General features: G+C 46.2%; 2 protein-coding genes across 2 annotated transcripts; both read right to left on the reverse strand.

Annotated features, from left to right (window-relative positions):
• Window positions 1–400: 400 nt before the first annotated feature.
• Window positions 401–36,497, reverse strand: LOC124485444 (poly(rC)-binding protein 3-like). Its single transcript, XM_047047062.1, has 17 exons — window positions 36,344–36,497; window positions 23,098–23,156; window positions 22,882–22,956; window positions 22,384–22,476; window positions 21,845–21,982; window positions 10,007–10,164; window positions 9,356–9,379; window positions 9,229–9,261; window positions 8,959–9,075; window positions 8,521–8,652; window positions 8,013–8,141; window positions 6,650–6,724; window positions 5,876–5,917; window positions 4,499–4,577; window positions 3,040–3,092; window positions 2,504–2,673; window positions 401–1,895 (listed from the first exon to the last, which is right to left on the reverse strand). The coding sequence occupies exons 6-17, from the start codon at window positions 10,079–10,081 to the stop codon at window positions 1,841–1,843; spliced, it is 984 nt and encodes a 327-aa protein (XP_046903018.1). The 5' UTR covers window positions 10,082–10,164; window positions 21,845–21,982; window positions 22,384–22,476; window positions 22,882–22,956; window positions 23,098–23,156; window positions 36,344–36,497; the 3' UTR covers window positions 401–1,840.
• Window positions 36,498–42,886: 6,389 nt separating this feature from the next.
• On the reverse strand, window positions 42,887–76,871 carry LOC124485170 (collagen alpha-1(XVIII) chain-like). The gene is given in 43 exon segments (XM_047046553.1): window positions 42,887–44,363; window positions 44,670–44,785; window positions 45,171–45,368; window positions 45,766–46,110; window positions 46,311–46,343; window positions 46,461–46,589; window positions 46,811–46,875; window positions 46,992–47,151; window positions 47,390–47,485; window positions 47,488–47,523; window positions 47,765–47,799; window positions 47,918–47,971; window positions 48,369–48,399; window positions 48,495–48,560; window positions 48,795–48,866; window positions 49,251–49,304; window positions 49,488–49,523; window positions 49,842–49,919; window positions 50,107–50,166; window positions 50,282–50,317; window positions 50,721–50,753; window positions 50,983–51,072; window positions 51,242–51,277; window positions 51,368–51,466; window positions 51,598–51,624; window positions 52,207–52,275; window positions 52,526–52,657; window positions 53,892–53,936; window positions 54,384–54,446; window positions 54,817–54,945; window positions 55,408–55,458; window positions 55,686–55,769; window positions 56,094–56,156; window positions 56,299–56,325; window positions 56,516–56,722; window positions 57,096–57,122; window positions 57,351–57,472; window positions 58,760–58,838; window positions 62,427–62,483; window positions 62,939–62,986; window positions 63,770–63,853; window positions 66,007–66,548; window positions 76,437–76,871. Coding segments are annotated over 43 exon segments (4,347 nt in total). The 5' UTR covers window positions 76,756–76,871; the 3' UTR covers window positions 42,887–44,149.
• Between the last annotated feature and the right edge of the window lie 36,896 nt (window positions 76,872–113,767).

The raw sequence follows: 113,767 nt of genomic DNA on the forward strand, positions 1-113,767 counted from the left end.
AACACTCTCAGCCAGCTCCCTGCTCCCCTACAGCCACACAGGAACACTCTCAGCCAGCTCCCTGCTCCCCTACAGCCACACAGGAACACTCTCAGCCAGCTCCCTGCTCCCCTACAGCCACACAGGAACACTCTCAGCCAGCTCCCTGCTCCCCTACAGCCACACAGGAAAGTCAAGCACAGAGCACCACGCACCACAGGCAGCACACTGACAGTTACTGTTCATTTTCTGAAGGCTTTCTGAAGTGCTTTATAGCAGGTGTGATTAGTCATCTTTGTTTACAATAAAAGCCACTCAACTTCACATATCAGCCCTTTACAAGTACAAGAGCTGATTTCTGTCAATTAAAACATTTTGATATTCACTTTCAGTGGGAGGAAGTAACTACACAGTACCCCCCCCCCCCCCCGCATATTTGGATACAAACAGATGATTTCTGGAAGGTTGTTGACAAGGGTCTATGTGGGGCAGAAAGACTCAGCAGCGAAAATCAGCATTCCTTAACCACTGAACTTTTCCAGTGAATTTCTGCCAGTTCCACCACAGTCGTTGAAAGTGAATCCAAAATGCATAGATGTCAGATGGATTACAAGCCTTATCCCAGATGTCAGTCAGCCTGCCAGACACACTGGAGAGCAAACATGACACACACACACACACTCTCACCTACCTTTCACCAAAAATGTGTTTCAACAGCCTAACACTACAGGTTGGGGAAAAAACATTCAACAAATTTGTTCAAGAAATGGCTCTTAGGTGCCTGTAATAACTCACTTTTTTCACGATTAATATAAATACATGTATACAAATGAAATGCATGGCAATGTCGGTTACAAGTGATGCTATGGACAGTACCAGAGTGTCAGAATAGGAGTCCTTTTAACGTTGTAGCGTCATGAACAGTTAGAAAGAATCCGGATAACAGTGAGATTTACAAAGACACATCTTCACAAGAAAATATAAACCTGAATCACTTAAAAGGTAGGAGAACTACATACAGAGAGAAATTAAATATCTAAGTGCAATGTCATTGGCTCAAGGGTCATGTGATCAAGTGAAGGATGATGGGTAGAAATTAGAGCGCGTCCATTCCAGTGAACTCTGTCAGCCTAGAACAGTTTGGGGAAGGGGGGAGGAAGGATGGAGGGAAGAGATAGAAAACAAAGAGACGTTCTGATAAGCTTAGACACTTTTATACAACAGTGAAAGCTTTGCAGATTTATATCTTCAAGGTCTTCTGATGTTGTTATCCTATACTTTTGCCATGCATATGGATTTAGCAATTGATTTTGATTGAAACCAATCAAAAGCACTCAGCAAGTACTGGTAAACACACTGACAGAAGTTGTCAACTTAATGTTTACCTTCAGAATGGCTACGCTCCTAAACCTGCTAACATTTTAGAACAGGCTTTTTAATTTTGCTCTCACACATGACAGCATTTTCCCTTCAAAACAGCATCACATCACTTATTTCCAACAGCATTGCTCGCAGGAATCAAATGTAATTACAGTGCTTGCACTTTTTTTTCTTCTTTTGATTTTCCATTTTTTATACATTTTCTTACTTTCCTGACAAGGAAACTACTATATCCAATCAGCATGCCTCAATACTATACTAAACTACTGCACATTAACCAAAAGTAAAAACACACTTTTGTTAGCTTTGCATTAGCAATAGCCTCTTTAAGAATCAGGCTACTACTAAAGTCTAATGGCCAATAACTAAGGACATTAGCTATGGGGCAAAAAATGTTCTGTTGGAGTACACAGTATGTGGGGGTTTATTAGCACACAGTTGTCGCTGTTGGCTTCTGATAAAGGGAACAGATTTGGGGACTTCAGGAGGTGGTCATAGATGACGGGTCGTTCCACATAGCTGCCACGTCCCTGAACCTGCCGGTAGGACGGTGGGAAAGCAGCAGCCGTTAGTTCCTCACCGCTGCCTTGAAAACCGCTTACAGAAATGACAAAGGTTCAAAACAAAGTATCATTCTGCAAAAATGCTATTTACTATGTTTACTGGTAGAAAATCTTTGTGGAAGACTGTGAGAAGATAGTGGCCATGCAGCAGGAGAATGCAGCGTCCTATCTACAGCTGAGAAGCCTGGGTGTAGGAGACATGTTATCTAGCAGCAAACTCCCTTCCTCACCATTCCTAGGGTGACTGTACTTGGTCCTGCGAGGACAGGGGTAATGATCAGTAAAGGGCTTGGGAGGGAGACAGAGGAGGTGTTATTGACGTATGTTCTAGACGAAGGGAGTGTTTTGGGCCAAACATCGGGGCCAGCTTACTTTAAAAGCTTTAAATGTCTGTTGTCACAATCTGGTAGTGATGGTAACAGTGAGGACACACCAGTGACACTGAAGTTATTTGGAGGTAAAAAAGACTTATTTGCTAATGAAGCAACCCTGTGGTGATACCAGCCAGCATATGTGAACTGGCTCACTTCAGAGAGGCATCATGCTGGGTTAACGTCCTGCTGTGCCAGGTGAAGGTTTACCTGGCGTTGATGAGGTACTGGGCCAGGCTGATGTTGGCAGGGGTTCCTGTAATGGTGATCTGGCGCTCAGACGAACCCTCCATGGCGTTAGCAATTTTGATCTGCGCCCCAGACATTTGTCGGATCTCGTTGATCTTGGTTCCCTGGCGCCCGATTATGCAGCCTATTAGCTGGGAAGACACACCAAAGGTTCTTAGAGGAAAGGCCTTGGGCAGCATCTTTCAGGGAAATCTTTGAGGCAAGCATGTAAGAATAGATTATTAGTTCATAAAAGGGTCGGGATCAATTACATCTAAATGTTAAAGTAGTCCTGGTAGTAAGGAAGAAGGTCCATTATTGAACAAGTCTTCAATAAGGTCAAACATCCATTTAGCTTTGAGGAAATGCTGATCACACAGTTAACCGTTTCTACAGGACAATGAAGAAGTTCCACACAGGGGGGGATGTTTACAGTTGAACATTTCATCAGTTGAAATGGAATTCACCTCAACAGAGGTTGGACCATTGTTGTCTGGCTAGGTTACTCCTCTACTCACATCATTGGGAATGGTGAGTTCATGAGTGCTGGCTGGGGGACTGGCGTCCAGACCTGAGCAGCACAGCAGGCAAGCATGGGAGGAGAGAGAGAGCACAGCACCACTTATCACCAACCATCAAACCAGTCATGCTGTATAGAACTGAGGGCTTCTGGGTCCAGACTTGGGTGTTGGGAAGCCGGACCCCAAATCACCCATGCAAGGAGGAGTTTGTTTATATTCTGTCAAAAAGTGAAAAGCAAATACACTGTTTTGCTTCAGCATCAACCACATTCACCTCCTAATTCCCTGTTCCCTTGCATACATTTCAAAGGCAGAATTATCGGGATTAGGCCAAATATATTTTTCTTGGTAAATATTTGGTTATTGTCACATTTTATAAACCAGAGGGCACAAGGACAGTATATTGAATGGATATTTTTGTTTCTGACAATTTTTTTTCCAGTGAAACAAGATACAAAAGAAAAACACCTGTGTTGTTTTGTTATATTGATCGTATTTCTTCAAGAGGAAAGTCTTGTGTTAATGTGTCAATGTGTTCATTTGCTCATGTGTTCATGTGTCCATGTGTTCATGTGTCCATGTGTCCATGTGTTCATGTGTTCATGTGTTCATGTGTCCATGTGTCCATGTGTTCATGTGTCCATGTGTTCATGTGTCCATGTGTCCATGTGTTCATGTGTTCATGTGTTCATGTGTTCATGTGTTCATGTGTTCATGTGTTCATGTGTTCATGTGTTCATGTGTTCATGTGTTCATGTGTCCATGTGTCCATGTGTCCATGTGTTCATGTGTCCATGTGTCCATGTGTTCATGTGTTCATGTGCTTTGAAGGGTATTTAAGGGATGGCTCCCTGTAACGCAGATCAAAACTAACCATTTTTTTGAAGGAGACAAAGGGTCTTTTTTTTTATCTATCATTCTTGTCGTATTATGAAATGGTAATCGTCAAGTCCTTGGAGATGACACTGTTGTAAAGGAATCAAATGCATCTTTATTAATAAGACCTTGGTTTTGTGGTTTTCAAAATACCTGTAGCTGTATATTAAACAAGCATTGTAATACATTTTTTGGGGGGAATAATTCAGTATCTTTTAAAACCTGGATGTAGAGTCTGCGATGGTGTGATGTGTACGTACGATTTGGTGAACAGAGGATATAAAGCTTCCCACGAACCAGCAAGGACAGCTGTGATGTAACATGATTTCAAAACCGAGTGCACACGCACAGTTAAAACTATGTTGGTCCCGAGGGGAGACCCTGCCTCAGAAGAGAAAGCACATCATGCAGAGGGGAGCAGCAAAAACAAAGAAAACTATAACAGGAGAAGAGTTGAGTTTTCACAGGCAGAGCATCCACCAGGGGCATGTCAGGGTGCACTAAAGGAACTGGAAGGGAGAGAAGAGAGTGTTTCTAAAGGTGCAAGAGAGAAGGCTGGAGAGGGCTTGTGGGTACGTACCAGGGAAAGCGGGGGTGGTCTGTCCGAGAGGGGTAAAGGGGGTTTGCTGCATAGCCAACTGGTGGAGCTTGGTCAACTGCTGAAGGAGGTAACAGGGAGGGATAGGATAACTAAGAGGTTATTGTTACAAGACAGGTCACCAAGAAACCAAGTCAACCAAAAGTGAAGAAATGTGAGGAAAGGAGGCCATGACAGACTGTGGCGGAGGATGAGAGAACAAAAAAGGATAGAAGGAAAGAGAGAGACAAAGAGAGAGAGAGAGAGACAGACAGAGGGAGAGCGAGAGGGAGAGCGAGAGAGATAGAAAGAACCTTAAGGCCTATTTTGATCTTTGCTATTTTGGCAGTTGGGTTTTCAACAATTATGATGATGAAGTAGTTGTTTGATTTATTGCCCTCGGTCGTGGTATAATAATCAGAAGGGTTAAAGTTTTATGCAGTCTGGTTTAAGGCGTGCCACGATGTAGCTACAATTGACTCAACTGAAATAAATTATTGATCCTGAAGGACATGATACATTTCATTATGACTACTGAAAAACACATAAGGAAACCCCTATGACTATTTTAAACAGTGTCTTTTTTAAAGAAACTAGGTGTCCTGATTTGTGCACAACTTTGAATTATTGTACACCACAAATACACCTGACCCCATAACCATTTCTTAACTAGAGCCAAAGATGTTCAACCTTGTGGTGACAGACAACCTTCATGTTTCAGTCAGTCCTACACTTTTCACATATTAAACTTTTTACTCTCCTTTCTCATCTGTCACCTGCATCCGAAATAGAGCGATGGGCGCCCAAGAAGGTTTTTCCCCCTCTAAGAGGAGTTTTAATGAGGGTGGAGAGGATGTCGAGCACCTTCTTGAGTGATCGTAACGTCAACCAATGCCTCCTTCGTCATCAATCACTGCTGTCTTCCGAATTAAAGAATCTGACATGCGATAGCTTTGGAGATGCACTCACGACAAAGACAGATGAAGTAAAATTATTAATGGAGACTAGATGGCCTTGTGGAATGTAGGTAGTGTCCACACCGCAGACCAGCGCTTTGCTTACACGTCCTTTATTTAGCCACAATCAACAACTGTTCTACGTTGCAACCGTTCAGCAAATCTAGACACAATGTTGAGTCTTCTAGCGTGTGAATATATTTTATAGCTTGGGATCCTCATTTAATCAGTTTAAACATTTTAAAATGTATCTACCAAAGAATAAAGTCCAATGTCAATAATTTCTGATTAGATCAATTGAATTACACGTTTTAAAATGATGTGTTTTATTGCTTGTTAATGTGTAGGCACTGGCACGAGAAATCCATGCAGATTACTGTTGATGACAAGATGGCGGCAGCGTACAGTACGACAGAAAACTCACATCTGGGTGTGGGATGGCATACTGTCCCTGAATCGTGTAGGCCTGTAAACAACAACATGTACAAAGACAACTTTATAATCAATTAGCTTCAAACAATCTAGAGATCATTCTTCTATTAGCTCAATTGATTCCAATTGAGCAAATAATGACACCATTGATATATTTTGGAAACTATGTACAGGCTAATATGTATACATTACTCCTAGTGACAGTGTTCAGGAGCTTACAAAGACAACAAAATCAAGGTATTTTCACACTAAGCAGCCAGACTCAGTTCAAGATATATTATTTCAATATCAATGTTAGTCAGAAGATGAATTTTGCAGCAGCAGTAGCAACCACATTCAGTAATGCTTTTCAAGGTATTTTAGATAAAAAAGCGTGCATGCCAGTCATTCCCTTAGGACTGCAGCCAGGTTGGTTATACAACAGTCACAACTGTTCCCATACTGGCCTATCTCACACACTGCATACACATTTTAGTTTTTACTTTAAGTTCTCAAAGTTGCTTTCTCAAAGAACAATTTGGACAATTTGTATTCTTCCAATCCCTGCAATGATGCCAACACTACATTAATAACACATAATGCAGCGAGGGGGGGAATTCTTAGATGGCCGCAAGTTCAAACCCTTTAAACCACTGCTTTCAACATAACTTAACAGCTTTCCATTAAGATGTGACCCGCAGCAAGCTGGTTCTACTCCTTCCTAAACTTGCATGTTTCTGTGCTGGGAGCAGTAACAGGCAGGGTGTGTTTCTGGGCTAACTCTTACCTGGCCACCTGAAAAGATGACAGGGGTGGAGGCAGGCTTGGGGCGGTAGGGGATTGTGGCACCTTTAGGTGGGGACTGGGGAGAGGGCACAGAGGGGAGAGAGGTTAGGTCAGGACACGTGGGTGTGTTGAGAGAGAGACAGAAAAGACCATCTCTGACCCTTGACCTACATCAAGGACACTCTGGAAGGTCGCCAAATATATTGTGTGTTGTGTAACTTGTGTGACTACTGTCACTGTCATTGAGCAGCTTGAGTGACACTCTAGGCTTCTTGTTGTCCTCTCCCCTCTCCGATCCTCTCCTCTCACTTCACGTGTGAAAAAGTTTTGAAAGGTTGAAAAAAAGTTTTTGAAAAAAGGTTGAAAAAAATAGTTTTCAAAAGGTTGAAAAAAAGATCGAAAACACTTTGGAAAAAGGTTTTCGAGAGAGGCAAATTCAATGAGAGAAGAGCCCCCATCACTGCAAAGCAGAACTGTGTCTTGTTAGGATTGGGGTGGATTCCACACCCTTACAAGTGGACTTGCCACTCTCTCAGTTTATTTGGCTCGCGGGAGTTTTAAAATCTAGCAGCAACATGGATCAAGCTAGCTCCATTTATTACCAGTGTTGTGCTGCGAGTCCCTACAGCTCCACTACTAGCCAAGCAAGTGAACATGTTAGCATGGAGCACAGCTAGCCACGTGCAGGTAGCTATGGTAAATTCAAACGGACAGCCGCTGGATGAAAACATCATTGGTAAGTTGTTTTATATTAATTGTTTGTGATGACCCAAGCTGGTCAAAGTTGCTGAGTATCTGGTCTTTTTCAAAGTGTTTTTGGCTGCTGCTTGTGAGACCGCTGTCTGCTTGGTTACAAAGTTTGAGCAAATTATCAGTCTAATCCATGGTGCCCACCCAGTGGCAGTGTACTAGTTTGTGGCGGGAATTATTTTCCTATAGCCTACCTGATACTAAAGTACTACTACTTTGCTGCATCAGATCTGTTTTTCTTCAGTCTTTCTGGATTGACAGAGGATCAAGTGAGGTAAGAAATAGAGCTAATTATAGTGGCAATGGTTCGCAAAATCGCTAGCTAGCAAACTAGCACAATGTATGTAGGCTTGCTCTAGTCTATATACTGCTGAGTGCTACTTGCCTGAATGGTACGATAATGTTCCCAAATAAGAAAATGCAACTGATGAAATGTGGTTATTATATACTGGACAGTGAATATGTTTGCTAGTCTAACTCTACGAGAACATGTAGTCTTAGACTGAAACAAGCATAATGGATGTTGAACTAGTGTTAGCTAACTGCTAACGTGCTACTTAGTAGACATAACACATTCTGAAATTAAATTGGTCCATTCTTCCCCAATACTCTACCTCCAACATGACCACACATATTTGCTTGACACACTGGATGATGGCTTCTGGGGTGCCAGAGATTGTCACTGCACGCTCTGTCGAGTTGGGCAGCATGTCTCCTGCCACCTGGACCTGAGCACCTGTGGACTGCAGCAGGAGAACCAGTGTCAGGAGGCAATCTAACACAATATAGCGATTGTGTTTGATCAATTCCATGCTTAGGGTCGTTACAAGGTAGATTTCATCAAATGTGAACCAGAGAAATAATCAATGGAATACGAGTTGTGTTGATGAGTGGCTGTTTCGCTGAAGAATCAATCGTTATAACAGCTTGTGGTTAATCTTCTAAAAATCCCATTTGATACACTTACAGCCATTTTCCCTAGCTTTTAAGTGAAACGAGAAGTCTCTGTGAGTCAAATGACAGCAACATAAAACAATCTTCATTCTTATCCTGTGGGAACAGAGATGGCATGATGGAAAGGTGAAAGGCAAGATTAGGAAGAGACAGAAACAGTTAGTGTACCTCTCTCATCTCCTTGATCTTGGAGCCTCCCTTCCCGATGAGGGAGCCACACTGGCTGGCTGGCACCACCAGGCGCAGGGTCACCGGGGGCTTGCTGGGGGCAGGGCTGTTGCTCATGGAATTGATTATATCCTACAAAATGAGGAAATGTTTTTGATTAAACAATGTGAAATCTGTGACACGGTCTCAAAATAGTTTTCATGTTGCCGTTTCGATACATGTTGTTAAGAACTTGCAGAGCACCCTACTTTTTTGGAAAAATGTGAACCTGAAATTGGTTTTGCAGTCACTGAACTCAGTCACTGAGTTCAGCAATGACTCGTTTAACATGCAGATACAATTAGTTTGTTGCCCCTCATGGGCGTTTTGTTGACAGATGTCGACAGATTTTGAGCAAATGATGTAAGATATATCCAGGCTAGAATGATTACACAATACCTCTTCAAACTTGTAGGCAATCATGGCAAAGGCCTTAAAGATGGCGTCTGTTGGGCCTGTGATGGTGACGATCCTCTCAGGGCAGTTGCCCTCAGAGATGTTGATTCGTGCACCACTCTGAAAACAACACATCATTGGTACCATCTCTGCCTCATGTCATCTCCTGCATTACTGTCTGTGTGCACAATTTTTTTGTTGCTTTGGATAAAAGCATTTGCTAAATGTATGAACTGTAAATGACAGCCTTGTTAGTGAGAGAAGGAAACTGACCTCCTCTCGCATCTTCTTCACGGTTTCCCCCTTCTGGAAAGCAGTGAGTCAGAATACCTAACTGGTCGGCACGTGTGCTTATATTCATGAATAACATATGTGGAGAAAGCATAACATTCAGACATACCTTGCCAATAATGCTTCCAACCTCCTGCAATGAAATAATACTCAAATATCAAGAAACCTGCACGCATGTTTTTTTCCAACTAAAATGTAGTTCTTCACAACATTGCTTATACAGAGGTGAAATGGTTGTGTTGTCAGCCAAACATTTGCATGCCATCCGTCTTCATGGGCCTGGTGGGGCTCAGTGGGGAGGGTCAGCCCTGGCTGCCAGCACCAACACTCCTTCACCTTCCCAGCCAGGTCACATGCCCTCCTGCTGCTGTAGGGTGGCTGAGACACAGACAGGCCCCGCTGCACATGCAGAACATCCCCCTGTGCTGGAGCCTGACTGCTGCAGGCATCCGCTAAGGACAACCACCACCTGATCCTGTGGTTAGGGTTTGGCTGAGAGGACGCTTATGGGGAATTATTTTTGCCGTATAAATATTATTGAGGCAGATTAGCAGTCACGCTATAGTCTGATGTCCACATGTAAAAGGAGCTGGTTGCTTCAATCCTATTACTCGTCCGCATGACCCTGGCATGTTTCACAGCCATGCGCAAATACGCTCGAATCATATTTTTTCATGCATGTTCCATGAATACACATGACAACCATGCAAGGCAAGATTCATGTTGAGTGCAGGGGTAGCCACAGTGAATGTGTACTTACTTTGCCATGCATGAGGAGGCGGATGGTAAGGGTGACATTGAGCCCACCCTCTGACTGGACTTTGGTGGGCTCCATCCTGGTCGTACTGGGAGGTGTGACAGGTGTGTGTGGTCCTCAGGAAGGGGAGGGGTGTGATGGGGCTACAGCCAGCCAGTCACCTGGAGAGACAACCATGGATGAAAGACTAGGATTAGGCCCAACCAGGCTTCTTTCTCCAGGAGTCTCAATCTGGATCATTAACATTTTAGCATTTATTTTACATTCCACGTGGAATCCAGTTATTACAATATCCCTAATTGCGTGGAAGTTCCCCTTCATCTTGTGAGATTATTCAAGTTCTTTCACCAATTTGCTGTTCAACACAAGGGTGAGCACTTAAACCAGGGCCTTTATGGCACAACAATAAGTACGTTTCTATATTTGGAGCGCGTTTGCTGAATGCTGCACATGCGTTGTCCAATTAATAAGAATGTTTCTTAACTTGCTTGTGTTATGTCTATTTGCATGTGTTTTCTTAAGTTGCAGGGCGTTTGCACATGTCGCCCACCGTACTATAGGTTTTCATTCTACTCCCATTTTCAAAATTCAACCAAATTAAGAACATCTGCTCTGTTGTAAGGTAAGAATAACGTGTGCCTTCTCTGATAGGTAGCACAAGGACGGGCTCCTGCTTGTACTCAAGAGAAGCAGAGTGTGCGTGGTTCCACTGAGTCCTACATGATGCCTAGATGACAAACAGGAGGTGCAGAGTGAGAGATGAAGGGATCAGGTGTGATGAACTGAGGACTGATGGAGAGGAGGTGCTGACAGGGTGGATCAAACAGGTTAACTTAAGACCCTGCAGAAGCTCTTACAGAGAGTGTGTGTGCAGAGTGTGGAAGCGTGTCCATAAAAAAGTGTGTGTTATTTGCTCCTGGTGTTTTTATGAAAGAAAGACAGTTTGATAGATGTCAGGGAAAGGCTTCATTTACAGCCAGCAGTCGTCCAATCTCCCAGACGTAGTGAGACTGCATGAAGATACATCTGTGTGCAGGGAGCAGAATGAACCCATCATGGCCTCACGCTCCCATCACGGCATCATCATGCTTGAGGTTGTTCCTACGTTAAGGTTTTCTTATCTGCAGCCTTTTATTTTATAGTGACTGCAACTGAATCATGTGACTGAGGAACCTGTTTTTATTTTATTCCGCCAGTCAAGCAATTCCTAATCTCTAATATTAAAAATACTTGGTTCATTTGCAACACATTCGCAAAGTAAAGGTACTTTTTCTATCTGTGTCTGACAATATTGACTAATAGATCTGCTTCTTACGCATTGACAAGTAGGGGAAGGATGTTGATGTGGATGGTCTACAACCCCACAGACTACAGAAGTGGGTCAAGCTTTCAGCTCAGGGGCTTTTGGATCCTTCTCTTTAGTGTCCCTTAAATTAATCCCTTTTCACACATGTTCATTCTCTCGTTCTCAAAATCAACATGCTCAGGGACCATTCAAGTTAAAGTCCTCACAGACTGAATAAACAGTGAGAACAGTGAAACACTGGGTTTACTTAGGTCAAATTGAAAAAAAACTTGAAACTTTACGGTCTAAATGAGATATACATGTACACGAAGTCGCAAACATTTATGCAAATGTTTTAGAATTTCAAAGGAAAGGTTTAGATTAGATGCAGGAGTGTTGCTTTCGATGGCCAACACTGTTGGTGCCAGCTGCCAACAGCGGTTGTTTCCTAAAGCATTTCACTGTGATATCCATCACATTAGCCTCAGCATGATAACACTGGCCCCTCTGTGGGGAGGGATCTTATGCTTCAAATTCAATCTGGGGACACCAGCTGTCCTTCCATCAGACACAGAGTCAAAACCTTGATGGTGTGCAAAATCGGAATTGAGCTTCAAAGACCACATTTTTCTCTCTTTTTGGGTGTTGAGACGAGTGAGAAGGGCCCTCAGATAAAGTAGTTATGGCTGGAGCAGGAGGGGGATTAGGCAAGGGGGCCTGAGCATGATTTGTTGCATTAAACACATCACTAATCCTGGCTGTGCATCAGGGGATGCAGACGACAAGTGGTGATTGGTATTGTCAGATGACAACCCGGGCATTCGGCCCTCTGCGTCACATTCTCAGCCTTCACCCAGTACAAAGGAACACACAAGGAGGAATGAGTTAAAGTTGAACCAAGGATATTCAGACGGGGAAAATAAACAACATTTCCATCTTTCTGTGATGGTAGTTGCTCAGAGAGACAGGTGTAGATGGAAGGATTCTGTTTTTATAAAGGCCAAACAGGCTTTGCCTTCACAGGTTTGGAAAAGGAGGAGTGATTCATTCTTGAGGCTACAAAATGCATCCAAACAAGCATACTGGTGTTAAGTTGGGAAATGTGTTTTCTGTTAGAAGGTAGCAAATAGGCCGCTTTTTGAGCAAGGCAAGTTTCCTTTTCACAAAAACATGACATTCTCAAACAGACAAAGCAATGTGGCCTTGACTGCGTTAGTAACACTGATTCAGTTGAGTTCCACCTCCTCTCCAGTCAGTGGTTGCTTTGCTTCACCCTCTATAGTTTTTATACCATTTGTTTTGTTTCCATTACTAGCTCGGTTGGTGTCACGGTCATGAGATGACCTTGTCCTTGTCAACACCGAAATCTATGTCCACTGGTGCGATCACTAGGTGAATATCCTGTGGAGGATTTTATTGGTATATTGACATATAGCTTGTTCGGTTGTTCTGCGTGTTTTGACATCAATAAGTTATCTGACTTCATAGTTTGGTTCATATCTTAGCTAGTGACATGCCTTATTAATGACTACTAGGAATGTCACAAAACAGCCATTTGAGCTGCTAGCTGATGATGAATAGAATATTCCAGAGCTGAACTACAAAAGGTCCACTAAACTGTCACACATTTATCCTGCCTTTTCATGTGACGGGAACTGATGTTGCATCATCATCCACAGGAACAGTGACTGCATCCTGGTCTCCCAGGGTCCTAATCCCACACGCCGCCACCTCAGCATGTTTATAATCCCATTCATGGGGTCCTTACAGCAGGAAGGTTTGTCTTCTTCAGTAACTCTTCTGAGACTGTGCCTAGTGCACCTGTAAACACCACATCTATCTTCATCAGCAGCACAGGACCCACTGCCTCCTGTCTCCCCCCACACATCCCGCCCTCCCTGCCGTCCCCTCCCCAAATGGCACACACACTAGATACTGATAACCTTCATTGCATGTTCAGGTTTATTACATGAATACTGTTACACTGCCGTTCAAATTATTATCGTTATTTCTCTTAGTTCTGTGCCTTTATCTTTTGTTGAATAATTGTAAAAATATTTTTAGGGTGTTATGTTGGTTACGCAAATTCCAAGATTTTTTTTTCCGTATGCTAATGTTGCACATTCATGTTGTACCGCAAGGGCTCCCTTGCCAACCCAGGACAGAGTGTTAATGAAAGAGAACATTACTAAGCAGGCCAACTGAAGTAGCTTAATAAATATGAATAACCTTGAGTAGATTTACAAAATGTGTTGTATGGAAAGAAAAACCTGCGTTACTGCTATACCTAGACACACCAAAGAAGTACGCAGGAATGTCTTCTGCTTCGGTCGTTGACAGATTTAGAATATGACGACTGCATCCATCTGTGGCTGGACCACTGCAGTTAACAGACAACAAAAAAAAATAAACACATAGCAAGGATGCACTTCATAGCTTTTAGTGAAGATGAATGTTCATTTAATGTTATTAGTTAATGCTATCCTAAGCATGTGGCCAATGTGTTTTAAACCTGTTTCTCAAGCAGCCTGTGTCTGAGTATAGCAGCGTGTATGAGGCCTTCTCATCCTTGGTGAACCATGTGACCGGCCGTGGCAGGGAGGGAGGGTCCTTCCTAGCCTGAAAGCCGTGTCCTTTGTTAGGGCTCCTGTCTGGAGGGGGGAGGGGAGTAAAGCCCTTTGGCTCAATAGCTGTAAACCTGTCATCCAAGATCAGTTGGACTAGGTTAAATCTCAGCCTGAATTACCATCAAGTGATGTGGGCTGCTCACATTGTTTCAACGCCACCTAGCATTAGCATGAACAACTAGCTAGGATCGCTAATTAGTGTACGTTTTGCTAGTTTAGCTTGCTCCGCTTGCTCCCCTCCGCTTTGCCCTCTTAAGTTAGGCTATATGCTGGTATAGGACTATGGTTATTTGGCTCATAGAACCATTCCTGGGTAGAATTAGACACTATGCATGTGATGCTAGCAGATTTGAGCACAATGATGGCGTTCACATGGAGAATAATGCAGATGTGACTTGCAGAAAACAGGCACTGCTCATGTTTTACCGCCCGCGAGACATTTGTAGCATTACGCTCCAATATGTCTGTCAGAACATGGTCCATCTCTTCATGGCTGCTTCTTAATGTTCATGGTACTATTCTGACTGGGGTGGGGATTGTTCATCTGTGTCGTACTGTACCGGAGGGAGCCTTCACTGACTGTTGTAGACACTGCTGGCTGTGTCTCGCACAACAGAGAACTGACCTCTATCTGGTGTATTACAAAACAAACTTCATAGCTTCAGTTAATGATGGCAAATGTTATCTTGTATAACAAAATGTATTCTAATGTAACCACAACCAAGGGCAATGCATTGAGGAATACAATGTAATATAATCTCTCTCAAAGTGAAAACTCCCCATGAATTCCACATTGGTATAATAAACTACATGGTCATAGTAAATGAGAGTGTAGTAATGGAAATTTCAATTTTTAAATAGTTTTTCAGATAAATGTATAATTCCAATTGAATCTAATTGAATGTATCACATTAGGTGTGGAATCACATTGAACTTGCGTCCATGTCAAATATTGCTCAAAATGTCTAGGACACATCCACGATCTTCAACATACATCTAAATACTAACATCTGACCAAAACTGTACTCAACATCACATAGTCAGAAATGGAAATGCATTACTGTGATTTGAAAAAGATCTACCTTTGTACTGGTCCAAACAGATGACACATTCACCGTTAACAAAATATTAGAAAAATCGCAGTCATAAAAGAATCCCCCCGCCTTCGTTGTCTTCTGACTCAGCCCAGACACTACTCTGACACCTGATTGGCTCTGAGATTTGGTCATGTGGGCCAGAATTGCGGCACATGTCCTTCGGGTTGTGTAAAATGCTCAAAAACACACAGAAATTGACCAAAACCCAGTAATGGATCTGCCATTGTCAATGTCTGCAGTGGTTGTTTGGAGGAATGTTGCCTGTCAGACCGTGGTGGTTCCAGTACGCCCCAGATCCCCAGTCCCCCGGGGGGGCAGAGGGGGCAGGGTTGTGGGTGCTGCCCCTAAGGAGAGCGTGGGGTCTGGGTGGCACGATAGCTGAGCCGTCTACAGATGCTGCATGTTCCCTTCACACCGCTACATCCAGGGATTTCTCGCTTTGGAAATTATGTCCAGGATGCCTGATTTTGGGCACTGGCACCACAATGTTTTGTGACGTAGTAGAAGTTAGTGTCATTGTCAACTGCTTAAACCTGCATTGCTACACCACCCAGTTCCTCTGCTCTTCTGCCCCCTTAGTTTCATGTGTCTCAGAGCCAAGCCCCAGGACATGAAGCCCCCTTAGTGGCATGCCTCGCCGCTGTCATTCATCATCCACATCTCATCAGGAACTACAGAACCCTCTGCAGATTCAGGACCAGATTATAAACCCATGGCCAAATCCACCCCTCAATGGTAAATGGGAATGAATCAGGAAATATTTGTGTTTGAAGGAAGCTGCTTTGTTGATACTTAAAGAAACAGTGTTGTGGCACTTTTGATGGCACTAACTATACACAAAAAAGCAGTGGGTTGGAATATATCTGGTCATTATGTTATGTAGATATTTTATTGTATCATGATGATTATGATTGACAGCATGGTGACCTAGCCAGTCCCTACATGGCCAGTAAAGTAGATGCAGGATAAAGGCAGAGGCCAATCACACGCTCATTTCTCCCTCACTTAATCGGCCCAGATAGGTGTGAAAGGCAGGCTGGCAAGGAGAAGAGGAAAATTAGAGGACGTTGTGATTTTCAGATCCATATTCTTCAGAGCATGATCATTAGTGTGTAGCAGGACTGTACAGGGCATTCTTAGGTGTTTTAATGACCTCTTCGGAACGAATCACAATTACTGCTGCCATTCTGTGCACAGGCCACTGTATGTCAAAGTCTAGTTATTCACCTTCCATAGAGGTTTTGCCTATAGTTCTTGATGCACAACATAGTGTTTTATTAACATTGCAAAATGTGTCAGTTATTTAAAGAACAGGACTAAAGGAGAGCCACATCCCTCTCCCTCTCTTTCCATCTATACCTCCACTCTCCCTCTCTTTACCTCCACCCCTCTCTCTCTCCCTCTCTTTACCTCCACCTCCCTCTCTCTTCCTCTCTTTACCACCTCCCTCTCTCTTCCTCTCTTTACCACCTCCCTCTCTCTTCCTCTCTTTACCTCCTCCCTCTCTCTTCCTCTCTTTACCTCCTCCCTCTCTCTTCCTTTCTTTACCTCCTCCCTCTCTCTCCCTCTCTTTACCTCCTCTCCCTCTCTCTCTCCCTCTCTTTACCTCCACCCCTCTCTCTCTCCCTCTCTTTACCTCCACCTCCCTCTCTCTTCCTCTCTTTACCACCTCCCTCTCTCTTCCTCTCTTTACCACCTCCCTCTCTCTTCCTCTCTTTACCTCCTCCCTCTCTCTTCCTTTCTTTACCTCCTCCCTCTCTCTCCCTCTCTTTACCTCCTCTCCCTCTCTCTCTCCCTCTCTTTACTTCCTCTCTCTCTCTACCCTCTCTCTCTTTACCTCCTCTCCCTCTCATTACCTCCTCCCCCTCTCTCCCTCTCATTACCTCCTCCCCCCCCCTCTCTCTCTCTCTCTCTCTCTCTCTCTCTCTCTCTCTCTCTCTCTCTCTCTCTCTCTCTCTCAGTCCCTCAGCACTCGATAACTGGTATATGAAATGCAGACCTCTGCAAAGTTGATCCTCTCACAGAGTCAATGTTAATAGGAGTTGACCTCCCACCCAGCACCTTGTAGATCGACCTGCAGTATTAACACAAGACTGCTGGCTGACAGAGGTATGTGGAGAGGCCAGGTTCAAACCTTGATCCCAGCAACACGGCTTACAAAGCATTATGAAATAGTGTGTTATGGTGCAGTTGGAAGCATTGCAAGGACAGTGTAGCACTGAAATAGGGCTGTTTTTAAAACTACGCAATAGAAGCAAAAACATTTTGATTTATCATAGTTCATTGCAAGTACCCAAAAGTTTGCTTTTTAATTTTTTATGAAGTTATGGTTGTGGATAATTATTCCTAAATAATCTTTGAACAAGTTAAGTATTGTAGACTGCAGATAATCTAGGCCCCTAGACTGTTCCCTTTGTTGTGGAGGATTTTGTTTGATGAAGTAACATATTTGTCATTGTTCTCCTGGTTATTACTCTGCAACCTCTTGTCAATGCTAGATCCCTGCTGTTTACAAAAACAATATTAGGAGGGAATCAATTCTCTTTCTAGTGGTTTGAAATGAAAGGTGCCAGTCTCCTTGAATATTGGATCTGATTGTGTTACATAAAGAGTGAGACATGTGATCTTATTGTGTTACATGAAGAGTGAGACGTGTGATCTGATTGTGTTACATGAAGAGTGAGACATTTGTGAAAGGATCAGAATAGAAAGAGGCAAACTCCAGTCTCAGTTCTAATCATCCAAGGAAGGAATATCATTCGCAAGATGGACATACTATTTTCAGCCCTTAAATCACCACTAGGCTTCTGCAGAGTCACAGTTTGACTCTAAGCTGTGATATGCAGCTTGCGATCAGTCATACTATCACATAAAAACATTACTTCTGTGCAGTATTTTGAATCGAGTGGTAGGCCTACACTTTCAGCTTATGTAACTATCAAATCCATCCAAATGAAATTGGAAGGCGCCAGTATTTACAGATGGCTTTGCTAATCAAACTTAACAGTTGAAAAAAATAGACATTTAATTGCGTTAAACACAATTAATCCATTTGGTGGACAGCCAATAAAATAGGACACTTATTTTGAGGGTGCGTTTCTTTAAACTGGATAATCTAAAGCACTGTACACTGCAGTGTCAGAGATGAGTAGGCAAGGCGGAAGATTCAGTTACGAAAATAAATACTTTCAGTGAAAATGCAATTCCTGTGTCATCTCATGAGCGGCATCTCTACCTGACTGGAGCGATATTTCCACCAGTCCATATGTGCCACCACAGAAATAAGCTCTACAAGATCCCATCAGCTCAGGCTAACTGTCACCCAGACAAAGGGGCATCTTAATCAGATGTTTGTGGAGGAGGATGCTGGGAGGATGCTGGGAGGATGCTGGGAGGATGCTGGAAGGATGCTGGGAGGATGCTGGGAGGATGTTGGGAGGATGCTGGAAGGATGCTGGGAGGATGCTGGGAGGATGCTGGGAGGATGTTGGGAGGATGCTGTGAGGATGGGAGAATGCTGGGAGGATGCTGGGAGGATGCTGGGAGGATGCTGGGAGGATGTTGGGAGGATGCTGGGAGGATGCTGGGAGGATGCTGGGAGGATGTTGGGAGGATGCTGGGAGGATGTTGGGAGGATGCTGGGAGGATGTTGGGAGGATGCTGGGAGGATGTTGGGAGGATGTTGGGAGGATGCTGTGAGGATGCTGGGAGGATGTTGGGAGGATGCTGGGAGGATGCTGGGAGAATGCTGGGAGGATGTTGGGAGGATACTGTGAGGATGTTGGGGGGATGCTGTGAGGATGCTGTGAGGATGTTGGGAGGATGCTGGGAGGATGCTGGGAGGATGCTGTGTGGATGCTGGATAAGTGTTTGGGCCAGGCTACTGAGCCAGACAAACACTGTTCTGGGGGTGAGCTTGTCACAGTGATGTATGCTTAGCCACATGACACTGGCCCATCTAGGTGAAGTGGAGGGTTTCCATTTAGAAAAGGAAAGTAAGAAGCGTCTTGTAGACTCCCTCAATAGCTTTTTGGGTGGCTGTCCACTCTACCAGAGATGAGAAGTCTCAACTGGTTTTGTCATTTCAGATCAGGCCCATTCATTCTTTTGAGTTTATTAAAAATACATTTGTATAATAAAAATAAACTTTGATTCTTGAGGGACTCTACTCTCTATTTAGCCTGTTTATCATGTAACCTCCCGCTCCCATTTAGACAGTGTAAATTAAGGAAATCACTAATCAATCATACAACCTTTAAAGTCCTCTAAAGACTCCTAAGAGAGTTGTTTAGCAGCACAGACAGCTAGTGGAATGTCCATTTCTAATTTTGGAGCTGTATGCTACTTTCCAGCAAATTATGTTCCAGGAATCATGTTGGACATAAACCACATTTAGACCAATTGGACTGACCTTGTGTTCTGGGTAATGATTACCATGCATACCAGCGACCTGGATGACCCGATATTCCTCCAAACCACAGTGTAATGAGCAGGACCCCTGGGTGTTTCAAGGCTATCTCCACCGGCATCCAGAATTGTTCCTTCACCCTGCTACCTGTTTGTACAGATTATACCCCTCCTCCCAAGTGGCAGTTGCAGCAAAGTGGGAAGCAAGGCGGGGGTGACTGCTGTCATGTGAGTGTGGCTGGAGAGAATGCTGCAGGCTAGATGAACTGCTGGGCCGAGTGCGTCATAGTGGAGGCACAATGATTGAGTTGGAAATGTCACAGGGGTGATGGGTTGGGGTGGGTGGGGGTCCCTCTGTGGGCTGTTACAGGACATGCAGAGGCCAAAGACAATTAAACTCACACCTTAACACAACAACATTCACGGCAAGAAATGAGTGGTTGGATATTCTCTGGATTCTGGGGATGGGATTTCAGAATAGGAACAGACTTGGTATACTGAGTGTTTTCTAAGCATAGACATGAGCAGTGAGAAGCCTGTATCTGGTGTCCACTGCCCCCTAGCAGCAAGATCCCTCAGTCACACAGTCAAACATTCTTATTCACAAGTAAACATCTGACTCACAGGCTGTGTGTGTCATCGTGAAATGAAGCTCTCCCCACCAACAGACACTGGAACTATGAGAGTGCTCACAGAACAGACACTGGCACTATGAGAGTGCTCACATGGTAAAATGCCTTCATATCCTGCCTATGCCTTTAATAATTAAGTCAATTCAGGGTTTCTTCTTCAAGCTCATAATAGAAGTCATTTGATTTGGCTGTTAAAAGCTTGGAAAAAGCTTCTAGTGGGACTGTCTATGTTTGTGTACGAGAACGTAAGCACATGACTCATGACATTATGCAGTGGTGTGTGTGTTAGTGGATGTGTGTCTGAATGCGTGTGCCTTCACATCAACAGTAATGTGTGCTGTATTCTCTAAGTCTGGGACAATGATGACTGTCAATGCATGCTCACCATACGCAGACTGGCAGGAAATGAAAAAGACACAGCATGTGTACAGCATGTCCCTGTCAACACAACTTCATTTAGGTTAGGGCACTGGCTAAGAGTGCGTGTTGTGAATTAAATCATACCCATAAAAAAAACCCACACAGTATCAGAAGAGAGGCAGTACAAAACACACACTTCACTGAACACCATGTGTGTCTCTGCTAACACCATCACCAGACGGAAAGAACATTTGAGAGGACATTAAAAAGACTAAAATCAAATGTTTATATTTTTTGGGCTCAATCTGTCAGGGAAACCAGACTATAACTCTTTACTGTGTTCAGTAAAACTCGACGTCCTGGAATCAGGACCCACGTATCTAATTGATTGGGATGAGCGCTTTGCATTTGCAGAAAATAATTGCCACCATGTTGAGCTCCCACCCTGTGTGAACAGAGCCCAGCCTCTGTGTGTGTGTTCACTAAAAACTCCAGTTACCTTGAAGCCAAATCAACTCCCCCACATCTGCAGCACGGACACTGCACTAGTTAAGGACATGCTGTATCTAGTGTGTTGTGCACTGTAGGTACCACACACAGTAGAAGAATTTCCTCTGTCAGCCATCCCTTTCCCCACTGCTCAGCTGACGATGCAGGGAGCCAGAGCTAGCGCTGTTCCTGGTCTGACAGCAGCACCTACTGCCCTTGAGCAGAACCTGCCAGAGTGGCAGAACCTGCCAGAGTGGCAGAACTGCTGCGATGACGAAGCTCCCCGCAGGAGGTGGAGAACCTGGGAGGAGGTGAGGCCTGGAGAGGCTGAACACACAGCCACCTCTGGGGACAACACAGAGGAAAATACACACACTCCAGCATTTCAGACCCTTACAGTTCAGCATGAGCCCTGTGGGCTGGGCAAGATTTTGGACAAAGCACTTTCTGTCAGCACATTTTACACCAGATTGAAAGCAAAGGCAACAAACTGCTACTGCAATCAAACTTACTCATGACTTATGTGCGGACTGTACAAGGTACTGTATTTCTTGACTGCCAGGCATAGCATTGTGATGTCTGCTTGTCGATTAGGCACAAACTTAGTGTGAGACCTGTTCAGTAGGAGGTCATCAGTTACAAAACGGCTTCTGCATCTTGAGTTGACCATAAAGACTCCAACACACTAGCATGAAGACTCCAAAACACTAGCATGAAGACTCCAAAACACTAGCATGAAGACTCCAAAACACTAGCATGAAGACTCCAACACACTAGCATGAAGACTCCAACACACTAGCATGAAGACTCCAACACACTAACATGGCATCACAACCATCTGCCCTTCAGCCCCCGAAGAAGTTCTGCATCCTAATTGAAATCTAGCCTTGTACCAGGAATCTAGTGTTTGGAACTCACACCCAAGAACAGCTGGTAGAACTCACCAGAGATGATCCCAGCTGAGGCTTCTCATATATGGAGGCAGGGAGCTGAAGGTGGAGGAGGGGAGAATCCACTTGTGGTTCCGGACGGATCAGTTCATCAGCTTTTACACTTCTCCCCAGGTTGATAGCCAGCCCATTCTACAGACCCCAAACATGCATGCAAAAGATGAGATTCTAGTGAGTTGCACATAAGGATTGAAAGTTACACACAGTCTGTAAAAATACACAATTGTGTTAACCAGGTGTTCTCTGCTCTCCAATATTGCCTATTTTAATCAAACAGAAATATGAGATTTATAGGCATTTTATACTGTGGATGTGAGTTTGAGTTATTGTGCTTGTCTGTGGGTTTACGATTGCATAAATGTTTTCCAGTGAATGCGTGATTTATGTTTCTGATGGATTCATGCTGTGTTCACATTTGCACAGTATAAGATACACATTTTAGAGTTACAGTTCATAAGGGGAAATCTGTTCATAAGGGGAAACACATTTCCTGTGTTTAAAGGTCATTCTTTAGGAGGAAAAAGCTCTCTGACCAGGGGTCCCAAAACTCTCCTGGGGTTTCTGGTCCAGGTCATGTGACCTTGTGCTGTCCACCTTCCAGAGGACTGTGGAGGCGTGGCCTCTACCTGAGGAGCAACATCAGAACGGCAGGAAGAAATCTTCACACTTGGAGCACATTTCATAGTCTTCAGTGCAACACAATGTGATTTGCAAGCGGAAGTAAAACAAGAAGTAGGTATACAAAATAAAAGGCTGATTTATGTACCTCATGAAACACTTCTTGTCTAAAAACTAAAAGCAAGCTGTAGTGACTAATATGAAAACACATGCAGCCAAAAGCTCCCGTCAGAATCCTGTATTGCTCCTGGAGAGACTGGATGTGTCTGCTGCTGAGAGGTGGAGGAGGAAGGAGAGTGCAGCTGGGAGCTCCTCCACAGCCAGGGTCCTCAGAGTCCTAGAGAGGGTGCTCTCCACACCCTGCAGGTCCCACCCTTCGCTGGGGAGTCTGTTTAGTGTTCCACTGTAGTTACCTGAGTGAAGCAGACTTGAGTTCTTCAGATGGTTTAGCTGAATGCTTGAATTTCTTCCGATCGCCAGTGGTGGATCTGGAAAAAAGAATAAATAACATCTTCCTGAAAATATATAGTCTTGATTTTTAATCTAATGGTTTGGTCCTCCCCAATGTTAATTACAGTATGCGCTGAAATGCTAAAATTAGTGGGTGTGAAACTGAAATGGAATCTTACGTAGAGCTTTCGTTGGATGAACAGGTCCAAGATGACCCTCCAGGGAAAACAGGGGAATCCTGTGAATGAGAGGGATTTCAGGTGTAAGAACAGCAGTGATGACACAGATGGTATGGTATTCCAAGGTTACAGCACCCCCTGTTGGTTTCACATGAGGACTGACTGACTGTTCACTCATAAATGATCCCTCCCACACACAGTCTCTCTTTCCTTCATTCTGGTTTGTCTCTCTTGCTCTCCCTCTCTCTCATTTAGCACACACTCACCCACATCCACCTCCCCCCCTCACACAGCCACATCCACCTCCCCCCCTCACACAGCCACATCCACCTCCCCCCCTCACACAGCCACATCCACCTCCCCCCACACACACACACGCTCTCACAAAGCCCTCTCCTCAGTAAGAACTATGACGACAATACTGCCCCCTACTGGATGATCAGGTCTCTTCTCAGCAGACAGATCCACATCATCTGTACTCAGGGACAAGGGTTGTTGTAGACTGAACACCACCCATCCAAATCACCATCTCCACCAAACCACACACACACATGCATAATACCACACACACACATGCATAATACCACACACACACATGCATAATACCACACACACACATGCATAATACCACACACACACATGCACGCACACATACCCCTCCACCAGACACGTACATTACATCCTGTACCATATCATTAACAGTACCAACACACACTTCAGCACAGTACCATTACCATGTCTTAACCCTCACCCCACACACACTAGCAGATAATTAAACCCTTTAAACAGTCTCCGCACCCCCCCCCTTCCATCTCTCACACGCTCATGTCCTCCTCAGAAGATGGCCTGCGATGGGATCTGAGTGGCGGGGAGATGAGCGGGGAGATGAGCGGGGAGATGAGCGGGGACATGAGTGGGGTGGCGTCCCGGAGGGGGAACTCTATCAGAGCGCAGCAGAAGAGGAATCACGCGGTATTAACGTTTCATAATGTCTAAAAAAGAGAGTTGATGTGCTTATCAAAAAGATGCACACTTTGGCTTCCAACTGAAACATATATTCCACTTAAATGTCCTGATAAAGATGAGTTAACACTGTGGAATGGCAGCCCTCCAGCCCTGCTGTGCTTTACTGTTTTCATTTTGCTTTACTCTTTCAGATATCTAATCATTTTATATCAGCAACAGGTAAAACAACAGGCCTTCGGTAACGTGCTGTTGCTCCTATTAGCTGTGTTCCTCCTGGCCACCCAGAAGAGTTTAGCCATGAGATACCAAGAGGCCATACAGTACTATACACACTGTGGCAGGAAGAGTTCCATGACCCCAGCAGAACCGGGCCCGTGGAACATAGATGAAACACAAGTTTCCATCGAGCACTTTCAGAGGCCATCACTATGACACCGTGATTGATTAGAGCGGGTATTCACCGGAAATATGGATTTGATCCACCGGATTGCTTCAGAAACCCTCCCCATCAGACATAAATTAACTTACAACAAGCATGAATAACTCTGATTAGATTGATAAATGGGAAATAACTAATTTCACAGGATTGATTCTGAAACTGAGCGCTACACTGACCATATCTCTCGAGGTTTGAATGGCTGCCTCTGGAACAATCCTGTATGACATGCCTCAGTTTCCAGATGATTACCGGCCTGATGTGACAGCTCATGCTAGGGAACCTGGCGCACGCTGCCCCCTAGAGGCCTGGAGGCCTAGACACAACCTCCTCATGGAAGCACCGTCACCTCACTGCCTGGAGCTGGAAGGAACACACAGAGCTGTTCTTAAACTGGCCTGTGGTGGTGTTCAGGAGAACCACTCGTGAGCGTGTTTGAGCTCCAGTGTTTTTCATGCTAGGTTAGGACACGTCCTGTGTTGGTATGAAAGGATGTGAACTGTGGTATTAGATATCGATGACGAGCAGGATGTGTTCTGGAAGGCTTGCAGAGATGCAAGGCCCCTGCGGTGATGGATGAACATGTTGTTTACATATTAAACTGCTACGTTGTCGGTTGGAACACGTGTTTTAATGCATGATCCGTTTAGGAAAGAGAGAGTGGGTCTATGCTCAAAGTCCAACTACATTTTCAGATTGTTAGGGCACAGTCTTCAGTACATTTACTACACACATACACACACACACACACAGGGTTACTGCAAGGAAAGTGTTTCTAACTAGGAACAGTCTGAAGAGGGGGCAGCTCAGTGCTGTCTGAAGAGGGGGCAGCTCAGTGCTGTCTGAAGAGGGGGCAGCTCAGTGCTGTCTGAAGAGGGGGCAGCTCAGTGCTGTCTGAAGAGGGGGCAGCTCAGTGCTGTCTGAAGAGGGGGCAGCTCAGTGCTGTCTGAAGAGGGGGGCAGCTCAGTGCTGTCTGAAGAGGGGGCAGCTCAGTGCTGTCTGAAGAGGGGGGCAGCTCAGTGCTGTCTGAAGAGGGGGCAGCTCAGTGCTGTCTGAAGAGGGGGCAGCTCAGTGCTGTCTGAAGAGGGGGCAGCTCAGTGCTGTCTGAAGAGGGGGCAGCTCAGTGCTGTCTGAAGAGGGGGCAGCTCAGTGCTGTCTGAAGAGAGGGCAGCTCAGTGCTGTCTGAAGAGGGGGCAGCTCAGTGCTGTCTGAAGAGGGGGCAGCACAGTGCTGTCTGAAGAGGGGGGCAGCTCAGTGCTGTCTGAAGAGGGGGCAGCTCAGTGCTGTCTGAAGAGGGGGCAGCTCAGTGCTGTCTGAAGAGGGGGCAGCTCAGTGCTGTCTGAAGAGGGGGCAGCTCAGTGCTGTCTGAAGAGGGGGCAGCTCAGTGCTGTCTGAAGAGGGGGCAGCTCAGTGCTGTGTGAAGAGGGGGCAGCTCAGTGCTGTCGTGTAACATGATGACTCCAACACCACATTCTGGTAGGAGGGCTTAGCCAGGCTCATCAAGCTTTTTAGCAAAAACAGCAAGACGTTCCACCAAGCAGAACTGCTGGTGTCCCACCACGCTGCACAGCTCTCTCGTGTTTCTCCCACAGCCTGTTTGCTGCGGGGGAAGACTCTGTACTTCTGTACAGTTTTGCTACTGTACAGGGATTAACTGAGTGGTTTTACGTACAGTGACTTAGATTTACTCCCTCCTTCTGAACTACAAGTGAGAGAAATGAATGTGAAAAAGCTAACTCACAAACACATAAAGGTGCATTTTCAATGATACTGTTGACCAGGGAGAGTCAACACATCTACAAACCAGCCTGCTGTATTTAAAACGGAATCAAACTAAAAGTGGGATATGGTTCTTCCACACAAATGAAAAGCACAGATGTAATTGCACACTGTTGTAACTCATGTCAGTGTCTGTCAGGACTCACACAGGGATGACATGCATTCATGTCAACATCTGCTTCCTCATCTATTTTCAACAGCAAAGGCTGTATTAAAGCTTTCATAAAGCACCTTGAGCACACATCAGCTAGACTGCCTTGTTATCAATAATGACACACTACAAATTATGCTTCTTCAAATTTGGTTGTTGCAGACGGCCTGGCAAAACGCATCAATTGAGCTATTGATACTGTATGAAAGTGTTTTGCAAAATCCTGCCATGAATAGAGAGGTAATTTTCTATTTTCTTCGATGCCCTCCACCTGACCCTCTTTGACTGTGTCTCTGCTAGTCTGCTTTGTGCCGGGGGGGAGGAGGAGGATCCTCACAGTGGTACATCTTCAACCTGGACATATTTATGCCTTAGGAGCAGACCTTTCTTCCTGGTCAGCATGGTTCTCCTATGTGTGTGTGTGTGTGTGTGTGTGTGTGTGTGCCTGCGTGCATGGCCGCACCTTGGTCTGTGTGTGTATGAAATTCCCTGTTCACGCTGCTCTGTTGAAGAGGAAGGTTAGTGAGCCAGAGAACTATCCACTGGGACTTTTAACAACCCTGTGAAGTAATTTACTTACTATAAGTAATAATATTACAAAATAAAATAATACAAAATAAAGCAGTTTTGTCTGGTTTGTACCAGAAACATGTCTGAGGCTCCCTGAAGCGTGATTCTGCTGCCGTGTTCGTCTGGGCCAGTCGTCACACACGGCACTAGACTAACACATGCTGCATGCATCAGCATCTTGATGAATGCCAAAACTGTTTATTTTCCTTTCATTCCTTATTTCAGCACCTTTTTAAGACTTTAGAACAGGAAGGTTTCATAAATTGACGCTCTGATGAAACAGTCATGGTGTATATTATAATCATATATCAATACACAGTCAGCCAAATGGATTTTACGCACCAAGAGACATATAACTCCCTGTGTGGATGGAAATTGCACAGCTGTGTTTTCCCCTTACTCTTACAGTTTTGTGAAGATGGGACATGTTTAATAAAGATGATCATTTACCCAAAAGAGAATGTTGACCGCTCAATTTCTACACTTGTTCCTTCTGCCATCCTCTCCTGTTATAGAGAAGCAGCCTGGACTGTAACTGCTCCCTGAGGTGGGGCGTGGCACAAAGCCAGTGTCACATCTATTCTGTCTTTTGGTCTCTCCTCTTCACTCTCAATTCTTTTCACTCATTCTCTCTCTCTCAGCACACACACACCTCTCTAATTGCATTGTCAAGGTTGATTAGATGGACAGTACGATGATAGGATACTAAGTAGTGGATATTAATCTGATTAATTGCTGCTTGATCTCACTAGGTTAACAAGGTGCCTTGCTCAAAACCTGACATGACATGTCATGAAGACATGAATATAATCTGAACCTCCGAATATTCTTTAGGCACAAATTCCCTTGGTCAAAATGTTTCTTGATTTAGCACAGATTATCACATTTACAGTGTTATTTTACGTAATCTGTTAAAACTTTTCTCAAAATGTTAATTTCCCTGGATCTTGCCAATCTCTCATATTTGCAACAATGTTTTCACTTTTCAGAGCAAAAATGCTGTCCACCACATATTAATCTCAGCATGGTTACATATTATGTGATTTTGTAAACCAGCTTGTGTGAGAGATTCAATGTGAGGAGACAGAAAGTCTGGATGGGGGAGCAGGTATCGTTTAGCAGCGTTTGACACCTCTGCACATTCTTGAGAGACCGCAAACCCACTTCTTTTAAAGCAATTGTCATTAAAGCTCTTTGATGATTTGAGTCTCTAAACTCTTAATCCTACTGAGAGAAAGCTCTGTAGGAAATTTCAAAGGTTCAGATTTAGTATTTGAATATTATTCATGTCAGTCCCTCCTCCATTCCCCCAGTACACAGGAGACACAGCTCCCCTTTCCTGCTCTATGGGGCAGTCAGAGCTTCAGTGGAAGGTGGTGTCTCATCTCTTGTCTGTTCTTGTGAGTTGAGCATCATGATGTCATGTGCCTTGCCTATCTATAGGAGATAGTGAGTGTGTGTGTATGTGTGTGTGTGTGTATGCGTGTGTGTGTGTGTGTATGCGTGTGTTGTGTGTGTGTGCACCCGTGCGGGCTTCATGATGTCATATGCTGCAGCTCTCGATGAAAGAAAATTAGCCCATGGATCAAATTCCAAACTCGGTGGGAGGACATTGTGGCACTCGCTCAGTAATCTGCTGCTCAGATTTGCCTGCGGGTGAACAGATTGTGGCTCAACTTGATATGACGAGCTTTCCAAAATGTCAAAAATCAAGGAGATAAGTCTTAATTGTGATTCACTTCATGCCGCAAGCACTTTGCTGTCAAAGTTTGGCCGTGTCCATTTTGGACAGCGTTAAAACACACAGGAGGAGGTGTCCAGGAGGGGGGGGGTCCAGGAGGAGGGGTCCAGGAGGAGGGGTCCAGGAGGAGGGGGTCCAGGAGGAGGGGGTCCAGGAGGGGGGGGTCAGACCAGGCTGAAGCAGCCGGGAGGCTGGCTGACTGTCAGGGTCCTGGGACTCTTTGGACGTTCACCTCTCTGATGCTGGTCAGGCATCCTGGAGGTGAAGGTCCAAACATAGGCAGACCCCACAACAAGTAGAAAAAGGTTCTGTGTAAGATCCCTGTAGGAAACATCAGATAGCCTAGCTTTGTCAAAACACCATGTATTTCCCCCCCTTCCTTCGCTTCCTGTCATCTTTCCCCTCAATGCAGGGAGGGAAGGAGAGAAGGCCTCTTCAGACCTCAGGGCTGCTAGGTATTAGCTGGCTGTGACACAGTTTCCACACTCCAATAGATGAATAATAGAGCAGTGAGGGAAGGATCTCCTCATGCTTAATGTGGAAGAGAGAGAGAGAGAGAGAGAGAGAGAGAGAGAGAGAGAGAGAGAGAGAGAGAGAGAGAGAGAGAGAGAGAGAGACAGAGAGAGAGAGAGACAGAGAGAGAGAGAGAGAGAGAGAGAGAGGGAGGGAGGGAGGGAAGGAGGGAGGGAGGGAGGGAGGGATAAATAAAAGGTTACTACTAACAAGTAGTTGTTGGTGAGGAGAAATATAATCTTCTAAAGTGGTACGGAAGCACAGATAATAATACTCAGCTATGTGTTCACTCCAGTTTTAATATTGTGTTGTTGACATTATAATCGTAACTTCCCTTAGCACTTAAGGCAATGTTATTTTGTCTTACTCTCCACTGAGAGAAAACCCCACACAGACACAAAAATACAGTTGGGTTGCCAGCTTAGATTAAATATCCCCCAGAGGGTGCAAAACTTTTTGTGATTAATGAATCGGGTGCAGAGTAGGGGGTAACGTGAATAATGGGATTTGAAGGTCTTTTAAGTATCTCTGTTCCTCCCTTTCTCTACCCATCGACCTACGTGTAGGTCTGACCCCGAGCCGCAGACAGCTGAGAGGCGGGCGTTTCTCCCTCTCCTGAAGCTCTCTGTCTCTACATCTGCTTCTGCACACACAGTGTTCCTGCTGACTGTGCTGGCTTTGCAGATGCCTTGGGAGCCGGCAAAACCCCCCGAAGGGCTCAGGAAAGTGTGTCAAGGAAGAGAGAGCACATCTTCTGTTCTTCCTCAGAAAGGAGGCATGAGATGAGCAGCAGGCCTGGCGTTTGAAGTTCAAACCGTGTTAAAATGAGGGTTGACCCTGACAGGACCATAGAACTGTATTCTGCCTACCAAATGATAAGAAGGAATTTACTTTAGCGTATGTGATTCAGGTCTGTTCCGGTGCAGCACAGCTGGGTGCTGAATAACACACTACATTTCCTAAAGGTTGCTCTTTTCATATCCCTGGACCGTACAGCAGACCAAACCAGGCCCATACAGGACCTGACCATGTAACAGACGTTGAGGCTACACTGAAATAGATTTTCTTTGCGGCCTTTAGCGTATCTGTGTGTGGGACTGACTACTGAGAGCCAACGGCTTGGTAGGACATTTTGCAGGACCTTTCTCTCCCCCCTCCAACCCTCCCTTCCCACCCACCGGGGCCAATCTGGCGTCAGGTGTGGCGCTGTGGTGGTCCTGGAGATGGGCCTGCAGGCCGGAGGGAGGCCAGGAGGACAGGATCACTTGCAATAGACCAGCAGGATCCAAATCATTCTATTGTTGAATTTTCTTTATGTAAAGCAAATCAGCCATGTGTTGCTAATGATTTTCAAATCAAGTGTTAAGCCATGAGTAGAGGACGCTCTCAGATGTTTTGCTGGTTTGCTGGATCTCTCCAGTGGCATTGCCAAGTTTCATTGTTCAAGTTTTTTTTTAAGGTGTGAACACATGTCTGTGTTGTCATGGTTCCAACATTTGGCCAACGAGATCAAGCCAAGTACCACTAAAACGTCAGCCGACTTTTGCCGGAAGCCAGCTAGCAGAGGAACGAAAGCCTTACCTTTTCCAAACATCCCTACAGGTATTTTCAGAAAATGTCTGTACAACAACTGGGAGCACATTTTAGATTATGTTGTGCTTCTGTTATGTTCAGTCTCTAACCCTGTACTCTGCAGTGTTAGTTAACCACAGTGACTCTCCTCACAAGCGACAGGGTGGCCTCCTGGGTAACCAGTGGGGTGTCACACTGCCTCTGTGTCATGCCCTGTGGGGGCCGTCATGTGACCCACTGACACAGTCAGGCCGGGTGGAACAGTCACCTCGGAGCGCTGCGCAGAGCTAGCTAGCTAGCGAGCCAGCCAGCGGGCAGACTACGCCACTCTGCAGATCATGTCTAAATAAAGCCCTGACGCCGCATGAATCACTGTCACTGATCCCACACAAGCCGGGACACACCAGGTCTGCCTTCTCGCCTGTCTCAGCCCACTCATTTGAAGACAGAATGGAAGAAGAAAACGAAGAAGAGAGATTGTGTGAGAGGGAGAGCGAGAGCAGACGCTCTTCACTGGAGTGCCATGGCTTAGCCTAAGAAGCTTGAATAATCAGTGTGTTAAGCTGTCAGGGCCTCGCGCTCGCGCCCACCGTCTCTTAACAACTCCTGGGTGCTTTTAATCAAGTAGAAACGCTGAGCAGGAAGCAGCCAGCTAAGAGACGGGGCTTTAAGAGTATCCGTTACACTTTCTCCTGACATCACCAGATGCACGTTTTTCCACTGTAAGCTGCAGACAAGTCTGTTTTTTTCCTTGCTGAGGACAAGGTGTTACACTGCTGTAGGTCTTTGGCATTTGGTGGTCTGAGTTGAAAAGTAAGCCCAAAGTGTGACAGGATAAGATAATTGACCATGTAAGACAATTTGACATAGGCTACTGACAAACGAACATATTGCTGTGGCGTTTGAGACCTTGGTTACTTCTGAGTTGGGTGAAAACACTGCTCTGTTATCAACATGTTGAAGTGTAGATGTCAAACACACACAACATATCTAGCATAGCTAAGCATACCAGTTGAGAATGAATAGCCATGTCACAGCACATGGTCCCATCACAAGAGTCGGGGCTTGACAGGGACCAACAATCATATTTTCACATCATTTACCTCTGAAGCACTTCTACACAGCCCTGTGTGTGGGCTGCTGTAACATGAAGGCAGCAGGGCCTGTTAATGTCCACGACTGCACCACCCAACCCACAATCAGCACAGCAGCGGGTAGCCATCCTCACAACACCACCCTGCCATCGACCTCCCTCCCTCCTCCATCCTCCCTTCCGTTTCCTCCTTATCCCCCCTCTGATTGATCTCATGGCCCATCGCCGGCTTAAATTACATTGCAGAGTGGGTTTTCACAGAGACAAAGGGCTCCAGATTTCATAAGCCATAATTCTCCCTCCCGATAGCCTCAACTTGGGAAAAGGTGCAGCATTCAATTTCAGTGCCTCACGGCGAAGGCTTTTTTCATATATATTTTTGCATTCGCCCATGAGTTATGACACTAGCCAGGCGGTTTTTCCAGTTACGACCCCAGCACAGACAGGGAGACCTTCCTCACCAGTCGCAGCTGATGTGGAAGAGGGAAAGAGGGAGGTATTGAACCTGAGCCAGGATCAGTCACAGCTTCCTGCCAGCGTACAGCAGTAGCCAGAGTGCATCATCTGATTTACTTTAAAAAGGTTCCAACTGACATTTTCAGTATGCAGCAAACCGTCTCCAAATGCAGAAGCAGTAGTACTATGGTATTACTATATGACATGCTAGTCTTGCACAAACTGTTCCCAACAACAGTACTCTTGTTGAAGCCTTTAATTACCAGTTACTACGTAAATGTTTTTGGGGTACTAATGACAATTTAGTCTTCTGGATGTACAAAAAATTGCGTAGCTATTCCTTTTAAATTGTGTATCACAGCATGCTTTACAACCCAAGTTACCAAAAATATTGCATGGTCAAATCAATATTTTGAAATTCAGCCTTTAACAGGACAGATACTTTTCAAGAAATTCACAAAAGAATAGTGCTTTGTAAGTCCATCTAAAACCAGCCTAATGGAAATGGTTTCTCCAAATCCTTCGTCCCTCCCGTGATTGTGACGTATCCCAAAGCTGCAGTTAGCTGCACAGCGCTGTGTGTGTGTTGTCGCTGCTTGCTGAGCAGGACACAGAGTGTCAGGGCTTGTTTCTCGCTGGGCCACCGGCTCCCTCACCATCCCAGAGCCAGGACAGTGTGAGGTCCGGAACAGGAGGAGGAGGAGGAGGAGGAGGAGGAGGGAGGAGGGAGGAGGAGGAGGAGGAGGAGGAGGACAGGCCGAGGCACAAAGGGAGCAGCTGCTCTCCGACCATGGGCTTCCATACGGAGGAACGGACTCTAGGAGGATATGAGACTGCAGAAAAGAAAAGCTGGTTGAGACAGTTGGTGTTTTAAATATCAATGGAACTCGGTGTTAGGTTTCAGTATTTTTAGGTTTTATAGGTTTTGTATCCAGTAAGATTTTTCTCAAACAACCAAATGTGTTCCTCACTCTGCACAATATTGCTGCCTTTGAAACTCTACCCTCTGGCATGCAAGGTGAAAGAGAGAGAGAGAGAGAGAGAGAGAGAGAGAGAGAGAGAGAGAGAGGAGAGAGAGAGAGAGAGAGAGAGAGAGGGAGGAGAGAGGAGAGAGAGAGAGGGAGAAAGAGAGAGAGAGAGAGAGAGAGAGAGGGAGAGAGAGGGAGAGGTAGAGAGAGAGGGAGAGGGAGAGAGAGAGAGAGAGAGAGAGAGAGGGAGAGAGAGAGGTAGAGAGAGAGGGAGGAGAGGAGAGAGAGGGAGAGAGAGAGAGAGAGAGAGAGAGAGAGAGAGGTAGAGAGGGAGAGGGAGAGAAAGAGCGCGCAAGATATTCGAAAGACAGCAATGAAAGGGAGAGATGCACCCCCACTTTCGTGTGCTCATAAATATGTAATTCTACACTCTTACAAAGGCTTTCAAATAGGTGTAGGTATATTAAGCATAGCAGCATATAACAGACTGAGCTGAATGATAATTGCAGACCTACATGCCTCATCTGAAGACAAATAATGCTTGGTCTTATTCAGGTACGGACTGAGGGATTCAGCTATCCAAGAGATTCAGCAAAAGGCCGTGTGAGACAGTATCATGAGGTGATAGCCTGCGTAAAATAGTCTACGTATTATGAATCTGTAGTTGTACGGTTGAAGAGGCCTCTTAGTTGCTGTTAAATGAGGCTCTATGAGGCTCCCAAGTACAGTATGACCTTTAAAGAACAATGGCAATTTATAGTGGCAAGGGACACTTCATAGAAAGCCCCATTAGAAAGGGACTCGACCTGGGAGTGCTCTGAGCTCCGAAGACTGAGGAAGCCCTTCTGAACTCCCGGGACACGTGCACTGTTTGATCGTTTCATCAATGTGTTGTTTCGACTCAAGTATGGCCCACTGCAAGGGAAACAGTTCTAGTCACAGATCAGGTTCTGTGTACCTCACAGCACAGCTGCCTGCCTGAACCTTACAAAGGCCTTCTTGCTTTTTATTGACAGATGAGAATATATATAATCCTAGTTTTAAATATGGATCACTTTCACTAGATATTCAGCGTTTGATGTCATCATGCTCAGGTTTCTAGACTTATCTGTGCAACAATAGACACGTGTTCAATTGAACATATTTCCAAACACCAAATCATCACCTCTTCACTCTCCCTGGTTAATCAACAACTGTAACTGGGTTTCACTTCCTGACAGGCTCTGTCTGACTGTCCCAGGAACCAGAACTTTCAACATACACCAACCCTCTACCTGCTGCTGTGCAAGGTATCACTCTCAACAACTAGGTACATATTCTTTTGTATTTATACTTATAAATACTATATATTTATCATATGTATTTAATAGGCATTTCAACTTTGATTAACAGCACAAAATGTCTGATTGTATCAAAGGCTTTCACTTCTAACGGCAAACTCGTTTTTCAGTCTAAAGGAACGTCTCCAGGCTCATTGTCTTTCTGTCTCTTCATGAAACACAAATACTGCAGCTGAAAGCTGCTCTCCCTTGGGAGTGGATCTCTGGACAGTCTTGTCCTCTCAGAAGGCTGTATCGCAGATGCCTCTTCACAAAGCAAATTAAAAACTGATTATCCCAACAGAAAGGTCACCCTGTACACTGGGGAAAGCCCTCCTCAGAAGCACAGGAGCCAAGGTGAAAACGTGTGGCTTGTTAAAGTTTTTCTTGAAGACTTTATGGTGATTCACTTTTACCATGCCACCTTATTGTACAGTAAGTATTGTACAGCGCACATACTGTAGCAAAAGCATATTTTGTAGTTGCAGATGTACATATTTAACAGTATCAAACCAGCAACTGCTACTTTGTTTTTGTGGTGCAGGTGTTAAAGATTATGTAAAGAAACATTACATTGATGTTTAAATGATTTACGTTGCATACAGCCTTGCCAGTGGCCCAGTCCTGATGGTAAGACAACTCCTAGACATCCAGGAGCACAGTGAAAGCTCTGTGGATATCTGGCTCTGTAGACAGCAGGTCTGGGCTGGGTCACAGAACCTCCTCCCTGGGCCCATGTGGAGACCTAAGCACTTTCTGTTCCTCTGCTCTCTCCAAAACATGTTTTATAGACCCTGTTAATGTGGGCTTGGCTCGCTGGATCGCTTGATTCAATCAGCCGAGCCGGTAGCGTTGTGAAGTCATTATGCGTTTGTGCAATGTCATGCATTTGTGGTTCTAGTGGTGGTCTGTACCTCGTTGGGTCAGCAGCTCAGCTAGCAGTACTATGCCAGCACTCAGCCTTCTATAAATAGTGGATGCGAACAAGGGGGTAAACAATGTAAATCAATTAGTGATGCGTTTTCAGTAAACCAAACTATGGTTATATGAGATGGTTCCTGCCCTGGGCGGTCTGATGAGAAAGAGTTAATTGACTTCTCCCTGCGTTAGTTCCTGCTCTGGAGCCCTGGGGGCTCAACAAAGACACAGATAGAGAGATGAGCAGAGACATGAGCAGAGAAAGAGGTGAGCTTTCTGCAACATATCAAAGGAACAGCGTGAAAAGTGACCTCCTACTTTTAATCTTCTCTCGTTGCCACTTTCCCAAAAATGCCGTTCTGAGAGGAACTGCTGGAGGGGAAACAACAGAGGCAGGAACAAGAGAGGCAGGAACAAGAGAGGCAGGAAGTAGAGAGCAGGCAAACATGGTGTGAGAAAAGAGAGGGATGGAAAGACAGCATAGAGAGAGAGAGAGAGAGAGAGAGAGAGAGAGAGAGAGAGAGAGAGATACAGAGTTAGAGAGAGAGAGAGAGAGAGAGAGAGAGAGAGAGAGAGAGAGAGAGAGAGAGAGAAGAGGAAGAGAGAGTGAGAGAGGTATAGTGTCTTCGAAAGGAGAGAGAGGGAGAGAAAGGGCGCGCAAGATATTCAAAGATGGCAATGAAAGGGAGATCAGAGAGAGTCGCGTGGCTCTCATACCGTAACGCAGGCTCTGCCATTTCTCCGTGTGCCCAGCGTGCTCCTACCTGCTCAGACGGATGGAGATGTCAGGAGAGTCAAAGGGGCTGATGGGTAGGAGAGTCCTGGGGGTCCGGGGGCTCGGAGGCAGTCCGGGAGGGGAGGACGGAGTGGCGAGGAGCGGGGAGACGGGGAGGCTGGAGGGGGAGAAGTTCCGCTGCTCGCCTCTCTCTCTCTCTTTATCTCTTCTCCTGCACACACACACGCTGACACACACACACGCTCTGAGGCAGACACCAATACCAGAGTCACTCCAGTGATGGAAGAGAGAGTCCTTATTCACACGCTCCAGCACAGGAGGACGATTGGACGAGGCTCCACTCCCTCTCTCCCTCAGCATCCAATGGAATGCAAGCAGAGGGGCTCCTCCGACAGCCAATGAGAGGCCAGGCAGCCGGTGCCATGCTCCAACCAATAAGTGCAATTGCTCATATCCAATCAGAATAATTACTCTGGGAGCAGCGTGAAGCCTTGCCTTTGAAGGACAGACAAACCAGTGCACTTAGCCAATAAGTGTGATTTAGGGCCGTAACAGACATTACAGTAATTAGATTCTGAGGCACTTAACCCACCACAATAACACTCCATGCTCCACTGCAGCCCTGGCATGGGCTGGGCACCGGCAGAGGGAGGCTGAGGGGTTTGGGGCAGATCAGGGCATGCAGTATGCATATGCCATACACACGCACACAAGCACATACAATATGCATACACACAACCTTGTTGTTACACACAAGTGCATAGTGTGTGCATCACTGTCACACACTATGTATTCATGTCATAATAATAATAATAAGACTTTATTTATATGGCACATTTCATACAAGAATTGCAGCACAATAATACAAATGCAAAACAATAATACAAGTGATACAAGTAATGAAAATAAATCTAACAATTTAATGTAACACATGTATTTTTGATGTAACAAAACCAAATACAAGCCACAGTCTTTGCGGTCTCTCGAGTCCGTCTTGGACTCAAGCTGCCTTTGCAGTTTCCAGAACATATAACAACCCAGACTAGCCGCAATCTATCTGCAGTCTCTCAAATCCGTCTTGAACTCAAGCTGCCTTTGCAGTTTCCAGAACATCCGTATACATATGTATACAGAACATGGATGCTGTCCTACACACACCTGTCCAGAGATCCATGTGCCTCTTTTAATACAGGACACAACGTTCTTCTGGTTCTCAAAAGAGATCCAGTGTTTGCCGGAGGAAGCATGGAACAGAGTCTGACATTGAGCCTCGCATTGTCAGTCTTATTGTGCTTCCTCAGATCGATGACTCCGGCCAGTTCTCAGCTTGATAAATGATCGATGACGAACTGTCAAGGATGATCTCTGAATGAACATCACCCCCCCTCATCCATCTGCTGGACGGAAAGATCAGAAACAGACGTCTAACACCACATTGCTGCATGCTAAGGACACATCCAGCTTGGTTTCCACAAAGCGCAGCGGCCCGCTGAGGGGGTTGAAAGGTGATTTGCTATGAGCAGGATGGAATTGTCTCTGGACCGCTGTGAACTCGTCAGAAAAGTTGCTCAACCCGTGGTTCGGTTTCCCCTTGTGTTCTTCCCACACGTTTCTCTGAAGACTTTCTGGTAAATACTCCCGCTTCGGAGAATACTGTCTGAGGGTCGAGAAATCAATGATGCAGTCAATACCTGAGTGCATCAGAACATGTCTGAATTATGCATAGCATGTTGTAACACTACTGACATGTAGCGGTGGTGGTTTGGAACTACGCTGTCACAACGAGGTGTTAGAATAGGGGTGAAAATGATTCACTAGTTGGTCTTTTCAGTCAAACCAAACTTTTATTAATAATGAAAATCAAACATTTTACTAATACAATATGCCTTTCCCACAAAAGATCCAATTTGCTTTTGCACGACTTGCAAGCAAGATGTTAGGACTGTCTCCTAAAATGACTAAAATCTCAGACTTCTGAGAAGTGTTCACGGGGGGGCTGAGAAATCGATAGTGCTGTCAAGACCTGAGAGCATCATAACGTGGACGTGCAGAGCACGTGTGGCATCCAGCTGGCCACTGGACAAGTTATGCCCTGAAATTCATCTTCCTGTGGAATCCGATATCTACGGATTCATCCATGGGATGAGGAAACGCACTGTTACTGCTGTTCTGCAGTACTGCAGTTGGTTCTAGTTGAATATGAACTAGATTGCGATGTTTGAAATATTATGTGTGATCTGGAAATGTTTGTAGTTTGGTCTCACAGTACCAAACAAACAGATGTTATTGCCCAGCGAAGGTGAGGGAGATAGCATGCTGTCGCCCACCCCTCCATCACACATGCTCCTGTCTTCAAGCATCACTGTGTGCATGGAATCTGTCACTGAGGACCAAGACACCAGCATGTGAGGACTGGTCATAGCCAGGCTGATGTGGTGTGTGAGAGTGTGTGGGAGAGATGCTCTTTAGCTGTCCAACATGTAGAAAGCAGACAAGCCACCATGTCTATGTCCATGAATACCTGGAGATCACCAGAGAGATTGGGTTACTGACTCAATAGAAACTCTAGTGATGTACAGTAGAATGCTTTTATAGACTGGGCCTGGTGTGGGGTAACAATCCCCTTATTTGTGTGTGTGTGTGTGTGTGTGTGTGTGGTGGTTGGGGGGGGGGGGGTGAAGCATAAAAAATTCATGGAAGATGGAAGGAGATGTCACATCAGATATGTAGCCCGCTGCGGAGATGGGAGAGGGTAGTGAGCTGTGAGCCAAGCAAGGTACCTGCACACCGCCGATCCTGACCTGGGTAAATGATGCAGTTACACTACTCCTGTAGGGGAGCTGCTGCAGGCTCATAGAGAATTATTATGGACTTGCTATTTGGGCGGGGAAAGCAATTCTCATAATACATATAGCATGTGACCAAATTCTATAGTGACAATTTGAGAAGAAGTTTCACGACTGTACACTCTATAAATCACAGTCTTAGCAATTATGTCTACATGCATATCTCTACAGTGCATCTGTCATCATCTCAGATTGATCTGTTGTGTTTGGGGTATCTGTCTTTGTACAGACAGAGGGTCAGGAATGTCAGAGTGATACCAGGAACATCCACTCCATCCTCCTCATCAAATATTTAAAGTAAAAATGCAAAACTTAACTGCCAGAGAAATCACAGCAGGATGCAAGGAGTGGTAAATTCATACGTGTTATTACACTCAATAATTCGGAAAAGTGGGGTTTAGAAGCTTACTGTACAACGCCTGTCTACTGCATGATAGGGAGCTTTACCTTTTTGGTTAGCAGTAGTCATTGGAGACAGACTTGCCTAGCAAACACCTGGTTATAGCGAGTAGCTTTATTAAGTGCACACATATAGGCTAGTCAGCAATAAAAAACTATAAAAAAACTAATTCAGTTTTCGAATATCTTCACCCGTACATTTCTCTTGATCTTCTTGGTTTAGTTTTATAGTCTTGTGGATGATAATAGACCCAGAAGGCAAACATGATGCTGTAAAACACAAGGTCCCATTAAACCTCTGCATGTATTGTTCAGATATTGTTAGGTGGTGTTGTGAGTCACCAGCGTACAGAACACAGATCTCTGGCAGCCCGGGCCTCCAGCTTCCACCCCAAATGTCATTAAGCCCAACATCTAGCCGTCTCACTCTGCTATCATTACCGTCTGTAGATCATTTGGATGTGCTTAGTTATTACTTACCAGCCCCTAAATATAGCCCTCCCATGGCAGCCCTTGTGATAGCAGTTTCACAGCAAGCCAGCTGCAGGATGTTAGACCCCCCGCACCAACATACCCCCCCCTCCCCCCAGCACTCTCTCCCTCTGTCTGAGTCACACAGACTGTGTGTGTAGTCCATCACTTGGCAAATTATGTTTTTTGGGGGGGTGAAAGATTTACGCAGCTGAGGACCTTGAGGGATTGCGAGCAGCGTGTAATGCTTGTTCTTTTTCTTTCACCCGCAGACAGAGCAATGACACTGAGTCCCTACAGTCAATGAATCTGATCCACGTAGCAGCAGCCTGCTGTTCCATGGGATGACACACTTGAGGAAGCTGGGATTGCGCTCAGGTTGGACGGTATCTCTGGATTTGCATGTTGTTGCCGTTTATGAGAAGCATACTCACACACTTTGCTGCGTGGAGTGACAATGTTCGCTACAGTAAGCCATCATACTCAAGTGCATTTTTAAACAAAGCCCAACAGAATAGTGTTGCTAGGATAGATTTTTAGATTTTCAAATTGGGACGACTTGTAATCTTTTTATTAAAGATTTATCTCCTTCGAAGCTAAAGCACCAGCCAACTTTCAGTAGAAGGAGCTTTTCTGAGCACTTTTAAGAGGATATTCAAAGAGTAGTGTCGTAGTGAGTAGTGTGACCCAATTCACTGTCCTTCTGAGCCACCGTCCATCTCTGCTGTCTGCTCCCACTGTTGTCACCTCCTGTTGACAGCCTGACATACCTGTCGACGAGGGTTCCAGGGTGTTGTGAAGCTGATGTGTGTGTTGCCAATGTCTGTGACAGGAAATGGAACAGTTCATAGCGTCCTTTCGTTTGTGTTCCATAGATTTCCTGTCACAATAAGGTCATGAGATGAGAGATTACACTTACACAGTTCATGACCCATACACCTGGTTAGTAGTGAATAACAAACAGAAAGAGAGGGTTTTAGTAGTCAGTGAAGGGGACAGGTGTAGAAAGGCATGGATTGCCAGCAATTTCTTCCTGCATCTCCCAAGTCTGGCTGTTAACAGGGACATTAGAAATAGGGATGTGGTTTTGTTTACACGGCCATGTGGGTAATGTGTGAGGGCAGGACTAGGTAGGACAAACCCTAAGTGGAACATTAGCTTTTAACCTTTTTGATGATTTGGTTGGAAAACGTCGTCTTAATACAATCATGTTTAAACAGTCGAGACTGTAGGATAGTATTCTCCCACTTTTACATACCATACATATATATTTTAGGGCTGTCAAAGTTAACGCGTTAATAACGCGTTAATAAATCACCTGTTGTCTTGTGTTTAAATCTTGCTGAAGAATCTTCTTACGGCTAAATTTTTGCTCTTCGACTTTTAAATAAAACAGATTTTTTTTACTGAGGTAAATTTCTTTTTAGACTCCTGCAGCCACAGTGCACTCCCCGACTGTCTAGATCCCCTCTCCCAACTGTCTTTCCTGGTGGGACAGTTGGGTACCTGGAAAGACAGTTGGGAGAGAGGATCTGGACAGCTAGGGAGTGCGGTGCGGTTACAGGGATCTGGGCCCACGGAGGTGTTTGGCACTACGCTCTTTGCTGGATTTAAACCCATGTTGTTGTGGTTTAGGCTCTTTTTGTCAACCAACCACACCACGGGTACTAAATGCCAAAGGACAACGTACGTTTTCTTTCTGCTAATGCCAAGTTATAAAACAGAATACTCTGCCTTCTAATCATACATACAAAAAAAGTGAACATTTGCTGAAGGATTTTTTAAGAACTCGTTCACGAAATACAGTGACGATAAGTAGACTTTTCTTGAATAGACTTAATTATTTCTGAATTAAGTTTTCTGAGTTAAATATCATATATAACAGAAATGTACAGCTTACCCTCTAATAGTGTGGGAATATTTTGGTACCTGACAATTCGATTACATTCTTGGGGTCACGATTTGATAAAAAATCTATTCACAATTTTTTAATCACATTTCGATTCAATATATGCTTACATTAAAAAAAAAAAGTGAATCGATGTGAATCGCAATGCATTTGTGAATACTTTTTCCCCCACCCATGATATATATATATTTTTTAAGACATCACTAGAAATAGCCTAGCTTTTCAATAGTGTCAACCATTATTGTTTCACAATAGCGATCCTAAGATTTGTGCCAGTGTTATAAATTTGTATTGGTGCTGGGGTATAGGTGAATGGTAAAAACAGGAGACCTACTTAAAGGGGCTTATGTTCAAGGAATATCTGACAGACACGTTGAGCACCCTTCAGTGATTTGTGTTGGAGGAGCTGGCAAGGCCACCCAGCTGGATCCCATTGAGCGGCCCATAAACCTCAAGGTGGACAGGCCTTTTGGAGGGAATGGTGGAGAGGAGAGATGGCAATCTCATCCACAGGGTGTGGATCTGCAGTTTAGAGAGTATAGCACTAGTCTGCATCCAGGAGGTGAACACAGTCGACCACACTATACATTGGACTTAAGAAGCTTAGCACAAGTTCAGTCAGGCAAGATCGGACTGTGCGCGCTCTAACCATACAGGTTGTGTCTCACTACACACTCCCCCCCACCACACACACTCTCTCCTCTCCCTCTACCTCAAAGCCTGGGCTGTCATCGGGATTCCGTGTGTGATTAGCCGCTCTCTATGACAGTGCACAGTGACCCCCCTCCTCCACCAGCCTTTCTTACTGCTACCATGCCTTTAAATAAGTTTGTCCATGCTACCACTGTGTACTACTGAAGACATTTTAAAGATGTCAGGAACATATACCAAGTTAACTGAAAGGGACAACTGTCTCTGTAATGTAATCCCAATTATGTGTAATTACTTCATGGATGAAAAACAAATCATTTATTCAGTGCCTGGGAAAAATGGTTCAGCACATATTGGTTACAAAGAGAATGGATATCCACAGGTTTATACATGTCCAGTCACAACAACAGCAGCACTAGTGCCAAGTTAATGTCTACTTATGAGTCTACTGCAAAGTGTCATAAATTACATCTGGTTTCCACAAACATCAGTCAGCAGTCACTCAAAAAGAATAGCCAGAAAGTCCGTCAAAAAGAATCAGCATCAAATTGAACAGATTTATCAACAGGAAATGTTTCTTATTAACAGAGAAATTGACCTTTTCAATCAATTTGGTCTGAGCCTCAATTTAGATGGAGACTTAAGAAACTTGTCTTATATGGTTTTGGATGAATACTGTGGGTTTAGTTATATTGTAAGTAATGTCCAAATAGGAGATGAGATTTCAGTGCTCAGAAAATTGTGATATGAAACGTTTTTTCTTTATATATATATATATATTATATACTGGGTAAACAAAATCATGTATCACATTTATACATCTGTGACACAATACTTAGAATAGCAGTATTTAATATTCCACAAGTTCTTTTTGACCAAATACAAATTTCAAGAGAACGTTTTAACATTCTAGCTTGCTAGAATGCGTAAATGTTTAGAAAAAATCTTCTGTGGAAAAAGTGCCAACTACAATATGGATCAGGGTATTTTGTCATTTCTTTACTCAAATCAAATCCTATGCCCTCACAAATTCATTTAAAAATAAATATCTATTTTCTTTATTTGTAAAATAATATTTAAAAGTTGTAGTACCCCTTAGTAACCCACAATCCTTAAATGGAAATAAAAGTGAAATGATACGCCAAAATTAGAGCTACAACTGGTTGAATATACCAAATTCAAAGACTGTTCGTAAAAGTAAAAACATTAATAAAACCAAACAACAAAAAACATCACAATAAACATCACATATACAATTTTTTTTTTTTTTTATGGATACAATTTAAAAACACTTACTGTTCTCCACTTGTTCAACCCCATGGAAAAATATGTGCCAATGCTCCAAAATAAGAAGAAATGCTCATCTGTTCGACCCGCCTCTTGGCATCATATGGAAAGGTGGAGTAGACATTGGAAGCTTCTCTACCGGGCGAGAGCCATTAACACAGTTCGTCGTACGATACGTTTCAGGGCAGCTTTTCATGGACCAAAAAAAAAAAGGCAATTTGGACCAGTTGTATTGCATATTCTAAAGCCCTCCACCCCTCTTCTGCCTCGCTTATTTTTTGGAGTGGGTGATGTAGCTGTTCTCGATGCAGAGGACGATGTAGGCGCTGGAGCAGCCACTGGGGGTCTGCTGGAGAAGCTGCTGGGTGTGCAGGGAGGAGGCCAGGCCTGACACGGCACGCTCACCCGCCCGCCACGTCTCACAGTAGTTGTCGGGCTGGCGGTGGCCCTGGGGGCTGGAGCCGTGCCAGATCAGCTTCTCTGGCCTGGGAACCAGAGGTGAAATCAACTTTCATTTAGGTTATTTTTTCTTAATTTTTCTGATGCCTCAGTCAGTGTCCTGGTTATGCGTATTTCCTTGATGTGTCTATTGTTTTATATTTGTTGCCGCAAATGAAATGTTGAGCCTCTGAAACATGCTTTCAATTTGACACATTGTTCCATTGTAAATTTAACTATACAATAGGCTAGGCCCGACTGACTGTACTCTTGTAATTTCACTGTATGGTTTTTACAACCAGAATGGTGTGAATATTTCCTTTGTCCAGGATGTTGAGGAGATGGCCACTCACCATGCGCTGTCCCTGAGGATGTCTCTGCCATCAAATGAGTAGATGGGCACGCTGTCCTTCATCCTGCTTGCGGTCTGGCTGAAGAGAGACTCCCAGCTGTTGAACAGCACTTGGTCCTGGAAGACACAGAGCAGCAGGAGAGGTTAAACACAACTAATCATGTATGAACTTTCCCTTTCCATCTCTTTCCCTTATCCCTCTTTTAAAGCATTCATTTTGAGTATTTTGAATTGCAAGAACCACCGCTCACTGCTTTAAATGTTCTTAATATTTTTGTCAATAAAGATCTTGAGTCAGTGGACCGAATTCGAACGAGACATTGATTTTGGAATGTAAAGTCTAACTTCAGGAACCATATTCCCAAACCATTTGGGAATTAGCTTCCACACAAAATACCAATTAATATGCATGTGATGTCTTAGAAGAATTCCAGATTCTTGTATGTGCTTCATTGAAAATAGCAACTCTTTCAAATGGCTCTGCAGAGCAGCTCTATAGTACCTTCAGGTTGACAATGGGGAGGTTGTCTCTGTCCGACTTGCGGACGATGCTGTAGAGGTCTTGCAGTTTGGACGACAGGAAGGCCCGGAAAGTTCCCTTCAGGCCCACCGCACGCGCCTGCTGGAAGCACAGAAAGTCGGCCCCACGGATGCCCCGCATGTTACCCACCTGGGGCGCGTTCAGGGCAATCAGGTGCAGCTGGGGGGCAGAGGGAGAAAGGTGTGTTACACGAGGGATATGTTGCAGTTAGAGGCTGGAAGATATCCTGTCCCCACCTTTCATTTGCTAAAGACTGGAGATGCTTTTGCATGATGGTTGTCGCACCTAATGTGTGACTTGCTGTTGCATAGTTTTGGTTGTTTGGCCAATATAAAAAACCCTACACATTGAAGCAGATGCACTAAGTGAGAGAGCTACTTTACTCAATTCTCTCAATAGAGTGATCTAAAGCTATCTTTATCTCTCTCCCAGCTTGGTAAATGTGTTTATGCAAATTATCTCTAAATAAAGCTATCTTTTTAGAGATAATAGCTTGGCTAGTTCATCTTTTTGAATGACGATGACAGATGACTGACTCAAGTTTCCCAATACTCACTCCGGGCCCTGAAGTATGCAGGTGTCCAGCCGGCTGGGGGACGGGGGGACTAGGTCGGCGCTGGGGTGTCACTGGGTACCGGCTCTCTGGTTGAACTGGGTTGTAGCGCCCATCAGTCTGAGGGGGGTACCTGGGGTCTGGGAACCTGGGGTCGTACTGAGGGGGGTATCTGGGCTCTGGCTGGGCGGGTCGGGGGACCTCCACGGGCTGGCGAGGGGGAGGCTCGATGGGGCGTGTCGCGTCCCCGCCCTGGGAGTAGTGCTCGGCCCCGTTGTTGGGCGACTGGTCCTGGGACTGGGGGTACAGGACCACCGGAGGGGGCTGGACCGCTGCTACCTCGTTGTCCTACAGATCCAGACAGACATTAGATGGTTTAACACATTTAACACTATCGCATCTCTGGTGAGTGTACTGGAGTCTGACAATTATCTGGCAGGTTTAACCCCACTTCGTTCAGCGTTATTAATTTTTTCGAATGCCGAAACGTTTCCTTATCTCTCTCCCAGCTTGTGAAATGTGTTAATACAAATTCATTCTGAACTTACCAGATCTCTGTAAAAAGGACTGTAGTCACCAAGCTGAAAAAAAAAATCAAATCCAATAAATCAAATTTATTTATTTTTAAAATGTTACTTTTTACAACACACAATTTATTGTTGCCTTGGCCTTGACACAAACATATCTGCTATCCGTACCAGGACTTGTCTGAATCCTTCACGGACTCTGATATAGAGGTCGGTCTTGTCCACAATGTAGATGAGGGTGCCTTCAGCCTGTCTCCTGGCAGTAGCCATCATAAGGTCGTACGACCTCAAGACTGTCACCTAGGGAAAGAAAATACATTCTTTATAAACAAATGTAACCCGACCAACAGCCAATGATGCTGAAAGTCCAGTGCAAGGGGTAACCCTTCCCTCCAGTGGGAGAGTCCTCCAGTCTCATCTCTCTAGCGTCAGCTGGCAGCTCAGGATCAATGCATCAGTTGACCGAATGAATTAAGTCAAAATCTTGACTTGTCAAATTTGTGTTAATGTAGAGAGCTTACCCCCGAGGAGTGACCGGGATGGCCAGGGGTCCCGGGGGGCCCTGGAGGGCCAGGAATACTGATGGCTGCAGAAAGAAAAGGTATGTCTAAGGATGGCAGTGATGATGTAGTTGCATCTCTTTCAAAGATGGCATCAGACATCAGACTGTTATGCAGTGTCCAGACTGGACTCCTGACTCACGGTGGTTGGGCCTGTAGGCTCCTGGGAGGGAGGGGGAGCCCGGAGGCCCAGGGGGGCCCGGGGAGCCAGGGTTTCCAGGCCGCCCGTCATACCCAATCCCTGGAGACCCTGGGGGGCCCTGGGGGCCAGGGGGGCCTCTGATGGAGTCTCCTTTTGGACCCTTGGGGAGAACAGGAGGGAAATCTTAATGCGGTTTTGCCATTGATGTCATTTGAAAAAGAATGCACTAGGTAACTGCATGCTAATGCAACATGGCTTGTTTATGTCACCAGAACCCATATGCCCAGACAAAACCATACAAGGATGTTCAGCAGACATCAGTACCAGTGATTGAATATTTCTCATAGTTATGAACATAACAGTGATGACGAAACAGTCCTCTGAGCTCTCGGACTCACAGGCAGGCCTGGGCTTCCGGGAGGTCCTGGCTGTCCTTGCCCACCGCTGTAGCGAGGGTCGTAATAACCACCCCCAGGCTCCCCCTTTCTCCCCCTTCACCCCCCCCGTCCCCTCGCTCTCCCTTCAGCTCGTTCTGCAACAAAACACAACCCTGTTATTCCCAACCCCCTGTCAAGATGGGATGTCTATATACTGGACTATTTAAGGGTCTGAATTGCAGCTACAGCAGACTGGACTTCAAGCTAGGCCTGGATTTGGATGAATTAGATCTTATGTAATTAATCAAACATGATTTACTGTAAAGGCAATGTGTTGGTGATATTACATAAAATCAAGTGTGCATCTTACTAGATCCAAGATGAGATGTTACTTACCTTAAAACTGTAAATGTCGTAGTTGGAGCCGGTACCTACAAATGAACAAAAGCAACATTGATAACACATTACTGAAAAAAAGAACTTCTTTGTATTGCATAGATGGACATAAGTGAAAGTGGGACAAGTGTGAGGTGTAGAGATGTACTGAACCTGGTGACCCTGGAACACCGGGATTGCCACGGTCACCCTTCTCCCCCTTGGTTGCTACAGAAAATAACCATAAACATAAGAAAACTCTACATACACTGTTGAAATTCAAACACTCTCTTGGATGTAGCTGTACAATCCCTCTCACTTTTAAATGTACCCCATCCTTTTTGATAGCGGTGTCAGGAATATTTAGTGTTTTATCTGCAAATTCCCCAAATCCATGTGGTATAGACGCCTAATCTCTTGACAATAGATTGAGCATTAAGCTATCTTTCCTCCATGATAGCTAGATCAACAGAACTGTTTATCTCTCAAGAGGTACTTTAGGACGTTGAAATCTTCTGTTGACTGCTAGGTATTCACATCAAGTCAGAATGTAATCTTCCGCTTCAGGAAGTTCTGTCCAAGGGAATTGTCTTTGATGTAAAAACAGCTATCTGTCGGGCTGTACCTGGATAGTTTCTGGAGACGTCGTCGTATCTCTAAAAGGGGAAAAGGACATTGTCAGGGGCTTTTTTCCTGAGGTAAAAGAACAACCAACATATTACTGTGACAGTGTTTAAGATGTGTAGCGTACGTTGAAGCGGTCGAGGGAGACAGGAGGTCCAGGAGGACCAGGCGGGCCTGGAGGTCCAGGGACACCCTGTACACGAGGGAAAAGCTTCACTAAACAACACAGGCTTTAGTATTAAATATACTGTATTAATCCAATCCATGAAAGGTACCATACAGGAAGTGATTTAAATCATGTCGTGATTGTTGTTTCACCACTGTATGAGTATTAAATATTCTGTTGGCTAATGCTAGTGTTGACTTTGGTCGAACACTGTTCAAAAAGACAGCCTTATTCTGTGTGAATGTATTAAAGCTGACTTACTGGGTAGCCAAAGCCAGAACCTGAAGATGGCTCTCCTTTTTCACCTTTGTATCCATTTACACCCGGGCGACCCTGTGGTGGAGAGAAAATTATTATTTTCAAAGAAACTATAAAAAGAAATTATACACTTCAGAAAAAACAATTTGTCTCCCAATGCCCTCACATCAAGTTCTGCTCTCCTAAGTGTTTGTTTACACCACAGGGTAATGATAGGTACCATGTTTCTAAAACACTTGACTTTTTTCACACCTGTAACTAGACAACATCTATTCCACACCAATTACAGCAGGTGCTGTGGTGACCACATGAATACATGTAATTACACCACCATCGTCAGGGAAAGGACCGGCTGTGGAATCGGCCAATGACAAGGAAACTTCAAGCAATTATTGTGTTGCTGTTGAGAGCATTCCGCAACTGCCAGATGGGACCACAAAATGTTCTGGTAGTACTCACAGGTCTCCCAGGCATTCCTATTTCACCTTTTGGACCAGCAGGGCCATATGGACCCTGTTAAAGAATTAGAAAAAACAACAAACAAAAAGATGAATACCAGAAAGTCAATGATGAGTTTACCGCTTGAATTAGTTAATATGGGTAACATGACATTGTCTCTAAATGTCATACTATACAATAACTGTCAACTACACTTTTCTTGTATCTGTGTAAATATTTTGATGTATGCCTACTTACAGTGGGTCCAACTGGTCCAGGGGGGCCTCTCTCGCCCTGCAGAGAGAGAGAGAGAGAGAGAGAGAGAGAGAGAGAGAGAGAGAGAGAGAGTGAGAGAGAGAGGGCAGAGAGAGAGAGAGAGAGAGAGAGAGAGAGAGAGAGAGAGAGAGAGAGAGAGAGAGAGAGAGAGAGAGAGAGGAGAGAGAGAGAGAGAGAGAGAGAGTGAGAGAGAGAGAGAGAGAGAGAGAGAGAGAGGGGAGAGGAGAGAGAAATAGAGGGAGAGAGAGCGAGAGAGAGCGAGAGAAAGATAGTTGATTAACACCACACACAGGCACTCAGGTAGGCCAATCCATCCAGACTGTGGTGTGGACTCACCTTGTCACCCAGCGTTCCTCCCAGGTAGTGTGGGTTTCCATCAGGTCCGATGATCAAGCCGGGCTCACCCTTCTCCCCCTGGCAGGAGGACGGACAAACAAAACTATGTCAATTCAACAAAGAAACACTCCATGACAAACAATAACTACACACTATAATTAATCTGTTAAGTTGAAGTTCTCAGTCACATTGTCTCCTTAATGACAGCTGATTGAAGCCTAATGACAGGCAGACATGTATGAAATGACAAGGCCAGATTCCAGACCTTAATTCCGTATCCCGGCAGTCCTGCGTCCCCCTGGTCCCCTTTCGGCCCTATAGGGCCCTGGAGAAATGACATCCAAACGCTTTGAATATGAAATGATGATGATGTGAAAGGTTTGAATAACAACGCTAAAAACAACATGTAAGGAAATGACCTAATGACCTAAATGACTTACAGGGAATCCAGCTTGGCCAGGTAAACCAGGTCCACCCTGAATATAAAATACATTATGTTGTTAATCATGTAATAAGACAATTACACATGGACAATTTAATGAAAGGCTAAGCAGTGGATAGTTTTCTCCACAGTGACACACTAATACTTGGAAGCAGATGTTTGGCGGTCATCTTGATTCATGGTTTGCAGTTCGATCACCTATGTTTTCATCATCAGCCATGGTTTCATATTATTTTGTCAAGGTCACACAGACTAATCTCCATTGCAATTAAAGCCATTAAATTGTTGGAGTCCTTTCAAATAATGTTCGTTTGGAATAATTACTGCAATTGATCAATTAAGGAGACATGTGAGCCAGCAATATAAACAGACTGAGGAGGATGTACAGCTGTACAGGATATCCTGTATTCAGATTTCAGAAAACTAGAAACACTTACCTGAGGTCCAACACTCCCAGCGACACCATCATACTGTAGAAAAAACAGTCAGGTTTTGCACTCAATTAATTAACAGAACAGCTAGATAGAATTGTGTTAGAATTATTTGTAGTGCTTGCTTCTGTCTGCCTGTAGTGTGAGTGTTTCATCATTTCAAGGGCCAGGGCTTCAACACACAGTGGCTTTCCAAATCCTTTATTGAGGGCCACAGATCTTAAAAGGTGACCACGGATCACAATGTTGTTGCTGTGTTGAGACTCACACTGCCTGAGGTCTGGTAGATGATCTGTCCTGGAGGACCGGGCAGGCCGGGTGGCCCTGGATGTCCAGTCCCATCCTGACCAGCTTCTCCCTAAAGCACAACATACCCAGGGTTACCCAACATACAAGGGGTGCAAAGACAGGACAAATGGCAGAAACACCTCCTGGTATGTTTCTGGGAATTTTCAAACTGTAGCATCCATTGAAACATATTTAACAAGGAACATTTTAATACCACTGGAAATTGTTTGTGTACTCACTCGTTCGCCTTTGTCGCCATGGTCACCTTTTGATCCCTTGAATGAAAATGAAATAGGAAGCAGACTTAGTCAGGGAAAGACTTGCGTTGTAACAGTGAAAGTCAGTATGTTGTTGGTGCTGGGTACCTGAGGTCCAGGGAAGCCGTCCAGACCAGGCCGCCCGTCTCGTCCTACAGAGCCCTCACTTCCCTTCTGACCAGGAAACCCAGGCAAACCAGACTTGCCCTAGTGGAAGATTAACACCAACATGTGTACCATATGTAAAAAGACATTTAAACTGATACACTTTTGCTTGAGAATTTACATTAGAGAGAAATAATTGTAGGATATTGGGATAATAATAATGCAACACTTACTGGCAGTCCAGGTACACCAGAAGGACCCTGAAGATAAAAACAGTCTTTAAGAACAACCCCTGTTTTTCTAATTAAATACATTTACAACTGATCTACATTAACAGCAGATCTACACTAACAGCATATCTACATTAACAGCAAATCTACATTAACAGCAGATCTAAACTAACAGCAGATCTAAATTAACAGCAGATCTACATTAACAGCAGATCTACACTAACAGCAGATCTAAATTAACAGCAGATCTACATTAACAGCAGATCTACACTAACAGCATATCTACATTAACAGCAGATCTACACTAACAGCATATCTACATTAACAGCATATCTACACTAACAGCATATCTACATTAACAGCAAATCTACATTAACAGCAGATCTAAACTAACAGCAGATCTAAATTAACAGCAGATCTACATTAACAGCAGATCTACACTAACAGCAGATCTAAATTAACAGCAGATCTACATTAACAGCAGATCTACACTAACAGCATATCTACATTAACAGCAGATCTACACTAACAGCATATCTACATTAACAGCAGATCTACACTAACAGCATATCTACATTAACAGCAGATCTACATTAACAGCTGGTCCCCCACCTGTCTTCCGTCTGGCCCTCTCGCTCCAGGAACACCAATACCAAACCCACCAGAAGCCTCCATATCATCCTACACACACACACACACACACGCACACGCGCACACACACGTGTTGTAAGTCACATCATAGAGGCATGTTCACTTTGCACCATAAATGTTTTTAAGAGAACAGATCAACGATTTGCTCATTTTTGCTTACTAAGCTGAAGACTTTTGTCAAGCCCTCTCAGGTTTTGTTTGAGTGAATGTACAGCAATATCACACCACATGAATGGCTTTTCCATCTCAACACCCAACCAGACAACATCTCAACACTCACAAAGCCCACACGGTAGCCTCTCCCAGGGGGGCCTGGCGGACCAGGTTGGCCGATGGGTCCCATTGGTCCAGGGAGACCAGCCAACCCGCTCTCTCCTGCTCGGCCAGATGGACCAGGGCTCCCTGATGATCCCTACAGAGCGGTGTAACACCAGGACATTACACACAGCATGTCAAGTTCCTTTACTAAGTTTATACTATTTAGTCATTCCATGCTTCTGTATTGCTCTTCATGGTAGAGGTAACAAAAGGTCGACTGCAGTGTATACAGAATGTTAGGCCATCGTTATCCGCAAACCAGTCCTAACAGTAAGCACGTGCATGAGTTCTACAGCACCCTCAGATGGTAAAAGCCATGCCAACCATACGAGTCCAGCGAGTAATTCATACAGAAACATCATACATCTGCCTCAATTAGTTGGGTTTCTATTAAGAAAGATCCATTCCCAAGTACAGTGTAACACACTGTGGCTCAGTAGGCCCACTCAGGAAAGCTTGGGAGGACACAGTACCTCCAGGAGAGCAGGTTTAGGAGAAGGGAAGGATGAATAGTGGGAGAGCAGGGTGGAGAGATATGAAAGATAGGAGCTTGGCTAGAGAAAGGAAACATAATCATTAGGGATGCACCGAATCCATATATTTGGGGTTCGGCCGAATACCGAATCAACTGGTTAAGATTCGGCCAAATCCAAAACCGAATACCGAATCCTACTCCCATCCTCAGTCCATTAACACAGTATACACAATAATGAAGTAAACAAAGTCCACAGTAGTGTATTTATTTATTTATTTTGGCAAATACCATATGCCTATGTTTACCCTATCTCAAGATCCAATCAATATCCAAAATATTAGCCTTTTAGATTTCTTTCGGATGTTTCACTCGCAAATGTTTTAACAGCGGATATGTTGTGTATTGTTTAGGGTCCTTGCCACCACGAGACAAATCGGCATTGCAAATTGAACATGTATCTCGACTTGAATCGCCTTTTTTTGACTGAAAGTACTGCCAAACAACACTTTTTCTGCTCACGTGTTCCATTTTCACTTTCTCTCAGCCTACTGCATTGAACGGTCCACCTAGGTAAAAACCTTCCCGTAATCATCGGCGGCGTCATTATGTCGACCAGCATAGCGCGCGTAGTACAAGCGTAGGGTTCGGATTCGGTGAAAAGAAATTCTAAGGTTAAGCCAAATCCGAACCCTGTCAAAAAGCCCAATATTCGGCCGAATCCAAAACCGTATCCTGGATTCAGAGCACCCGAATAATCATGTAAGGTTGGAGTGGAAGTCTGACCAATACTTTGTAAGACATTTTCGTGTAAAGGCTGAGAATGTGTCTTCAAACCAAATGTGAAAATCCCCACCTTCTGCCCCACTGCTCCTGGAAGGCCCAGCTCCCCTGCATCCCCCTGAAGAAGAGAATGTTTAGTACCATTCCTGATCAGATTCAAGGGTTCAAACCCTAGTAAAGTTTTTGTAGGAGTTACAATTGTAGTCATACACCCCGATGAGCTAAAACAGTATGGCCTGCTATTCTCTGTGTGCCACCTAAATAGCGCCCACACACTGAGGCAAGACTCAACAAGACCTTGGAAAGTGTCCCGAGGTATCTGGCACCAAGACATTAACAGCAGATCCTTTAAGTCATGGTTTAGACTAGTCAATCCGCCACATAAGATCCTCAATTGTATTGAGATCTGGGAATAAGGGAGGCCTGGGCAACGGCCTTGAGCACACCAACAACCTAACCTTTTTTAGGTTAATTACTGGAAATGAAGAAATTCGATCTGCTTAGATTTTAGTGACTTGAAAAGCAATTAAATTAATCAATTGAAGAGTCGTGTCTGAGTGGTTACCTTCTCGCCCTTGGTTCCTACAGCTCCTGGACGGCCATCCATACCAGGCTTGCCCGGCAGACCCTGGGTTTGGTTGAAGTTCAGGTTAGATTGGTGTGATGTCAATCACAGCCAAGACTGAAGAAATTGTACTCAACATTGACTGTCTGAGTTAAAGAGTGTCTGGGTTAGTGAGTGTCTGGGTTAGTGAGTGTCTGGGTTAGTGAGTGTTTGGGTTAGTGAGTGTTTGGGTTACTGACTGTCTGGGTTACTGACTGTGTGGGTTACTGACTGTCTGGGTGTCTGGGTTACTGACTGTCTGGGTTACTGACTGTCTGGGTTAGTGACTGTCTGGGTTAGTGACTGTCTGGGTTACTGACTGTCTGGGTTACTGACTGTCTGGGTTACTGACTGTCTGGGTTAGTGCACATATACGATAACTGTGTGAATCTACCGGTTGACCGGGCGCTCCGTCCTGTCCGGGGGGCCCTTGGGCTCCGAGCGATGCAGGTCCATCTGAGCCATTAGAGAGGGTGCCGGGGGGGCCAGGGGGGCCTGGGGGGCCAGGTAAGCCAGGAAGCCCCTGCGTGAGACACACATCAGCACTGGTCAGCTGATACACATCAGCACTGGTCTATGAACACATCTATGATGGACAAGGTAAAGGATTATTGATCTCAGCAACGTCATTTTGTGTACACGTCTGCCTATACTTTGGGATTCAGATTATTTCATTTTGATTTGTGAAAACCTTAGCTAAATCGGAATGTGCAAAATCTGAATCTGATGAAATACTTGTTGAAAGTAAATACATCAGCTGAATCACTTCCCAACTCCAATAAATATCCCATGAAGACCCTCTGTAGCTTGATGTTAGGTCAGCTGGATGCATAAATCTTTTGTGTCTGTGCTTGTTTATACAGGTGTGCTAGGTCCTTCAACAGCTGAACCAACAGGGATCAGGCAACTTTCGGTGTGACCTTGAAGGAAAAGAGGGGGGGCAGGAGGGAGGCGGGGAGATGACGCTAAAAGAAAGTTGACCCACCCGAATAGATTCCAAGTCAGGGAAGCCAGATCCTTCCATATCCACAAATGTCTGAAAAAGTAGAACATTTTCATTTCACGAGACGTCATAATCACCACTAAGATGCATACTCACATTTGGGAACCAAGGATCAAGCTCTGCAGTCAAAACTTCAAGACTGACCTTCTACTCAACCTTCAAACCAACTTCACCACTGTCACCAAGTCCAATGACACTTCCAAGGTTGTTTGTAGATATATATAATATTGATAAAACAACATGGTGGGATGTGAACTCACGGGCCGGTCTTGTCTGGAGGCAGCGGGGGGGCCGGGAGGTCCTGGGGGCCCCCTCAGGCCTGGCTGCCCCTCTCCTCGCTCCCCCTGCGGAACAGACGCAAAAAGATCCACTTACACACACACACCTTGATGGTTCAGGCTGATTCAGGAGTAGTTCTATGGGCGTACATAAAGCCCTCTGTGACATGGATTGAAAAAGTAGCAGAGCTGTAGTGCTCTCTGATTGGTTAGGTGGTAGAAACCTGACCAATCAGGGGGAAGATGGGACCACCGCTGGTTAGATCTACCTAGGCTTAGATCGGCAATAATCAAGTCCTTTCAGATCTCTTTTGAGGCCAAGGGTTGTGATCTGTGTATGTAGGGTCCTGTCCGTCTCCAATCTCCATTAAACGTGTTGTGATGTTGTACCTTGTCTCCTTTGGCTCCTGTGCTTCCTGGGGTTCCTGGGAACCCTGGTGGTCCAACTGCACCCTGGGTAAAGCAGGCAGACATTTCAGAACTAACCATCCACACACACACACAACACTATTACTTAGGTCACTGGCATTTGGTATGCCAAATATACCAAATATAAATGCTTTCATGTTGAATCTGTCTCTTGAAAGGAACTTACTGCACTCCCATCCTCTCCAGGATCACCCTGCAAACAGAGTGACAGTGAGGAAAAGCTGACAAGATCTCATCTTATCAACTATCCAGTTGATCTGCAATGTCAACATCACATGATGACATCACATGATGACAGAGGGGGTGAAGACATCACATGATGACAGAGGGGTGAGGACGTCACATAATGACAGAGGGGTGAGGACGTCACATGATCTACTCACAGGCTCCCCGTCCGCTCCTGCAGGTCCAGCGGGGCCGGGGCGTCCGGGAGGTCCCGCCGGTCCTTGGCCACCCCCCACAGTCCTCACCCTGGAGCCGTCCTCCCTCTCCACCAGCTCTGTGGTGGGCCCCGGGGGCCCGGGGGGGCCTGGGGGACCGGCAGGACCAGGGTCCCCCTTTGGTCCAGAGTAGCCGAAGCCAGCCTTACCCTGAGGTGGAGAACACAGGGGTCAGGGGTCCATCAGAAGGTAACAGAACCGGACTGCAAGGATCAGTTACCATGTTTTCCAAATAAAGAAAGAAAACATACCACTTTACTTTTATTACCGCTGCTAATGCACCGCTGCTAATGCACCGCTGCTAATGCACCGCTGCTAATGCACCGCTGCTAATGCACCTCTGCTAATGCACCGCTGCTAATGCACCGCTGCTAATGCACCGCTGCTAATGCACCTCTGCTAATGCACCGCTGCTAATGCACCGCTGCTAATGCACCTCTGCTAATGCACCGCTGCTAATGCACCGCTGCTAATGCACCGTTGCTATTACACTAAGTGTGATTGAATAGAGGAGCAAACATACCTTCATCCCTTTTTCTCCAGGTTCACCCTGAAACAAGAGCAGGCCCATGTCAGCCTGTGATATACTGTAAATAACAGCTGTCATGACAAACCATCAATAATCCCAAACACTCCCACAGGCAGTGGTCTGAGCCTGTGCCTCTCATGAAAACAATATAAGAGCAGGAAACCTCTACTCTATAGCTTGAGAATGTGTTCTAGTGGGTCTTTATTGACAATTTGACCAAAAACAAACAGTCCTTCCAAAATACCCCACCTTCTCTAGGCTTGTACCCCCTCGAGCGCTTGAGCCAGACCCTGAGTCTCCCTTGGGTCCCAGCTGACCCCTGTCTCCCTTCTCTCCTTGGTCACCCTTCTCCCCCTTCGCCTGTCCAGCACCTGGAACACAATGGATGAACAAAGTTATTACTCTTCGTGAAAAGATGTTTTGAAAAATGATGAACGGCTGCATCCCTTATCCTGGCCCACATGCATCCCCTGCAGCCAGGCGGAGGAGGAAATGGCTTTTTCATTTGTCTGAGAGGGCTTTGGACTGTCCCCCACTGTAATTTATAGGGCTCTGACTAGGTTTAGAGGTTGCGGCAATAACCTTGTGGATGGATGCACAATCTAACGCCAGCCTGCTCTCCCACCCAGATCTCTCCTTTAGCATCCAGGTTTGACCTGGACCTCCTGAGGTGTGATCAAACTCTTCACCATGCAGACAGATCCAACAGAGTTGCCCATACACTTTGCATACACCCATGACCATGCATGTCTGGCATGCCCATCAACCCCAACAAGCAGCCCTGAGGACGCGGAAATCTGGTCTTGTCTGCAATGCCATGTATTGGGACAATGATTTTTGTTGAATTATCATTTAAATAAGCGTAATGCCATTAGATCAAGACTGCATTACAGTGGGCCCAGAGGGTGAAGTGTGTGCTATTCATGAATGAAATCTGTTTTCCATGTGCAGTAACTTTGTAATGATCAACATAAAACATTATGCTTTTTCAGTTGACATCTGTATAACCCATTCAAAGTTAAATGTTGCATGTATTCCATGCTGATGTCAATTCAGTGTGCTCCGAACCAGTGACACCAAACAACATCACTTCAGGATCACAGCTGTAGTCATATTCCATCCACCAGATGGAGACACTTTACTACACTTTCTCAGAGTACAGCTACTTTAAAAACCAAGGCCTGACAAACAATAACTCTTAACAAATCCAACTTTCCAATCAGATATCCACCATTTGAACACTGTGTCAAAATCTGTTGTTGGAACTATTGCATCAGGTACCAGGGGCACAAACTGTTTCTCTGAGGAATTATAATACAACGGCTCTCTGTTCCTCCTCTGCAGGCTTGTGTGACCATTTTCTAGGGCTTGAAGCCAGAGGCAGGTGTCTGTCTGAGGTGGAGGCAGAGGCAGGTGTCTAACTGAGGTGGAGGCAGAGGCAGGTGTCTGTCTGAGGTGGAGGCAGGTGTCTGTCTGAGGTGGAGCCAGAGGCAGGTGTCTGTCTGAGGTGGAGGCGGAGGCAGGTGTCTGTCTGAGGTGGAGGCAAAGGCAAGTGTCTGAGGTGGAGACAGAGGCAGGTGTCTGTCTGAGGTGGAGGCAAAGGCAGGTGTCTGAGGTGGAGACAGAGGCAGGTGTCTAACTGAGGTGGAAGGGCTCACCTGTCTCTGTCTTCGAGGGACCCTCTTGTTTCTTGGTCACAGGTGGCTGCTGGATTGGTCGGGAAGATGGAGGTGTGGTCTGTCAAAACATGGAACCCCAAGCTTGCACATCAGGTACTGAAGCACACTTAATAAGTTAGTTGTTCACAAAAAATGAGCAAAAGTCATTTTTCTATTTGGAATTCACAGGGTAGTGGACAAACCAGGAATGAGTCCACTGTCCCATACTTCAGTATGGCTGAATACGTGTGCGTATACAGACTTCTATACATACATCTATTTAGCGGTACTTTAGATATTTCTTTCTTGTAGACACCATATTTTAGAACATAACACAAGCATAGAATGCCGTGTACCCTGTATTTGAAGGGACCTATGCTTCCATTTAAGCAGTACTGTTTTATGAGCTGTAAATCTGGTCATGGTGGCTGGCCTAAATAAAGATGAGTCTGGCATAAACTAATGAACACCCATGACCTTGCACACACCCAGTGTATGAAGCACAGCATGAGTACATGTATCCCTGTGCTGTCAGTCTGAAGCACAGCATGAGCACATGTATCCCTGTGCTGTCAGTCTGAAGCACAGCATGAGCACATGTATCCCTGTGCTGTCAGTCTGAAGCACAGCATGAGTACATGTATCCCTGTGCTGTCAGTCTGAAGCACAGCATGAGTACATGTATCCCTGTGCTGTCAGTCTGAAGCACAGCATGAGTACATGTATCCCTGTGAGGGAAACTGTAATTTTTTTAAAGACCCAAAATAATGTTTGGCTAATACGAATGGGACATGGCATTTTACTGCATTTACAAAACCAACCAAACCTTCAACACTACACATGCTAGTTCCTTTACTGTTCCGTTGTATAAATGCCACAGCAGTGTGTTTCCAACTGTATAAGAGAACCTGTATTTAGCACAGAGAGGAGGGGGTCACCCCCCCCCCCCCCTCCAGATACGCACCGCTGAACTAGCAAACCCTGCCGATCAGATAACAGGTGTCAAACTCCTGAAGGGTGGGGGCATACCTCCTCAGATTTCAAGTGACAACAGCTAGCAGTACGAGTATCCTTCAACCTTCCTCCCCTTCTCCCTCCTTGAATCTCCAACTTCCCCAGTTGAAGCAGACCTCCCCAGAGAAGAGGCAGTCTGAGGGGAGGCAGTCTGAGAGGAGGCAGTCTGAGGGGAGGCAGTCTGAGAGGAGGCAGTCTGAGAGGAGGCAGTCTGAGGGGAGGCAGTCTGAGAGGAGGCAGTCTGAGAGGAGGCAGTCTGAGAGGAGGCAGTCTGAGGGGAGGCAGTCTGAGAGGAGGCAGTCTGAGAGGAGGCAGTCTGAGAGGAGGCAGTCTGAGAGGAGGCAGTCTGAGAGGAGGCAGTCTGAGGCTCTCTGGGGAGGCAGTCTGAGAGGAGTCAGTCTGAGAGGAGGCAGTGTGAGAGGAGGCAGTGTGAGGGGAGGCAGTCTGAGAGGAGGCAGTGTGAGGCTCTCTGGGGAGGCAGTGTGAGAGGAGGCAGTGTGAGAGGAGGCAGTGTGAGGGGAGGCAGTCTGAGAGGAGGCAGTGTGAGGCTCTCTGGGGAGGCAGTGTGAGAGGAGGCAGTGTGAGAGGAGGCAGTGTGAGAGGAGGCAGTGTGAGGCTCTCAGGGCCCCTGTGCCCAGCAGGGCTCCCAGGTCAGAAGGGACACGTGTGGCTGGAGGAATGTGCTCTGTTTAAAGGTCCCACTCTAGGGGTCAAGGCAGAGTGGAGGAGGTGTGTGTGTACGTGTGTGTACGTGTCTGTGCATGCCCAGTCTGCATCTGACCATGTGAGTGTGTGTGTGTGTAAAGATAAGGATGTCCTGCCAAACATCTGCCATCACCAGGATAAGGAGAGACTACCCTGCAGGAGGCTGTTAGACTCCCAGCCCTGGGGCGAGAGAGAGAGACACCATGAAACCCTAACCTCTCCTTCTCTACAAACGACATGGTCTTGTATATAACACCTTGTACTGTCACCTGAGGAATCTGAGAGAAGCATCCAAGCCTATGAGGGGGGCGGGGGGAGGGGAGGGGCGGAGGGAGAAGTTTATGACTGTTGGAATAATTTTGTTGCCTCTGTTGACTTGTTGCCTCTGTGGTCAAACCTTCTCCCCCCTGTTGGTCGTGGGACTGACTACAGTATGTGAGGAATCTGACTAGTGCTTAATGAGCTGATGGGTCTACCAGACCCCTCATGTACTCCCACTCACGTCCGTTATGGCTGGGGGAAATGGACGACCTTAAGAGCTCCCAGGGGCTTGGGAGGGGGATGATGGATTATAGAAGGAGTCTTTCTTAGCAATTTACAGAGACGGACACTTCATAACTTGTAAAATGCTTTGTAAAATGAAAACATGTTGCACCCAATTTTGCACACAGCATACAAAGTTGTGATTTTACCGCACGTACATCTGGCAACTTTTAAGGTCACTGTCCGGTGAAATACGTGATTAATGTACCTCATGACATGATATACAAAGTCTATTGACTTCGCTGTCACGAAAAGCATCTTAAATGGAGGGAAGTCTACACATATTAGATTTCATGTAGGTGTTCCAGTGTTCTTTCCATGATGACAGATGTGTTCTTGTGTGAAGCTGAAGAAGTTCCCCCTGTGCTCTGTTGAGTGGATGTTTCACTTCACCTACAGCAGCATGATCTTAATGTTACTGAACACGCATGAACATGTGTTTGGTATAGTGCTGTTTCAAATCAAACAGGATGTTGCATGTGCTTTTGAACTGTATGGATCTAACAAACAGCTTTCCCCAACACAATTTAAATCACCTCATCACAACACATTCTAATAAATCAGGTAAATTAAATCTGCTACCATGTGGTGTAGCAACAAGCCCATCTCTTCAGCAGGGAGATTGATGGAACCTCAGACTAAACAGGCTACCCAGTGATTACTCACTGCAACCATCAATCAAGATCAATTCCACTGTGACACAATGGAAAGTTCTGGTCCCTGAGACAACCCTCTCCTGGTCTCAGTCAGTACTTGTCCAAGCTTGCGAGGGAGCGAGATGTTGTAAGCGCAGTGACAGGGCAGAGCCGCCTAATCCCGCCTAACACCTGACATGCCTGTGCTGCAGGAAGTGAGCTGCCAGCTGTTTGGAAACTTTTCACAAGCGTGTTACATACTAATCAACACTTAATGTGGAGATGGAAACCCCCCGCATGAAAGACTTTAAAGTCAGTCAATATTCGGATGCTCCTCAAAGTGAGGGGGCAGAGAGGAGAGCCTTGCTTCCGGCACCTTCCCCTGCCATGTTTCCCCTCTACACCTCCCCCCACCAAGAATCATCATCTCCAGTCTTAAATGTTAATACTGATCGAGAAAACAGTCAAGAAACCCAAAGAGTCCTGGGAGTGAAATGGAGCTCTGTGAACCCATGGCCCAGAGCTGCCATCTGGTTTTCTGTTTGTTCCTCTGGCAAGCCTGGGCATGCTCACACTGGGCTTCTGGGTCACAGGTAGCGCTTCATTTCAGACTACACTCTGTGTGTGTGTGTGTGTGTGTCTGTGTGTGTGTCTGTGTGTGTACAAACAGAGTCAATTAGTGCAAGAAAGAGAAAATGTTGACCTTTCTAAACATAAAGGTGTTGTGTGCGCGTGCGTGCGTGTGTACTGTAACACACAGGAGAACGTACCGTGTCCTTGTTCGCCCAACTCCATTCAGCTCCATTCCAGACATATCCACTTCCAGGCTGTGATGATGAAAGATAGTGAGAGAATTTAGTAGAGTAGTGAGAGACTGGACAGGAAGGCACACAAATATTCAGCAGTCAACTCTACAGTGTCTATGTCAACATGTTTTAACATCTAATCAATCTAGAAAAAGAATCAGTCAGTCAATCAAGCACCAGATTTAGGTTGCCTGAAACATCCAGGTTGGAAGTTCCCTCTGAACTGTGCAGGTTGTAATGTAACCCAGGGATGTGTGGGTTGGATAAGAGCGTCTGCTAAATAACTAAATGTTGAGGAGGAAATGTTATTCACTTATGGTGCATCCGGTTGCACAGAACAATGATTGGAACTTTCAGAGTTGTCCGTAGAGGACATTGATCCTGAGCCTTGTCCTGTACATTGAAAACGTATCTTATAAAATGCAGAAGAAGAACTTAGAGAAGAAAACTAAACATGCTGCGGTCGATGTCCATACCGATGCTGGCTTCGTCTCAATGTCCCCACTTCCACCATCTCCTGAAGCCTGTCAGGAGACACAGAAGGACTCTTCAATATTGTCACACTGCAAACCAGATGAGCTGGCTACAGACAGCAACAATTGCAGTGAAAAGATACCAGAACATTTGTCATCTGGTTTATGTAAAACCTATTACTCAAAATGGAGTAGAAAACTCATCACACACACACACCCACATCTCTGTTCTGCTGTGTCACACACACACCAACAGATCTCTGTTCTGCTGTGTCACACACACACCAACACATCTCTGTTCTGCTGTCACACACACACACACACACATCTCTGTTCTGCTGTGTCACACACACACCAACACATCTCTGTTCTGCTGTCACACACACACGTCTTTGTTATGCGGTGTCTTGTACAGGTTGTGTAAACGGATGCCAATTTGAATAACTGTTCAAATAAGGACATAAAAAACAGACATAAAAGACCAAAATTAGATGCCGTAGTTTAAAATCTCGTTGACTGATGTTTCTTGCATCTTAACAAGAGCTGGGAACTTCACTATGGCTTCGACTTTGATGATCAAAATGTCTGACACTGGAAGTCTCTTAATAAAATCCACAAGCTCTGTATGCAAGGGTGACTTGATGACTTCTCTTTACTTTGCAATGACCCATCCTAGCAGAACTCGCTCAGAACACAGCCTGGTTTGGTTGGAGCTCTTCCCTGAAGAGCTTTCTTCCTGCTCTGCAAGCTGAGGAACCAGCAGGCTGCGATGTTGCACCTGTGTCAGTGGATGAGTGGGCGAATGGGTGACCTCGGGGGTCAGAGTTCACTCACCCCGTCAGAGTCATCCCCGTCCTCGTCGCAGTGCCTCTCAGCCACCTGGGGGTCTCCCACCACCCGCAGCTCCCCGATCACCCCCTGAGAGAACACACACACACACACAGACCTGGTAAGGCCAACCTCTACATGTTTGTGGGCATGGTGACAGGCTGGTGGGCATGGTGACAGGCTGTCGACACATCACCATGGCGAGGTACAGTAACCTACCGTCTCCTGTACACCTGAATAAGCCTTCCTCCCATACACTGATCATCTCACCTAAACACGGATGAGCCCAGATCTAACTGATCTCACACTCGCCTTCAAACTTACATCATTATGTCACAGTTGACTGTGGCAGTCCCTGCTTCCTGATCTTCCCAGGACTGTTACTGTACTCTGAGACTATTAGGAACTCAGTCTGTCACTATCTCCTTCACAGTTCATTCCTATCAGTTCATGTCCCAAAAAAACATAGTTCATCTGCCCACATCGATGTTGTATGCATGTCCATCAAAGAGCACAACCATCTGGGTAATCCTACTCGCTGTGTAACCTGATCAGGGCTCCATGTCTCTGATTTGATCAGATGATTCTGTGTCCCAGAATAGCTTTTAAAGCAAGTTCATGAGGACATCATTCTGGGCCACTGTAACAAGGTTAAACGCAAAGATTTCAGGAGTTATACGAAGTGGCTTTTGCATAGCTTCTATTTGTGCATCTGGGAAGTCCCTATTCATGAGCTAGAAAGTGTCACAGTGTGTTCTACATACTGTACTGTTCTATGGAAACCACATTTAGAATCATCAGTGAATTATTTGAATTGGTTTACATACCATCACTTACAGTAGTAATTCTTGAATCTGTATACATTTACAGCGAAAACTATTAACTATTGTATGCACAATTTATTTGCCATTTTAAAAAGCATTACTGGAAAACAATATAAAAAGACACAACTGTCCTTAAGTTTATTTTATTCTGTATTGTTCCCAGACATAAAAAAAGACTAATTAAATTCAAGAATGGAATGTCTATTTTTTATAAACTTGAAAGATATATGTTTAGTTGCAAATGTTATTCATCAGCTCTGATTTGATTTAAATAATGAAATTCACAAGATAATTTTAGAGGAGGGCCAACCAAGAGGTGGTTAGGTGATGAGTGTGGAGTGACCCTCCCACAGAGAAAGAAACTCTTCAGAACTAAATGTCTGACCTCAGGCAAAGACTTGCTGAGATTTATGTAAACATCTCATCTTAGCTGGCTCCTACAAAGATGGCCATCAAAACATTACAACAGAGTGAGATTTTCATCTTGATTCACCTCATTTAGTCTCAAGGATAAACTCAGAGTGATTTGAGATCCAAGTAAACACAGGACTGGTTGTGACGATGCTAACTCTGTGAGCTGTGTTTGTGTTTGTTGTGGACATGCAGCTACACCAGCAGCCATGTGGATGACTTCCGGTATGGTATTCATTCAGCAGACGCTCCTACCCCGAGAGACGAACAGTAATGTACGGGATTTGAACCTGCAACCTCAAGATCTGCAGTCAAATGGTCTACTTTCACAAGTCAACTGAATGACATACAATGTTTTAGTAATACAAATCTTCCATCACGGTTCAAGTAAATCATGATTTTCAGTATGTTCATCTACATCAACATTTGATCACCCGTTCTCACTCTACTCACTGCAACATCTCTTTGCACACCAGATTTTGTATGTAAATGACCTAAAATAGTTTCCTTCTAGACAAAAGTAGTGTCGTAAATACTATTATCTCATGTTGGTTTAAATATAGGGCTGTAGTGCACCTGTCTGCCTCAGAGGTGGGTCTCTGAGGTCAGAGGTCACAGGGTCAGCTGCTGGGGTCAGCGGGAGTGGACTGCACCCGACTGTGTGGCGAGGCAATTAGCTTCTGTCAACCTCACAAGGGGTGAGACATTTTATGTTTGGATTTAAAGCAGGCCAATTTGGCAGATTAAATCATCCAGGGGTTCACCCGGGCAGGAAGCCGTTTCACATGCCTGGTTTTGGCTGAGACGACAGATTTAACCTTTTTAGAGACTGAAAAAAACTTGCCTTTCTTTTCCAGCTTGTTTCCGATTCCACTTACCCTTGACACCAATGCTGTTCTTTCCCAGGACTTAAGATAAGCAACACTGAACTCAGTTTAGAGTACTTGGTTCAATCACCCCACCAACCTTCCATCTCTACCACAAGACCAGAGAGCCGGCCGTACATACCAGAAACTTGTCCGGGTCGGCCCCCCCAGCCTGGCCCACGAACACCCCCGCCCCGGCCTCCAGCTCCATCTCGTCAGGTGACCTTTCGAACCGCACCACCTGGGGGTCCGAGTCGCAGTTCAGGTAGAAGACGACCTTGTCGTCACGCACGCTGATGGAGAAACGCGTCCAGGTGTCCCTCAGCGAGGGCACGGCGAAGGTGGCCGCAACGTACGACTCTGTGGAGTCAGGCTCGGTGTAGTAGAGCACCACGTTCTGCTTTCCGCCCTGCACGGCCGACAGCTTCACACCCACGTACATGATGGCCTGGGAGGCGTCGGTGATGGAGAAGATGATGCCTCCTTTGGTGGAGGTGGGCTTCAGGAGGAACAGCAGGGAGAAGTCCCTGTAGAAAGGGCTGGGCAGGTGGGCGCGAGCCAGCTGGCCAGTGTTGGCATCCGGGCCGAAGACGTAGGCAGGGCTCCTGTCTGGCCCTTCAACCCGGGAGATCTCCTCCGGGGGAGGGTCACCAATCAACTGCAGCAGAGACACTCCGCTCTCGTCTGGAGGGGAGGAGAGACAGGAAGTGAGGTCACAGTAACTGTGGAACACAGGATGGGGGTGGGCTGCATGGCAGGATGTGTTAGCAAGAGCTTTATTAGTGTTGTAGGAGGGTGGTCTTCTGGTGAGTTGGGGTGTGTGAGGGGGAAGGGAAATACTGTCATCACACTGTGTTGTTTTGTGATGTGTGTTTGGGGGCGGAGGGCTTGAAATGGGGCAAGTTGTGAAAAAGGTTCAGTGTAATGTACTGCATACACTGGAAAATGTGATTCTTTGGCCTTCCCACCACCAGTAATGGGGGGTCAGATGGCTGAGCGTTTAGGGAGTCGGGCTATTAATCAAATGGTTGTTGGTTCGATTCCTTGTCGTGCTAAATGATGTTGTGTCCTTAGGCAAGGCACTTCACCCTACTTGCCTTGGGGAGAATGTCCATGTACTTACTGTAAGTCGCTCTGGATAAGAGCATCTGCTAAACGACTAAATGTAATGTTAAGATTATTTCAGGAAACCACTCTGGATTCCCAGCAAAAAACACTGCTAATGCATTGCTTCACAATGCAAATACTGTACATTCCAACATGACCCCAATGAAATATTTCAATGAAAACATTTTATAAAAGTCCTTGGGATCCTCTCCCGATAGCGAGACTATCAAATTCAAAACAGACCAATTTCTGTTACAGAAGACCCTAAAATAATGTGCTTGTTTATTAAAACTCACTTTTACGTTGCCAAAAAGGGCAGAAAACAAAAGGCTCTCATGGGGAAAATATGACAAGATTGATCTCACAGACACACTGCAAGGCCTTTAGCCAGGCAACAGGCAACGTAGCTGCACCATAGCAACACACTTTATTGTTAGTGAACCTAGTTCAACATCATACCCTCTTTATTGAATTACATTTTGTCGATATCTTACCATATAACATAGCAGTTTACATTAATAAATAAACAACGTCTGAAAAACATTTGACAAAGATTTGTATAAATTTTTTTCTGACTTACTATGTCACAAAACAAAAATGCTGAAAATCCTCAAGGTTTTGTGGCATCAGCCAAGCATGCCATTAGAGGACCTGTTGGGTTAAATATCTGCCCTCAGGCTCTGGTCACCAGGGTGACTTCAGAGGGGCAGTGAATAGAAGACGTTAAGGGGGCAGAAAACAAAGAACCCAAGTTTCCCCTCAGAACTCTATCCTCACGGTGACGAGAACCATGCATCATTCTGTGCCATCCTTCAGAGAGGTTTTGGTAAAGCAGTTTATTTTGAAGTATAGGACACTTTTGGATTTTTGAATTGATAAAAACAGTTACAAAAAAGTGTGATTTAGTTGAAAGGACCAAATAATATGCAAAAAAGGAAGTCAACTGCTCAGTGTATTTGATCACTGAAATTGCTGTTTAGCCATCGAAGCAGGACACTTCACAACGCTTTGAAGGAGTCCCACCTGATGACTAATGTCCTGAACTGTACTGCATCATGTTATTTTTACCACGTTCAAAGCAAAAGGAGTTTTCACAATAAGCACTGTGGATCATTAGTCCTAGCCTGTTGAAAGGAAAAACATGAGGTATTCGGATCAACTTTCAGGTCTGTGTAGCCTCTAAAAGGCCATGTAAACAAGTTCGGAGGTTTGTCAGATCTGCAATGAATACTAATAAACCATTTTTGGGGGTCATACTTAATGTAGCCATTCAAGCAGTCAATGGCTAAATGTATACCACAAATAAGTGTCATGTAAAAACACAGATAAACCCACAGTTGGTGTGTCTTCTATTGTTGTGAATAGATCAAGAATGCTAAACATAAATGAACAGTTTAGTGAACCTGGACATGGCTCCACATTCCGTGGAGGCCCTCTTCTAGCCACCTTGGGGAGGTGTGGGTCCTTGACCATTGCCTCGTTGACAGCAAACAATAAATTGTCTGCCCCTGCCCCATGTCCCATGTCCCATGTCCCATGTCCCAGCCCCATGTCCCCTGCCCCATGCCCCTGCCCCATGCCCCTGCCCCATGCCCCTGCCCCTGCCCCTGCCCCATGCCCCTGCCCCATGCCCCTGCCCCTGCCCCTGCCCCATGTCCCATGCCCCTGCCCCATGCCCCTGCCCCATGCCCCTGCCCCTGCCCCTGCCCCATGTCCCATGCCCCTGCCCCTGCCCCATGCCCCTGCCCCTGCCCCTGCCCCATGTCCCATGTCCCAGCCCCATGTCCCAGCCCCATGCCCATGCCCCTGCCCCTGCCCCTGCCCCATGTCCCAGCCCCATGTCCCAGCCCCATGTCCCAGCCCCATGCCCATGCCCCTGCCCCTGCCCCAGCCCCATGTCCCAGCCCCATGTCCCAGCCCCATGTCCCAGCCCCATGTCCCATGTCCCAGCCCCATGTCCCATGCCCTGCCCCCTGCCCCTGCCCCATGTCCCCTGCCCCTGCCCCATGTCCCATGTCCCATGTCCCAGCCCCATGTCCCAGCCCCATGTCCCATGTCCCATGTCCCAGCCCCATGTCCCAGCCCCATGCCTGGCAGATGTCGGCTGTGATGGAAGAACAGCCTGGAGGGACTAGTAGTGGGTCTGCACAAGTCCTCGCAAACCACTCAATCTCTGCTTGCATAACTAAGGGCGAGTTCACAAGGGCACGCCAGCATACAAAGTTCAGGAAAAGATTACATTGATGACGATTGCCTGAACGTTGGACTAAGGAATTTGACCCAGCCTTAGTCACACAGTGTCCAACGGAAGTGTGCAATACTCCACTTCTTCACCATGACTTAAGACTTCACAGAAAAGTAGGCAACTTGTTTCAACGTTGGCATTGAACACCTTCGAGAAACAATCCACTACTTAACAACTCCTGCAAGCATGTTGCCCGTTCTCACACAACCACAGAGAGGAGTTGACAGAGGACAGCTGAGGAGAACTGATTTCCCGGCATATTAAAGTTAAGGGACAGTAATAAGTAGGAATGCAGGACACATCTGAAAAACAGAGCATGGTTCTTCCAGAGATCACAGCATTCCTTCTGGAACATTCAGCCTCCTTCACCACTTTATCTTACATGATTCTCTCTCTTCTTGAAGATTTGGTCATCTAATGTCCTGTTCTGCCTGCAGCGCAGCACATGCTGGGCCCTGGTGCCATCTGGAATGACCTGTTGTGTTGGAGTGTGTTTGACGCAAGCCTTCATAACAGACACAACTCACTTCCCTCAACAGATGTGCACACTGTGATATCACCAATATAGTGTACTTAGCAGATGCCAACTATATTAGGTGAACTAACCCTAAACCGACATATACAAAATTACAATATGGCAATCAGTTTGTTAAAACCCTTTGTGGTGGGGATACTGAAAGGCTCGTGGATATGGACGAGTGTACAGCAGGTTTATTTCAATGTCCTTCAGTCAACAATTAAACAGTGCTAGCGACAGGGTTAAAAAGGAAAACTTTTTTTCGTAATTGCTTTTCCAGCATTTACCGATTTCTCAAAATACGGTTGAAAGGTTTAGACCGGCCAACTACCCATTAAAGGAATCCTTTTTTTGCTGTCAGTATGAATACACCCAGCTAGTGTTCTAGAAAGGCCAGAGGAGTCATTCAGTCCAACTGATCAAAAACAGTCTTAAAGGAGTTCAACATTAGCATTTTAACTAGAATCTCCATTCAGCTTCTCCAAAAACCTTTTGTCAACCAATAACAGCTTAACAAGTCATTTAGCCCAAAAAAGAACCTGCCTCTGAAAGAGAGGCTTGCAGCCTTTATGGTCCTAGTTTATCTTGTCAGGACCATTTACTGATCACAAGCCCCAAATACCACACATTTTTCCCACCACCTTAACATATACAGATATGAAACATACATTCTGAGTGTGTTCTGACCTACATACAGCTGTATAAGATGGTTGCTGCACTTGATAAGTCAGCATTCACCATAACATGTCCTCTAAAGTTCACTCTGAGGGTGGGGGTGAGAGGTGGGAGTGAGGAGGGGTGGGTGGGGGTGAGGAGGGGTGGGTGGGTGTGGATGTGGGCGTGGGGTTGAGAGAAAGGGAAATGACAGTTGAGGACAGTGGTTGGGACAGTGTCTGGAAGCAGATCTCCTTCCAGGTCTCACCAGGGGAGAACCATCTGGACCCAGCTGCAACACCAGCCTCAACAGCCCTCAGGCCCTTCTGACATCAGCTCTCACTTTCTAACCTTCTCGTCTGTGGTCCAGACTTGTGCTTATGGGGTCAAAGGTCAAATCTGGACACTGAGCACTGAACAGACGTCGTCTCTCGTGAGGTTGAGCTCTGCTGTCAAGTTGATCCTTCAATGCTTCACAGGTGAATTAAACATCAAATCAAGTTTGGTAGTAAACAATGTTTTTTGGACATTGTAGGAAAGGTTCCCAGAACCTAATAGCATACGCTAAGAGATGTGGGAAACGACCAAAAAAGCACTCTACAGTGACCTCAATGTGTTATTAATGTGCACTGTATAATTAGAATCTGTTAAAGGAAGTAATTATTGACCAGCCTATGATTTGTCTTTTGGCATTATGTTATGAACATTCTACATTGATTCCAAGACAAAGCAAGCTGCTAACCAACCAGCAGCTATTGTCTGCCTTATCATTCAGCACACCAACGGCTGCCTCTTGACAGGTGAGCCTGGATTTGTCATTAGTCTTCAGAATCTCACACTGATACAACCTCTTTTGAAAAAATTGCACAAGTTTACTTAAAGCAACATTGACTTAGCAGAAACCCAACTCTGGAATTCTTTATCGCTGAGGTAACAGCATTAAAAACAATGAGACTGACAGACAGTGTAGCCTACCTAACCTCCATGACAGGAAGGAAGTCTTACAGTTGTAGACAGGCAACATGTCGTGCAGCATGTTGGATAATTAAAGCATTCAGGCCTGACTGAATACTTATTTTAATCACACTGCACATAACACTGTGAATCCTGTATCAAATTAACAGGGCTTAAGACAGTCACAAGCCCCTGACTGGTACATCACCCCTGGCTAGGAGAAGGGCTCACAGGACCAACAGGATATTTCTAACAAAACTCAGCACTGATACCAAACACAAATACTCCTTTGTCATAGGCCAATTCAAAAGTAAGCTTTGAAGACACATGCACTATTTAAAACAAGTTATTCGGTCAACTTAAAATCATTTGAAAATGAATATTACTGGAAATACTGAAAACCTTCTACAAAAACTTGACTCCATGTAAGCCTTCTCTGAAGAGCGGAAGTTCAATCGGTGAAAATGTGATCACCTCCAGCGGTGTGGTTTCCCCTTAAGAGGGTAATGTGATACTCTTTAAGTACCATACCTGTAATCCTCCAGCACTTACACTGTTCCTCACTTCCTCACTTATTTCTTAGTTAGTTGTCTCTGCAAGTATATGAAGCTGAAACTGCAGTGTGTTGACTCAGAATGGACCTGGACCAAACTGAACCTCACCTTGAAACCTTTCTGTATTTATACAATATTTAGTTATTTAGCAACAATTAATGTTTTTGTATTTGTACCACTCATAAGCCTTTCCATTAAAACTGAAACCAGAGGGGCAATGAGTTTCTGGTAGTGAAGAATTTAGGATACGCAGTGCTCACATTTGAAACCCTCTGAGAGCGTAGACTGGGCTAACTTCTGCATGGCTAGACTGGGCTAACTTCTGCATGGCTAGACTGGGCTAACTTCTGCATGGCTAGACTGAGCTAACTTCTGCATGGCTAGACTGGGCAAACTTCTGCATGGCTAGACTGGGCTAAATTCTGCATGGCTAGACTGGGTAGTCACTGGCTTTAATCAGTGTCAGACCCACTACAGCAGGACGGCTCTGATAATACAGAGTCACAAAACCTAAAAACACTACACACACATACATCCTCCAGACAGACCTGACTGGGATTGGATTCTTCCTTTGGCTGCCAACAGACCACCATAGCAGTTCACTTGAAACTACTCCACATACATTTTAATTCATGGGGGAAAAAAGTAAGAAGTCAATAACAGAACTTGAGTAGTTGTCTGTTGGCTTCAAACGGGAATTTCCCACCACTCTTTTTGATTCATATCTGGGATCTGACCTTGTTAAAACGCAATTGACCCCGACCCTTTAAATCTATGACCGCTTAACCTTCAAAGGAAAAGGCTAGTTGCCATGGAAGACACATAACTGAACAAGCTAATGCACGTTAACAATCTGCTTTCATGCCAGTGGGGCGCTCTGCTATTGTCAGGAGGATAGCATGCGACAGGCCTCTGATTCATTCAGGCCAATATCAGTGCAGTCTTCCCACGGGCATCAACTCTCCCACACACGTATATATTCACATCTAGATGTGTGTGAAATGCCCCATTGTAGTCTGCTGCGCCGTGTAGGGTCTTTACAGCAGCCCCCATCGAGAACCCCCCCAGAACATTCCAGAACAGCATTTTTTAAGAGAGATGATGAAAGATTCTTCCTTGGCAGTTCATCACCAGTGAATGATGAACTTACAGAGGGAGTGACACAGACGGGAGGCCGGAGGAGCACTGTACTGACAGGAGTGAAGCCGTGCCTCGTCCCACCGACGCCGTGCGGAGCTGTGGACAGCAGCAACACTGATATAGTAACCATGACAAAACTACAACAATACACTACTGCCAGTTTGGTCAGTTGACAAGGGAGGTTGTACGATTATGGAATGTTGGAAATAGGCGAGATTAGGTCACTAAGATAATAAAAGCTAAGAAGTAGAGCAGTTTAGCTTCAGGGCAGGTCCTCACAGGGTCATGGGACACATTAACGTGGCTGTTCAAGCTTCACTCCATCAAGTAAAACCAAAGCCTGATGACCAGGGAAGTAGTTAATGGATGAACCTACAGTTGAATGGCTGGAAAAGGTGGATACGGTTGCTGTTTAACAGGGAACATGAGGCCAGGAACATTGGTTATTTATAGTTTAAATGAATAGATTAACATTTTGGGGGGGTTTACAGGCATTTTTTGGAGACGCCTCATAGAAAGTATGAGCAGACACGAGAGCATGTCTTTTTATATCACTCTTTTAGATTTATGTTTGACACCTGAACTCAACCATCAATCTGTGACAAACCTTTTGTCTTTTGACAAGTCTTGAATGAATGGTTCCATAGAAGTTGAGAGAGGTGAGAAGGGTTGAATATGATATATTGATAGCATGGGTCCTCTTCCACCTTAACGCAACAGGCTTTACCAGGAACACATGCCTCACACACTCTGTAGGACCCGGGCCTATAAATTAACCCTAACCCTTATCATTTACTTAGCAACATTCCTCGAACAACTCCGAGAATCTCACTGGATCCCCCCACACCTCTAAGTAGCTCAAGAGGTACAAGGAACAAGCACCAGAGACATGGAGTTCAGCAGCAAGAGTAGCTGCAGCAGCAGGAGACAGCAGCCTGCAGCCTGCAGCAGCAGGAGACAGCAGCCTGCAGCCTGCAGCTGAAACAAGACACGTGTGTTTCTCCATAGTTACAACCTTCTAACAGCTCTCAAAACTGACCAACTGTTTGTCTGTTCAAAACACTAAGGTGACTTTAATACTTCTTGAAAACCAATCAAATCCATTATTATATGATAGACCATCTTGTTACAGAGCACTCAGCAAACTAAAAATAAGCAAACTTTAGTCCAAGTACTACAACTCCACACATAAGGAATACAAGTAAAGATCACACCGCAACCTGCCTCAAATCAATTATCATGCGTGAGATGGAACATGGCAGTTTAATTTGTCTACTTAAAGCTAAAGATGTAAAATGTCCCAATCATTTTCTAAACCAAAGTGCATTCTCCAATGCAAAATATCCATGCTATGCATTAATTTCTAGAAATATCAGATTTTCCTTATCATGGTCTTGACAGAGAAATGCAGTGTGCAGTAAACTGCCTGCTCCAGATATGCAGAGATGTAATCACGTGTTGATGTATATCACATGCCAGGAGAGAATGTACAGGATTTACTGCTCTTCTCCAGGTGTGGCTTCCTCCTCTGCCTGCACTTGCAGCCATTCACCTTACAGGTCCTGTACATACAGACTTCATCAAGGGATCAAAGGGCAAGCTTTACCTAATTACACTAGTCTAACTCAGTTAATTCAAATCATCAAGCCATGAGTACCTGAAACATGCATTGCTTGGATCTCAAGTTACTTAAAAACAGTTCAGACGTCTACGGTCTGCAACTTGACAAACCAAAATCACTGTCAATATAAGATTTACAGAAAACCAAATCAGTTGTGCAAGTTTGATTATATTATTTATTGATCCACTGAGTCATTGTGTGTGTATTTGTACACGTATGTGTTTGTTTGTATGTGTCTGCGTGAGTTTGTGTATGTAATTGTGTGCGTGTCTGTGTCTGTGTGTGAATATGTGCCTGTGTGTGAGAGAGAGAAAGAGGGAGTGCTCAGTCACATGCAACCAGGAGACTCTAGACATTCATTGGCATGCATCTGGTTCAGGCTGGTAATGAAGCATCTGTGCCATGCTTGTTAAGGATTTGCTCACAGTCCTCTGAAGAGACGTCGGCAAATACAAATATGACAATTAGTCCCCTTTACAACTTTCACCGTGCACATAAAACCAAAGTGACCAAGTCCCACTGAACACTGACAAGTACAAAGGTCAAAGGATCGGGAGCCAACAAACAGACAGCGTTAGGGGATGAGGGATTGTCTGCAGGAGTGGGGAGGGAGGATATTTGATGTCTGGTTCAAAATGGATTCCGTATGGAGGGATCCATTCTAACCAATGATTACCTTTCTGGTTACTAATTGACAAGCACTGATAACCATCGTCCTGCTCCTCGGGGAGGGAGTGGCACTCCACCGGGAGGCGTCCCCGGTCCAGGACTGACCAGCAGCTGTCCCTCAGAAGCTCACAGGAGCCCCGGCAGGGCAGTGCGGGGGCCAGGCCCCGGGGGCCACACCGAGGCACCAGGAGGAGGCAGAGGAACCACTCCAAGCTATGGTGGCAGGACGAGCGCAAGAGCCACGCCCAGTCGTGGAGGACAGCGAGGACCTCTTCCACGGTGCTGTGGTTGAGGTGGTTGGGAACAGAGAAGCTGTCCCAGCCCATGGACAAGCAGAAGGGGAAGGTGCTGTCCAGGAGCAGGCAGCGTGGGGGTTCAGGTACCAGGGCTTGGACCAAGGCCTGGCTAGCCACTACAGAGCCTTGAGAAGGGGTTAGTGAATCACCTGAGACAGTGTATTCCACAGAATACTCCGTCAAGTTAAAATCGTTAGCATTCCGACTGAAGCTGATGTTGGTGTTTCTGATGCTGCTGGGGGGCTCCAGAGACACGTTAGGGTTCTGGACCAGCTCACTATCTATGATGGAACTGATCGCGTGTTCTGTCATGTTGAGTTCACCCAACACACCTTCTAAAAGGTCCAGTTTTGGCACATCTGTTGTTGTTGGAACCCTGCTGCTACTCTCCACCAAACCTGACAGGATGGTTGTTTCAAGAGGGACATTTAGGCTTTGAATAATCTGACTGTCTAGCGGTTGACTAGTGACATTACCCTCAGCTGTTGTGTTGAGTTCATCCCATGAACTTCCTAAGATGTCCAGCTTTAGCTGGTCAGTTGCAGAAGTGCTGTTACTCTCAACTAATCCTGACAGGTCAGTAGGCAGAACGGTTGCTTCTTGGCTCTGCCACACAACTTTATTAGACCCTGAATAAGACCCAGACAATATTTCTTGACCAGATCCAGACCCTAACCCTAACCCAGATCCAGACCCTAACCCAGACCCAGATCCAGATCCAGACCCAGACCCAGACCCAGATCCATTCTCTTCCCCTGAAAATCCCAGGAGACTGGGCTCAAACCCCTTCCCCTCTAGTGAAGACATGCCATTACCAAGTTTGCCTCGTCTTGATGAAGGTCCAGTCTGGCTGGCTCTCCTGGGCGGGGCAGTGGGCCTCACGGTGGTCAGCTTGCGGCCTTCCGTGTCCTTATCCCACGTCTGTACAAACTTACGAATCCCCGTGGCGACATCCATGATCTCCGCGCCAACCCCCGCGATGTTGTCCTGATCCCCACTAGCGCCCGAGCCTTCCCGGTCACCTGGCGGGGTGGCGGTGGTGGTGTCGGACCACAAGAAGAACCAGGCCTGAGAGCGGCCGACCCACAACACCAAGACGAGGGAAACCCCCAGCTGGAAGCCAATCTTAGACATCCTGCCCTCTAACAGCACATCCAGCAATATCAGGCCCTCAAAGTGAACTTTGACATGCCCAACTGTACAGATCCTCTCTCCTTCAGTCAGCCTGCAGAGTCACCACACAGCCCACCAGGCAAGGGGAAGACTTGAAGAGGAGGGTCCTTTTGAAAGGAGGGAGGAGAGGGGGTGGAGGGAGGGACAGGGGGTGGAGGGGGTCTGCTTCCTTACTGGCTGCCCTCCTAATCTCCCCTCCCCTAGCTCCTCCCTCCAGCTCCTCCTTTTGTCGTGCCGCTGAAAAGCCTCTCTCCTGCTGAGTGACACCTTTAGAAAAGTGGCTGCCTCGCCTTTCAATGTTTAACAAAAAAAGGGCTATTTGTTCCCCTTGACTTGAGCTTTATGTGCAAACTTTAAAATAAGGAACTTTGCAGACCTATAGATGAAAAGTTCAAACACTGTTAAACTGGGGAGAGTATATGAAGGCAGTTTACTGCACTTTACTTCTGAGATTTGATACTGCAATCAGAGACTTGAAACAAAAACATTCAATATGTTTACATACTGTGTGTGGGATAGCTCCAGTTCAAAACAAACAAAAACAGCTGAACTGCATTGACAGTGATATTGCAATCATCAATTTTAAACAAGATTATTTAACAACGTATCTGATACTAGCTTCATTAGATTAGATCAGACATCCTCAAAGTGTTCTTCTCTGGAGGGACTTTCCCTGAGTTGGCACGTGAACTCCCTGATCTCAGATCTCAGACTACAGAGCTGCTCTCCGTCTACTGAGCTGGTCAGAGCTGATCCTGGGTGAGACAGGGGATGAGGGGGTAAGAAGTGGTTCCCTCCCACCTCCTGCATACCTCCTCCCAATACTCTCCCCTCATAAATCTCTGCGTTCTGCCCTACCTCACAATTAATTTCCACTAAGTCTGCCCTCCTACACACCTCCTGCTTTCAGCTCGATGCTGCGTGTGGTAACAGAGTTATCCTGCTGGCGTTTTCTTGTCCAGACTGGTTGAGGAGAGCCGGGGGCTAGCCGACAGCCCCTCAGCGTGGAGCTGTGTGCTGAGGGGAGCTGTGTGATGCTGATGGAGCTGTGTGCTGATGGAGCTGTGTGCTGATGGAGCTGTGTGCTGAGGGGAGCTGTGTGCTGATGGAGCTGTGTGCTGATGGAGCTGTGTGCTGATGGAGCTGTGTGCTGATGGGAGCTGTGTGCTGATGGAGCTGTGTGCTGATGGAGCTGTGTGCTGATGGAGCTGTGTGCTGATGGAGCTGTGTGCTGATGGAGCTGTGTGCTGATGGAGCTGTGTGCTGATGGAGCTGTGTGCTGATGGAGCTGTGTGCTGATGGAGCTGTGTGCTGAGGGGAGCTGTGTGATGCTGATGGAGCTGTGTGCTGATGGAGCTGTGTGCTGATGGAGCTGTGTGCTGATGGAGCTGTGTGCTGATGGAGCTGTGTGCTGATGGAGCTGTGTGCTGATGGAGCTGTGTGCTGATGGAGCTGTGTGCTGATGGAGCTGTGTGCCAGAGAGGAAGCAGGCCTGGCTCTCTGGGAGTCAGCAGACCAACTGAGGGAAGAACATTTCTCCTGCTGCTGGTGCTCCTGCTGTTGTGGGGTGGTCCGAGGACAGGCCTTGAACACACTGACAACTTTACCCTGCAGCGTGACGAGTGACCCAGGGTTGCCGTGGGTGACCCTGGGTTGCCCTGAGTGACTACGGTTCTGGTTGAACCTGGTTTACGACACCTCGTGTTGTTAGTCTGGGCATGAGCAGGACAGCTGTTCCTGCTTTCTGAGATTCTGAGCATTTCATATTATTGTCCATTCTCATCACATCAGGCCAAAATACCTTCCAAATGTTGTCTGGTGTTTGTGGACAGAAACACAATGAAGTGTTGTGTTCCTTTTTAACAGCCGTTTACACATGACGGTACAGAATAAAAGATCAAAGACTCTTATCTCTTTACACTGGCTCCCTATCCAAGCCAGAGCTGATTTCAAAGTTCTACTACTAACTTACAAATCTCTGCATGGATTGGCACCACTGTACCTCTCCGGTCTCCTTGCACCCTATTGCCCCGCAAGGTCTCTAAGATCTCAAAATGCCGGCTATCTGGTAATACCCAAAGTTAAGAAAAAAAAACTGCTGGAGGTAGGGCGTTCTCATATAGAGCACCTCTTCTTTGGAACAAATTACCCATCTCAATTAAGGAAGCTGATACTGTCTCGACATTTAAAACTAGATTAAAAACGTTCTTGTTTAGTCAATTCTATGATTGTTAAAGGGAAGTATGTGTGTACTTTCTATGTAAACCTGGGATGTGTGCTTGCCTATGTGTGTATCACATGTAACTTTTAAATTTTAATTATAGCTTATGTTCACATTGCCCAGCTAGATGTTACAAATAAAGTAAACCTGTTACTGTATATTGTTAGTATTATTATTATTATAGTTCCGTTGCTGTATATTGTTACTGTTATAGTTTTTATTACTAGTTGGAGACAACGGGGGACTGGCTGTTTTCATCCTTATTCGTATAAGTATAACCTACTTTAGAGTTCTTTCCCCTGGAACAGATTTCATGTTCCAACTGAGGGGGGCTGTCGTTGTTTTGGTGTGTGGGGCTGCATCAAATACCCTTTTTGCTCTGTTAAATTGCTGCACTAGTCCACACTTGACCGGTGGGGATCTCATTCTATTTTGACTGTAACTGTTAGCTGCTCCTGGCATTCTCTAATCCCTGCTCTCCTCTCTGTCCCCCCCCCCACACATTCCCTGTGGTGTGGGGGGTTTGAGCTGTCAGGACCTGCTTGGTCGTCGGTCTGCCAACGCTGAACCAGGTCGTCACCCGGAATCCAGTCTCCATGACGGCCAACAGCGAGTTTCCCGGTCCCATCCAACGTCTATAAAGCCGAACAATGGATTTTGGTGTTTCAAAACCCATTGACACTGTATGACTATGTTTAGCTTGTGTTCTGCTCCTCTCTCTTACCAACCGTCTCTGGAGGAGGGGATCCCTCTCTGAATTGCTCCTCCCAAGGTTTCTTCCATTTTTTCTCCCGGTGGGAGTTTTTCTGGGAGTTTTTCCTTGTCTTCCTTGAGGGTTTAGGTTGGTTGAGGGGCAGTTCTATGGGCGCATGTGAAGCCCTCTGTGACATGCTTGCGTGTAAAAAGGGCTATACAAATAAATTTGATTTGATTTGATTTGATCAAAGACATTCTGACAATACTGAGGACAAACATGAGGAACACAGAGGGTCCATCAGTGGAGCCCAGATCTGTCCTTTTGGACAAGCCGAAGCTTGTTGGAAAGCTGCTTGACTCTCTGGTGCCTCTAACCCTTCTCATAGGAAACCAGCTTCATGTTGACTTTCTGGTGCCTCTAACCCTCCTCATAGGAAACAAGCTTCATGTTGACTCTGGTGCCTCTAACCCTCCTCATAGGAAACAAGCTTCATGTTGACTCTCTGGTGCCTCTAACCCTCCTCATAGGAAACAAGCTTCATGTTGACTCTGGTGCCTCTAACCCTCCTCATAGGAAACAAGCTTCATGTTGACTCTCTGGTGCCTCTAACCCTCCTCATAGGAAACAAGCTTCATGTTGACTCTCTGGTGCCTCAAACCCTCCTCATAGGAAACAAGCTTCATGTTGACTCTCTGGTGCCTCTAACCCTCCTCATAGGAAACAAGCTTCATGTTGACTCTGGTGCCTCTAACCCTCCTCATAGGAAACAAGCTTCATGTTGACTCTCTGGTGCCTCTAACCCTCCTCATAGGAAACAAGCTTCACGTTGACTCTCTGGTGCCTCTAACCCTCCTCATAGGAAACAAGCTTCATGTTGACTCTCTGGTGCCTCTAACCCTCCTCATAGGAAACAAGCTTCATGTTGACTCTGGTGCCTCTAACCCTCCTCATAGGAAACAAGCTTCATGTTGACTCTCTGGTGCCTCTAACCCTCCTCATAGGAAACAAGCTTCGTGTTGACTCTGGTGCCTCTAACCCTCCTCATAGGAAACAAGCTTCATGTTGACTCTCTGGTGCCTCTAACCCTCCTCATAGGAAACAAGCTTCATGTTGACTCTCTGGTGCCTCTAACCCTCCTCATAGGAAACAAGCTTCATGTTGACTCTGGTGCCTCTAACCCTCCTCATAGGAAACAAGCTTCATGTTGACTCTCTGGTGCCTCTAACCCTCCTCATAGGAAACAAGCTTCATGTTGACTCTCTGGTGCCTCTAACCCTCCTCATAGGAAACAAGCTTCATGCACGTTTAGGGAGGAGGGGGCAACCCTCGTCAAAATAAAACTGTCAAAACCGACAATTTAATTATATTGTATAATTTGCCAATGCAAAGGTCAATGACAATGTCTGTCAATCAACATGACCCAATGAAACAAACTTAGAAATAATGCTTTCAAGACCTGAGGAAAATTTTGCAAAACTTCTGAAAATACAAAACAATTCATTTTCTGTAAAATGTGGTTGCACATCCCTGATCTGCAGTTGAATATGTGAATTTGAACTGCATTCCGCAGAAAGGTTGGAAGCTTGTTTAGGCACTGGTCTTGACAGACTGTAATATCTCTGCCATATGAAGCATCTACTGTACGCTGCAAACACATCTAGTGTACGCTGCAAGCATCTAGTGTACGCTGCAAGCATCTAGTGTACGCTGCAAACATCTAGTGTACGCTGCAAACACATCTACTGTAGGCTGCAAACACCTACTGTATGCTGAAATCACATCTACTGTACGCTGCAAACACAGCTACTGTTCGCTGCAAACAGCCCAAACATTTACTAACCCAGCTGCTTGGGGATCATATTAAAAAACAATTTGTTAATTTCCTTTACATGAGGGAAATATGGCAGGAAGCTGTCACAAATGTGTGGCCTTTGTTTCCTTGTCGCTATGGAGATTAACAAGCTACTTCCTGTGGCCCTTTCAATCCAGATGAGCGAAACCACAACCACAACCGCACATGGCTGATGGTGGAAGATGCTGACAACTGGGATAGGGCTTCATTTACAGCTACTTAGATCCAGAGAGATAAGCCCATCCTGCAGGCCTCAGCCTTGACCTGATGGCTATCCTCACACACAGACACCCTCCCTTATATTTCTCCTCACTTTTCATGTTGAGTAAATATATGAGTAAATATATTATAAAATAATACATAATTTTTTTCCGGAGTAGGGCCAGAAAACTGTGACCACAGTATGTGCTCTCCTTCCCCTTGAGAGGGCTAAGTCCCATCCTCCGCAGGGAGGGCCCCACCGTGCCTCTCTTTTGATCCTCAGACTACCCTCTCGTCTGCTCATCTCCTTTGGGGAGTCCCCAAAGCTCTCCCTCTATCTCCTCCTTTCTCCCTCCCCCTCTCTCAGCTTCCTTATGAGTACTCTTCTGTTTAATCCTTGTGACTCTAAACTCCCCTCAGAGAATCAGACTGCATGTAACAAAAGAGCTTTGGCAGTGATGCTATTGGATAAATAATCCAACATTGTGTTTTTCTTTAAAATACAAAATCCCAGGCTGGGCCTGAAGACATTTACAGGAGATGTGAGAAAGGGGGAAGAGTTTGGAGGGTTTTCAGACTCTGTACTGAAAGAGCCGTTAAAGTAGGTGGGCAAGAATATCCTTGGTGTCAAGCTGTCACCGTCCTCAAAATCGGAAAGCTTGCTTATTTAGATAAGACCCTAAAAGGGAGACAAATTCCACTTCATGGAAGCTGAGCATTCACACTTTGAGCGATCATATTTTCAACACAGGAAATCTGGGAACAAGAGATTCTTCAATGCACAAAGAAAACTGCCTTTCACCATCTGTCATGTCACGCGCTGTTACTTTAACACCTGATCTGTAAGCGTCATTAAACAAAGATCCTGTCCCTGCTCTCTTAAAAGGTATTTTTATGTGGAACAGGTAATTACAGTGGGGCAGTTTGAAAGGAATGCTGTCTCAGAACATCATGCTAACGCTCCCTTCAAACTGAAGCATCTTTGCTCTTTCTGGACGTTTCTCATGGTCTGAACAGTCCCTGGAGAGTCATATCCTGGTGGTTTTAATGCCAATGCAGCATGACCTTCCTAGGGTTGAACAGGACCAGTAAAACCTAACCCACACTCTACAATGTAGAGTCTACATGTTATCATAAATACTTAGTTGCTCGTTGTTTGATAACCATGCAACGTAAACCAACTGTACAGTACAAACAAATAACCCTATGGGTTAGGGAAGCCTCAGTGTGGGTAAGAACCAACACTATGGGTTAGGGAAGCCTCAGTGTGGGTAAGAACCAACACTATGGGTTAGGGAAGCCTCAGTGTGGGTAAGAACCGTCTCGGCTGGAGAGGAAGTAGTACAGCTCTTCAGGGATGAGAGACTGGGGGTTGTCTGGATGAGATCTGAGTACTGAAGGAGCCCCCTGGGCCCCTGTGTGGGAGCCCCAGTCCAGCCAGGCCCCCAAGCCCTCCTCCCCTGCCGGCCCTCCTCCCCTGCCAGCCCTGCTACCTTCACCCCTCACCACTCCTCACCACATGCTGCTAGTCACACAGGGACCTCAATGTCAGTCTCAGCCATGTCACAGTTAAACTGCAATTATGACCTTTCGAGAATATTTCAGGAGTCTGTTCAGGGGCACTGGGTGTGTTCTAGAGATCTGCCTTTAACTTGATTCATTAAAGCGTTAAGCTTGTATGACCCATATTTGTGTTGCCATGCTAATGCAAACAACAGGCATCATGGAGAAAGAAGAAATACCCAAATGCCTGTTCCTGTCTTCTAACCCTCCCCCTCCCCTCAGAGACAATTCCTCTGTAACCCCACCAACCCACCCGGCTGCAGCATGGAGGCTGCAGGCATCAATGGAACCCTGAATGAGCCTCCTAATTAAGATGCCCAACCAAAAACGGCTGAAAGTAACTCAATAGGTCTTGAGCCAGACAATTATCTGTCACTACGAAGTATTACGTTCCACCTCGCACATCCCTCCATATCAAGTGCCCTAATGCACAGCCACTTTCAAAGGCTGTACACTATTTTTAGCGTTTGTGAATAATGTATGGATATCTGAGCAGAGATGGCTAAAGTACACAAATCCTTAACTCAAGTAAAAGTACAGATACTCTGGTAAGGGTTAGGGTTAACCCTAACCCTAAGTACTGACTACTACCTGCTTTAGTGTCACGCTGGTAACTGGACCTCATATCATATTAATACATTAATAAAAAAAAACACTTTAGATGCGCAGGTTAGATCTAAAAGGCTGGTCTCAAGTCAGATTTAACAGGGTAGTCAACAGGTTGGTCTGACGTAAGATCTAAAAGGCTGGTCTAAGGCTCGTCTCAAGTCATATTTTTTAAACCTTTCAAAACTTTTTGGGACAAAATAATTTTGCAGCCCTTCAAAACGTTAATAGTTTTGGAACCTTGGAATATTTTTTCAACCTTTCAAAACTTTTTGCACACAGTGAGAGAGGAGGAGAGGGAAATGGAGAACATAAAAGCCTAAAACAGATTGAGATCAGATCGAGAACAGTAGAGGGATGCAAATCTTTTTATTTTATTTTTTGGAAAATATATTTTTTACCTTTTTATACTTTATTCATCCAATTCATCCTTTTTTGTTGGATGTTAGTAGAGGAACATGTACAGGAGGGTCTCTGGGAAGGTTTTACACCCCCCCTAAAGGGCCTTTTGCCCCCCCCTCCCCCTCCCCTGCGTAGTCAGGGCCTGTTGTGAGACACAGGAAAGCCAGGGTCATTGGAAAGTAAACATGTCCCAAACTCTGTGAATGAACAAATGAACAGCAAGCAGCGGGAATGGAGAGAGTCAGATTATACTGAGAGAGAGCGAGAGAGAGACGGGTAAAGATAAGAAGAGACCATCACATACTGTTCTGTTACTTCATTCACCACGGGCATGTTTACCTGCGCACACACACACAGAGTGTCTGTACACCCACAGCACTAGCTGTGCCCCCTGGGCTAACTGGGCATGTCACACAGCAGCAGAATAAACATCTCCTGGCCCAATGAACCACAGACTTCAAACACATACATGGAAGTGCTTGTGATTTTATCATGTCTGATACCATCTCCCCCCAGGGCAAGGACACACTGTTTCACACTGTCATCTGTTCACAAAACACATTCATGAGGGCCTTGTGACAGCAAAGGTAGAATTAGGAAACACTGACACAAGAGCCAGGACTGGAGCCAATCCCACTCTGGATCATTAGAGAAGTCATGTTGCCTTCATCTTTCACTTTGACACAATCCACATTTCACCACAGTTTAACTCTCCCTTAAAATGAGCTATGCTCCATTCCTGGATGAAAATATTCATTACAGAGCTCTAGCTAGTGTACCCAGTCAGAAGTCAAGCTGACTGAGAAGGGTCATCAGTATGGGGAGAAGGAATATGTTTCTCCCAGACCCTTCTGGGATGCATGGTTACTTCACATCACCATCCACACACATCGAGACTCCAACTGTGACATCAAGAAGGATTTAGGTAGGGATTGTAACCGTCTGGTGGTGGAGGTGATTCATCCTCTGCTCTTCCTGATTTCCACCTGACTGTCGGCTGCTGACAGATCTCTCAGTCCCTCCTCAGTGTCTAGACTAACTGATTCAGAGTATTAATGCCAGGAGTAAGTACTGTGAGCCTTGTAGACACAAGGAAATACAGTCACAGCTTCTTCAAAACACGCTCCCTTCTGAAGCAGTCTCCAGAGCAGGGCTGAGAGCCGGGCTGAGAGCTCCAGAGCAGGGCTGAGAGCTCCAGAGCAGGGCTGAGAGCTCCAGAGCAGGGCTGAGAGCTCCAGAGCAGGGCTAAGAGCTCCAGAGCAGGGCTGAGAGCTCCAGAGCAGGGCTGAGAGCTCCAGAGCAGGGCTGAGAGCAGGGCTGAGAGCAGGGCTGAGAGCTCCAGAAAAGGGCTGAGAGCAGGGCTGAGAGCAGGGCTGTCCTGCTAGGGAGGAGAAGAGCTGGGGGTGACTGAAGCCAGGCCAGGAAGCACTAGATAAGAGGACTCTCCCACAGCGTATAAAAAGCCGTCATAACAGATAAGATGTGGATATGAGATGGTGTGAGGTCTCCCTCCACCGCATCACCTCCCCACAGCTGAGCTGACAAACTAGTCTAGAGGCCAGTGGCCAGCCCCCCCCTTCCCTCCCTCTGACCTCTGTACTGTCAAATAAGGACAGAAACACCTTCTACTGACGCTCACGTCAAGACAAACCTCATCAACCTCTGACCTGCTCAGTTTCCCACAGCTCTGATGAGGTGCATGCTTGTAGTACATTTGTTAAACAAAATGTGCGCTGTGCATAAACTACATCATTACATGGACAAGATGACATATCTGACATGAGCAGGAGGAAGATGAAGAGGAGTAAAGAAGAAAGGAAGAGGAGAAAAATGAAGGAGAGTTAGAGGGAGGGTCTAAAAGACTGACAACTGCACTGTAGCAGACAGACAGACAGACAGGCAGGCAGACAGGCAGTCCTGAAGGGTCTCTCCACAGTCCTGCTGAGGCAAGCAGGCAGCAGCCCCTTCGCCCCCCCCCCCCCCCCCCCCCCCCAACACATTCCTGAACAACAGGAGAACGTGTATCCCATGGCTTAGCAAAAGAGACAAGAGAAGAAAGAAAAGGGGAGGAAGACAAGGAGACGCAGAGAGAGAAACGCAGAGAGAGAGAGACGCAGAGAGAGAGGGAGACGCAGAGAGGGAGACGCAGAGAGAGAGGGAGACGCAGAGAGAGAGAGAGAAGCTGAGCAGATAAAGGACACAGAGAGTTGTCAGTAGGACACCCACAGGTCATGGGTCCTGGCCATGACTGTAATAACTCCCAGGATCCCAGCTGGTAGCTGCTCTCTGGGAGAACTACTCAACAGAGCAAATGTTCCTCTGTTCTCCTGCTCCTCTCCCCGGAGCCCTCGGGGTTACGTCTGCACCACTCAGCTTAGCAGCAGCTTGCCTGGTCAGAGTGGGGCCGCTGGGAACACAGGCAGGGGGCTCCCTCTCCTGGTCAGAGTGGGGGACCACAGGCAGGGGCTCACTCTCCTGGTCAGAGTGGGGGGCCACAGGCAGGGGGCTCCCTCTCCTGGTCAGAGAGTGGGGGGCCACAGGCAAGGGGCTCCCTCTCCTGGTCAGAGTGGGGGACCACAGGCAGGGGCTCACTCTCCTGGTCAGAGTGGGGGGCCACAGGCAGGGGGCTCCCTCTCCTGGTCAGAGAGTGGGGGGCCACAGGCAGGGGTCTCCCTCTCCTGGTCAGAGTGGGGGACCACAGGCAAGGGGCTCCCTCTCCTGGTCAGAGTGGGGGACCGAAGGCAGGGGGTCCCTCTCCTGGTCAGAGTGGGGGGCCACAGGAAGGGGGCTCCCTCTGCTGGTCAGAGTGGGGGGGCCACAGGCAGGGGGCTCCCTCTCCTGGTCAGAGTGGGGGGCCACAGGCAGGGGGCTCCCTCTCCTGGTCAGAGTGGGGGACCACAGGCAAGGGGCTCCCTCTCCTGGTCAGAGTGGGGGACCACAGGCAAGGGGCTCCCTCTCCTGGTCAGAGAGTGGGGGACCACAGGCAAGGGGCTCCCTCTCCTGGTCAGAGTGGGGGACCACAGGCAGGGGCTCCCTCTCCTGGTCAGAGTGGGGGACCACAGGCAAGGGGCTCCCTCTCCTGGTCAGATTGGGGGGCCACAGGCAGGGGTCTCCCTCTCCTGGTCAGAGTGGGGGGCCACAGGAAGGGGGCTCCCTCTGCTGGTCAGAGTGGGGGGCCACAGGCAGGGGGCTCCCTCTCCTGGTCAGAGTGGGGGGCCACAGGCAGGGGGGCTCTTCCTGTTGCAGCGTTCGAGCGTTTAAACCATGGAACATAGCTGCTGTGTGTGCTGTGAATGAGCCATTTGCTGCGATTTGTACAAAGCGCTTTTGTAGAAGGTAAAGAGGTTTGATGGATGTTGTGTACGTGCTATCCCATATTATATTGCAGTAAGTTAGATAAGGATAAATCAAACTGTAATAAAGAATCATCAATATATTTTGCGATAGCAAGGTTTTGACTTTCCTTATGATGCCAATGTTTTTGGATATTTTTTAAACAAAATCATTTGGGTTTTTCCAAGAAAGGTTTTCGTCTATTATTATGCCTAAGAAGCGGGTGTGACTTACCTGATTAGTTGCTTTGTCATTAATATATATCTTAGCTTTTTCTTTATCATATTTCTTGTTTCTGCCTGCAAAGATAATGAAGTTTGTTTTTTTTAGATTGAGGGATAATTTATTTGCCTTGAACCATTGATTTACTTTATACAATTCATTATTCATAGATTTGGTGGGACATAAGTAAATTGGTATCGTCTGCAAATAAGAGGGCAACTATATTTTTTGATACTGACGCCAAATCACAAATTAAGAATTAGAGGGTGCCAAGAATGGATCCTTGTGGTACACCGCATGTTCATTTTCGGAGGAAATATTAATTTGATTAGAGACGAACTGCTTTCTGTTAGTCAAATAGTCTTTTAGCCAACGTAGGTAACACTGGTACACTGTCAAAGATAAACTAAAATCTTAAGGAGATATGAAGGAATATTAGTGATGTTGTAGAGGAAATATACAGTATTAAGAAAGTGCTCAAATGAAAAGGTCACATACGTCAATTCAGATTCAGAGTGAAGTGCTGCTTGTTTCTAGGCAGCCATGGTCTCTGACCTAATCAGGTCTATTATTCCCTGTCACTGATTGGCCCTCCAGCACTCAATTTCAAAGTAAGCAAACACTCAAACATGATGAGGTGAGGCACTCTCCAAACACACACACCTGTGGAAACACAAACAGCCCAGCTGAGAGAACAAGGCTGTGAGGAGCGAGGCCAACAGACAGCCTGGAGGAACAGAGGCTGTGAGGAGCGAGGCCAACAGACAGCCTGGAGAAACAGAGGCTGTGAGAAGCGAGGCCAACAGACAGCCTGGAGGAACAGAGGCTGTGAGAAGCGAGGCCAACAGACAGCCTGGAGGAACAGAGGCTGTGAGAAGCGAGGCCAACAGACAGCCTGGAGGAACAGAGGCTACGTGCAGAGCAACACTGTGTCCTCCTGGGGTGACTTCAGCACGCTCCAGAAACTAAGCACAGAAAGGACTTCTGTCAGAGGATGTGGCTTTTAACAAAAAGACAGTGATTGGGGTGTATATTGATGTAATAAGCTGATAATGAAGTGCTTATGTTCATGTAAACATGTAAACATGTCAGGCCTCAGTGGTGTCATGATGTGATGGTGATCTCATAGCAGCAGAGAACCCACAAACATGTGTTCTGTTTTAGTTTCCTGAATGAGGAGATTTTGAACTATTAATCCCTGTTGACTCATCAACCTCCTACCACGGGAACTGGCTTGACTTCCATCTAGGTGCCATGAGAGTGGATATTCTCCTATTAAAAAGTGTCTGTAGTTTCCAGTTCCATGAAACAGCGGTCAGTTACAATATCATTCCAAACACTGGCACATGCTTTCCTGAGGTGAGTGAAAAGAAAAGTAGATACTGTTAAGGGACCCAACTACGGCCTGACTTCAACCTTCCCACCAGCAGAGGGAGCTGCCAGTCCCAGAGCAGCAGGAAGCCTGTTCAGCCATGCTGACCTCACTGGAACCCACAGCCTCTCAATCACAGGACTGTCATTATCCCGGCTTAGTGGCTGCCCGCTGGAGCCACTCTGCGGTCAGCAGGTTCACTCCTGGAGCAGACATCAGGCAAGGGGCAGGCTGCTCGGACAGGAGCCAGTTTAAACTCTCCTCCTTGCGCCCGTTGGCTCTCTAGATTAGTGCTGCTACCACAGCGGCCTGTTAAAGAGCAGGTGCTGTTGGTGCTGAATCGTCTACATGTGAACTAAAGCGAGGCGACACTGCTTTAAAAGGAAAAAGGACCCAGATACTAAAACCCTCCCCCTGAAGGGAGGGGTGGGTACTAGGCAGACACACACACACACACACACACAGGGGCGCCTGGCATTGCTCAGCCACTTGACCCCTGCCAAACCCATTGTGGTCAGGGTAGGTTTGGGCTCCAGTGAGGGAGCCCCACTGTTGTGAGTCTGACCCAGATTCAGACCAGAGTCACTGTCCTATTCCCTTTAGCACCTTGGCCAGGCGACCTCTGGTCCAAACCATCCCCTGCCAAGAGGAGAGGCTGCTGCTGGAACCTCCATCAGGAGGCTGAAACACGGCTCTGCTTCGGCCTGAGGGGACAGAGGGGACACCCAGCTGACAGAAGCTGGTCTGTGGTGAGGATATCATCAGCACAGGAGACAGGGAGACCACAAGCAGAAAAATGAAATCATCCTGAGCACGAGAAACCCCTTCAGGTATGTGACAGAACAGAAGCAGGCCTCAGGGCATGCCTCCGGGTCATGTGTGGAGGTCAAGTGTCAGGTCCTGTCCTGCACCACACATACTTGGGATTCCTGCTCTGCTCTCTGGACTCATCCTGCAGCATCGAACTTGCACGCACACACACTTGCACACACAAACACACACACCATACAGTAGGGTATTGTAGTTTGGTCGCTCAAAGGGAAAAGTGAGGGAAAAGGCGAGGTTGAAAGAGGATCTGTGATGATGTGAGTACTGCCAAACAGGCTGGCACACAGCTGCTGTCAGCTCCTCACTCTCACCTCGGAAAGCTCTGGAATATTGGACAAACGCCGGATGTCCGGAAGTCAAAGTGTTGACTTCAGGGATTAACATCTCGACTGGAGCGGCAGAGCCGCTGGTGAAATCCCCCTGAATTCCCCCAAAACAACATTTCAGAGGAACCGTTTCCAGCACGGAAAAGAAGACTAACATCCCAGGAAGTTAGTCCTTAAACCTTGTTGTCTTTGAAAAAAGTAATATCCGCAACAACTCCAAACTAACATGCCTTTGTTGAGGATGTGTTTATCCCCCAGGACTCTGTGCAGTATATATTTATATCTGAATAATCTACTGCTGCATATCCTTGGTATTTTCCCAGGCAGTAAGTGAGGGGTATGAGAGAGGGAGAGGGAGAGGGAAAAAGAGAGAGAGTATCTGTCCTCGACGCAGCATCTAAAAGAGTGTAGGATGCGTGTGTGGGTGCACGCAAGTGTTTACACATGTGGGTGTGTGTGGACATCACAGAACAAGGAGCTGGGGCATGCTGTCTGCCAGAGGAAGCCCCTTCATGCCCCTCCACCTGATACTGTGAGCGTTGCTCTGTCTGTGTGTGTCTGTGTCTCTACACTTTGTAAGGCCTCCCCTAACTAAGCAGTAAGGATGATAATGGGTCACAACAGCTTGCCTTTAATGTGTTTCAACTCCTCTAGTCTTTGTGTTGGGCCTGCATAACACTGTGTAGCTGCCAGCTTTGTTTCACCAGTTGCATGTCTGCCCCTATACAACCCACCACAGACACCAGCCTGACCGTGACACAGCTACCTTCATAAAACCAGGCCTAGCTTTGGGTGCCGTCGGCTCTGCTTCCAAACAAACAAACAGAATCTTCGCCCCCCAAGGACGTGTATTCAGCAGAAGCTGATGGGTTGCAACACGACTTCACAAAAGGGCTGCTTCTTTCATGGCTTGCAGACGGTTTGAGGTGTGTCTTATAGTCAATCACGCTCACCTCCTGGCTAGCAGGGCGTCCTCTATGAGTTACACCAGATCACCTTGCTCTCAGATGCCTCGTTCATACAGCAGAACCTTGAAAGAACATTTGCACTTTCTCACAACTATTTACTGTGATAATATCACACCTTCCACACACACACTACCTCCCCTTCCCACCTCACACTACCCCACCTCACCACCCAAACAAGCACACACATGACACAAAGACTCATAACAAGCGCCATAAACCATCAACTGTACTGACTGATCTGGAGGCATGTGTACTTGGCCTCAGATATATGTTTTGGTTTGCATGTCTCAATATTGACTTGACTTGTTTATAGACACAAATAGAGATTGAGTGACTCATCATGGAAAAGAACCCCCCCCCTGGTTTGAAGATGGGAGTCAGGACTGAATCCCAACTCAGCTCCTCAGAGGCAGGGGGACCGGAGGACCAGTTGAGCTAAACCGGGATCTCCAGGTGCTAATGCAGCTTTCCACAGATTTACACCCTAGTCCTCGGTCGGTTTACATTAGACAGACTGTTTTCCTTCTGATGCATGAGTTTCACATGAAACAACACTGTGAGTGTGCTTTAGAAAGCCTACCCTGTCTGGCTAAATCTGATGGGCTTTCAATCACAGTAAAACACGCAAGATAAAAACCATCCAGGTGTTGGTCTCAAGAGCGGATAGTCTGTGTTTGCGGTGTGTGTGTGTTTGCACGGTGTGTGTGTTTGTACGGTGTGTGTTTGCATGGTGTGTATGAGCTTGAATGCTTTTATGTCTGTCTGTGTGTTTCTGTCTGTGTTAAGATCAAGCGGTTCACAATAAAAGGCAGAAAGTCAAGATGGACAACCTTCCCCTCTGTCTTTTGACCCTGTGGTCCAGTCATTCAAGTCCCTGTGGCATGACTCCCAGTGTGATTGGGGACAGGACTATAACATCCTCAACACACTTGAACTGCAACAGGCCGCTGGCCTGGGAGTGCACAGCATGAGGCTAATGTAACAGCATGTTCTGATTGAACAGGCCAGGGGAAGAAGAGAGGAAATTCTGTGGTTTTGGATGTTCATTGAAACTTAATTTACATAATCCTGTGCAAGCAAAGGAGAAGTCATTGTGTTTGTTTGTGGAATAAAGGTTCCATACAAGACTGCACCATATCACCAGGAGGAGGAAACTGTGTCCCGGTGAGTCTGAGAGAGGGAGAGAGACACCGAGAAGGACTAAGGGAGAGAGCTGGGGAGGCTGTGCCAAACCACAGAAACAGAGGGGGAGAGAGAAGAAAGAGAGAATGAGACAATAGCAGTTGGAACCACCTCCAGAGAAGTGAACTGAAAGGAGTGTCAGCTTCAGTATGAACCATCATGCAGGATCAATCAGGAACAGGTTTCATCGCTGTCCTTCCTGTGAGAGAACCCTGGTGATGAGACCCTGGAGAACAGCACCATGCAGGCTGGGCTGAGTACGGTAGGGTGTCGAGGGCAGATGAGACCCCTCCTGCCCCCCCACCCCCACCCCAAAGAGAATACATTCCAACTTAATTATCCTGACTGAACAAAAGAGCCTTTCTACAGAAGGAAAAAAAGCATTCCGATCATGTTGGTTCAGGCTGGGCATTAGCACCATGTCGCATGGGAGAGGAGGGGAGGAGGAGGGCAGGAGGGGAGAGGGTGAGGAAGAGGGGAGGAGGGGAGAGGAAGAGGGGAGAAGAGGGGGGAGAGGAGAGGGCAAGAGAGGAGAGGGCAGGAGATGCAACCAATCATAGCAAGAAAGCATCATTTTGGTTGTTTACGCCTCAATGCCCTCCTCTGTTGTACTAAACCCGCCCCATTTCAGATTCACGGTCATGATTGGCCCGGCACTTTTTATGTCAGATGGAAATCAGTTTGAAAGGAAGGGTGGCCAGACCCATCTACCAGAACAGATAAACCATCAGCTCTGATTCGTCTGGTTCCCAGGCTACATGTCACCATTACACTGCATGAATGAGTCCCCTGAAGCCTTCTCAGTGCAGGCTGCTCAGAGCGGGTTGGGGATGAATCAGGGCCTTGCTAGGTATCACTGACACCCCCTCAATCGTGCTTGCAGCGTTGCTAAGAGAGACCCAAGCACACGCACAAACTGCCAGCTCACACTGAGCTCTGTGGCTCCATGGGTGATGGGTGGGCGGAGAGGCTAAATAACAGAATAATTGGTACAATGTGTAGGAACATAATATGTGGGTTTGACAGAGGGAAATTACAGTGCGTCTTCAGCCACATGTGGGATTTAGTTCACATCCTTTACACTTTGGAACGCTTTAGGAAACTAAGATTTACACAGAGCTCTGCTTGAAAATATTGTCTGCATACTGCATGACAAGATTTAATGATGCAGTTTAACATCACTGGGAATGTTTCTCAATCAGTGAAGTAGTTCAGATATCGGGGCTTTCCTTGGCTTGTTCCCTATGCATCTGGGGATGAACACCCACAGACCAAAAGTCTCCTGGATTTTGTGATGGTAAATAAACCGGGTTAAGATGTAGAAAAGAGTGGTACACCACATTGATGTTTATCGCATCTGCAAACTTACAGTTCAGAATCCAAATAAACGTGGCGGCTGGGGAACACATTCCGCTCGCAGGATGTTGAGAACACGCTGACATCCTCTCCGGCAGAGAGCTTAGACAAGTCAAACATCTCTGACCTGTTGGATTTGGCACCCGATGGGAAAGCATTCAGAGAGAAAACTCAGCTTGTTTGATCACAAATATTCCAATAGCTGGGGCAAGACCCCATCAGAGCTTTTGACTCAATTCCAAAAATAAGAAAAACTGAGAAGCATATCACTGGCTAAGAGTAGGTTGAACGATATGAATGCCATAGCCTCACATGTCCACGTCTGTGGACTGCGGTTGATGTGTTTCCTGAGAAAATACACTGTGACGTGTTCAAATGATGTGCTCTATTTTGTGGTGTGCAACAAGCACATTTTCAAGGTTAGGTTGTCTAAGCCAGTGGTTCTCAATCCTGGTCCTCGGGACCCCCTGCCCTGCACGTTTTAGATGTTTCCCTCCTCAAACACACCTGATTCAAATTAATGGGTCGTTATCAGGCCCATTTATTTGAATCAGGTGTGTTGGAGCAGGGAAATATCTAAAACATGCAGGGCAGAGGGTACCGAGGACCAGGATTGAGAACCACTGGTCTAAGCGACCCACAACTACCTTGTAGACCAGGGTGGGCTTTGAGACCTGACGTTTTGAACAGCTTTGTGTGTAAATACAAGGCTCACAGGGTGTGGAGCCTAAACAGCCCATGGTGACTCTGCTAAGCTGTCCTTATGGGGGAGAAGTGGGCTGGAAAATCCCCTTTCATCCTGAAACATGAAAGATGTGACAGTGTAGAGAGACCTGGCAGGGCTGCGCTGCTGCAGCGCGTACAGACAGAGAGTCAGCGTCTGGTGTCTCTCTGGTCCTCCAGACAGCCTGGTGTCTCTCTCTCTGGTCCTCTAGACAGCCTGGTGTCTCCCTGGTCCTCTAGACAGCCTGGTGTCTCTCTCTGGTCCTCTAGACAGCCTGGTGTCTCTCTCCCTGGTCCTCTAGACAGCCTGGTGTCTCTCTCCCTGGTCCTCTAGACAGCCTGGTGTCTCTCTGGTCCTCTAGACAGCCTGGTGTCTCTCTCTGGTCCTCTAGACAGCCTGGTGTCTCTCTCCCTGGTCCTCTAGACAGCCTGGTGTCTCTCTGGTCCTCTAGACAGCCTGGTGTCTCCCTGGTCCTCTAGACAGCCTGGTGTCTCTCTCCCTGGTCCTCTAGACAGCCTGGTGTCTCTCTCCCTGGTCCTCTAGACAGCCTAGTGTCTCCCTGGTCCTCTAGACAGCCTGGTGTCTCTCTCCCTGGTCCTCTAGACAGCCTGGTGTCTCTCTCCCTGGTCCTCTAGACAGCCTGGTGTCTCTCTGGTCCTCTAGACAGCCTGGTGTCTCTCTCTGGTCCTCTAGACAGCCTGGTGTCTCCCTGGTCCTCTAGACAGCCTGGTGTCTCCCTGGTCCTCTAGACAGCCTGGTGTCTCTCTCCCTGGTCCTCTAGACAGCCTGGTGTCTCTCTCTGGTCCTCTAGACAGCCTGGTGTCTCTCTCTGGTCCTCTAGACAGCCTGGTGTCTCTCTCTGGTCCTCTAGACAGCCTGCTGTCTCTCTCTGGTCCTCTAGACAGCCTGGTGTCTCTCTCCCTAGTCCTCTAGACAGCCTGGTGTCTCCCTGGTCCTCTAGACAGCCTGGTGTCTCCCTGGTCCTCTAGACAGCCTGGTGTCTCCCTGGTCCTCTAGACAGCCTGGTGTCTCCCTGGTCCTCTAGACAGCCTGGTGTCTCGCTCCCTGGTCCTCTGGACAGCCTGGTGTCTCTCTCCCTGGTCCTCTAGACAGCCTGGTGTCTCTCTCCCTGGTCCTCTGGACAGCCTGGTGTCTCCCTGGTCCTCTAGACAGCCTGGTGTCTCTCTCCCTGGTCCTCTAGACAGTCTGGTGTCTCTCTCCCTGGTCCTCTAGACAGCCTGGTGTCTCCCTGGTCCTCTAGACAGCCTGGTGTCTCTCTCCCTGGTCCTCTAGACAGCCTGGTGTCTCTCTCCCTGGTCCTCTAGACAGCCTGGTGTCTCTCTGGTCCGCTAGACAGTCTGGTGTCTCTCTCCCTGGTCCTCTAGACAGCCTGGTGTCTCTCTCCCTGGTCCTCTAGACAGCCTGGTGTCTCTCTCCCTGGTCCTCTAGACAGCCTGGTGTCTCTCTCTGGTCCGCTAGACAGTCTGGTGTCTCTCTCCCTGGTCCTCTAGACAGCCTGGTGTCTCTCTGGTCCGCTAGACAGTCTGGTGTCTCTCTCCCTGGTCCTCTAGACAGACTGGTGTCTCTCTGGTCCTCTAGACAGACTGGTGTCTCTCTGGTCCTCTAGACAGACTGGTGTCTCTCTGGTCCTCTAGACAGACTGGTGTCTCTCTGGTCCACTAGACAGTCTGGTGTCTCTCTCCCTGGTCCTCTCTCTCAGAGGTACTGGGGGGAGTGAAGTAGACCTCTATTGTCCAGCATTCCACGTAGTCCAGGACACTTCACTACGGAGACCCTACTGGATGGGCCGTGTGGATGTGTGTGTGTGTGTGTGTGAAGGCCCCCTTTTGACCTGACCTCTTGCCTGGTCTTTAGCCACTGAGCTAACAACCATTCGAGCTCAGTGGAGAGGAGCTTAGATGAATCAAAAGGAGGAGGCAGGATAAAAGGACCAACACTCAGGGGTAGGGAGGCGGAGATCCCCTCCCACACACACTTTCACCAGCGCCTAAGCTGGCCCCTAACCCCCGAAGGGATGGGGGTTTCAGTCAGGGGAGGTAGGTGAACAGGAGGACGAGTTGGACAGGGGTGTGATCGGCCTATTTCTTCTCTCTCTACGCCAACAAAGACCTGTTCATCAGGGGAATAAACACAACAACAGAGGCCCAGGGCACCAGAGACAGTTAGTTAGAGAGGAGGACGATCAAACAGGGAACTTAATTGGGGCACAATGGGAGCCCAACAGACACAGGATGCAGTTTGTATATTCTCCAATTAGTTTTACGGGGTGGTGGCGGAGCTGAACATGTTGTAAAATACTTTTAATGATATGGATTAGCACAAAAGGGAATGGATGAAAAAAAAAAAAATAGACCGTAAGTGGGGCATCAAATTTGAACAATGCAGGAGAGAACAGCTGCTGTTTTCCTCTCCTGAAGAGACACATCCACTCATCAGCTGTACAGGAGCCACAACACAGAAACAGCATGCACGGGGGAGGAGCTGGTTGTTTTGTACTCAGATGACTCAAGGCTCATCACATGAATAGAACGAGAAAGCAAAGCAGGGCCAGAACTGATACCTTTCCCCTATTGTACGGTATCAGCATACAGCACACCCCCACCTTTGAAACTGAATCCTGGGGGAGGAGGGGTGGTAGCAGGTACGGTCTGTCTGTGTGTCATCTCTGCATGTAGACAGTGACTGTTCTGAGAGGACTTGTCTGTTCAACTCAGTAAGTAGTGCAATCAAGTAGTGTCTATAAAATTACCTCACAATGTTGCCCTAAGGTGTACTTCTTGTTTTATCAAACCAGAGCTTTCATCTACCTACAGAAGCAAATATTGTCTCAGGATTTGCAGTGTACGATGGGGCTAGAAACCAAGTTTAATAACTAACAGTGACTGCTGCTTCTGTTCTGATCAGAAATGTTAAGTGGCATTCCGTAATCCAGGAGGTCTGCAGAGTGGATGTACCAAGTGGGTGAAATGCGTGGCCGGAATGCATGAGAATACCTCAGAGCCTGTGGCACTGTGGGGCGGGTAACCCAACACTAACCCTAACCTTATACACAGCCCATTCGGGTTAGAATAGTGGCAGGTCATTGTGGTATATCTTACCCACACTTCTAAACACACACACATCTCCCCCTGAAAGTCTGCTGTCTTGCAGAACCCCCTGCAGGACAGTGGGGTGATGCCAACACAGTATTCTGGAGCAGTGTTGGCTTGTGAACTCCAAAGACATGGCAGGTACCCTGGGCAGGAGGGCTGTAGGGAGGATGGGGTAGGTTTTAGAGGATGGGGTAGGTTTTAGAGGATGAGGGGGAAGAGAGGGAGGGTAATTTGTCTGGCCTTCGGGCCATGCATTTTACAATGACAGCGTTAGCATTGCTGTCCGTCAACACTCTCTCGCCCAAAGAGCACAACATTATTTATTAAACGTTTCCATAGTGGCTCTCCAACGTGGAATTTGAAATGAAATACCGACCTGTTCTCTATTTATGTTAAGCTGTTTCTGTGGGAGGCAGTTTCAGTGGCGACCTGTTGAATGACTTGGGAGGGTTGGGTACAGTACCTGTGCACCTCTAAACACAGATGGACTTTAAACTGCTCTCCTTGCTGACAGGGTGATAATGGGATGTGGCTGATCTAAAGCCCCGTGCTCCACTAGTTCTATCTGCAACAAACCCTTACAGAACCTGTTAGAAAATACAGACTGCTGGATTTCTGTTGATATCCTAACAAGAAAAACTTCACTCACTGACTGTAAAAACTATGGAGGGTTGACCTTTATAGTTCACAAAAAATGTAAATCACATTACACAATCAGCCTTTTCTTCTCAGTATTTTTGTTGCGTGCCTTAAAAAGGCTAACAAGACAAACTATAAAGTTTGTATATTCATCTAGAGTCTGGATACTGATGACTAGGCAAGCCAGCACACTAAACTCCAATACAAAACTGTTGAAATTCACAATTGCTTTCTGCCTGTCTGCGAAACTTTAAATGACAAAAGCACTGTGTCAAACTTTGAAAGATGCCTTCCGAGTGAGCAATTGAGACACTTCAGCAGCACATCTGAAGGAACAGAGTAATGCTGAGAACCGTAATGAAGGGCCCATTTCAGAATCCACCCATCTTTCCATCAAAGATCCTGTCAAGTGTTCGTCGTCATGGAAACATGTGTAATAAAAACATAGTGCTCAGCAAACGTTTACCATGGCTTCAAGCATTCCTACTCAACATGAGTTTGGTTTGTCAGGCTTACGTCATTAACACAACACTCCCAGACAAGTACCCTAAGGGCCCCAATCAACTTCAAAACATACGTTTTACGGTGATCAACAATGTACCTGTCCAGCTTAATTTAGCGTAGCATCCTGTATGCTACAAAATGTATGAAGCCAACTGTAGGGTAGATGCACTGACCACTGAGACAACAAACAAAAGGTCCTCAGAGAGGGGACACTTCTAGCCAACGTTGAAGAGAGAACGTGTATAACATTCACACCTGCAGTCTTCAGCCCACTCTATGTTCCACTTGACCCACTTCTTCCCCAAGCTTCCTTTACCCTGCCTCTGTTCAAACTGAAACTCACCCGAGCCATGGAAACGAGCCAGGGAGAAAAGCTCTGCTTCAGGTTTGATGCTATTCAAACAGAGAAGGGAGAAGTGCTTGTATAAAGACATGAAAGATATTGCAGGCCTGGGAAAACCTTCATACAAGGCAACCCTCATCAGAGAGAAACACTCCAGACAAGTTAGGTGGGGCTGGAATATGGCTGGAGGATCATAAAGGGGGACACACTTTTTTGAAGAGGTGGGGGAAAGAGGGGAGAGGAGAAAGGGTCTGGGTGGCTCTGCTGATCCGCTCAGCAGATAGCAGTGGGAACAGACCCAGGCATTGTCACTTCCCCGAGGAGTGGACTAATGACACGGCTAATCCCTGTCACCTGACAAGGTGAGGCAGCATGACCGGCCCACATTCCTCCGCAGCGCGGACGTGGGAGCTGCAACGCGGACGTGGGAGCTGCAGCGCGGACGTGGGAGCTGCAGCGCGGACGTGGGAGCTGCAGCGCGGACGTGGGAGCTGCAGCGCGGACGAGGGAGCTGCAGCACGGACGAGGGAGCTGCAGCACGGACGTGGGAGCTGCAGCACGGACGAGGGAGCTGCAGCGCCTCAGATGAGACGCAGACAGGAGGTCCTGGGCTCAGGACAGACTTCCTGTGTCCTTGGAGATAATCTCCAACACAGGGAGCCAGGTTTGTCTTGTGACCAAAACATGTCAACGTTCAGATTACAGCAAAGTTGTGCGTTGTTACTTTTTGACCTGTACCTTCTTAGTCTATTAAAACCTCATTCTCGGCCTCTCAGTACACCACCAGTGTGAAGTAAAAGTGTTCCTAACCAGTGTTTAAAGGTGAGGGTCTAAGACTAGCTAATACTCCAGCTATATTTCTATTAGCGCCGTGTTCCAGGACCAGCTCTTATTTAATGAAACAGGGGCCCATCTGGCTACTGCATGATGACACTGACAAAATAGCATTCTTGGCATTCCCCTGTCAATCATTCAGGTACACTGATTTGACTTACAATCCCCGCTTTAACCTTGAGATTGATGGCATAAGATGAATGTTGTAGAATAGGCTGAAGACTAAACTAGTTCTTCCTGTTACTGTATAGTACATAAACAATGATAACCCTTTAAACCCTTCAAACATGGCTGGGTAGAATAGATCTACCAACATGTGTCTCTCTGATCAAATAAAAAATGAAGAACAATTGTGTAAAGGAAATTTTACTTGTGAGAACTTCCTAGCTGAATATCTCTACTTCAGCATATTAGATGTCTTTGAGAAGCTTATTTCAAGATTGCAGCTGTAAGTAATATCCTGTCAGTTGTGTGGTTTAGGCTTGCCAGTAAACATCCCATCATTTTTCAGCTTATATTCAAGAACCAAGAATTTGGCATATGGCTCCTTTGGCCTCCCACACTCTCAGATGAGTGTTTACAGCACATCCCCTCACATCTGAGTGTTTACAGCACATCCCCTCACATCTGAGTGTTTACAGCACATCCCCTCAGATCTGAGTGTTTACAGCACATCCCCTCACATCTGAGTGTTTACAGCACATCCCCTCACATCTGAGTGTTTACAGCACATCCCCTCAGATCTGAGTGTTTACAGCACATCCCCTCAGATCTGAGTGTTTACAGCACATCCCCTCAGATCTGAGTGTTTACAGCACATCCCCTCAGATCTGAGTGTTTACAGCACATCCCCTCACATCTGAGTGTTTACAGCACATCCCCTCACATCTGAGTGTTTACAGCACATCCCCTCAGATCTGAGTGTTTACAGCACATCCCCTCAGATCTGAGTGTTTACAGCACATCCCCTCACATCTGAGTGTTTACAGCACATCCCCTCAGATCTGAGTGTTTACAGCACATCCCCTCAGATCTGAGTGTTTACAGCACATCCCCTCAGATCTGAGTGTTTACAGCACATCCCCTCAGATCTGAGTGTTTACAGCACATCCCCTCAGATCTGAGTGTTTACAGCACATCCCCTCACATCTGAGTGTTTACAGCACATCCCCTCAGATCTGAGTGTTTACAGCACATCCCCTCAGATCTGAGTGTTTACAGCACATCCCCTCACATCTGAGTGTTTACAGCACATCCCCTCAGATCTGAGTGTTTACAGCACATCCCCTCAGATCTGAGTGTTTACAGCACATCCCCTCACATCTGAGTGTTTACAGCACATCCCCTCACATCTGAGTGTTTACAGCACATCCCCTCAGATCTGAGTGTTTACAGCACATCCCCTCAGATCTGAGTGTTTACAGCACATCCCCTCACATCTGAGTGTTTACAGCACATCCCCTCACATCTGAGTGTTTACAGCACATCCCCTCAGATCTGAGTGTTTACAGCACATCCCCTCAGATCTGAGTGTTTACAGCACATCCCCTCACATCTGAGTGTTTACAGCACATCCCCTCACATCTGAGTGTTTACAGCACATCCCCTCAGATCTGAGTGTTTACAGCACATCCCCTCACATCTTGTCGACAAGAGCTCCGCAAAAACCCAGCTTTTTGTTAGTCTTTTTAGTGTTCGTTACTTGTTTTGTCAATGTTATATTGTCGTTTATTCAGTACGACCGGCAGACACTTCTGGACATTAAGTTGTCACTTGGCAAGGATCATTTTACGAACTTTAATTCCACTTCTCGGAGTGCGAGCTCGGACTGCAGCTGGCCCTTTGCTGTTTCGCCGTTCTGTTTACCCGCTAGACGGAGAAAGAAGAAACGTGGCCGGCGTGCTGGAGTCCTTGTTCGAACTCGGAAACGATGCTTCAAACCTGCTCTTCCAACCATCTTACTAGCTAACGTTCAGTCCATCGACAACAAAATGGATGAACTTAACGCTCGTGTCAAATTCCAACGGGACATCAGGAACTGCTGTGTACTGGCGTTCGTTGAGACCTGGCTGTCTCCGGAGATCTCCGACGCAGCGGTTACCCCGTCGGGATTCACCATATACCGCCAGGACAGAACAGCTGACTCAGGGAAGTGCAGGGGCGGAGGGGTCTGTGTTATGGTTAACTCTCTCTGGGCTACGGATGTAGCGGTATTAGCATCTCACTGCTCTCCGGTCCTTGAGCTGCTAACTGTAAAAATCAGACCCTTCTATCTACCTCGGGAATTCACTGCGGTTGTCATGAGTGCAGTCTACATCCCCCCCCAGGTAGACAAGGCCGCTGCTTTGGATGAACTGTATGGGATTATCAATGGTCTGGAAAATGTGCACCCAGAGGCAGCCTTCATTGTTGTTGGTGATTTCAACAGAGCTAACATGAAGAAAGTCCTGCCCAAATACTATCAGCACATTGACTTCTTCACACGTGGAGACCAGATCCTTGACCATTGTTATACAACATTCAAGGGCAGTTACAAACCCCTCCCCCGCCCTGCCTTTGGGAAGGCTGATCACACCTCCATTCTTCTTCTCCCCGCATATGAACAAAAGCTCAAACAGGTCAGACCGGTTGAGAGGTCAGTTCACCTATGGAGTGACGAGTGTGTGGCGACCCTCCAGGACTGCTTTGACACCACTGACTGGCTGATGTTCAGGGACGCAGCAGATGGGGACATTAACGAATACTCAGACACTGTCTCCAGCTACATCCAGCACTGCATTGATGACGTTGTCCCCAAGAAGGTTGTCCGGTCTTTCCCAAATCAGAAGCCCTGGGTTGATGCCGCGGTCCGGGCCAAGCTGAGAGCCCGTACTGTCGCCTTTAATTCTGGGGACCCTGATGAGTACAGGAAGGCCAGATACGACCTTCTGAAGGCCATCAAAGCAGCGAAAAGGGCCTACAGGACCAAGGTGGAGTCCAGCTACCATGGCTCTGACCCCAGGCGCATGTGGAGTGGACTTAAAGCCATTACAGAATACAAAGGGAGAGGCTACAATGAGACCCAGTCTTCTGTCCTACTGCCAGACGAGCTGAACTCCTTCTACGCTCGCTTTGAGAGGGACAGTGAACCCCCTGCAGTGGAGCTACCTGAAGGCCAAGCCAGTGGTGTGCCTACACTAACTGTAGCTGAGGTGAGGCTATGCTTTAAGAAGATCAACCCTCGCAAGGCACCTGGCCCAGACGGCATATCAGGTAGGGCCCTTAGGGGCTGCGCTGACCAGCTGGCAGGGGTCTTCAGTGACATCTTCAACCTCTCCCTTAACCTGTCTGTACTCCCCACCTGCTTCAAGAGGACCACCATCATCCCTGTGCCCAAGAACACCAAGGTCACATGTCTGAATGACTATCGCCCAATAGCACTGACCTCTATCATCATGAAGTGCTTCGAGCGGCTAGTCAAATCATTCATCTGCTCCTCGCTGCCCCCCACACTGGACCCTATGCAGTTTGCATACCGGTCCAATAGGTCTACAGACGATGCCATCGCTCTGACCATGCACACCGCTCTCTCCCACCTGGACAAGGGGAATACATATGTGAGGATGCTGTTCATTGACTACAGCTCTGCATTCAACACCATCATCCCCTCCAGACTGGTCTCCAAGCTTGTGGACCTGGGACTAAGCACCTCCCTCTGCAAGTGGATCTTCCACCACAGGTGGTGAGAATCGGTGACCGCACTTCATCTGTACTGATCACCAACACAGGCACCCCCCAGGGCTGTGTGCTCAGCCCTCTCCTGTTCTCCTTGTTCACCCACGACTGTGCGGCTACGCACAGCTCCAACCTCCTCGTTAAGTTTGCTGACGACACAACCATCGTGGGCCTCATCTCTGACAGTGACGAGTCAGCCTACAGAGAGGAGGTTGACACCCTGACATCATGGTGTCAGGACAACAACCTCTCTCTTAACATCAGCAAGACCAAGGAGATGATTGTGGACTTTAGGAGGCGGCAGGAGGAGGAGCATGCACCCCTATTCATCAATGGATCGGAAGTGGAGAAGGTCAGCTGCTTCAAGTTCCTCGGGGTGAACATCAGCAATGACCTCACCTGGTCTGTTCACACGGACAAGGTGGTCAAAACGGCCCGTAAGCGCCTCTTCTTCCTGAGGAGACTGAAGAAGTTTGGTATGGACTCAGTCATCCTTACTAACTTTTACAGATGCACTATAGAAAGCATTCTGACTGGTTGTATCACAGTGTGGTATGGGAGCTGCACAGACCGGGACCGCAAGGCCCTACGAAGTGTGGTCCGTTCTGCTGAGTTCATCATCGGCAGGAAGCTCCCAGCCCTACAGGACACCTACCACACACGTTGCCTTAGGAAAGCCAGCAGGATTCTAAGAGACTGTTCCCACCCATCCTTCAGTCTCTTTACCCCGTTGCCTTCTGGCAGGCGTTACCGCAGCATCCGGTCGCGCACACGCAGACTGGACAACAGTTTCTACCCAAGGGTCATCAGGCTTCTCAATGGACACTGATATGGACATTTTTACTGCACACTAGTCACTTATACACTGTCACTTTCAGCTACTGGTTGCTCTTTCAGTAACATTGCACTACTGTACCTCGCCACCAGGCTCCTGTTTGGTCATTGACAAAGTCACTGATCTGTAAATTTGCACTACTGCACTGTACTCCATTTAGGTTAGATTAGTTTATAGGGTTGTAACAGGTTTTTTTTTTTTTTTTTTTTTTTTTGTGTATTAGGGTTAGTATAGCGTACTATTTATTGTTATCTGTAATTTAGGAAGTTTTAGTGTTAGGGTTAGTATAGTCGTTTATTTATTGCTATCTGTATATTTAGGAAGTTCACTTATCTAAGCTCAGCATAGATGTAAATTTGTTCTGTGTACTTATATGTTATGTTATGCCAAGTGCTTGCGTTGTCTTGTCTTAAGAATTTCAGTGCCCAGTCTAACCTTGTGTTGCTCTGTGCACCTGACAAATAAAAGACTTGAACTTGAACTTGAACTTGAGTGTTTACAGCACATCCCCTCAGATCTGAGTGTTTACAGCACATCCCCTCAGATCTGAGTGTTTACAGCACATCCCCTCAGATCTGAGTGTTTACAGCACATCCCCTGTAACAGTCATGTTCTGCATCCCAAATCACTGACCACCAAACAGACACAGAGCAGAGTAACTTAATAAATAAAATATAAGACCCAATAAATGTCTTCTCAGATCTTAATACATCCCACAGTGGGTTTCTAACTTGCTGGATGACAAACTGCAATATACTGCAGACATACTGCTGCGCTTTCTAATGATACACAACAAGGACCCAATAACCACCGACAAATACTAACACCAAAGTGATCATGAAGGTGTCAAGTTATAATTAGGAGAAAAGAGGAAGTACATTTGGGTGACCAGATGAAATGGGATGAAGTGAGATAAAAAAACAGCCACACTTTCAGGCCTAAACCACAGCATCTTGTAACGTCAAACACCTCAATTTCCTTTCTTAGATTAGAGCCTTCTCACATGAAGAGCCCTGTACTTACTTTAACTACAGCTGTTAGCCTCAGTCTGTCCTCCAATACCATTTACTCAGAAGGGCTTAAATAAGTGGTGGGCTACTTCTCATACACTACCACTGGTGCTTATCTTCCATGTGTCTGTTAGAAGAGCAGCTCAAGTCTTATGTATTCCTTTCATTTGAAAAAATCTCCATAAAGTATTTAAAGCATTTAGGATGGGAGAAGGATGTTGACTGAGTGGCCAACCCTTACCCACTTCTGAACGCCACGTTGTGCTGAGATAATGCCATGCGGAGGCACTGAAACTAATTCTTATGAATGCATCAAGTATGCACATATTCTACCTGCCTGTACAGGTTTCATATAACCAAGCAGCTTGCGGACGCGGGCAGAAGTACACCTGCAAGTACACACATCCTCTCTCTACTGCCTCCACAACTAACGTCTGGCTCTTTTTGGCGCCTCTGAATGAATAAGTAAATATGATCCTGTATCGGTGAGGGATTCATGGGGAAAGAATGTGCATTCAGATCTCACTTCCAGCACTGCTCGGGTCTGCATGAAAACTGCCTCAGTCAGCCGGCCGGCCTCTTTGTCCTCTAGTTCCTCAGAAGAGAGGAGGCCTCGCTCAAGTGCTGAGTTCCAGTTTCGTGCCGCACTTCAAGATCATGTCAGCGTAGATCAGGGCTCTGACAGTAAATCTGACCATGAAAGAAAGAAAATCACTCAAAAGAAAGGGAGTGCCTCTCTTTGTGAGGCTCTGCAGTCCACACTGTGGAAAAGACTGGAGTTGCAGTCCTTGAAATCTGAGATGGCACTAGACCCAACAGAAAAAACAAAAAAAACAACGAGTGAACAACGAGTCAAATGAAGCGTGTGTGTTTCCCCACAATTGTTAAAATAACAATGGAGGGCCAGAGTCTCTCAGCAGCATAAACTTGAGGTTTAAGCTGGCACCACTTTCTAGGAGCGGAGCAGACCAGCAGAGCACAGTGACTGCCCATTCTCCACTGTTAATCCTTGTTGCTTGGTAACACTCAGCCTAAGACATCTAATAGTCATGGATTAATGAGCCAAGTAGACGATGACCTTTTCTTTCTGCCCCCCCCCCCAACCCTCCTCACACACACACACACACACGTTAAGATCCACACAGTGAAGTCCTTGAGAGGCAACTAGACACACCGCTGGTGGGTGGAGCACCATAAACAAGTTTTCGGGGAGAAAACCCCAGTCCACCTTCAAACCTCAGTTGAAGCCGTGTTAACGAAGGGGAGATGACGTTCTGGCCCAGGGCTGCATCAGGTCCGGGAGTTTTACATGTGCAGAAGCACGCCAGAACAAAGAGGTCTTTCATTAGAAAGACAGTATCAAGGCCTTAATTAGTGCAGGCTAGACAAAGGACAGGGCCGACTGGACAGAGGACAGGGCAGGCTGAACAGAGGACAGGGCTGGCTGGACAGAGGACAGGGCCGGCTGAACAGAGGACATATATGTGATGGTTATACAGAAGTGTTCTGATGAGTCATGTAAAAGGCACACCCTTCTGACACGTGGAGAACACCACTTGCTCCGACAGAATGGACCAGCAAATCTTGCACTGGCTCACTTAATGTTTTAACAACCACCCGGTTGGCATAAGTCCCCTCCTCTTCACGGGTTTCAATGCATGGCCCCTCGCCTGCTGGTCTCCTGCCTGCTGGTCTCCTGCCTGCTGGTCTCCCTGCTACTGGTCTCCTGCCTACTGGTCTCCTGCCTGCTGGTCTCCTGCCTGCTGGTCTCCTGCCTGCTGGTCTCCCTGCTACTGGTCTACAGCCTGCTGGTCTCCTGCCTGCTGGTCTCCTGCCTGCTGGTCTCCTGCCTGCTGGTCTCCTGCCTGCTGGTCTCCTGCCTGCTGGTCTCCCTGCTACTGGTCTCCTGCCTACTGGTCTCCTGCCTACTGGTCTCCTGCCTGCTGGCCCTGGTCTACAGGGGGGAGACAGGGTGTCCTTCAGGGTCCAGCCAGCTCCCTGACTCGTGAATCAAGAAAATAGCAGCTTCGGAAAACTGTTCACAAGAGGCATTCACGACAGTCCCTCTGCTGCGAGCCCTGAAAACAGAGACAGTCTGCACAGAGACTCATATCACCTGGGGCTTCATGTTGACATTGTCCAATGACTAAGATAGGATTGTTCCGATGGTATGCAAACATTTTCGTCTTCTAAATTACCACTGGTTTTGCCAAGAGGAGGACGTATCCTCAACTACAAGCCAAGAAGAGGGTTTTAAAGCCATGGCCTGACATGCCAGTCTTGCACCATAATGGAGGGTTGTTTCTCTGGGAGAGAGTTGGCTCTGAGCAGGTAATGTGCTACCATGAAGGGACAGTGGCATGACTCAGCATCAGGAAATCAGCCAGGGACTAAACTAAAACCTCTAATCAGATTTACAGTCATTTTCTTGCATCTAACCATTTTGCCCTTATTTTATAATCTTAACAAATATCTTATTTTGAGAAAAAGCAGGAAGAATTGAATTAGCTCACAAGCCACATATCAAAACAGACCCATTTCCAACTAGAGGTGTGAATCGACACTGATCTCCCGATTCGATTCCGATTATCATGTCAGCGATTCGATTCGATTACTCGATGCATCTTTTTTATTTTTTTATTAAAGCCATATAGGTTATTTGACTTGACAGAATGCATTAAGATACTGTATAGTTCAATATACAGTTTTCTATATTACTTATTTCTATATTAATTATTGACAAAACGCTGTGACGGCATGCCACACTTAACCCTGTAAGACCCAAAAATTTAAACATCACCTTTAGCTCTCCAAAAAATACATTTGCAAATAAGATTTTTTGGGAATGACTATATTTACATAACCAATGGGTCCTATTGTCTTGCCTTGCAATGCTATTGGATACATTTGGTCAAAAAAGATTTAAAACAAATATATATATATATTATAGAGCTTAAGGTGACATTTTAATTTTACAATAACGGGTCTTACAGGGTTAAAGACCGACGAACATGCACAATAGGGGTTATGCGCAACATTCTTCCGGGTTCTACAAAACAGATGTAACTACTTCCGGCCGGCCGCTTTTGAGGTAAACACAGCGTAGTAAAGGCCACCTACTATAGCCGGTGTTTAAAGCAGCTACCCTTAATTACAATTTCCCATGTACACAGGATTGCCAAACGGTCTTCCAGAGCCCTGAGTACCCTGGGGAGTACCCTTTTTTTTGCTCGCAGACGATTCAAACAGTCAAACGAAGACTGTACCTGTAGAAGTCCAAGTGGACTCAAAGAATGCAGTGTTTGGCAATCAACTGCAACAACTACCAGTGTGACAGTATTTATTTACAGGTCAATTTTGTCGGTAGCGTAATCTTATACACCTGCTAACTTTAACGTTTTTTTTTGGCCTAGTAGTAGGCTAGTAAACGTAATTCCTTCCAGGAACGATAGGTCCTAGCTATAGAAACCAGAATAATGATATGGATATGACACTAAATTAAAATGAGCTTCTTAAATTAATAACTTAATAACACCTCTATTTCCAACACAGGTCTGTGGAGCTACAGTTTCCTCAGCTGAACTGAACCAAGCATCAAGAGAAAGGCTTTCTCTGAAAGTACAACTGCTCTCATACAATAACATGTTATTGACCAACATTTGGGAAGGAAGAAAAAAGTTAGCCAAGGACAAGGACAGGGACAAGGACAGGAACAAGGACTAGGACAGGGACTAGGACAGGGACTAGGACAGGGACAAAGACTAGGACTAGGACAGGGACTAGGACAGGGACAAAGACTAGGACTAGGACAGGGACTAGGACAGGGACAAAGACTAGGACAGGGACTAGGACAGGGACAAAGACTAGGACTAGGACAGGGACTAGGACAGGGACAAAGACTAGGACTAGGACAGGGACTAGGACAGGGACATGGACACCTCTCAACTTTCCAGACAAGCTCAAATGTAGGCGGTTGACCTCTCACATCACACCATGAGAGAGAGACAGAGAGAGAGAGGTAAATGACACTGAAAATCCAGTGCAGGGTGAGAGAGACAAGAAGAAATTCTCTGGAGACCACCGCTCTGAAGGACAGCTGAAAGGGAGGAATTTGGTGATGTCTTGAAAAGGCTTGAACATCCCGAGAGTCAATAAGAAGATAAGAAGGGAAGGAGGGGGGCAGAAGGAAGGGAGGGGGGCAGAAGGCAGGGAAGGGGGAGAAGGCAGGGAGGGGGGCAGAAGGCAGGGAGGGGGGCAGAAGGCAGGGAGGGGGGCAGAAGGCAGGGAGGGGGGCAGAACTACGAGGGAGGTCTAAAATTGTATAATAGTTTCCCTTAACGGGGCCTCAGTAGAAGTCGTGAATGGACTCTTCATTCATAAAAACCATAGTACCGTTGAAGGGAGTATGTTCAGTGTCTAGGTGGATAGTCACCATAACAAACTAGTTATTTTTCATGGACGTTTCTATAATCCTTCTGTCAGAACAGCTTCAAGCATTAAAAATGCTCTATTTATATATTTCTATGTATTGTGTTATTTAGTTCCATGTTCCCTTGTCCCTACACCTCTCACCCTGCAGTAGGAGAGACTGTGGAAACACTCATACAAATCTGAACCTGGTGGCCATGGCAACCAGCGCTTGACCGTGTCTGGGGCCAGTCAGGCTGTCATGACCGACAGACAGACCAGGGAGATGGGAGGGACCTCCTCTGTTCCACAGCAGGCTCAGCCAAGAGTTATACAGAGAAAAGCTAAAAGCAGTAATACACAATTCTTAGATTTTTCTTTCACTTCATGTTTACTCAGATATCTCTTAAAGAATCTATTAAAATATCTTGAAAGTCAAATGAGTAACATGATTCTGCAAGCAGTCCCCAAAGTGTGAGAACTCAAACACAATTTCTCCTTAATCTAAGATTTAAGTGGAACATAGTACTCCCCAAGCAACACAAGTGTACCAGTTAATGCAACTTCTGATCAAACTAAATAACTTCAAAGACCAGGGAATATTTAACTGCAACAACACATCTAGAACTACTTTTAAAGGGAAAATAAATGTGTTGCCTGGTGAAGCCCTAAAATGTTGAAGGTCACACTGTTTGTGTCTACATTAAAAAGGGTCTACCCTGTTTCTCGACAAAAGTGAGAGACACTGCAAAAGGTCAAAACATGAGTACTGTATTAAGAAACTCTTCCTTGTACCGTTATTACTAACATTTCCAGCATTTCAGCTCTTTCAGAAGGAAAAGGAGGCAAAAGGACAGTCTCAGTTTTTGCTCCAACAGCTTAAGAGGATGTTGGAAGATTTGGAGCATTCTGAGCAACGTTTAGCTGCCGTGCTAGTGGTCCTTTGGATTAAGGCTGGGAAAGAGAGAGGGTCAGATAAGTGAGGGTTTCAAGTAGAACAGAAAAGATGAGCGGAGAAGGTGCTGGGGGGGGGGGGGATTAGCGCTGGAGATGGCTGGGTTTGCAGAACAAGTGGCACTACAAATCCTACTCTTTTAAAAGCAAAGGGAGCAATTATGGTTTCCCTCTGTGTTTTGGCGAGAGAGAGAGAGAGAGACAGAGAGAGAGAGAGAGAGAGAGAGAGAGAGAGAGAGAGAGAGAGAGAGAGAGAGAGAGAGAGAGAGGCACAAGAGACGGCATCGTAAAAATACAGATACCAGCTGTCAGCGACCTTGAGAAGGACGCTGTGTATCCTGAGAGGGAGATGGCAAACAAAGGACAAAGCCACACACCACAATTTGTTGACACGTGGCAACTGGAACAAAACCATATTCTAAGGGTAACAGAGACTGCAGCGTGTCGGATAGTTACGCTTTTTTCTCTAACATCTTCCTTTGACAAGTCGAACGCCTTAAAACACGGTATCATTTATCATTTTAAGTTACAAACTCAAGAGTCAAGTATGAGGGCAGCACCATTTGTGTACTGTACAGTGGAGCAGCGTTGAAGGTACTTCCTTCTCTCCAAGGTGTCTGGTGAACCTGAACACCTCCTAGCTCTCGGCCCAGAGCCCAGGCCTGGCAGGGTCACCCAGACCCTGAGGTCATGCTCTCTGAGCACAGGCAAACACAACAGATGTTTCCAGGGGCTCCCTGCTGGGAACATCTGAGCAGTTCTCTTTTCCAAACAGACAGACGACAACAAAGAGAATACTCCAGTGCCACACATGTTGTTTTTTGATAATTTGTTCAAACTTAGTTCTTCATTTCTATCTTAATCGAAACTTCAGATTAAAATATGTAATGCTGGTCCCTTTCAAAATGGCATTCGAGCTAAATGGTATCTGACAATAGTTTAGATCAAGACATTGCAGGTTCAAATCCCCCTCTGTACTGTACACTGCTTTGAATAAATATGTTTGCTAAATTAATACGTTTGTATTACAATGATGACATCAACTTAAACCAGAAGAAAGTTATGGTATAACGCCAATTCCAGTCTGCTGAAATTAAGTACATTTGTTTTGCACGTCTGTCATGTTCAATTTAATTCAAGGTTATTGTCATATGTACAGGATACACAAGTATACAAGTACAATGAAAAGCGTTGTGCCGCTGAGCTATCTCCAACAGTGCAGTTATAACAATAAAAGATAAGATAATAATAATAAATTTAAAAAACTATTATAAACAATACTCAACAACCAATGTCATGAAACAGTAGTGTAGGCAGTTGCAAGGTGGTTATAATAATGCAAATGTGCAAAGTCTATGCTTGGCAGTGCAGTACTCAGACTGTAAAGGGGATAATAACAGTTAGTTTCAGAAGGGAGGTGGTTTCAAATCCACATTCTGGAGGCGTACTAAGGCTAGGAAAACCACCGATCATATCTGGACAGCCTAACCCTAACTCTTCTGCCGACATGGTCACCAAAATCAGATCAAGTGAACAAAACACAGTCCAGATGGGTTGGATTAAGAAACCCAAGCAGGATATAGCAACCCTGGCTTTCATGTCATAATACATCCTCAGTAAAGTAAACTACACTGGGTCTCTATTACCTTTCTCAGAGTCCTGGTGGTTTGGTGGCCAGTCCCCTGGTGTGGTCTAACCAGCACATTTCATGCTTTTAAAAGAGAAAGACGAGATTCTTCGGAAGTAGAATGACGAAAAAACGATTTGGCAGTTTCTTTTCATTCTCTAAATCGGTCCAGAAGGGACACTTGTCAGTGGAATGTCATGTTTTTACAGCAAGGCATCCAATGGGATTTTAAGAGGCGAGAGTGGTCCATTACTTGCCTCTCCCATACATCGTGATCCGACAACCATTGTCTGGACGACATCCCACACACTAACTCTCACTGACTGGCCAGAGAGGGACGTGGTCACAGCGATGTGAGGAGGAAGAAAGGACTGCAGGGTGGGGTCAATCCCTCGCACAGTCCTGGAAACAAGGGATGATTAAAACACAAGCCTGTCTTCCTTTCTCAGTAGTGAATGCTTATCAGAGAGCTAATTTGATGCTGCACTCCAACCCAACAGGTTCACACCTACCCCCAACACACACTCACAAATGCTCTCACACAATTCAGGGGGGTGAATTATTGGCTGTGCATCCTAACTGCAGTTAGCTCATGACTGAGCAGATACTTGAGCCAAGACTACATCAGTTTATTGACTGGAAAATCCCTGGATTAGATGCTACAAGGTCCAGCGAGTGCCCTCCCTGGCCTCACAGCCTGGGTTCTCTAGACCTGTGGAATGTGCCTCTGCCCTCACTCCACCGTAGGAAATGACTAGAAGAAGAACTACTACATGATATAGGCTGACTTGACTTGGAAGAGCAGCATCAAATGTATCATTCAAGATAACAAAACATCAGCACATCCAGGTCTCTTTAGACTGTAGTTGGGAGACTTTTAACAGACTTTTGGGCTTTCCCCACTACAAAACGTGTTTAGACACTGAGTCAGCTACAACAGCTTCAAAGTCAAGCAGGAAACCTAACATGTTCCAACTCCCCCACAGCCTCCATTTACAAACCAGGAAAGGTCATGCAGGGTTTTAGAAACCAATGCACAAACGACAGAAAAGTTCTCAATGAAAACACCAATGGGCCCACCAAGAGCAAATAAATACATGTTTGGCAACAGTTTATGAAGTTGGTTTTGCCCTATTAATA

This window comes from Hypomesus transpacificus, chromosome 23 (genome assembly GCF_021917145.1).
Source record: "Hypomesus transpacificus isolate Combined female chromosome 23, fHypTra1, whole genome shotgun sequence".
NCBI classification, from domain to species: Eukaryota; Metazoa; Chordata; class Actinopteri; order Osmeriformes; family Osmeridae; genus Hypomesus; species Hypomesus transpacificus.

Bases quoted from the DNA above. Each gene is read 5' to 3' on its own strand.
- LOC124485444 (XM_047047062.1), bottom strand. From the start codon at position 10,081: ATGGAGCCCACCAAAGTCCAGTCAGAGGGTGGGCTCAATGTCACCCTT. The intron at 8,142-8,520 runs GTACACTAACTG...CTCCTGCTGCAG, and splicing joins AGATCAAGGAGATGAGAGAG to TCCACAGGTGCTCAGGTCCA. The intron at 4,578-5,875 runs GTGAGTTTTCTG...TACCTCCTTCAG, and splicing joins ATGCCATCCCACACCCAGAT to CAGTTGACCAAGCTCCACCA.